Raw genomic sequence first — 121,134 nt, forward strand, 5'->3', positions numbered from 1 at the left:
GGAGATCCACGAAGGGATCTGCGGCATCCATTCGGGACCACGCATGGTTGTCGCGAAGATCATGAGCGCGGGATATTACTGGCCAGGGATGCATGTCGATGCCCTGAAGGAGATCCACAAGTGCGACTCCTGTCAGCGGCATTCTCCAAAAACCCTGCGCCCCAAGAACGACCTTATCCCTGTATCCACTGCATGGCCTTTCCAGCAGTGGGGAATCGACATGGTGGGACCCTTCCCAGAGGCTCCTGGCGCCGTAAAATTTATAATAGTAGCCGTGGATTACTTCACAAAATGGGTGGAGGCCAAAGCTCTGGCTTCAACTACAGCTATGATGGTGCGCAAGTTCATTTGGGAACACATCATCTGCAGGTTCGGCCTACCACTCAAGATTGTAACCGATAACGGTACCAACTTTGCGTCTGAAGACCTCCAGAATTGGATGAAAGAGATGAAAATCGAGCACACTTTCACATCCGTTGCGCATCCTCAAGGCAATGGACAGGTAGAAAGCGTGAACAAATGTATTGTCGAGGGGATAAAGGCCCGACTGGGCACAAGGCGAAGAGGCTGGGTAGATGAGCTCCCGAGCATCTTGTGGGCTCACCGAACCATGCCAAAAACTAGTACCGGCGAGACCCCTTTTAGCCTAGTCTATGGCTCAGAAGCGGTTATCCCGGCTGAAGTTGGCCTACCCTCCCCGCGCTTGACAGCAGTCAACGCAATCGACAATGAGGCAGGGAGACGTCTTGACTTGGATTTGTTGGAAGAAAGGCGCGAAATCGCGCGAATCAGAGAAGCCAAGTACAAAACGCAACTGGAGAGGTACTACAACACAAGAGTACGCATCTGCACCTTCACGCCAGGAGAGTACGTCTTCCGGGATAATGAAGCGTCAAATGCGGAACGCCCAGGGAAACTAGCACCCAAATGGGAAGGCCCATACTTGATCCACGAGGTGCTAGGCAAAGGGGCTTACAAGTTACGCACCCTAGATGGCCACATCTTACCGCGGACGTGGAATGCGCAACAACTGCGCAAATGCTATATGTAACTCAAATCGGCATTGAGCCTTTAACCGCTACTATTGGCCACGCGCCTTTTTACTTTCCTATGTTGGCTATACGCCCTTTACAATTAATGTATGTTGGCCTAGGTGCCCGTTTCCAAGTCAATGAAAGCATACGACATGTTTTCTATTACTTCTTTCGTTACAAATGCATGTTAAACTTCTGATTAGCACGAAAACACTCCAGTAACTTACAAGCTCTCAAACAAGAATGCCTCCAAGGTCCTCCACGAACAAAGCGCGAGACCGGGCAGTTCCACTTACTCGAAGAGACTTCCATTTATTCGAGCTAATTTAACCTAAGATTTTAACAACAGTGCAATAATTGTAACGGGAAAGAACAAGCAAAATTCATTCAATATAAAACAAGCGCAGCAGCGCAACGTTGTACATTCAAGGAAAGCAAAAAATTACAAGGCACAAAGCCTAATCGACAAAGCCTATTCGAGTGCATGTTGATCACCATCATCATCGCCTTCATCATCGTTCCCACCATCATCATCATCATCATTTCAACCATCATCACCAGCTGGTTCCTCTTCATCTGATAACTCAACAGTCACCGGTGGATCGAGAATGGCCTTGAGGCGCTGACACCAGTCATCTTTCCTTAGAGCCTCCACAACCAAGTCCATTACGGGCAAGGTAAGATTATCATATGCACTCTCAGAACGCGTCAACTCGACAGTAGCTTGGTCAGTCACCGAGCAATGACTCACATCAAACTCTTGTCCAAACATCTCCTCAACATGTTGGGCACATTCCAGATACCCTCCTCGATGACCTACTGCGCGCGCAGCGTCGGTCAGAGCAGCAACAACGCAGTCTAGCTCGCCAGTATTAAGGATAGAGTTGGCAACCTATAACGAAAACTACGTATTAAAGGCAACCCCTAGCAAATTAAGCTTATAAGTACAAACTTACCAGCACTACTCCACGATTGCGCATCCACTCGGCCTCAGAGACAAGTGTATCAACGATACCTTGCGCCTCAGAGTAGTTAGTCTGCGCTACATTAAGGGCGGCGGCACTGACAGTGCGCGCCTCTTCAGCAGTGGCAGCCTTAACTTTCTCCGCTTCAAGGTCGATCTCCAAGGACTCGCATCTATCAATCTGGTCATTCAGGCGACGTTTAAGCTCAGCAATCTCGACGTCCTTGGCATGCAGATCCTTATCTTTGCCGGACAATTGCACCTTCACATCAGCCAACTCAACCTGAAAAGAGACAAAAGACTTAGGCTATTTCGTAAACAGCATAGCAAGAAAGAAAGAAAGAAAGTGGTAAGCTAACCTCAGTCTGCTGCTTGGCAGCATTTTCAGCCTGTGCATCCTCAACCCTCGCAGTAAGCTCCACAATCTTAGCTTCAAGGTCAACAATCTTGTTCCGAGCTGCGAACCCGCGCTCATTATCTTTCTCGCATATGCGCTTAAACTCGGCCTTCTCCTTGGCCAGTTGCTGTTTAGCAGCTTGGAGTTTATTTTTCAGGCCCTCACGCCCCCATTCCTCTGCCTTCTTGTCCGCATCAAACTTGGCCTTCTCCTCATCAAAGGCAGCTTTGGACTTCTCAAAATCAGTGATAAACTTCAGCATCCGCTCGCGATAACCCTCCCAATCTGCCCGCTCCCTAACCATCGTCCGCCACTCACGAACTATCTGATGGTTAGCGGCGCGTGCATTGGCTTCCCCGATCACATAAGTTCGGTACAACATTTCATGGGTCTTCGCCCTCTGCCGGTTAACCTCGCTGGGAGTAAAAGAGTTTAAGAACCAATCGCGGCAGGGCCCGAATTCCTGAAAAGTGTCCCTTTGCTTCAAACCCCAGGGAGCTTGGTGAGGAGCGCTATCCTTTGCCCCAATGACATTTGGGTTGTAGCCCCCAGCCCCACCAGAGCTCGCGTCGCTGGAAACATACCGACCCGACCCCTTGGTAGTAACTATCTTTGTGCGATCATGAGCCTCAGTATGCGCGGGGTGGGTAGGTTTCGTAACCTCAGGCTCCGTCCTCCTCTCAGGACCCTTAGTGATTTCCAAATCTGGATCGTTTACAGGCCTTTCCATAGCCTTCTTCTGCTCCCTCTCTTTCTCCAAATCAGAGGCTCTCTTCCTCTTCGCCTCTTCAGCTCTCTTCTCCTCAGCCTTCTTCTTCTCCGCTTCTTCAGACTTCCTATCTTCCTCAGCCTTCCTCTGTTTCTCTTCCTCAGCTTTCTTCCGACGCTCCTCAGCTTTTCTCTGCGCCTCGGCAGCCTTCGCCGCATCCCCCTCACTAACATTTTTATCCTTAGCAGTCTGGGAAGATTTAATAGTAATCTTCGGCCTCTTCGGCTCTGGCTCAGTGAATGTAACCCCCTTCTCAGGGGTCTTCTTCTTGATTTCTACAGAAACCAAGTAATTAAACAAGGGAAATAGCAAAAGGGAGAGAAGTCAGGAGTTTACCAGGAGAAAATCTATAGAGAGAGCGCAGGTTGCTCCTTTTCCCAACCAAGGGAATCGCACCAACCACCGATGCGGAAGCCACACCAGCTGTGGTCTCGCTCCTAACTCTTTTTCTGCTGACCAACTGTGCAACAGCCTCCTCTTCTTCTTCAGCTTCCTCTTCATGCGCGGCAGTTGAAGGAGTCGCGCCAGCATCAGGGTTACGAGAACCCGCGCTTCCAGAGCTCCTTGAACCACCCGCTCCAGCCTTCGTCTCAGCTGTGCGCGATAAGCCTTTAAGTGAATCACTAATTATCACATAATCGTTTAAGTCACTCTGGCGAAGGCGAAGAGTACCTTTACCAGCAGCAGCGGTTGCGCGACTACTACCAGCCCCCTTACCGGTCACCTCGGTATCCAAGTTGGCTTTTTTCTTTTTCTTCAAGGGTTTCTTTTTCTTCTCTTCTGGGTCAATCCCCAGGTCGCGCAACACACCTGCAAAGATGTTAGACCACGGACTTAGCTCGCCGTTTGAAGACCCTACAAACTCCTCGCTGGAAAGAAAGACAACCTCTTTCCCAGCAGAAGTCACAGAGCGCAAAGGACGAGGTTTAGGGAATTGCGCACCTTCAGTAGTGGTAGGCGGCGAGGCAAAGGCATCAGCAACCGGATACATGAAATTGCCTCTAATCTGCTCGTACCAGCTTTCCTCATCCTCGAGCAGTGGGCGCACGCCCATAGATCCACCGAAAGTGGCGAACGCAGCTTGATACAATAGCGCCTCTACACGTCAAAATGCATAAGTAAAATAAAGCATAAAAGATGAAATAAGGGGAAGTAGGAAAATCACTGACCTTGATCACCAATCTTCAGAACCGGCACCTCCTTGCTGTCTGGTGACCACTGGTCACTCATGCGCGCCGCTACCAGAACATTTTCCCCAAATACCCGGTTAGGGGTAGGGGTCAACTGCTGATACCATCGTTCGTGTTTCGGGATCGGAAGATCCTCTTTCAGCACCGGCTCACTCCAATCTCTGAAGGGCATGGCAATCGGCAGCACCTCTTCTCGAATGAAGAAAAATTTGGGTTTCCAATCGTGGAAACTCTTTGGTGGGTTTAGCAAGATCTTCTTTGCAGTACCACGGCTGGCAAACGAGAAGAAGCCCATCGTCCGTTGGAGTTGGTAGAAGGCCCGGAACTTCTCAACAGATGGCTCGATGCCATGGGCTCGGCATAGAAACTCAAAATGACGAACCCTAACCATTCCAAGAGGGCTCATCTGAGAAAGATGGAAGTTGTAGTGGTGCAATATGTGCCCCATGAAGTTCGTTGCTGGTAACCTAAAGTTACCTTGAAGAAAAAAGTCTTCAAATAATGTAATGTAACCCGGCGGTGGGTCGGCGGCAGTCTGGTTCTGAGCCGGGTACCGAGCATCCCACTCCGGTGGAAACCAGAAGCTCCTAACAATCTGCTCGAAAAGTTCAAGATCCCACCGGAGAACGGGAACAGGACCCTCTTCTGTGGAAACTCCCTCCTGATGTTCTTCGGTCATCGTGAAGAAAGATGCAAGTTTCTGGAAAAAACTTGAAGATGTGAAGAAAATCTTGAAGATCTGCTATAAGATTTGAAGATTCAAAGAGGAGAAACGAGAGAGTTGGAAAGCAAAGAAGAGAAGTGAGAACCTCTCACATCTCTTCGGATATATATACCCATCGCATTTAATGCGATGGGTAAACGTGCCGCTTTCGCCGCTAGGCTAACCAACGAGAGGCTGCCACGTCACACGGAAAAGCAGGGTTGGCGGTTACCACGCGCGCGTGGGCCTCACTCTCCTGACACGAAGTGCAACCGTCGCAGTCGGCATGATGACATCCGTGCCAGGGGTCAACTCAGACGTCGCAATCAGCGACTTATCTCACCAACTTGCCAGAGTTCAAATTTCGAAGTTTTTCCCGTCATAAAATTACAATTAGCTTCATGCAAAAGTTATCAAGGGCGCGTAAGTTAACATCACCTTAACAACACTTCGCGTCGCGCCACACCAACCAAAAGCAAGACACATTCCCTTCAACTTTTATTTTTTCTAAGTCCAGAGCTCCAACCACTTGCGTCGCGCATGGTGCAGCACTGGACTGGGGGGACTTGAAGGGGTATGGTCCCAAAAAGCCGCGCAAACCTCCATCAAGGTTGCGCGTGGGACCATACTCCTTATCTTAATAAACTTCCTACCAAGAGTCTCGCGCGAGATACACCACTTTCATACTAAAAGAGCACATGGGCATACTAACGCGCGCGGGTTAGTTAGATGCTCAACAGGAACCGCATAGGAAGGCAGCGCAAGGCTACCTCCAGTGGTACACAAGGTACAAGTGGCAGTGAAAAGAGCCAATGAGCGTCCAGCAGGCTCTGGTCAATCGTGCGCCACGATCGTCTGACGAGAAGTACGTAAGGACGCCTACGTGGCACCAATCAGGGGACGGAGACATCTGTCCCACGATCTCCACTTGTCTGCTGATGGCAGAAGAGCAGCAGGGCCGACAACAACGACACGTGGCTCCAATCAAGGTGCGCCAGCACCGAAGAACTTCTAGAAGCCACTAAACGGTCGACACTAGTGAGACAAAGAGCACATCCGTTGTGTTGTCCATTTCCGGCCCAAGGCCCATCAGCCCATATCCTCTTACACCTCTCCGGCTATAAATAGAGACCTCATTCCACAGGTTAAACATTCTATTCCCTCTACTCTCACTCTTAACACTTGATTATCCTCCCAAGGCAGTTGCTTATTCTCATGCCGGAGCCCGGTTAAGAGGGAAACCCCCACATTCCCCTCTTAACGAGTAACGGTGTTTTGTTTTGCAGGATTAAACCTCAAGTCGGAGCTCAAATATTCATAAGAAGATTAACCATTATGGTGGAAACATAAACCAAACTGATTAGTCCCCATAATTAGTTCAGTGTTTCTTCACCAGGTTATTGAGACGCTCATATTATCCGGAACTAATACTGACACTTGAACATCTATCCCTAGATTTCGTTTAATACTGTGAAATATAAGGATTCCATTTAAATTGAAAAAAATACAGTTTTCTCTCGCTTAATGTTTTGCCATGAAAATAAATAAAAGTATAGAACAATTTCTAAGTAAAGTTAGTGTGTTTCTAAAAGAATCGGTTTTTACACATGAGCAATTATTGAGAATATAAATTTAAATAATTTACAAATTTATATCCTTAAATCCGTGTAGTACACGGGTCTAATAATCTAGTAAAGTAATATAATAACAACTTGAAGTTATTATCTTATTAGATGGACGGGTTCAACGAAAGTAAATGCATACACGGATATATAATAAAGGCTCCCACTATACCCACATCTCTATATTTTATTTCCACGTTTTTTTTTTCATTTTATCTCTCTTTATATATCTACGTATGTGTAAAGAGAGATAGAGAGAAGAGATGTGTGAATATTAACCCCTTGATAAAATTAAGAAAGTAAGGGGTAGTTTGTTTACCTCTTAATGAGGATTTTAATGGTTCAGAACTCAGATTGGTTCAGCACTCAATTGTTCAGACCGTTTGTTTCGGGAGGAAATGTCTGAATGGTTCAGACATTTGCCTCTGAATTGTTAGGTATTATACTAAGGGGCTATTTGGCAACATCTGAATGGTTAAGTGCTGAACCAGTAAGAGGTCTGAACCATTAAGTGCTGAACCAGTAAGAGGTCTGAATAATTAAGAGTCTGTATAATTCTTAACCGTTCAGAGGCAAATGTCTGACCAATTCAGATTAGAGGTCTTAACCATTCACGCTCTGTATAAATCTTAATCATTCAGAGGCAAATGTCTGAACCATTCAGACATCTGCTTGTTAAACAAACAGTCTGAACCATTAAGTGCTGAACCAGTAAGAGGTCTGAACCATTAAGAGCCTCATTAAGAGGTAAACAAACAACCCCTAAGTCTGAATGGTTAAGACCTCTAATTTGAATTGGTCAGATATTTGCCTCTAAACGGTTAAACATTATATTGGCTCTTAACGATTCAGACCTTTTACTGACTCAACACTTAACCATGCAGAAGTGTTAAATAGACCCTAAAGCCTCCATGTTAAAAAGTAAAAAACATACGTTTTTATGTGAATAAAACCTAAATATGTTTTGTTATACATTTTCTTATCTCTTTACATAAATTTTTTAATATAAAGTGTATTAAAATTTATAAAGATTATATTTTTAAACAATAATATATCCTACCTAATACAATCATGGACCGTAAACACTTATTTAAATTTTTTTATATAAATGACACTAGGTATAAGAGTATTCACGATGAAATCTTCATCCTCATCTATATAATAATTAACTTCTTTTAACGGCAAACGTAATATATAAAAAGACAAACTGGATGATGGCGAAAAGGTACACGATAACACTAGAATATCACCTAAAAAACACCACCCCTTATGACCTATACATATACAATACAACATCAATCACAATGAACACAATTTTAACTCCATGTCTATTAATTTCTCCACCCAATGATATAGTAACGATGACCAGACGTTCGCGGTTTTTAGATATCTTTTAAGTTTTCTAAAGATACACCCTCTACACTTTTTTACTCTGTCTCCTGCACATCAGATTGCACTTTTTTATACCCATTTTACTATAAGTGGCGGTATACACACCCAAGTTATTACATATATTTTTAAATAATTAGATGGCCTACATAAAGAGTGATAGAGGGAATGAGAGAGTGAGAGACATTGAGAGTGAGAGAGACGCCTTACATATCACTCTGGGTGAGAGTGGGGAGGGGAGGGCGGGTCTCCTCTTTGCCAAATTGCCACACAAGCAAAATTTTGTAGCAAATGAGATTTGCCACACCCATACTATGCACCCTTATGATTCTTTCACGGACACACATATAGGAAAACGTTTTAATACAAATAGTTAATAACGTAACAAAATTATAACCTTTGTAATTTCGATTACTTTCATGTGTCATTACTTTTTACATTTTTTACATTAAGCGTCCTTTGTATATATTAACTTACCCCCCCCCCCACACACACACATATAGGGTCAGGGTAAAATGAAAACTCCTACGAGTTGTAACAATTTAGAGAACTCCACCATATAAAAGGTTTTTTTTTTAAAAAATTACCAAAAATCCTAATATCAACTTTTAAAAACATATATATATAAACACACGTAAAAAAACCCTTACAGTTGTTGTAAATGCTGATTCATGCCGATGTTAGCAGCTTCTTACATTAGCGTAAAAAGACTAAAAACATCGCTTCGAATTTCGTTTCTAGTTGTTTTTGTAATGTTTTAATCTACGTGTATTCAAAAAATGAGGGCAAAACTCAAACGGGAATTCGGAAGTCTCCATGTTCTCGCAACTCAATGAGGTTTTCTCTTAATCTTTATCCTATATTAATTAACTTGACATAATTGCACGAGCGTACGCCAGCATCTCAACTGCACATCTGACCTACCCTAGGCCTTCAATTGAACGCAGTGGCATAATAGTAATTAACTTGACATAATTATGCACGTTATTGCATAATTACGCACATTATTGGCATAAGTACGCACGTTATATAAAACAAAACCCGCATGCCACCAAACATTAAAATTACACATGTTAAACTCAAAATTACGCATGAGTTGTTTCAGAACCCTAATTACGCATGTTATATACATAATCACGCACGTTAAAATAACGAATGACACGCGTCTCAATCTTCTGCTAGTGTATCTTCGCACGATAAGATATTATTGTATTCTACACACTCTCTCTATCTCTATCTCTATCTCTCTCTCTCTCCCTCTATATATATATTCATGCATACAAGGAGGGGATAAGAGGGGAAGGGCAAAAGCATAAAAAACCACGCACATGTTACACACATGCCAAAGAACAACATACACATGCAAGGTCGCATTTTATTTCCCTTATCTTTTTATGTGTTTTTATTTAAAAAAATACACCATAATAACAATCGTTATTTATATCTAATATGAGTACGTTGTTACTACATAAAAATAAAAAAAATAAAATTACATGTTAACTGTTTTTTTAATTTGTGGTGTTTAAGTATATTCCATGGTGTTTTTGTAGAATACTATTTTGGAAAATTTATGGTGTTTTTGAACAAAGGTAAAAACACTATACAAAACATTATAATATGGTGTTTCTAAAGCCGAGTATTGTTATGGTATTTTTCTAAACACTATAAAGTTGTGTTTGGCTTCCATATATGTTCGTTTGATGGCTATGATTATTCGTCGAAGCACCAGCAGTGGCAATTGAGACAAAGACGTACTTACACGTTCGAAGACGTGTGTTCAATTTTGTCGGTTACTGTTTCATCAAGACACCCATTGATAGGTGGGTTTCAATAAATGATTGCAGATTTCGGTTTTAATCGCGTGTTTCATGCTCATAAGATAAAACACCATAAAAAATAACCAGTTCATATAAAACCCAATAAAACTGCCACTTATTTATATATCATACAATTCCCATGGAGGAGAATAGTGCCAGGCAGCTGCTTGGTACTTCCTCATTGATCAAGCTAAATTACAATTTTGTCCCGTTTAAATTTACAGTTTGCCATTGGTTTTGTTTTTTTCCCTCCTAGCCAAATTACGATTTTGCCTTCAGTTCAAATTTACAGTTTTCCCATCGTTTTTGTTTTTTCCCATGTCAAATTCCGAATTTGCCTCAGTGTAAAATTACAGTCATGCCATCGTTTTAATTTTTTTTTGACAAAACTATGGTAGTTTTTGTTTTAATTGGTTGACTAAGTGTAATTTTTATTCGTGTCAGGCGGCTACCTGGCACACCCCCATTTGTTTTGTTAAATTACAATTTTTCCCCAGTTTAAAATAATAGTATTTCCATCGTTTTTGTTTTTTTCTTTTGCAAAAGTATGACAGTGTTTTGTTTTAATTAATTAACTCGATGTAATTCTTTTGAGAATGTGTTATGAGTAGGAGGTACAAATAACCGAAACATAGACTTACATCTTATGAGAGAGAGATATTCGGTTTGATGCCCCGCAACGCTGGAGGGGCAATAACTAGTTAAATAAAAAGTTGAAAAATACCATAAAAAACTTAGTTAAAAAACACACACAAAAGAAACATCTGATTCATAAAAAAGTCCATAAATTTGCTACCATTAAATAACCCAGTTGAAAAACACTATAAAAACTCATTTAAAAAATACTATAAAAATACCCAGTTTATAAAAGATTGTCATAAAATTGCCACCTATTAAATAGCTTTGTTGGAAAACACCATAAAAAAACCCAGTTAAAAACACACCATAAAGTGTTCAGTTCAAAAACACCATAAAAATTAAAAATTATCCACTTCGTCCAACACACATTTCACCTTTTTTTTAAGTATAGCAATTATATACTCATTTGAAAGATAAAAAACTCAATTTTATAGTGTAATTTTATTAAACAAATAATCACGTATATAAAAAGGTTTCGAACGTTCAAAATGGCAAGGGAAATGACATATGATTAGCACGTGCAACTTTTTTATTGGATCAGTCATTCTACATTTCCTAATACTTTCAAAGTTCTCTATATATACAAAAATGTCAGTGCATCAATCTTAGTCACAAACCACAACAATCTTGTGGCTTAGATTCCTTTATACTCTTTATAGAATAACCTACACTATATATTAAAACCATATAACCATATAAAGAAGCAAGAAGTTTAGGCTTACCTTGGTTGTAACTTGTGCTTGGGGTGTTTTTCAAAAAAAAAAAAAAAAAAAAAAACTAGAACTTTCCTTTTTAACCCTAAAGTTTTAATCTTTAACAATTTAAGTTTAAAGTTTAATCTTTGTTTCCTTTTTACCCCTAAAGTTTTAATCTTTGACAATTTAAGTTTAAAGTTTTAAACTTTATAAATAAGCAAGTTGAATATGCATACATATGTTGTAACATGTGCTTAGTGAGTTTTTCAGAAAAAAAACAAGAACTTTCCTTTTTAATCCTAACGTTTTAATCTTTAACAATTTAAGTTTAAAGTTTAATCTTTGTTTCCTTTTTAACCCTAAAGTTTTAATCTTTGACAATTTAAGTTTAAAGTTTTAATATTTGACAATTTAAGTTTAAAGTTTTAATCTTTGGTAATTTAACCCTTTTGATTAATTTGATTTTTCACTTCTAATTCAAAAGTTTCTATCTTATACAGTTTAACCCGTTTGATTAATTTGATTTTTCACTTCTAATTCAAAAGTTTCCATCTTTTGTAATTTAACCACTTTGATTTTTTTTTACTTATGTGTGGTAATCTTGGCTTTGGTGGGTTTTTTCAAACAAAAAATGGTTATGCATATTGTTGTTAAAACCTTGGCTTTTGGGGGTTTTTAAAAAAAATATTTTTTTTACTTTTCACCCGAAAGTATTTCATGAATTACTTTTAACCCAAAACTATTTGTTTTTTTACTTTTAACGCAAAAATTTTTATCTTTTGCAATCTATCCTCACAACTTTTTTTTACTTTCAGCTTTGGTCCTTTATAGTTTTTGTTTTCCGCAAATTTTTCGCTTTATGCTTCGTTCTAAAATTTCTGATTTAACACATCGGAACGTGCATCTTTAGTTTAACGTTTTTACGTTTCGTTCAAAATTTTACGAGTTAACACGACACAACGTGTGTGTGTGGGTGAATGTTTTTACATCGTCTATTTTTCCCCGTTTGACAGGTTCAACATAACGTGCGCGTCTTAAATCGACTTAGTTTTAACTAAAGGATCCCCGCCGCATTGCGGCGGGTCGTAAATCTAGTTATCCTATAAAGAAGCAAGATCTATATGCATATATGTATGGTAACCTTTGCTTAGGGAGTTTTTCAAAAAAAAAAAAAAGAATTTTCTTTTTTAACCCTAAAGTTTTAATCTTTCACAATATAAGTTTAAAGTTTTAATCTTTGTTTTCTTTTTAACCCTAAAGTTTTAATCTTTGACAATTTAAGTTTAAAGTTTCAATCTTTGGTAATTTAACCCTTTTGATTAATTTGATTTTTCACTTCTAATTCAAAAGTTTCCATCTTATACAATTTAACCCATTTGATTAACTTGATTTTTCACATCTAATTCAAAAGTTTCCATCTTTTGCGATTTAACCACTTTGATTTTTTTACTTATGTGTTGTAATCTTGCCTTTGGGGTTTTTTCAAACAAAAAATGGTTATGCATATGGTTGTTGTAACCTTCGCTTTGGAGGTTTTTCAAAAAAAAATGATTTTTTTTTTTTACTTTTCACCCAAAATATTCCATAAATTACTTTTAAACCAAAACTATTTGTTTTTTTTACTTTTAACACAAAACTTTTTATCTTTTACAATCTATCCTCACAACTTTTTTTACTTTCAATTTTGGTCATTTATAGTTTTTATTTTCTGCAATTTTTTCGCTTTGTGCTTCGTTCTAAATTTTGTGACTTAACACATCGCAACGTGCATCTTTAGTTTAACGTTCTTACGTTTCGTTCTAAATTTTGCGAGTTAACACGACGCAACGTGCTTGTGTGAGTGAACGTTTTTACATCGTCTATTTTGTTTCCCGTTTGACAGGTTTAACATAACATGCACGTCCTAAATCGACTTAGTTATAACTAAAGAATCCCCGCCGCATTGCGGCGGGTCGTAATTCTAGTTTAAACCTATATATGTACCAAGTGCTTTGGGTGCTTTTCAAAAAAAAAAGGGGTTTGGTCTATGAATTTGCAACACGTGTGTTGTAAGATTATTTGTTGATAACATGTATCAGTATGTTAAAACTTTGATTGTCTGACTCTGATGCTTTGCCCCTTCTTTATCCGCTTTCTTCCTACAAATGAGAGTAGAGAAACCGGTGGGGTTTCCAGTTGAACCCTTTCCAACCGATGCGCCTCCGGTGACGTTCTTGCAACCGATTGTGCTTTTGTAGGTGGATGTCAGGGAGGGAAACGCATGCCTACAGGCTACACGTCGCCGGTGGTTATCCCCCAAATCGTTGTTCCAGTACCTCAAACCAGGTTTCTGTTTTGCTTTCCTTTCCTTCGAGAGCACCAATCCTGGCGAACTACCGTCACCGCCGTTTAACACCGGTAACCTTTAATCCAATAATATCCGGCAAGTTGATCAGAAACTGTTGGATCCCTGCGGTTCATTATCAACACCGACGAGTCGGAATGGGTGAGAACCCGGTGCCGGGTTCTCTTGGCTATGAGGTACCCAGAATTTTTAGGGCTCCGACGATGTCCGGTGAGAACCCGGCGAGACGTTAGGGTTCAGGTAAGCCCTCTTTTCACAAATTCTTATGTTTCTGTTTTGTAAAACATGTGGTTGTTGGTGCAAAGTATTGCCCTATTTTGGGGGGGGGGGGAGGGGGGGGGGTCATGATTCATTTTGCTGGTGTTGTTGCCTGACGGTTTTGGAGCCATCTGTGGCGACGGCGGTGGTATGTATTTATGGCTGAGACATCATCATGCTTGCTTTAGACCGTAATACCATGTTTTGTCGGTCTTAGACGGTTTGTTTCTCGGTGTGTTTGTCGTTGGATTTGACAACGGATTTGTAGGCACCATCGCCGGTCTTGTTGTCCGTGTTTGTTATGTGCATGTGAGGGTTGTGCCTATAGTTGTATGGGTTGTACCAACCTTTGGGTTGAAAAACTGATCTCTTTGTCGGTGTATTTTTGGCGACTTTTCCGGCAGCTTTTTGTCACAACCCGTGTTGTTCTTGCATATCAACCGCCAGTATTGGTGTCAGTCTGTTGTTTTTAGCTGGCAATGATGGTGGTCAGTCTCTTGGCATGGCAACTGCGGTTGCAGCCGTGACGGCATTGAGCCATAGTTTCTTGGCGATGAAGAACTGTGTTTGAGCCTCTTTGTTTTGTCCCGACAGTGATGACACATCTGAGTTGGTTAATTTTAATGCTGGCAATGATGGTGGTCAGTCTCTTGGCATGGCAACTGCGGTTGCAGCCGTGACGGCACTGAGCCATAGTTTCTTGGTGATGAAGAACTGTGTTTGAGCCTCTTCCATGGGTCAATTTGGTTATGTAGATTAGATATTTAGATTATAAGGAATGTAATAAGACGAGTCGAGTAACAATTAATGTTTGATTTAACTTTACAACTCACTTTTGGTGTCATTTAGATCCGGCTTTTTTTTCGGTACGATAAGATAACTATGAGTCGGAAGGTTGGAGGAGAAGACAAGGATGGATGCTCGCATCTAAGAACCCCGCCGCATTGCGGCGGGTACTAATTCCTAGTTAAATTTAAAATATAATATTTAGCATTAAATAGATAAAGTAGAAATTCATATATCTCGATTTTTAATTGCTTTACGTAAATTAAAATAAAGATACTAGTTGTTAATGTCAGGATAAATGCCTTCAAAGTTTGAATCTTCAATTTCTTACATTTAATTAAATAAAGGCTCAGTTCTTAATAAGTTTTAGCATTTGATACCATAAGATCTACATGAAAATTAATAAGAATTAAAATACATCAGAATTTCTGATTTGGAAGTTAACCAAAAAATATTCATTAAAAAGAGATAAAATTAAAAAAAGGATCTTAAATAGTTATGAATTGAAACATTGTTAAATGGAGATTGATCACGACTAATGAGGAGCTATAATTCAGACTAAAATTATTCTACAAAGTCTTATAAATTTAAGAAGTGTATAAAGGATAATAAATTGCAAAATACAACATAATGTCGTAAAATATAACACAATGATCAGTCACACAAAGTCACAATGACGTAATATTGAAAATACATAATGTAAATAAAAAGGCCCAATGATGTAAACAAAAATTCTAGAATCTACAAGCTATAAATCTAAAATTGAAAAACCTAAAATCTCATATAGAGTGCGCGATGAGGCGGTTCAAATACGCTTGAATGAGGTCAATCGGAGTCTGTTTAATATCCTTTTTACGACTTATTATTTTTAGAAGATATGTATTTGATCCTAACCCTAATTACAAATATTATATAAGAGTTAAAAGTACTTTTTTTTTGTCATTATCATTTCTTATTAAAACTTACTCGTAGATTGTACATAAAACTATTTTGTAATTAAAATTTCTTATTAAAACTTACTCGTAGATTGTACATAAAACTATATTTTATGTTTGTTTGTCATTTTAAAAATAGTTTAGTTTCAGAAGAAAGATTATTGTACAAGAGGAAATAAGTGTACGAAGTGTTGGAGAGAAGTTTGACCCTTGATTTTCAAGATCAATGGTTGAGATTAAGTGTTCCCCAAATATAGAATTCAGATAACTAAAAACAAGAGAAATAAGTAGAGAAAATGGTAAATCAGGAAAATCCAATATTGCTGACTTATAAGCCCATCCCTCTTGATTTTTAAATGGCTATAATTTTTTCATACGTTAGTATTTTTTTATAAAAGTTATTAGGCAATCCCACAATACTTGCCTTCACAATCAATCACGAGATCAATCAAAGCTATTGCAATAAATCAAATTCTCTAAATATGTAAATAGGAGAAATAGTCTCCTCTAATTGTTGTAACATCTTCTGTATTTATAGGTGTTGTAATTGTAATACAACTCATTGGGTTTTTCACCTATTCTCATGGTATCAGCCTTGAGATCCTCTTAAACCTTTTCTCCTCTTGTTCGATCCTTCTTCTTTTTTTCTTCTGCAACCCCTTCTGTCTTTCCTCATTTTTTTTTCTGCCATCAACATGTCTAACACCTCAGATTTGTCTTCCCTCCCTCTCCATTCCATGACCCATTTAATCAATATTAAACTTAATTCCACCAACTACCTTCCATGGGAAAAGCAAGTCACCCCTGTCCTCGCCTATCTCAAACTCATCGGACATATTGATGGCTCCATCCCTATCCCGTCTAAAACTATCACCTCCGAAGGCAAAGCCACTGTCAATCCCAAATTTGCAGATTGGAAAGCTATTGACCAGAAAGTTCTTCTTCTAATAAACTCCACCCTCACCGAAGAAGCGATGGCTGAAACCATCGGACATAACACCGCCCTTTCGGTCTGGAAAGCCTTGGCGGACGCCTATAGTCACTGCTCTATCGAGCGTGTTCATAACCTGACAGACTCTCTTCGAAATCTTCAAAAAGGAAACTCCACTGTATCCGAATTCGGTCGAAAATTCAAAGGAATTTCTGACCAACTCGCTGCAATCGGTCATCCGATTAGCGATGAGGACAAGCGCCACTGGTTCCTTTGTGGTTTAGGCCCGACGTTCGAAAACTTTTCCACCGCTCAACGCACCATTCACCCAGCTCCTTCTTTCCGTGACCTTCTAGCCAATGCCGAAAACCAAGAACTCTTTGTCCAGAAACTTCATGGTTCCCAACCACCAGAAGCCGCCTTTTATGCACACCAAACCAAACATAACCGCCCCTCCTCTCGAGGCCGTGGTCGCTCCACTTTTTCTAGAGGTCGAGGGAGTACTTATCCTAAACGATCTCCTCATTGTCAATTATGTCGGAAAGACGGACACTACGCCCCCGCTTGTCCAAATCTTGCCTCATACGCCAAAAATTCGAGTCCTCTAGATGCTAATCTAGCACAAGCATTCCATGCTCAATGTAACATCAACCCGGAAACTCCGGATTGGACAGCCGATTCAGGTGCCACAACACATATGCTTCAAAATAATAACGGTCTAGAAATATCTAAACCTCATACGGGTAACATACGTGTCACTTTTGGTAATGGACAATCATTACCTGTTACCAATATAGGGACCACACCTCTAAATGATTCTATTTCGTTACAAAATGTTCTTGTCGTTCCTAATCTTACCAAGAATCTACTCTCCATAAGTAGACTCACAAATGATTCACCGGTTGATGTACTATTTTCTAACAATTTTTTTCACATTCAGGACCGAAAGACGGCGGAAGTTCTCGCTAGAGGCATTTGCGAAAATGGCTTCTATGTTCTTACCCAAGGTCACAAGTCACTCGTTGCTGCGCTTTCTGCATCTCATCTTCGTGCTTCTTTTAATAAATGGCATAGCCGTCTAGGACACGTTTCCTTTGATACTATCACTACTTTAAACAAACTTGGTCATGTGTTTGTTACATCGTTATTACCCAAACCGGGTTTGTGCAATTCTTGTGAGCTATCAAAGGCTAAACATTTGCCTTTTGTTGAAAATACTAAACGCGCGCAACATGTTTGGATATTATTCATTGTGACCTTTGGGGACCCGCACCCATACCCTCCGCCGATGGCTATTTGTACTATGTTATCTTTGTTGATGATCACTCACGGTTCACTTGGTTTTATCCTTTAAAGGCTAAATCCGATTTTTTCAATGTTCTAACCACCTTTTTATCTCTCGTCCAAAATCAATTTTCAACAACCGTTAAAATTTTTCAAAGTGATGGTGGAACCGAATTCACAAATAATCGGGTGCAAAAATGCTTTCAACAACATGGCATACAACATCGGCTCTCTTGTCCCTATACACCGGAACAAAACGGAAGGGCGGAACGAAAACATCGTCATATAACCGAAACCGGATTAGCCATGATGTTTAACGCACATGCACCGTCCACTCTATGGTTTGATGCATTTACTTCCGCTACTTATATCATAAACCGTCTACCCACCAAAATTCTTGAAAGTAAATCTCCTTTTGAAGTCCTTTTCAAACATCCTCCTACCTACTCAAACTTACGGGTTTTTGGATGTCTTGTCTACCCATATCTTCGCGACTACACCAAAAACAAACTTTTACCAAGAAGCGCCCCTTGCGTGTTCGTTGGTTATAGTCCAAGATACAAAGGTTTTCGATGCCTAGATACCACAACCGGCCGCATATACACCACTAGGCATGCAAAATTTGATGAGGACATTTTCCCTTTTCACTCATCTTCCACACCTTCAAATCCTTCTCTCATTCCCTTTACAAATTTTGACGACACCCTTCCACCACCAGCCCAAAGCAATAATACACCACATTCATCACCAATTGTGCCAAACCCTTCACCACCAAATTGCACCTCCTGCCCAACAGAAACCCCTCACCTCGGCCCACACCACTACGACACCTCCTCACCAAACATCAGCCCACCTTCAACCTTGTCCCAATCACCCGACCCAACCCCAAACATTACCGCCCCACCCGTTGACCTACTCAGCCCACCTACATCCGAAACCCAACCCGATGTCGTCCAAACCTCTACTCCACACTCATCCAATTCTTCCGCTCCATCCTCTCCCACCAACGACTCATTATCGGACCAACAACCCACATCCTCTCAACCACCTCCCACCATTCAAACCACCAATAACCATCTCATGACCACCCGATCCAAAGCCGGAATTTTTAAACCCAAACACTTCGCCAACTTAGCTCAATTCTCCAACCATCCCCTTCATCACTCTCTCCTATCCAATCATGTTCCAAAAGGGATCAAAACCGCATCCAAAGATCCCAAATGGGTGCACGCTATGCATGAGGAACTCGATGCTTTACAACGAAATCATACTTGGCATCTTGTACCTCATTCTTCTTCCTCAAACATTATCGGCTCCAAATGGATATATCGAATAAAATACAAAGCCGATGGTTCCATTGATCGCTACAAAGCACGCCTTGTTGCTCAAGGTTTTAATCAAGTACCGGGCCTAGATTTCTCTCATACCTTTAGTCCCGTTGTCAAATCTTCCACCATTCGTGTAGTTCTTAGTCTCGCTACCATTCATAAGTGGAAACTTCGATAACTTGATGTAAACAATGCTTTTCTAAACGGAAATCTCACCGAAACCGTTTTCATGGAACAACCACCGGGTTTTGAGGACCCGAACCACCCCACTCATGTGTGTAAACTCAATCGCGCCATTTATGGCTTAAAACAAGCTCCACGAGCTTGGTTTCAACGATTAAGTTCCTTTCTTCTAACCGTTGGTTTCATATGTAGTCGAGCTGACCCCTCTTTGTTTATCTTTAATCGTGAAGGCACCTTAATTTATCTTCTAGTTTACGTGGATGATATAATCATTACAGGCAACAATGAAAAATTCATCTCCACATTTACTTCACGTCTTAACAAAGAATTCAAAATCAAGGATCTTGGTCTTCTAAGTTTCTTCCTTGGATTGGAAGTAACTCACACTCAAACTGGTCTATTCTTAAACCAATCCAAATATGCTCATGACATACTATCACGGGCCGGTCTCCTTGATTCTAAACCTGTCGCCACACCCCTCACTCCCAAAGATATATTCAACACCACCGGACAACCCTTTCATGATCCCACTCTTTATCGCTCTCTTGTCGGTGCTATCCAATACCTCACCATTACCCGTCCTGATCTCTCCTTTGCCGTAAACCAAGCCAGTCAATATCTACAAAACCCCACCATCACTCACTTTCAACTTGTCAAAAGAATCCTTCGTTATGTCAAGGGAACTTTATCACATGGTCTAACGTTTGATAGACCACCTAACACTGTTTTATTAGGTTTTTCTGATGCAGATTGGGCACGTTGTATTGACACACGAAGATCCACCTATGGCTATTGCATTTACCTAGGTGGCAACTTGGTCTCTTGGAGTGCAAAGAAACAACCGACGGTCTCACGTTCAAGTTGCGAGTCAGAATATCGGGCAATGGCTAACACGGCTTCTGAAATCATTTGGGTCACTCATCTTCTACGAGAACTTCATGCCTTACCACCAGGACCTCCAACGTTATTCTGCGACAATAAGAGTGCTCTATTTTTAAGTCAAAATCCAATTTCTCACAAAAGAGCCAAACACATAGATCTTGACTACCACTTCGTTCGGGAATTAGTTGCTGCAGGTCGCCTTCACACTCGTTTCATCTCAACGGATCAACAAGTCGCAGACATCTTCACGAAGAGTCTTTCAAAGCCGCTTTTTGAGAAGTTTCGAGCAATGCTTCGTCTAGATCCTCCGCCTCGCATTGACGGGGGGTATTAGGCAATCCCACAATACTTGCCTTCACAATCAATCACGAGATCAATCAAAGCTATTGCAATAAATCAAATTCTCTAAATATGTAAATAGGAGAAATAGTCTCCTCTAATTGTTGTAACATCTTCTGTATTTATAGGTGTTGTAATTGTAATACAACTCATTGGGTTTTTCACCTATTCTCAAAAGTTAAACCTATTAACTAGCATTTCATTCCCTTTAATTCGAGCAGTCTATTGCTATAGTTTTCTTTAAAAAAATTGCAGGATTTTGAATGCCCATTATGTGATTACGTGATTTTGAATACCCAGTAAATGACTACGTGATTTTGTATACCCATTTCCTGATTACATGATTTTATATAGTATATTATGTGAAACCCCACCAAGTAATTACGTAACAATAGTTTACCATGTATTATTAAATGACTACATGATTTTAAATACACATTTCGTGATTACGTGATTTCATAATAGTATTTATGTGAAACCCCACTGAGTGCTTAGGTAAAAACAAAACATGTAATATATAATATTTCATAAGGAATACATAATATTTCTGGTATAATCACGTATAAAGGATAAATTATATATATAACATTAGTCAAATCAACTTATAATAACAACATAATGTCATTAGAGACTTAGTCACGTAATAAAGCATAAACAATTAAGTTCTTATTATTTAATGTGTATTCATGTTTTTTTTGAACGGCCAACTAAATCACCGGATAAGCATCCCCGGATGCCCTCAATCGAGCAAATGCAATCGCTCCTCCATAACGGTCACAGTTGGATGCATACCCGAGCCACAAGTTCCGGGGAAAACCCGCCGCCCGAAGGCCCACTGGGTAAAACCCAGTTCGACTCGGTTTCGAACTGGCGAAACTTCATTGCCACCACCAATATCCTTCAAAGTGACGCTAGTGGGAGTTGAACTTGAGACCTCAAGGAGAGAAACGAAGTGACTAACCAATATACCAACTTGTCATGACTAATGTGTCTTCATGTAATAAGCATAATTGTATTAACATTAGTTATAACAAATCATATTGAATGTGTAATCACGTAATGAATTTACATTGAATGCGTAATAATTTATGTTGAATGTGTAACCATGTAATAGGTATTCAAAAATCACGTAGTCATGTACCGGGTATTCAAAATCACGTAATGAGTATTGTGTACTCAAAATCACGTAATGAGTATTTAAAGTCTTGTAATTTTTTAAAGAAAACTATAGCAATAGGCTGCTCGAATTAAAGAGAATAAAATGTTTGTTAATATGATTTAATCTTTTTAAAACAATATTAACGTATGAAAAAGTTAGAGCCGTTTGAAAATTAAGGAGAAAACTAGTTTAAGTGAGAAAAGACCATCATCCCTCCTTTTTTTTGAGCGACAAATTTGAATCACTGACGGACCATTGGAGTATTATCGTGCCACGAGCGGAACCACCCGATCATATCCATCTCCACTAGGCATAGTGCCTATACACCAATTCAGGAGGAAACCAAATAAATATAGGAAAACCCCCTTGTGAAAATCGAACCCAGAACCTATTGGTTCTAAAATCTTATCTCACCCAAAAATGCCACTAGGCTATAAAGCCAAAGACACCATCATCCCTCCTTAAATTGAAAAAGACAAATATATGATTATGATTTTCTCATACACTCATGAAATTTTTCTACATGATCTCTTATCTTAGTTTCATATAATAAAAGAAGAAAAGGAAAGACCCGTCTAACTTATCCAAAGCGTACATATGAACAGGATGAAACAAATTTATCATATTCTATTCTATTTATATTAAACGATTGCGTTATTTTTTAAATGCAATGAACTTGAACGATATTTGAAATTTATAATATTATTATACATGTCAACGGATGATCGTATGTAACACAATAATCGAATATTATACACACATTATTTCAGAAGAAGAACCAGTTAATCAAATGAACTTATCTCAACTTATTATTTATTTTAATTAGAATATTAATTAAGTTAAAGGAAACGTAAAATCTCGTTGGTGTTTACATCGAATTATAGTTTATACTCGGATACACATGTACTACAAAATAATGAAGATAGTTGTTATATACAATAACTTTATTAATATCAAGGTTAAAATTAAGTTATTACTTGTCAATTATTAGAGTATCAAATTTTTTAGGTTATTCTGGTTTTTATATGATACAATATTTCATTATTTATATTTATTACATAGCTAATTTGTGGTAAACATTTAAAGACAAGGTGAATAATTGAATATATTATAAATATTATTTATCAACTAATGATTTTAATGCATTAACATATAGCAAATTGTAAAGACATGAAACACAGTCCAGGGGTGCTTTGTGTAATTAACTCATATATTAAAAAAAACACATATCAAGAATCAAGATCACAACATATAAAAAATATAAAAAACACATACCAAGATCAAGATGAACAACATATAAACTGGGGAAGATCTCTGTTATGCTTTGAGTTCAGAAGTTTTTGTTTTGGTTTTTTCTTCCTTATAGACACACCCCCACCTACCCACCCCCCCCCCCCCACCCTTAAACAAATTGCATCTTTCTGACTCATACCAGAGATCCTTTAATAGCAAGAGAATTTTAGCTTTGTTTTCTCACAGAATAACAGCTTTTTCTACACCACTTGAAGTCCTTTTATGTATATTATTTCTTTAACTTATATATTTTTAGTCCTTGAATGTAAGCTTCAAAAACCAGAAACTGTTTTCTCTTTTGGCAGTGTAACAACAACAACAACAACACATCATATTAGTAACCCTTCATTTTTGGAAAAACAAAGATCTCATCTTTGGCTTTTTCTGATCAAACCTCACTAGAAAAACACACATATTACCTTCCCAAAGCACTTATTTCAAGTGGGGTTTGCAATCTTTGTCTAGTGGAAGGAGAACAAGACCTCCCTTTTGTTTGCTTTCTTGGAGAAGAAAACCAGTTTCTTTTTGGGATCTTTCTGTGCAAATGGCTACAACACTAAGAGATTCAACTGTTACTAATGTCATCAAGAATCTGTGTCTCTCTTATGGATGGTCTTATGGTGTTTTCTGGAGCTTTGACCAGTCAAATTCCATGTATGTCTACTCCCTACCTCAATCACACACACACACATAGATAGATAGATAGATACAGTAGAGATGTATAGATGTATTTAATTATATTATTATCCTTCAAAGTTTATTTTCTTGCATATGGTGTAAAACTGTAAATGGTGTTGGTGTCTACCTTCTTTCTTCCATATTTGATCTTCTGTTTCAGTTTGTTTTTGGGTGAGTTGACAATATGATTTTTTTTTTTCTCTATGATCAATATTCCTGTCATATTTTTTTTTATATTAAAAAAATTGTTGATTTTCTTTTTTTTTTTGTAACCTTTTTTTTGTTGATTTTTACAATTTCCATGGAAGTGGGTATCAAGAAAATGACAGGACCAATTCTTTAATTAGCTTGGTTTGGGGTGATAGCACTTGTCAACATCATCACATAATGTTGGTTCATTTAGTAAATACATACATTAAATCCACCATGAGAATATTGCTCAATTTAATTGTTCATAAATTCATTTTAATTTTTCAGTTAATTTTATTTTCTAAACAGATTTGATTAAATTAATTTGTATATTTTTCTTTATCTGATAAAATTTGTATATTTTCTTCTTGTTAATTCTTATCCATATTTTCTTCTTGTTAATTCCAGAATGTTGGCTATGCAAGATGCTTACTTTGAAGACCAGATCAAAGGTGTTATTGATGATTTGCTTTTACATTCACCCATGTTTGGAGGAGGGTATGCTCAGTTAATGCTCCTTAAATTGACTTTAATTCAGAATAACAATTCTTCTAACACTCTCTTTTAAAACTTTTTAAGGTTAATTGGACAGGCTGCTTTAACTAAAAAGCACCTATGGATATCCTCAAAAGATAATTACATAGGACAAAGTTCTTCAGGTTCAATCTGGGATATGTTTCAGGTATTATTAGTTAGTTCTTATGTTATGTTTCAATCTACTAATAGTTGTTATCATACGGGGGATCGAAAACGTATATACCCAAAAATTTCTATAGAACTGGGGGGTCGAAAACGTACATACACAAAAATTTATATACGAAAACTACATATATAACACTACTGAGCAAAAAGTTCGGGGGGTCGGGCGCCCCCCCCCCCGGCCCCTTCTAAACTGCGCCAATGGTTGTTATAATGTTATAGTCTACTTAAAGTAACATCTTTTTTATATTGCAGGATGATTCGAAACTTTTTCGGCAATTTTCTTCCGGTATAGAGGTATTTTTTTATTAATTTTTTATTTATATTTAGCTTCAATCTAAAGATGTACCACCATGGTTGCACCTGGTGGGCCTATTTGTGTGATCTTGATCTATGGTATAAACTTTTTTTTGTTACTTTAATCTTGCAGACAATTGCAGCAATCCCTGTGGAACCACAAGGAGTGGTACAATTTGGGTCCACTAATAAGGTTAGTAAGCAAAGCAAAGCATAAAAAGTGTAGCTTTTGATTTTTAATGTCAACTTAATTTGTGTAGATCTAATGAACTACTTTTGTTGTTCAGATTATGGAGAATGAAGAGTTTATAAATCATACAAAAAGAATATTTAATGAACTTGTTAATGGTAATGTACCAACAAGTTCATGCTCTTCACCGGATAGATTGTTCGCCTCCTTGATATCATCCGAAGATAACTATTCGATCAACCAAACGTCTTTCGACTTTCCACAACAATCATTTTCGACGGCTTCACACTCGCAATTACAATCCATGTTTCTTGATCATAATCAGTCTACTAGTTTGACTTCCTTCAAGGAACCGCTTCATGATATGTTTAACATACCGATGGACTTTGGATCCATGGATGAATTTTTCCAAACAGGCGATTTCAATGTCACAGTTAATGATCACTTGTTATCGCAAGCCACAGGGTTTCTTCCCATCAGTTACGATGAACAAGTCGATCCTTTGACTATTTCTGGTACCGACGTTGGCATGTTTGGAAATACAGGAGATTTAGGAGACATTATCACACCTGTTATAAATGGAAATCAATTAGGTTACAACTCATATAACTCAGGGTCTATATCGGTCCCAAAGTCAGCTCAAAGTATCGGTAATGACACGACTACCCCTCCTCCAAAGAACGGTTTGTTCTCCAATCTTGGGATTAAGGAGCTTTTCGAGGGTGTTTCTGGTACTTCAACATCTTGCGTTGAGGATCAAGTGTCGTCGTGTTCGAAAAGAAGGAAAACTGGGAATCCCATATGGGAAATGGGTCCGTTACAGCCCGGTGTGTATAACAAGAGTTTTGGGCAGAAAAGGGAGCCCATTCTTAAGTCAGAGCCATGGTTGGGTGATGGTTATAGCAATGATGATTCAAGCACAATATTGCAAGCGAAGAAGCAAGTCGAACCTACAAAGCCTACGAAGAAAAAGGCTAAACCAGGGACTCGACCGAGGCCCAAAGACCGGCAGATGATCTTGGACCGAATGGCTGAGTTACGAGAACTCATCCCCAATGGTGAAAAGGTAAGTAAAATATTAAAACATATAAAGAACACACGATACTACAAGTATATATATATGTATTTATACTCGTTACTAATTGATTGATTGATTGATTGATTTTACAGATGAGCATAGACTGTTTGTTGGATCGAACGATCAAACACATGCTTTTCTTGCAAAGTGTAACAAAACATGCTGACAGAATCAAACAAGTTGATGAACCAAAGGGTGTCACGCAGAATGATTATCCGAATGATCCAAGCAACAACGGTGTGACATGGGCATGTGAAGTGGGAAATCAATCGATGATGTGTCCCTTGATAGTTGAGGACCTTAGTACCCCGGGACAAATGCTAATAGAGGTAAAACTAACACACGTATTCGATTATGTATGCATTGCGAAACTCTTAACAACGTGAAAAATTTTCGATGCAGATGATCTGTGAAGAACATGGGTTTTTTCTTGAAATAGTGGATATAATCCGGGGATTCGGTTTGACCATTTTGAAGGGTGTCATGGAAGCTCGCGAGGAAAAGATATGGGCTCGTTTCGTAGTTGAAGCCGAGGTAAAACATTGTACAATCCTTCATAAAATGGTCTTAAATGGAGAATATATATGTGAGTTTATAAACTAATATAAACTAATTTGAATGTATTTCACAGGCGAAAAGGCATGTGACAAGGCATGAGATATTTGCAGCACTTGTTCAACTTCTACAAACATTGGGATCTAACGACAATCGTCTTGATAAAAAGATTATGCAAACCGGGAACTCCCTACTCAACGATTTCCATCACAACGAGATGCAACTTCCCGTAAGTTTGGCGGACACAAGGTATCTCGTGGACTTATAACCTTGTTTTTAAGGATACCATGAGCATTGACTACCATGATTGGTATTCTGGGAAGAACGCCAAACGAGTAGCGGTTTTGGCAAGAGTTAGAAAATGAAGCTGTGGATGTGGGTTGAATTTGCCTAGTGCAAGGAGGGTTAGTTATGATTTAGGTTCATATTAGTGGCTTTGTCTTTTTTTTTTTTTTTTTTTTTTTTTTTTTTTTTTTTGTTGGGTTGTTGCCCATTGTTTTTTAGTTTCGATTTGTTAGTGTCTTTTTCGTTGGCATCTTTCCGACAGTTTTCAGCGTATAAATGTTCATAGTCTGAAACTAACAAGAAAGAACCAATATGATTTGTAGACCTTGTGATTATATATGAGCTTTGGTTGCTTTTTAAAGTTAGCAAGTTTTATATCCGTAGGACGATAGCCAATACGTCGTTTACATCTTGATCATTTGTTTCATGAAGGTTCTCCTCTGCCTCGATGTTTATATATTCATGTGATTGAGACGATTGATTTTCACCCTCTTTTGCATTAGGCTAATCCGATCTGTTTCACCTACTTTTTTCATTAATATGCACTTAAAACACAAAGTACAAACAAAATTAAATATGTGTGTGGAGGCCACCCGATGTATCAAGGCCAAAAACTGAGTCATCGTACATTATTTTTACTCGTTTGTGTGGATATATGAAAATAGGGTAAAGGGGCTTTTTACTATAATAAAGTGTTAAAGTGGGCCTAAAAATAAGAGTATTGTGTTGGATTGTTGGGCACTTGGGCTTTTGAGACTTGGGTTATATAACCATCATATTAGACAAAAAGAATATTTCAAAAATTTGTCTTGCTTTATTTAGACTTGTGAGCTTAAACTATCTTCGTATATAAAGCTCGAGCTCAGGCTCAATAACTAAGCGAGTCATGTTTCAGACTTGAGTCTGGGCTTGTTCGAGCTTTTTAATGATTTGTTCCTGGGTAGCTCTTGAGCTGGTCGACTCATTTACACCCCTGATAAAACTGAAAAAAAGATAAGATGTTTTAGCCAAATAGTTGTTAAAAGATAAAAGAGTAGAGGCTATTAGGAAAGCAACGAGGGAGTGAGTTAGTATTATATATATAGTTAAACCCGTTGGCCATTAACAAATATTTTCAATTTTTTGTGCCTTGCAAGGCCCTTCAAGCTTAAAGACTAGCAGTTCCTCTCTTTCATGTCATGAAGCAACTGCCCAAAGAAGCTCCTCGGCTAGGGGTTTGCCACGCACCTCCACCAGGTCTCCATATCTCCACGACTCCACGTGCTACAAAAACCTTCGCTTCTTCCACATGGTGCCTTGATGATCTGCCACTCATCATGGAGCAACGAAGACCCATTCGTCTTCAAGCAGCTCGTGTTTCTCTACAATAGTCTACGTAATTATAATTCTCAACAAAACGCACCCATATATATGTGCCACCTTTGTCTAGGAGGTGAGTAGAAAAACCAAATAACCAAATGATACATGGTAAAACTGAATCAAAGTAATTAACCAAACCATTTAAGAAAACCGGTATCTCTTAAAGGAGAGGTCACAGGTTCAATCCTGGGCAGTGGTGAATAATGTATAATTATTGGTGTAATAAAGTTGGAGTGAACGTTGTCATTCAAAAAAAACGTTAGAGAAAACCGGTGATTCATTTATTGGTGTTCTATAACACGATTTTATGGTTACATGTTTATATGAAAGCGAAATGACCAAACTGAGCCTATCAAAACCCAAACATTATTTTTTCTTAATTTCTATAGATAATGTATTAATAGTTGGAAAGTTTTCTAATATTTCTTTATAAATAACATGCCACTCGTCTCCTTCTCTTTTGTAAATTAAAATACTTTTATGCTTTTTACACAACCCAAACATAGTGAATTTATCAACTGCAATGGGGGTTGATTGAGACCAGCATACAAAGAACAAAAACGACTTTACCTAAAACCAAAAAAAAGATGAATGTTTTAATAACCGAACCCATTAAAGTATAAAATATAAAATAGCGAAAGATCATTTATAAGTCTATTTTAATCCATAACTGCGCCAAACCTAGCTACGTGACCACAATTCCTTGGTTACCAAGTTCAAGATTTACTTTCTTCATGATTTTGTTATAATTAATTTCTAAGATGCTCCTTTACTTTTCTCCAATCAAATATGTGTACCAAATCAGATTAAACAAAAAATGAATCTTTATTTCAGTATTTCACTACAAAAAACGCACTTAACATTGTTAAAAAGTTATTGTTCTGTGTGTTACTTCATTCATTGGGCTTACATGTTGTAATGGGCTTATTATGATCTGGGCTTATGGTTAAAGTTACTGTATCTTGTTGGGCTAACTAGTTTGTTAGCTGGTTTGTTGTATCTTGTTGGGCTAACTAGTTTGTTAGCTGGTTGTTACTGTAACAAATATCTTCAGGGGCTTTAGTGTAACTTTGAGGACTGATTATCTTTCCGGAGCATACTTGGAGGGTTAAAGTGGAAGTTATGTAGTTTCAAGTTATAAAAGAAGATTCTCTGGTCATTATTGTACTAGTAACCATTCATATCTTGTTCTGCTAGGGTTTCAGTCTTCTACGGAGATTTGTATAGACAATCTCTCATCTGTATCTGAGAGATTGTTCTTATTGTTGGTTGTACTGTTGTTGTTGATGATCATCAGTGGATGATCATCATCGTTCTTTCTGTATTCTGTATTTTGTATTAGATCTTACTATTGTAAGATCTTCTGGGTATTTGGGGGAAAATCTTTTGGGTTGGATAAATAAGATTTTGTCACCGTTTTTGTCGCTATTTCTTGTGTTGATTTGTATTTGTTGTTTACATCATAAAATTTTACATGGTATCAGAGCTTTTGCTCTTGATCCGTTCTTATTTCCGCTGTTAGATCTGATTTGTTTCTGATTTGTGTATAGGTCTGCTTCGAGTTGCAGATCTGGTTCTGATATTGGTAGATCTTCTGGATCTTGGGAGATTTTTGGAATATTCAAACCCTAGCTAGGGTTTCATTCTTCTTGGTGAAGAGCTGTGTTGGTCTCTAAATCCTTGAAGATTTAGGGCAAACTGACCAGTTTTGTTCTGTTGATATTGTGTTGAAATCTTCAGATCTGTTTAGATCTGGTGGTTTCTTGGATAGCTTGCACCCACTGTGAGATCATTCTATCTCCTCTCTTTATTTTTTGTTGGTTGAATTAGTTGAAGTCGGGGTAGTGAGGATCGGCACCTTATTGTTGTTTTCTTGATCTGTGTTTTATTACTGTTAGTTTACTTTTGTCATCGGCTCCTGTATTAAGACCTGTCCAGGCACTATAAGTGATGAACCTGGAATCTGGACACTGATACAGCTTCGCCTTAGATCTGTTGTTTGTTGTTTTTTTGTGTTGTGATTGTTGATCCTGTTTGTTTGTTATTGGTGCCTTGTTTGTTGATTGTTCATTATGACTGATAAGGATGATAATGCTGGGTCTTCTCAGACCTTAATTAGCAAATTAGACATAAGTAATCCATTGTTCTTGCATCCTAGTGATTCAAGTTCCTTAACTATTGTGAACATAAAACTAAAAGGAACAGAGAATTATAGAGTTTGGTCTAGTGCTATGAAACTAGCATTAGAAGCTAAGAACAAGTTTGGTTTTATAGATGGCAAGTGTAAAAAGGATACTGATGATGTTGTTCTTAGTAGTCAATGTGATAGATGTAATTCTGTGGTGTTAAGCTGGTTGTTAAATTCTATGTCAGAAGAATTGTATTTAGGGCAAGTTTTTTCTAAACTTGCTTCTGAAGTCTGGATAGATTTAAAAGAAACTTATGATAAAGTTGATGGTTCTATAGTTTATGATCTTTATAAGAAAATTAACTGTATAACTCAAAGTGGTAGTTCAGTTTCAGAATATTATCACAAATTAAATACTATGTGGAAGCAGTTTAATGTTGTGCTTCAACTGCCCACATGTTCATGTCAGGTTGCAAAAGATTTTAATGATTTTTCTACACTTATAAAACTTATGCAATTTCTTATGGGTTTAGATGATATCTATCAACCTGTAAGAACAAATTTGCTAACTAGAGAACCATTACCTTCTGTCAAAGTTGCCTTTTCAATTGTATCCAGAGAAGAATCACATAGGAATTCTAGTGGAAGTTCAAAAGGTCAAAGTGTGTCATTTGCTTCTAAAACAAATCAGTCTTTTGAACAAAAAAGAAAAGAATATAGAGGTCCTAATCCTAATCTTAAATGCACACATTGTCACAAGATAGGACATACTGTTGATAGGTGTTTTGAGTTAGTTGGATATCCTTCAGGGTTCAAAAAGAAACCTGGAGGTCAAGTTGGTAAAAATTTTTCAAACTCTAAGTCAAATGTATCTTCTATGCCATCTATGTCTCCTTTTTCTCCTGAGCAGGTTGCAAAGTTATTAAGTCTTCTAGGTGAAAAAACCAACTCTGAGTCTCAACCTTCTAATATGGGAGGTGAGTCTAATTGTGTCTTTAATTCTTCAAATGAGTTCATGTGCTGTTCTAGTCTAATAAACTTTGGTTTTGATTGTAATTGGATTTGTGACTCTGGTGCTAATCAACATATGGTTAAAACTGATAGTGATATGTTCAACAGTATTGATGTTTCTGAGTATGATCTAACTGTGTCACATCCTAATGGAACAAAAGCTAAAGTGTCTAAAATTGGTTGTATAAAACTTGCTGAAGATGTCATTCTAAGTGATGTGTTTTTTGTTCCTACATACAGTTAATCTTTTATCTGTTTATAAGTTGTCTAAAGACAATAATATAACTGTAGTTTTTAATGGTAACAATTGTGTGCTTCAGGATTCGAAATCAGGGAGAATCCTGGTGACTGGTAAACAGGATAATGGTCTTTACTTTGTTAGCAAAAATGGTAATTCAATAAATTTTTGTTTTAACAGTTTAAACAACAGTAACTTGTGGCATAGTAGGTTAGGTCATCCTGCTGATCAAGTCTTGTCAATTTTAAAAGATGATCTAGGGGTTGTTAATATTGCAAAAAATCCTTGTGAAGTTTGTCATAGGGCAAAACAAGTCAGAGTCCCATTTCCTTTAAGTGAATATAAAACTAAGAGTATAGGTGATATAATTCACTTAGATGTTTGGGGACCATATAAGATTACCAGTAGAGATGGTTTTAGATATTTTTTAACTGTTGTGGATGATTTCTCTCGTACTGTTTGGTGTTATTTACTAAAAAACAAAATGGAAGTTTTTGATAACATAGAAAGCTTTTATGAACTATTGTTAACTCAGTTTAAAACTAAAATTAAGATCTTTAGAAGTGATAATGGGACTGAGTTTGTAAATAACAGAATGGAAGTTTTTTGTAAAACAAAAGGAATTTTGCATCAAACATCCTGTTCTTACACACCACAACAAAATGGTGTGGTTGAAAGAAAGCATAGACATCTTTTAAATTTGGCAAGATCTCTGTTGTTTCAAAGTGGTGTTCCACTTAATTTTTGGTCTGATTGTGTGTTAACTGCTGTCTACATTATTAACAGGTTACCTTCTTCAGTGCTGTTAGGTAAAAGTCCCTATGGGTTAATGTTTGGTTTTAAACCCTCATTTACACATCTTAGAGTGTTTGGTTGTTTATGCTTTAGCACTATATTAAATAATTCATATAATTGTCTTATAATGCTGAAAAGTGTATATTGATTGGTTATTCTAATATAAAAAAGGGTATAAACTATGGAGTCTAGATAACAAAAAAGAGTTTTATTCTAGAGATGTAAAATTTTATGAAACAGTTTTTCCTTACAAGTCAAATAGTTTAATCAATCAAGATATGTGTTTAACTGAAAAATTAGATCATCTGAATTTTTTTGATAGTGTTGAAGTATTACCAACTAAACCTTTAATTCCCAATGATGAAGAGGGGAGTAATCAAACTCATGAGGTTACTGGTGAAGATCAGCAACCAATCCCCTCTACATCTGCCACTCCTAGCAGTGCTGATCAACAGCATTCTGTAGATGGAGTTGAAAGTAGTAGTAGTGAAGGATCTGGTAGGGCAGAGGACACTAGTACCTCACATGATGAGTTTAACCCATCTGAGGGAACAAGTCCTTCTCTTAGAAGGTCTACTAGGAGAGTTGTTGTGCCTAAGAAGTTTGAAAATTTTGTGTTAAACAGTAAAGTGAAATATAGTTTAGATAAGGTTGTCACTTATTCTTGTTTGTCATCTGATAATATGGCTTTCACTGCTTTTTTAAATAAGGTTGTTGAGCCTTCATGTTATGAAGAAACAACTAGTGATCCCAGGTGGGTAGAGGCAATGAACAAAGAAATGGAAGCTTTGTTCAAAAATAACACCTGGGTACTAGCTGATCTTCCGAAAGACAGGAAGGCTATTGGTTGTAAATGGGTTTATAGAGTTAAATATAAGTCAAGTGGTGAAGTAGAAAGATTTAAAGCTAGGCTAGTTGCTAAGGGTTTTAATCAAAGAGAAGGTCTTGATTTTGGAGATACTTTCTCTCCTGTGGTCAAAATGGTTACTATAAGAACTGTTGTTACCTTAGCTGTGTATTTTGAATAGCCTTTATATCAGTTAGATGTTGATAATGCTTTTCTACATGGGTCTATAACTGAAGATGTTTATATGAAGTTACCTCAAGGGTATTATTCTAAAGATGAATCAAAAGTTTGTAAGCTTGTTAAATCATTGTATGGCCTTAAACAGGCACCTAGAAAATGGAATGAAAGGTTAACTACTGTTTTGTTAAAGTTTGGCTTCATACAAAGCAAGTGTGATCATTCTTTGTTTATTTTGAACAAAGTGGATGTTACTGTGTTCTTACTTGTATATGTTGATGACATAGTATTAACTGGAAATTCTGTTGTTGAGATTGAAAGCATTAAAAAGGTTTTAAATGATACCTTTAAAATTAAAGATCTAGGAATTTTAAAACATTTCCTAGGAATTGAAGTGTTATATAATAAAGATGAAGTCTGTTTTAGTCAAAGAAAATACTGTTTGGAACTTCTGAATGAGTTTGGTTATTTAGGATGTAAGCCAGTTAATACACCTATTGAGCAAAGTTATTTAGTTAATTCTAAACTTGATAAAGATCAAAAGTTTTTAAAAAATATAACAGGGTTTCAAAAGTTGATTGGTAAACTTATATACTTGTCTTTAATAAGACCTGATATAAGTTATACAGTTCAATTTTTGAGCCAGTTTATGCATAAACCAAATGAACTGCATTTAAGTCTTGCTTTAAGGTTGTTAAGGTACCTGAAACAAAGTCCTGGAAAAGGTCTGAGTTTCAAAAAAGGTTTAAATCTGGATTTACTTGGATATGCTGATGCTGATTGGGCTAAATGTTTGTCTACTAGAAAATCTGTAACTGGGTATTGTATTTTTTTTGGGTGAATGTCTTGTTTCTTGGAAAAGTAAGAAACAAAGCACGGTTTCTAGATCTACTGCAGAAGCTGAATATCGTGCTATGTGTTCTGCTACTTGTGAGATTATGTGGCTGAAGAATTTACTTTCTGAGTTATCTGTTAATTGTTCCTTACCTATATCTTTGAAATGTGATAGTCAGTCTGCTACGTCAATAGCAGCTAATCCAGTGTTTCATGAAAGGACTAAACATTTTGAACTGGATTTGCATTTTCTAAGAGAACAAGTGTCAAATGGCATTGTAAATCCTGAAAAAGTTGACTCAGAAAGTCAACTTGCTGATATCTTTACTAAGGGTGTAAGGGGCACTCACCTAAGAGGTGAGTCCCCTCTCTTACGCCCAACCAATCAGCTAGTGCCACGTCAACTCCCCTCTTAAACTCCCCTAACACCCCATTTTGATGGCGGCACTCCCCTCTTACGGGAGTTGGGTTTTTTTTTTTTTTGTAAAGTTATGCATGTTTATAAATTAAAAAAATATTAATAAAAATAAAAATTAAATAAAAGACATTTCATTAAATTAAAAAAAACAACCTAGAAAAATAAAAAATACATTCAAACTAGAAAAATAAAAATTACATTCAAAGTAGAAAAATATAAAAACAAACTACTCGTCGTCCGAACTCACTTCAAGGTGAGGCAGATCTAAACTTCCGAGATGCTCAACGAGATCGTGTTTTAGTCTCCAATGCGTGTCTTCGTCAATGAGCTCCGTATAAGCTGTATCATCGAAGACGGGTTCGACTGGAGGATCTTGAATATGTACCGGTGCTATCGCCCTTCCGTCGTCTTTTATAATCATGTTGTGTAAAATAAGGCACGTATACACGATGGACCTTATCTTTCTCACCGTTTTCGAACGCATTGGACGATTTAGTATTCCCCACTTCGCCTTTAACACACCAAACGCCCGTTCCACATCTTTTCTTGCGGCCTCGTGTTGCCTCTTGAACTTTTTTTCATTCGGGTCGTGAGGATATGGAAAAGACTTCACAAACACGGACCAGGTAGGGTAGATCCCATCAGTAAGATAATACCCGCGTTTGTATAAGTGGTTGTTCACTTGAAATGGACAATTTGGCGCCGTCCCGTTTCGTTGAGCAAGAAATAATGGAGATTGTTGCAGCACGTTGATGTCGTTTTGTGAACCCGCCGGGCCACAAAAAGCATGCCAAATCCACAAATCTTGAGACGCCACCGCTTCTAACATAACCGTCGGGTATTGATGATCGCCTCTCATGTATTGTCCACGCAATTCTGTGGGGCACATTCTCCAGACGAAGTGTGTACAATCCAGACTACCCAACATACCTTTTACAGACCGTCTCGCAGAAATTCACCGGCATACCTTTTACAGACCGTTGGTCTAAGTAGGAATTCACCGGCATACCTTTTACAAACCTCTCCTTATGAGCCTGATACAATAGCGCAACGTTGTGGCTCGTTGGTCTACGTAGGAATTCACCGGCATACCTTTTACATACCGTCTCGCAGAAATATTCAAGGCACTCACGAGAGGTCCTTTCAGACATATTTAAATACTCGTCGTTTTCGTCTGGTGGGTTACCGGTTGCAAGTTGTTTAATCGCCAAAGTAACCTTTTGCAACGGCGTGAAACTTTTCTTCATTCTCCCGTCTAAGCCTTCTTTAAACCACTCGTCATACGCTTCCACGTCACTAACAATTTTTAGGAACAAAGACTTGGACATACGAAATCTGTGACGAAAAGTATCGTCATTAAATTTTGGATTTTCAACAAAATAATCGGCCATGAGTGTCTCATGGCCTCCCTCACGATCTCGACGGACAACTTTTTTTTTACTAGACGATGCCGTGTCTAGTAGCTCCGCTTGTTGGATGAGATTTTGGAAGAAAATTAAGCTACCATCGCTTGACGATGCATCTCCATCGTCGGGAAAGTCGGGTAGGGTAGAAAGAAACGGAAACTTGGAATCCATTTTGTGTTGTATTTGAAAGATTTGTGAGTTTGAGAGTGGTGGTGTGAGTTTGAGAGTGGTGGGTGTGGTAAAAAAAATTGATTTAGGTTGGTTTATATTTATATTGTTTAAAAAAGTTGATTTTTTTTATAAATTTGACCGTTGTCAAACGGTCCATTGTCGAAGATTGTGCCAAACCAAGCGGTGACTCTACACCGCTCCCCTTCACCGATTCGGGTCCCGCTTGGATGGCGGCGGTGTTCCCGATCGGTGACTAGGGTCACCGATGACCTCCCCGCTGAACGCCCCGTGCACCCTAAGGGTCTTGGTATTAAAAAACATGCTCAGTTTTGTGAGAAGTTAAAGTTAGTAGATCTGTTTAAGCCAAATGAATGAAGGGGGGTGTTAAAAAGTTATTGTTCTGTGTGTTACTTCATTCATTGGGCTTACATGTTGTAATGGGCTTATTATGATCTGGGCTTATGGTTAAAGTTACTGTATCTTGTTGGGCTAACTAGTTTGTTAGCTGGTTTGTTGTATCTTGTTGGGCTAACTAGTTTGTTAGCCGGTTGTTACTGTAACAAATATCTTCAGGGGCTTTAGTGTAACTTTGAGGACTGATTATCTTTCCGAAGCATACTTGGAGGGTTAAAGTGGAAGTTATGAAGTTTCAAGTTATAAAAGAAGATTCTCTGGTCATTATTGTACTAGTAACCATTCTTATCTTGTTCTGCTAGGGTTTCAGTCTTCTACGGAGATTTGTATAGACAATCTCTCATCTGTATCTGAGAGATTGTTCTTATTGTTGGTTGTACTGTTGTTGTTGATGATCATCAGTGGATGATCATCATCGTTCTTTCTGTATTCTGTATTTTGTATTAGATCTTACTATTGTAAGATCTTCTGGGTATTTGGGGGAAAATCTTTTGGGTTGAATAAATAAGATTTTGTCACCGTTTTTGTCGCTATTTCTTGTGTTGATTTGTATTTGTTGTTTGCATCATAAAATTTTACAAACATGAAAAATTATATATTTTAATATATTATTTTCATGCTTAAAGTTTGAGTGTTTGATGTTTTTATATATCAAGGAGGATAACATGGTTCTTATATGTGGTTAACATCTCTTTGATTAATGAGTTCGACTTCGTATGTAACAAAGTGCCATCAAATCATAAATGTAGGAATCGAAAGTACAATAAATAAATGTTCGAAAGTTCTGTGTTATAAATATCATTTTAGTATAATTGAATTTACTTAAAGACTAAATATAAATCATAATATAGAATGACACGAATTAAGATGGATTAAGATGAGTAGAGTATACATTCGTTCAACACAATTATGGTTTCTAACACTAAGTAACCTCAATGGTCCTTAGGTGCGAAGCCTCTAAACCATGAGATGTTTAAAAGGAGCACCATTGGTGCAAGGGTACCCACGGGTAACTTCATGGGTCAACTAATGGGTTGGGAGTATACAGGGTCGTTTGAACCAATAATTAGTTTAGGGGCGTTATCGAGCTTCGCACAACATGTTGGGTTAGAAAAATGGGCCATTGGTGCAACGGGAGAAGATTGGAGATTCCAAGAGATCAAAATAAAAATTATTTATGCTTATCTTTGTGATATATTTTTGGGTAAATTACACTTTTCGTCCTTTATGTTTGTAGCGGGTTGCAATGTATGACCTTTAACTTCAATAATTATAGTCACAGCTCTTTATTTGCAAAACCCGTTACACGTTACGTCCTTTTGTCCTAACTTAGTTACTTTTCATGGTTAAATATAGTCATGTGCATTGCACATGGGGGTATAATTGTCGTTTTACCTATTTATTAAAAAAAATAATTAATAAAACACTTAATCCATATATATGTGTTAAAACCCTAGCCAACAGACTGACTACCATCAACTCGCCGGATCCTGCTTCACTTCCTTAACAACTTCTTCTTCTTCCTTACCCACCAACCCTAAATCCTCCATTTCATCAACCACTTCTTTCTCAACACTCTTCCCCCAATCCTCATCTGCTGAATCATCTCCACCACTTTCCACACCCCCTGCAACCTCCTCATCCTCAACAGAAAACCGCCTCAACCGTTTTAACTTCTTAACCTGCTCCTTCAACAACTCAATCTTCTCTTTAGATAAATCTAAACACTCATCCTCAGCATCATCATACTGTACCAAATGCTTACCGAAACTCTTATCGAATGATTTTACAAAACCTTCATACCAACACTTGTCGAGAGGCCAGTAAACCTAATTCTCCGGTTAACTACTTCATCGTCGTAGGTAAGGTTTGATGCACCGGAAGCAGGAGTTGAAGGAGAATTGCCGATGTCGAGTTCAACAGCATGGATTTTGTGAATGTGAGGGGTTGGATCTTGATGGGAAGGATCTTGATGTTGTCTCTTAGATCTTTCATCAGATCAGATCTGAGTGGTTTGTAGAGAGAGAGAGTACAGGGGAGAAAGAGAGTACAAGGGAGATGATGATGGTTTAGGTTTATAGATTTTTATATAAGTTTTGTTTTAATTTTGATATTCTTTTTTTTATGTATTAAATGACTGTTTTGCCCTTACATGGGTTGCACATGACCTCACTTAAATGAAAGTTTTAACCAGGTTAGAGTAAAAGGACGTAAGGTGTAACGGGTTTTACAAATAAAGGACTGTGGCTGTAATTGTTGAATTATTATTATTATAATATTAGAATTACTATTTATATCGATACCAAACAGGACCGTACCGATACCAGTACCGGTTGACACCAAGCTTATCACAACTCATGATACTAAAAGATTCATTAATTAAAGTTAAAAAGTAAAAATGAAATATTATTATAATATTAAAATAATAAAAGTATTAAAATACCTATATATATTATTAACAAGATTTTGGCTAAATTAATTAAATTATTATAAATAATAATTTACAAATAAAACAACACAACTTGCAATAAAGCAATGAATGAAATATCATATTAACACTTAATACAATACATTAATGCTAAAACCTAATGCAAGTTAATAGTATATAAATAATATAGCAACAGTTGCCTCTTGTTATTCCAATTAACTATATTGTTGCTCCAACAAGAGCAGTTATTTTTTTATTTTAATCCAACACATATTATATACTATAAATTTGCAACATATATGTGTATTGAGGGTGGTATGTTATGCATAATTGGTTGTACCCATAGCCACATTTCCTTATATTTTGTTGTATGTTATGCATAATTAGTTGTACTCATAGGCCATAGCCACATTTCCTCATCTCATATTTTGTTTTGTTTTGTTTTGCGTTGTTGTAACGCATGAATTATGGTTTGTATAGTTGTATAATTTGCAACATATTGATGCAATGGTTGTTGTAATGTATGTATTATGGTTTGTATAGTGGTAATGATATAGAGATATTGTATAGTGGTAATGATATATATTATATATAGATTGCGATGGACCGTTAAACGGGAAAAAATAGACGTGGGTTCATTGTAACACGCGAGTCCTAGATCAACTTAGTTATTCTATTCTATGTTTTACGTTTCGGTTTAATTTCTTCGCATTAACACGCCGCAACTTCAGTGTTAGTGGTCGCTGACAGTAGTGTGACATTAGTGTTCGCCCCCGCCGCAACGCGGGGGTGCTTAATATTAGTTTATATAAAAAAAATATATGTGACTATTTTATCCATTTAAAAAAGCCCAATAAATATTGTTTTTACTTTCTATTTTTCTAACTAAAACTTCACATGTTCTATGTAACTCATAAAGTTCAAATTTAAACGAATTAATAAGTATCCACTCAAATAAATTTGCTAATAAACTTGTCTAACTTAAAGGTTTTGATGCATATGATTTGTCTAAATTAAAACTAGAGTAATGATTCGTGTAACTATTTAAAATAGATTATTTTATAAGAATAGTTCTATTTTTCGTGTAACTATTTAAAATAGATCATTTTACAAGAATAGTTTTGTTTTATTTATTGTTATGATCTTATCAGAATTATCATCATATTTTTTGTTTACATATATAGATTTAGTGACCCATCTTTTTCTACTTGCATAAATCCTCGAGGGCTCCCAATTTCTCAAGTACGGCCTTGGTGGTTATCTGGATTTTCTTATGGTTATATAAGATTTATATACTGCTCTTTTATTGAACATTACTGCCAATATTCAATTACCAAGTGACTAATGTTCAAATATATTGCAACATAAGTAAACTTCTTCTAAATATCTGCAGATCAAAGGGAGACGTGTTGTATAGGCAAACTAAAAATATTTAGTGATAAACATATAGACGCGTGCCAAACTTATGCACAAGTAACTTAAAAATACATAGTGATAAAAAATAGACGTGTGCCAAACTTATGCACATATAACTTATCTTTACATGTGTACTTCCATGTGTAATTTTTAAACATCTAGTGCTATAGTGACATAAAACATATCAAATCTCTGGTCATAAGAATCTCAAAAGAAAAAAAACATATAAAGTAATTATGAAAATATCGAGGTGGTTTATATTAAGTTACATAAATAACTGATTGTCAGTCGAGAGTTATTTCGGATTTGCATAGCTGGTAAAAAGTTGCATGAAAATTATCATCAGCAATAACTGATTGTCAGTAGTAAGTTACTGCTTATCAGTGACAATTGATCATCAATGATAAGTTACTACTAAATGTCAGAACTTGATAATCAAACACTTTTATTATGATGAATCAAATACAAAAACAGAACGAATCTGTCAGCACAGATTAACAACCAAACAATGAACAAAGATCTCCAGCCGGATGATCTAATACAAGAGAAGGTAAACAACCCTAGACTCACGAATGAACTTGTGAGGATAGGGTAACTTGAGAGAGTAGTGAATGATGAGCAAGAAAGGATGAAATGCTCCGATGATGAAAGCTTGGAACCTTCTGCCCATTATATGGGCTAGAACCCTAAAAACTCCAGCGTGACACCAGCTGTCTTTAACGGCTACAAGCCCAAGAGAAGGAAGCCCAGCAGGAACGAGCCCGAGACAAGGGGAGCCCAACCTCACAAACAAAGATAAAAGGAAATGGTTAAAAAACAGAATAACTTATATAAAGTTTATAAATAAAGGGCACATTATACTGGAATTATACTAGTATTTTAACATCCCCCCTCAGTGTAAATGTGTAAAAAAATTAGAAAGACCTAATGACTTGCACATCTCAGAATGGGCCTTTGGCAGCAAGCCTTTGGTGAATATATCAGCCAGCTGATGTTCAGTTTTAACTCAATGTGTTTTGATCAACCCTGAAGCAATTTTCTCCCTTGAAAAGAACAAGTCAACTTCGAAATGCTTGGTTCTGTCGTGAAAGACAGGATTGGCAGCAATAGACAGGGCTGCAGTGTTATCACATTTTAACAGAACTGGGATATTCACGTCAACCTGGAGTTCTCTCAAAACATTTAGAAGCCACAACACTTCGCATGTGGCACTGCACATGGACCTGTATTCTGCCTCGGCAGAAGACCTTGAAACAACGCTTTGTTTTTTACTTTTCCATGATATCAAAGATTCACCAAGGAATATGCAAAAACCAGTAACAGATCTTCGGTTGTCCACACATTTAGCCCAGTCTGAGTCTGCAAAGGCAGTTAACTGAAAAGCATGGCTCTTTTTAAACATAATCCCAGTGCCAGGAGCACCTTTAAGGTATCGTAGTACCTTGAACGCAATTTGAGTATGAGCCTCTGTAGGCTTATGCATGAATTGGGATAAATAATGCACAGAGTAGGCAATATCAGGTCTGGTGTGAGATAGGTAAATGAGTTTTCCTATCAGTTTTTTGTATTGAGTCACGTCAACAATCTGTGACTCTTTCTTCGTTAGGTTAGTCAAAACATGATTTTGTTCTATGGGACAGCTAGAAGGTTTGCTTCCACTCATCCCATATTCATTTAAGAGATCCATACAATATTTTCTTTGAGTAAGACACACACCATCAACAGTCTTTATCACTTCAATTCCCAGAAAAAATTTTAATAAACCGGGATCCTTTATTAAAAATTCAGTTTTTAAAAGATGTTTAACCTTATTTATTTCATCTTCATTGTTTCCTGTTAACACAATATCGTCAACATAAACAAGAAGAACGACAAGCACAGAATTAACAGACTTAATAAACAGGGAATGATCACATTTGGACTGATTAAAACCAATTTTAACCAGCACCTGAACCAGTCTTTCATTCCACATACGTGGAGCTTGTTTCAGACCGTATAAAGACTTGTTTAACTTACACACTTTACCTTGATTTTCAACACTTAAACCATCAGGTAACGACATATAGACTTCTTCTCTAAGGTTGCCATATAGAAAAGCATTGTTCACGTCAAGTTGATATAACGGCCAGTTATTCTGAACAGACATACTAATAACACACCTTACAGTAACCCTTTTAACAACGGGAGAAAATGTTTCCTCAAAATCTATTCCCTCCCGTTGATTAAATCCCTTCGCAACAAGTCTAGCCTTAAACCTATCAATTTCACCTGTTGACTTGTACTTTACTTTAAAGACCCATTTACACCCAATAGGTTTTTTTCCATTAGGTAAGTCAACGATATCCCACGTGTTATTCCTATACAAAGCAGACAATTCATCATTCATAGCGTCTACCCACCGTTTATCTTTAATAGCATCTTTATAAGTACAAGGCTCAACCAGTTTATTAATATTAGCAGCAAAACACACATTTTCCTTTGGCAAACTAGTATAATCAACATACTTATCATAGTTATATCTAGCATTTCCAACAATAAAGTCCTCAAATATTTTTGGGGCAGTTGAGGATCTAGAGGACCTTCTAGTGGGGATGGTACCCTCAGGAAGGTTTGACTCGTCATTAACACTACTAGACTCAGCCCTCACAGGACTAGTTTCATTCCTTAGGGACTCATTACTCTCAGATGAACCATCAGTCCCTGATGATTGCTGAGTATCATTATCCATAGGTGATTCAACCTCATCACTGTGTTGCTGTGTCAGGGTAGGTGAGTTAGTGGGGACCTTCTCTTCATCATTGGGATTTAGGTCACTTGAAAATTCATAGTTGTCAAAAAAATTTAATTGGTTTAAGTTATTTTGACCTTTTAGAATAGCATGTGATTCATTTTTGAAAGGAAATGTGGTTTCATGGAAACTAACATCTCTGGAGAAAATGAATTTTTCCTGTTCTAGACTCCACACCTTATATCCCTTTTTAAAATTAGAGTATCCCACAAAAACACATTTTTCAGCTCTTTCTTCAAGTTTATCAGGATTATTTAAAACAGTGAAGTAACAAAGACAACCAAAGGTTTTCAAGTGATCAAGAGAAGGTTTGAAACCAAACAATTTTTCATAAGGAGAACAGCCATGTAACACAGAAGAAGGAAGCCTGTTAATTAAGTAAGATGTTGTCAGAACACATTCAGACCAGAACCTAAGAGGAACATTGGATTGAAATAGCAAAGCTCTAGCAATATTCAACAGGTGTCTGTGTTTTCTCTCCACAATACCATTTTGTTGTGGAGTATAGGTGCAAGAGGTTTGATGAATGATACCCTTTAGTTTAACAAAGGCAGTCATTTGAGAATTGGTGAACTCAGATCCATTATCACTCCTAAACATTTTGATATTGACTTCAAACTGAGTTTTAACAAGATTGTAAAAACTTTCTATATTTTCAAAATCTTCTGACTTAGATTTCATCAGATAAACCCAAACAGATCTGCTGAAATCATCCAAAATAGTAAGAAAGTATTTGTATCCTTCCACACTAGTGACCTTGTAGGGACCCCAAACATCTAAGTGAATAAGGTCCCCAACCTTAGTTGATTGATGGTCACTGAGAGGGAAGGGTGACCTATGCTGTTTGGCCTTGTGACATATATCACATGGATTAGAAATGGACTCAGTTTTAAGCTAAAGAACCTTTAACACTTGTTCAGCTGGGTGACCCAGCCTGGAATGCCAGAGCTTTGCTTTTTCAGCCATACTTAGACAAGAAAAACTAGAACTTAGAGAGTTACCACAGAAATATAAACCCTCAGTTTGCCTACCAGTCACCAGGGTTTTCTTTAAGCATGAATCCTGAATATAGCAAGAGTTTTCATCAAACACAACCTTAAGCTTATTGTCTTTAGCTAGCTTATACACAGAGATAAGGTTCACACAATATTCAGGAACAACAAACACATCTTTTAGAATGACAGAGTCAGAAAGTTTAAAACACCCAATCTGAGTGACTTTCGCATTAGTACCATTGGGATGTTTAACAGTAATATTGTATTCAGACACATCAACCAGATTAAACATACTATCACTGGACATAACCATATGCTGGTTTGCACCAGAATCAATAATCCAGTTTTGCTTTTGAGAAGAGAAAAGTTTTGAGTTAAAACAGAAAATATTTTTATATTCAGAGAAAGAATTAAAGCATTTACCTCCAACATTTGACTTATTTGAGTCATCAGTTTTATTCTCATTTAGCAGACCTAGCAACTTAGAAAATTGATCAGCAGTCAGGGAGTTCAAGGAGCTAGAATTTTTATCATTCACAGTATTATTTAAAGAGGGACCAGAACCACTACTAGCAGCATTGTTTGACCTACCCCACTGAGAGCTGCTTTGAGTAGGTTTTGATCTATAGTTTGGAGGATAACCATTCAGTTAAAAACATTTATCAACTGTATGTCCAATCTTGTTGCAATGAGAACATTTTAGATTTGGGTTGGGACCTTTATTGAATTTTTTCTTGTTATCATTGAAATTGTTAGATTTAGCAACAAATCCTACATTGGGAACCTTAGAAACACTGTTGGACCCTCTATGAGATTCCTCTCTAGAGATGATAGAAAAGGCAGTTTTGATAGTTGGTAAAGGGTCCCTTGTCAACAGATTGGTTCTAACAGGTTGATAAATGTCATCTAACCCCATTAAAAATTACATAAGTTTGATTAATTGACTGAACTCATTGAATTTAGCAGAAGCATTGCAGGTGCAGGAAGGCAATTGAAGCATAGCATCAAACTATTTCCACATAGTGTTAATTTTGTGGTAATACTCAGATACACTAGATCCATTTTGACTAACAAAGTTGATTATTTGATATAAGCTAAACACAACTGACCCATCAACTTTATCATAAGTATCTTTTAAATCATCCCACACTTCTGAGGCAAGCTTAGAATAGACTTGGCCAACATATAATTCATCAGAAACAGAGTTCAGAATCCAAGTAAGCACAATAGAGTTACATCGATCCCACTGACTAGCAAGAACATCATCGTCTTTAGATTTACTACAAGTTCCATCAATGAAGCCTAGTTTGTTTTTAGCCATTAGAGCAAGTTTCATAGCATTAGACCACACCACATAATTTTCAGTTCCTTTCAGTTTCATGCTAACAATTGTAAGTCCACTCGAATCACTAGCATGAAGGTATAGAGGGTCACTAGCATCTAACTTGCTAACCAATGTCACAGATGATTCAGTTTTATCAGGCATAATGACAGAAATGCAGAAAATAGATCACACAAGATAAGCACAGATCAGATAAGAAAAACAGATAAAATGATCAGAACAAATAAAGCAAGTAAATCAGACGGACACTGGCGAAACCTGGACAGAGGTCCGATCAGAGGTTCATCACTCAAAGGTGCCTCCACAGACAATGACCAGGGAGCCACAACACAACAGACCAAACCAGACACAAATGCAACAGAGTGAACCCTCTCTGTGTCCCAATAATCAAACCGGTTTTTTGCCTAACCCGGTATCAAGAATGCCTAGACCCAAAACACAATAATGCAACAGAAAGTAAAGAGAAAGAGAAGGAACGATCTCACAGTGGGTGCACGTCAATGAGATCAGGTATGCAACCTTCACTTAGGGTTGCACACACTGACCAGAGAGCCCGAAAAAACACAAAGCCTGTTGGTTTGCTCTTAAAAGAGATCAACAAGGTTCTTCTTTCCCAAACAGATGAGAGCCACAGATTAGGGTTTCAAAAGAAGCTTCGTCACAGCAACCAACCACAAGCAACAAAACCCTAGAAATTAGGGTTTCACACTCCCAGATCTACACCGCCTCCTCTGAGCAGAATCACTCCGGAAACAGGGATCCGAGCACAGAACGCCGTAAACAAAGAAAGCCCTAGATCGGACAGGAGAAGGTCAGCCGGAGCTTTGTACCGCAGCGGAAGAAGAACCAGAGCCCTAAATCAACCTTGGGGCTCTGATACCATGTCAGAACTTGATAATCAAACACTTTTATTATGATGAATCAAATACAAAAACAGAACGAATCTGTCAGCACAGATTAACAACCAAACAATGAACAAAGATCTCCAGCCGGATGATCTAATACAAGAGAAGGTAAACAACCCTAGACTCACGAATGAACTTGTGAGGATAGGGTAACTTGAGAGAGTAGTGAATGATGAGCAAGAAAGGATGAAATGCTCCGATGATGAAAGCTTGGAACCTTCTGCCCATTATATTGGGCTAGAACCCTAAAAACTCCAGCGTGACACCAGCTGTCTTTAACGGCTACAAGCCCAAGAGAAGGAAGTCCAGCAGGAACGAGCCCGAGACAAGGGGAGCCCAACCTCACAAACAAAGATAAAAGGAAATGGTTAAAAAACAGAATAACTTATATAAAGTTTATAAATAAAGGACACATTTATACTGGAATTATACTAGTATTTTAACACTAAACGGTATCAACTTAGTTCAATAGTAACTAAACTTAATCGCAACTATGTTTCATAATAACAAAAAGAAATGGCAACATTTTGTTATTACTGAGGTTTTCTCTCATACAACTAAACACTTACAGCTGTTAATTGTTAAACTCTTTCATCAAGAGTTGCAAGGTTTTGATGGTTCAACTCTTATTAAAAGAATTCTTTTTGGTTTGTAGAAGACACGAACTTAGAACTTTTTTCATAGAAAATACGCCTCTGTAATCTTTACAGATTTCATACACTCGGAATACAATAATCTTAAAGTTAGTTCATACACGATTCAGAATGTCATCAAGGGTCATTAAGAAAAACGGAACTTACATAACCAGCCTCGTTCCGTCAAAGGTTTCAATTTGTATAACACCCTTGTTAAACATAGGCGCATCCATTTTAGAAACAAAATAAATGATAGTTTTGAAAAACAATGACAATCTGTATACTTTTACTTTTGGACACTGACTATTTTTTAAAACTGTGTGTGAATACCACAAGCCATTAATATTATTTATTCAAAATGATACAATATGTTGATATTTAAAGTGAAAATGCAAGATCATACCCCACTATGGATGGAGACAGGACAAAGGTACAATACCTTATTCCATCTTCTCATTGGTGATATAAATACTATCCTATATTACAGGCTAAAACATGTGAAAAAGACATTAGTGTTAAGAATAATCTTGAACTAAAGAGAGTGTGCAAAGTGGAAGACTTGCTTTTGAGCAAACTATAACTTACTCAATTTGCATGTTTAGTCCACAGATAATTTCCTATTTTACTGTTTGTTATCCAAAATCAACTATTTTATCTTTTTTTTAACAGCGAAACTTCTATAAAATATTATAGAAACCAGACCAGCAAGAAACTGGAATCCGAAATTACAGAATTACATCTCGAATATTAAAATCGCACCATCTAGACCAATTAATATTACAAAATTTCGATGTACTCCTAATCCAAAAAAAGGAGTTTTCTTTGATCATGTCCGCCGTTGTTGTGAAGTGGATATGTTTGTTGTCGAAGATCTTCTTGTTTCTCGCCTTCCATATCTCCCAAGCCGTAGTCATTATAACCGCTCCAACGACTTTCTTCCACTCTTTCGACCCGTTCATTTCTTTGGTCATGAGAGTACTTTAATTTCTATGTAGAGTTAACTGTCATTTTCGTCCCTGTGGTTTGTTCACTTTTGCCATTTCAGACCAATTTTCAAAAATGTACCAATTTCCTCCCTGACATACTGGAAACGTGCCACTTCAGTCCAAAAATTAAAACCCAGTTAAGTCAGACAAATTAAATGAAGGGTATTATTGTCGATTCATATATCTTTTATTTTCACCTTATTTTATGATTTAACTGGGTTTTAATTTTTGAACTTCCATTCAGGTAGAAAATTGGTGTATTTTTGAAAATTGACTTGAAATGGCAAATGTGAACGAACCACAGAGACGAAAATGGCAGTTAACTCTTCTATGTATTATAGAGGAAGAACAAAAGAAATATGAAGATATGTAAAAATATATAAAAACAATGATATGGGTGGGTGCACATTTCACTTTTCTACCGTTTTTATATGGTATTTTATGATGATTTTCCATGAAGTAAACTTGCAGATTGAGCATAAGTCTAGGGACGAAATAGTAAGTTTCCTGTTGCTTTTGATATTTGGGTTTGCCTTTCAAGTTAGTGCATAAAGTGAGATAAGTGCTCTTCCCATTCATAGTGAGGAGGCTAAACAAACCAATTAAAGAAATTCTTTACATTTATAAAATTTGTTAAAAAGTAGAAATGTTATTCATGACCTAATTTCCTTTCCTTTTTTACATACACTAAAAATGGCCTTGCATTTTTCTGTTGAGTAATATCAGATACAATATCGCACCAGAACATGTGTAAAGAAAACTTTTAGAATTACTAAAGAAAAGGGTAAATTAACAGAAACTTGCAATGTGTTAATCCATCATCACTAATATCGTAACGTACTTGCGACAACGTTGGAACTTGTAACAGTCGAAATGTGACTCTGATATTGCGATAACATATTGTATATCAAGAAACAATTTGTCTCAAGAAGTCCATTTGATAGTTATGGAGATTATGTGTAAGTCTCTATACTTAGAGATTTTAAACCGACGAATCCTACCTTCACAGACGGGGTTTTCCATCACTGAAAGTCCTCTAACATGTAGTGATAATGTACTTCGAACTTCCCCTTATTTACTTGGGCATGTTTTCAGGAATGAAAAATGTCCATAAATACGTAACCGTACAAGTGCCTAGAAAGAACAAAAGTTATGCTAGTTGAGCTTCTAATTATCTACTTTTACATGAAAGGTTAAACGGGGAATTCCGTATAACAAACTATTTACGAAGGATAGAAAGTAATGAAAAATCTTGTGGAACGCCGAACGTGTCATGACATATATGACTTTACCTAATGATCTGGAGAAAAAATGAAACTCAGCCTAAATATGATCAGCTTAATTAATATATCTCATCCTCCAAAGATTTAAAAACATCGTTGTTTAGTGCATTTACGTAAGAAAACAGTATTGATCTATAGTGCTATATGAGTGTTGAGCATTGTTAATTTGAGAAAAAGTGACATATGTATGTCATGCACCCTATCTTGACCTACCTAACCAGAAAACATGATGTGACATTATATTATCTAGCCATAGTGACAAAAGCTAGTTTCCTTCTTTTTGCAATATTTGTCCTAGATATAGAAAGTGGTCACCAAATCTTGGGTATAAATACACTAGAGATGTCATTAGCAAATCAACAAAAAGCATCTAGCTTATCTAACATTTGCACCTCTTGTTCCTGTTCTCCACTGTCCATTCTTTTGTCACATTATTTTGTAAAAATGTCTAACAAAAACGGAGTTGAGTGGAGTATCAGGGTGGGTGATGGATCATCAATGGTGCTTGAGCCCGAGCACAAGAATGGAGTGATGCGATTATGGGACCGATTAAAGGGTTTGGTGGTTGGGTTTGTGATGAGAGTGTGCATGTTTATAAAGAAGGCATGGGCTTTAGGGGTAGATGATCCTAGAAAATTCTTTCATTGTCTTAAAGTTGGGGTAGCTTTAATGGTTGTTTCATTGTTTTACTACATGAGACCTTTGTATGATGGTGTTGGTGGCAATGCCATGTGGGCGGTTATGACTGTCGTCGTCGTCTTCGAATATACTGTTGGTATGTATTTAACTTAAGTTTTTAAGTATTAAACACACAGCCAACCAATGTTAGTTTTACTTGAAGTAAACATGCTAATGTGTTTAAATATTGTAGGTGGAACTTTGTACAAGTGTTTGAACAGAATCTGTGCCACTTTTCTTGCTGGATTTCTTGCACTTGGGATTCATTGGATTGCTAGTCATGCAAGCCACCAATTTGAGCCATATATCATGGGGATTTCTCTCTTCATACTAGGTAACTTCAAGAAATCATATAATGAAAATTTGTTCATCAAATAAACATATAGCATAAGTTTCACTAATGATTTTCTTAACAGCTTCTGCTACTACCTTTTCAAGATTCATCCCCACAGTGAAAGCTAGATTCGATTACGGCTGCACCATCTTCATCCTTACATACAGCCTAGTCTCGGTCTCTGGGTACCGCGTTGATCATCTCCTAAGCATGACTCATACTAGGGTATCAACCATAATCATAGGGACTTGTTTGTGCATTATAACTAGCATGCTTGTTTTTCCTGTTTGGGCTGGTTTGGAGCTCCATCTTCTGGTCCCACGTAACATGAACAAGCTTGCAAAATCACTAGAATGTAAGTACTTCAAACATGCAAATAAAATCATTTCAATTTACACCATTTTTCAAACTTTTAATCAACATTTTTTTCTTATAAAGGTTGCGTAGCTGATTATTTTGGCCGCGGTGATGAGGAATCTAAGAAAACTTTACAAGGTTATAAATGTGTGTTGAATTCAAAATCGTCCGAGGAATCCATGGCAAATTTTGCTAGATGGGAGCCTGCACACGGCCGCTTCAATTTCCGCCACCCATGGAAAAATTACCTTAAAATAGGAGCATCGTCGCGTAGTTGTGCTTATTGCATTGAAACACTCACTAGTTGCTTGGATTCCAAGAATCAGGTGAATCCTAATTAATTCTAATTTATACAAAAGTTATCACTTTTTATACATGAAACCGAATATTAATCAGAACAAGCTTAAATTATTTGTTAAAAAAATAGGTCCCGGAATCAATAAAGAAGCATCTTGAATTAGCATGCATGAATCTAGGTTCGACTTCATCAAATGTTATAAGAGAACTAGCAACAAGTGTAACCACAATGACAAGATCAGTGAAAATAAATGCGGCAGTTAATGATATGAAGAACGCGGTTCTTGAACTACAAGATGACTTAAAATCCCTTTCGGATTTGCTGATCCAGCCACATGATCACAAGGAGAATAACGAGCAAGTTTCAAGTGAAATGCCCGTAATGCCCCTGCTCGAAGTCATGCCGTTAGTGAGTTTTGCGTCTTTACTCATTGAAAGCGCTTCTAGGATAGAAGAAAACATGGTGAAAGCAGTGGAAGAGTTGGCAGAATCGGCTCAGTTTAAGCAACCAGAAGATGAAGTAAAACTTAAACACAATCAGGCTACTAACAAGATCGTTTCTGATGAAGAAAATGTGATCGCCCTTCAACGAGTATGAGCATATACGTTGAATGTCATGTTTTCCGATAGAAGTCGAAGATCTGATAACATATGCATCCGGGAATCAGGATCCTAATGCACCAGGCACAAGCAGTCACTTGTTATTTTAGTTCCATTATTTTTCTTCTTATGGCAAAGCACTTTGACTAAAGCATTAGTTAACTGATGAGAAGTGGTGTATATTACACATTTACACATGAATGTTACAATTCATTGGAACCTTATTGATTTTGAATGTGGTATGTTATTGAAAGTTGGAGATATTAAAGTATATACTTATTGAAAGTAAGAGATATTAAAGTATGTATCCGATCCTTGTATCTAGTTCTTGCTACATACTTTTTTTTTTTAATAAAATTATCTCCCTTCCTCTCTCAGTCTAACTACATTAATGATTGAATCTAGGGACCAAAGGTGTATAAAGAAGAAAGTCTTGTGGTCTTATATTTAAAAGCACAAAAAATTCACTGGTGCAATAACTTGTGTTTTGATAGTATCTGTAATGTAATGTAATGTAATATAATGTAATAGCGCCTTTCAATAAAGAAAAATAGAGAGCAAAACAGTGCATCTTATAAAAGAGAGAAGCTTAGTTAACACCAAACTAATTTAGTAAAGTGGCTTCTATTATCATGAATAACATCCACAATAATTATGAGATAAGCCTAACTAAAACTCAGTAACTCCATTGGTAAAAAAAATAATATTTTTATCTTTTAAAAATCCTTAGGCAATTTCGCCAGTGTCTGTAGGGCAATCTATCACAAATCAGGTTGCCTACGACCATATTTACGACGACCAATTATCGACAGTTTCTTGCTAGATCGTATCATCGATGATACTCTTTTGTTTCTTTGTTTATTAGCGTCTAATTAAATCTCGTAAGCCAACAGCTCGAAAGCAAGGTGCACTTTAGACTTAAAATATATTTTGGCCATGAGATTAGCAAGTTGGCCTATATAGAGAAACACAACTGAGTTTGAAAAGCATCATGTCACAAACAAAATGCAAATCAGTCTCAACATATTTCGTGTGTTGATGAAACATTAAGAGTTGGTGTAGAGTGAAGAACGTTACGTTAACCAAGTCCATCCGAGTACAAGTAATGGGCCTCTCGGCCCGGTTATGTTTATTTGTTTTAGTCTAGTTATTATGGGTCAAAACTTTAGTATGTTTATGTTTATTTCGTTTGGGCCGTAGGCCACATGTAAATGGGTCGAACAAGCTTGTTATGTCCAGTAGGGTATTAGCGGTTAGAACAAATGGGTTTGGGCCAAGCTTTGCGAACCGGTATGTCCCCAAACTAAATAACCGCAAGAGCGGTTATTCATGAAACGTCATATCCCCTATTTGAAACGACGTGACTGTGGAACATACCTGTTCATCGCCTATAAAGCCGCTGCCAACATCCATTGTTCTCGGTCAGTCAGTTTGTATTCGAACGTGTGTTTACAAGTTATCATATTCAAGTTCTAGTTTCATTCAAAGTTCAATTCGGTTAGTTATCATTTACAAATCTGTTTTTCGTTCAATTCATCATGAAGTACTGTGATTGTTGTAGGTTGTTCGTAAACGATTGTATGTGTGGTCACAATACCATCCGTTCCGAATGGTCCTGGGTTTCCGATGACGATGATACCAACATTGGTATCAGAGCCAAAGGTTTAACAGGAAGCGGAAGGGATTGTGATCAAGAAGAAAACCGGGTTCATGGAAACAAAGGGAAATCGGTGGTGACCGATTATGGTGAAGAGGATTTTGTTCGTAGTGGAGAGTGCGGCCGGGCGGCGGAAGTGGATGAGTACGCGCAGGGGAAGCCAACCATGCGGACCGGGAAATCACCAATGAAAAAGTTTCCAAAGAAAGTGTTTCAAAAGGGTTTCGTGAAGAAGTCCGGGAAGAAATCTAATGCACCAGTGGGTAGGCCGAGAAAACCGGGGGTTCGGTGTTTCAAGTGCAAGGAATTCGGCCACATCGCATCAATTTGCCCAAGTAAGTATATCAAGTTATCACCGTTGCCAATTGAAAGTGATTATATTGTGAAAGATACTTGCGGGGGTAAATGGGATTCAATCTGGGTTGTTGATCCCACGTTTAAAACGCATATGACGGGAAACCGAAATTTGTTTAAGTGTTTTAAGAGACACTTCGGGGTTGTGACGAACGAAAGTAGGAAAGACTTTTCGTTTGTACATGGAATAGGAGAAGTGAGAGTGCCGGTGGACGGCAAGGATAAGACAATCCCGTGCGTAAGTTATGCACCAAGACTAGACAAGAATGTTCTAAGTCTAGAACAACTCTTCTTTCAAGGGATTGAGACGGTCACTATGGGTGAAATGTGTGTGTTGAAGAAAATGTTTGGTTGTCGGTCGAAAGGGTTCGACATATACGAAGACAAGTCGGAAGTCGATTTGGAACCAGATTATCTTAATGCTTTCTACGATAATCTTGGGGTTGATAATGGCTACAAGAAGGAGAAAAAGGAATTCCAAGAGTGTCTGGGGGATTATTATGAACGAGAATTCGAGAAGTCGAAAAACAAAAAGAAAGTGTACGGTGAACGTTCAAACGTAAGGAAGAAAGAAGTTGTGTACTCCAAGAAAGCGAAAAAGGCATTATTGATCTACATTGAAGGCGAGAAAGATAACCCACGCCAATCAAGGGAAACGCTTCGGGAACGGGCAATAACTCTCTCTCAACTCGAGGAGGATGTCGTTGAAAGAGGGTTGATTATGGAAAGCTGCGTGGAACCGGGGGATCTTATCACACTACACGAGGAAATCAAGAAACACCCAAGGTTCTTCGACGCACCGTTCGAGGAAGTTTTGGTTTGGTTCATCACGGATTTTCTAGGGATTGTTTGTGAGAAAGCAATGCCGCCAGAGTTAATTGATGGACGTGATCTCAGTCTCATACTACTACACCGCATCGTGAAACATAACGGTGGATTCAAAGAGATAATGGAGAAAGACATGTGGGGCGATATTTCGGTGAAGTATGGATACGAAGCGGATGACGCTTACGAGATGAAGGTCGCCTACATCTATTATTTGGAATTGGTTGAATGGTATTTTGACTACATCAAGAAGGAGCGTGCAAGAAAGAAAGATGGCATGGCTGAAAGCTCAAGCAACAATTGCGGTTGGCTCGACGATTCAAGCGACGACGACGTGGTGGTCAAGATCGAGGTCACCAACAATCGCAAGGAGTGATCGTGATCGAAGGACTCGGATGTTCTTGCTTAAGGGGGAGAATGAAGAACGTTACGTTAACCAAGTCCATCCGAGTACAAGTAATGGGCCTCTCGGCCCGGTTATGTTTATTTGTTTTAGTCTAGTTATTATGGGTCAAAACTTTAGTATGTTTATGTTTATTTCGTTTGGGCCGTAGGCCACATGTAAATGGGTCGAACAAGCTTGTTATGTCCAGTAGGGTATTAGCGGTTAGAACAAATGGGTTTGGGCCAAGCTTTGCGAACCGGTATGTCCCCAAACTAAATAACCGCAAGAGCGGTTATTCATGAAACGTCATATCCCCTATTTGAAACGACGTGACTGTGGAACATACCTGTTCATCGCCTATAAAGCCGCTGCCAACATCCATTGTTCTCGGTCAGTCAGTTTGTATTCGAACGTGTGTTTACAAGTTATCATATTCAAGTTCTAGTTTCATTCAAAGTTCAATTCGGTTAGTTATCATTTACAAATCTGTTTTTCGTTCAATTCATCATGAAGTACTGTGATTGTTGTGGGTTGTTCGTAAACGATTGTATGTGTGGTCACAATACCATCCGTTCCGAATGGTCCTGGGTTTCCGATTACGATGATACCAACATAGAGTACTTAATTTCTCAATGGAGCAACAACATGTTGCTACTTGGAACTCTGGTTGACATGATTGAGACCAAGAAAGATGCACAATATTGGATTGACGAACATTATGCCAGCGCAACGTTTCAGCATAAGCATGAAGGAGTATACCAAATTATACACTTGGCGGAAGCCCGATGTGTTTTACTAAAGTGAGGGGAAAACAAACTAAAGATTTGAGGGGGAAAGGTTCAAACCATCAACTCAAAATGTAAAACCATCGAAACATCCAAAACTATTCATGTTTAGTTTGTCGTTTCTCATACCATTGTTAGCTATTCGGGACATTTTTTTGTCAAAATCAACAGAACCATATTAGGCATGAACCAGATTTGATTAAAACAGTTTAGATTTGGAACAAACCTAGTATATTTTATTGTGTATACTAGGATAGAATCTCATAAATTACATGCACGGGTTGAATAAATGTAGTATTATAAACTTAGTAATAAAAAATAACTAAAATAGCGTGGTTTCAAATTTGAAGACAACAAAACCAGTTAGGCTCTCATAAACAAGTTCAATTTTTAGGTTATTGGTCCGGACCAATTTGGATAATTGGATGTAGCAGAAAGGGATAGTGATTACTGAATGTGGCCTATAGTTTGGTAAATGGGCCGTTAGGCTCTTTACACTTTAAATGGGATTGTGATAACGGTACGGCTCGGCATGTTTAACTTAAGAGAGCTCAAACATTGAGCTCTGCTCATGAGTAGTTTTTGAAATTCGATAGCCATTCCACCAAAAAATAGAGATTGTGAATGTCATCTTGATCGACTCGTTTAATTTACGAGAGCTCAAAAATCCGTTCTAGGATTTGAGAAGACCGCATCTTTCCTTCCTTTTCAAATAACCCAGCAAACAACCAAAAAGATGGCATTCACAATCTCGTGTTTTTTTAAGAAAAAGAATACCCTTGATCCATTCCACCAAATCACCTGGAAACAAATTGCTAGGAAGTTACAAGTTTAACCAAGCCGTTAGAAGGTTCCACAATCTTTCGTGTTTGATTATACAAATAAATATAGATATTGCTTTTTTACAATAAAATGTCATAATCATATTATGTATAATATATTACCGAGTTGGGCATGATAATGAACAAATCATTGAACCACAAACTTACAAGTAGTCAAGTTAACTTAAAAAAAAAAATTGGATATTCTGGTATAAATTTCGTTGAAACCAGAGTTGTATTTAATATAAAGATCTTTTTGGGTATCGTAAGCAACAGTGAGTGTCGGTACCATACCGGTTTCGTGACGATTGGAACCGACTTCGACGAAACAACATCGCTACCTCTATTTATATTATCAAAAGCTAAATAGGTACCGTTGTGCGGGCCACCTTGAAAGAAAACTCCCATCGCTTTGCCTTTGATGAAAGTTGTCATGTCAAATTTGTGAAGTACAAACAAGCACAAGATAAGGTTCATACTAGATAGAGCCTATTGTTGAGTTACTTTTAACACACCTTACCTTATTCATTTTTTAAAGTTTTTTTTATATATATTGTTGATATGCTCAATCGCTATTGAGCATATCACAACTTAAATTTTTTGGGTTTTTGTTTCAGATAATATATAGTGTTAGTATCGTACATATAGTGTAATGAACCGAACGAAAATCAACCGAATTCATGTCGAAAGACGCGGGGGAACTGCACTACTTATCATTAAGAACCAATTTGTTACGACAAGTGAAAGTCCCAAAAGTTTCAAAAGACAATCCGTATTTGAAGTCATTTTAGAGACTTTTGAATTAAAAGATTTTAGAGACCAACCCTGCTAAAGATCGTCAAAAGTTAAGAGATTTTGAGAAAGTCTCTATACATTTTAGAGCCAAGGAACGATGCAGAGCCGGTCATGAGGATTCAAATGCCCTATACAGGTTGAGAAAAGGCCCATAGGCCCTAACAAACTAGGTAAACTATTTTTTTAGTGACAGTTAACGTTATAACAATAAACATAGCAAAATCATAGTATTAGAATGACATATTGTAATAGCTCACAGATGATTTGAGAAGCTCTCATAGCATTCTTAATAGCAAATTGTTTGATCACTTCTTCGCAATTTATACTCTCTAAGATTTTGTTTTCATAGCTATTATCGCCAATCCACTAAGCCTTTATTGGGACCTTGTGGGTCATAAGTAAGATTTCAATAACATATCATGTCACTATTAACACCCCAAAATGTAAGAGAACAATGCATTCAATTTTAGATTAGTCATAAGAGCTTGAGCTATGCTAATACCTGCAAAAAAAAACTAATAGAATAACAAAGATGTAAACATGCTAGTGTTATTAGTTGATTCTGGAGGGAAACACAAAAGGAAGGAAAAATATAGAAAGCACGGGAAAGGGATGCAAATAAAAGGGTACTTCGGTCTTTTCATCATGATTCAATTGGAAATATGATGTCAGCAAGCGAGATAGACTCATATTGTAGCGAAATCCAAACCAGAAAGACACACTTATCCACTTTTGAAGATAGTAACTCATATTAATCCCGTCACAATACATCAAAGACACAAATCACAATTTACTCTAAAGTTTTAGAACGTACTTAAATATATTACAAACTATAAATTTGCAACATTTTTGTACATATAGGAGTTGTACTAAATACTTAAGGGAGGTTTTCTAAAAAAATTGATATTATACTTTTAACACACATTTATTTGATTTTTTTTTTCTTAACCCAAAAGTTTTCATCTTTTGTAGTTTAACCTCACAACTATTTTACTTTCAACTTTGTTCCTCTGTATTTTTCATATTTCGCATTTCTTTTGTTTTACGATTCGTTCTAGATTTTGCAAGTTAACACGCGCTTATGTGGTTCAACGTTTTTACGTTTCGTTCTAATTTTTGCGAGTTAACACGGCGCAACGTGCGTGTGTGGGTTAATGTTTTTACGTTGCCTATTTTTTCTCATTTGGAAGGTTTGTCGCAACGAGCGGGTCCTAAATCGAGTTAGTTATTATTTTCTATGTTTTACGTTTCGGTTTAATTTCTTTGCATTAACACGCTACAACTCTAGTGTTGATGGTTGCTGGCGGTTGTATGATGTTGGTTTTACATCTCCACCACAACGCAGGGTGGCTTAATACTAGTTTTAAACAAAGGGTTTTTCTATTCTCACACCCCTATTTTCTTATTTTCACATCCCTAGATGTATACGGGCCGTATACCCTTATATGGACCATATAGAATGCTGTTGCACAGAAATAAATTAAGTGGAATGTTTTTTTTTTTTTTTGTTTTACATGTATACGGGCTGTATAACCTTATACGAGTCGTATACAATTGTATACGAGCAATATAATGTTATATGCACAAATGTGTTTATTTTTGTGAGTTTTGATCAGATTTTTGGGTTTTTAAGATCTGTATACGGGTCGTATAATGTTATACGACCCGTATATTAATTTTTTTTTGTAAAACCGAATAACCGTTTAATAAGTTTTAGTAATTCTTTAGATAGCATTTGCCGTTTTATTTAGATATATCGGATTATGTTACGAGTTTGTAAAACGTCTATGTTACAATAGTATTTGCCGTATTATATATATATATATATAGGGTTAGGTTAACGTACAAATGCTCTTATCATACATTACGTACGCTACAATCTCAGCCGTCAGATCATCTTCCCGCATTGAAAATCGCATGTTGTTTTTTTGTAACAATTTCGCATGTTGGTTTTTTAACATGCAATTTCATCAAAATTATCACATGCGAAATTGTTACATAAAAACAACATGCTATTTCATCAAAAATTATCACATGCGAAATTGTAAAAAAAACATGCGATTTCATCAAAAATTATCACATCCGAAATTGTTACAAAAAACAACATGCGATTTCGATGCGGGAAGATGATCTGACGGCTGAGATTGTAGCGTACGTAATGTACGATAAGGAATATTATACAGTACACTTTCTCTCTCTCGCTCTCTCTCTCTCTCTCTCTCTCTCTCTATATATATATATATATATATATATATATATATATATATATATATATGGAGGAAAATGTCATAGAATAGTAACCAAGTTTTAAAAGTGTTCTAATTAGGTCACTGGTATCGTTTTTGTCCCAACTACATAACTTAGCATTCAAATCGAGCCATGTCATTTTTTCCGTGTGTCAAGAAAAAAATGGAGCACAAGATGCAAGGGTCGAATTGTTTTAATATATGAAATTATATTTATTAAAAATAAAAACACTTTAATTAAAATATTAAAAAATAAGTTAAAATCCACGTCATCACTCGACGTTAGCATCAAATAAAAGGGAAAAAAGAAACAAAAATCCACATTACCACGGTTACCTAAGAAATGGATGAAAAAACCCTTAATTTTAATGAAAAAATGAATGTTGAGTGACCTAATTGGAACACTTTTAAAACTTGAGTGACCTAATTGGAACACTTTTAAAACTTTGTTACTATTCTACAAAGTTACCCCTATGTATATATATCGGATAAGCAAAACATGTGCATATGATAAATGATACTGTCACACCCCGATTTCCACGTGTCTCACCGGTGGGCCCGGTGGGGGATTACCGTGACGATGTTGGCAACAATATAGTCAAACCACACAATTATATAATGCACAGCGGAAGCATAATTTAAATATATAATTTCAACCTCTGATTGTAATATCAAAATGTATTACAGAAGTTGGATATCCACAGTGGATCGTAAATACAGATAAAGTATTGTTCCCTTAGATACTGCAATCAAGCTTGCGAGGCTTATCCCGACGCTAGGGAGCTAATACCAGCCAATTACGTTTAGGTACCTGCACTTAATCTTTTTGGGGAAAATACGTCAGTTTACACTGGTAAATACATTCAACTGACACATTTGAAAATGTTTATTAAAATTGATTTGAATGCACGAGGCACAAACTCTTTTATAACTTGGGAAAATTCATAATGATCTTGTGAACGTTTTACATGTTCTTTTATGCGTTCAGTAGCCCGGGTCGTGCCGGGTTAAAGATTTATAGACACACCACGTTTGCGTAAAACCGTAGTATAAAAACCAACGGCTACGTCTTTTAGTTTTAATGTCGACACTTTATACCGGGTGTACGCCTACACCGGGATGTCGATGGTCGTGGCCATTTCGTAAAATGATGCCGAGGATATCCGGGACAACGGTCATTAAACCCCCCAAAGGCTTATAAGCAACAAAACTGTTTAAATGAGCCAATCATATTTAATCAATTAACCACCTAAGCGATGGAATTATATAATGCTCAATCAAGCGGTATTAATATACCGTAACCCAAGCCCATATAGGGGAAATAAGTCAAAAGTATTTACCTTTGCAAGTATAAATCCTTAATTAAGATCAAGTCACCGATAGCTTTTACTGGGGCTCCTAATCTGGAACGAAGGTTTTAATTAACCTCTTAGAATCCTAACGGTCCTTATATTAGCCGTAGCTTAAACCGGTTGATTCCGATACGTAGATATGGTTAATTCGCACGAAAAGGCGAAAACCGAGAATGGAGTATGATTTGGACCCGACAAGTTCAGTGACTTGTTTTATATGGGTTTATAGTTCACACTCTGGAGTTGGGGGTTCAAATAGTATAATTTGACCCATATCGGCTATTGCACGAAAACTAGTTCCGTGGGCCGTACCGTGTGCGCAAATAGGCAAAACGGTTAACCATAAGTGTCCTACGCTTATTTCCTAAGTCAATATGCCTTAAAAGTATTTTGGTATCAGTAGGATACCTTCCGTAATGCCCGTAACGAGTTTAAGTAAATACTATGCCCCGCAGGGGCTTTTCGGTCATTTTAAAGACTTTTAAAAGGGATTTTCGAGTTCTACAGGAAATCTGAGTTTTCCTGAACAGCTTATAAAGCTTAAAATACTTTATTTATTATTTAAAACCAGTAGCAACTGGAATCGGGTCAAAAGACCTTGTAGAACTCCCGTTTTGGCCAAAAAGGGCATATTCGGTATTTACCGAACCGTAGCCATAACCGCAGGTTATGAGCAAGGTAAAAATTATTAAAAATCTTTAAAATTCCCAAAATATTATTTCACCACAGTGGGTAAAAGTTTTGGTGACGAAAACTTGGGTTAGATGGGCGTTATGCTAATTGCGCCGTAAAATACAAAACTTTCTTAAAAGTGCGCCTTTTAGCATAACTCTCATTCTAGACCTCGGATTGACGTGAAACTTTAAGGACATGCTTATAATTTAACAAGCAAGGTTTTGGTCCATTCACGTGTCCGAAATACTCGTTTTAATTTTAAAAGGCCGTTACGGTCAACTTTTAGGCGAATGACGGAATTGCGCAAAAGACTCGGATAACTCATGAACCGACCACAGAGGTTATTACCAACATGTGACCTGGTCCTAAGAGAGTCCTAAGGTATCTTTATACTTCACTAAAACGGGTCAGAACCGAAGTCAAAGCAAAAGTCAAACTTATGCGACTTTCGGCTCCGAACCGGTTCAATATAGTAAATGATCGATTCAAACGAGCGCAAACAAGTTTATATACTTATCATCATGTTTTAGGATTGTCAAAACGGGTTCCATAACATATACATTACAGATTATGCTTAAATCGCTAAAATAGCTTTCTGTTGACTTTTTAACCGCACGTTTGACTCGATAATTGACATAGTTAGAGTGGTGATCAGGGGGAACCATTTTAGAGGTTTAATACCCACATAAATACCAACTCATAACCATCTTTGATTCGTCATAAGACTGAACCATTTGCAAGATATTGCAATGACAACCGTTAGTTACGACGGTTGCGTTTATGAGCTATAACTATGGAAATGCAAGACCAAATTGGTTGTGAACGACTTACAGAAGTGTGTTCTTGATTATAGAGCAGAAGAGAATGCTTGGGAGCACTTAGAATGATCAGAGAAGTGAGTTTTGATGTTGTGAATGTTATGAGCACAATGGTGCTATTTATAGCCAAGAACAAGGCCTAAAATCATTACACAACATGCTACTACTGATCATGATGATGGGTAGATGTCCCCTGAGTGATATGGGTCAATTGTAGGGTGCCATGCCTCTTTGATTAAGGTTTGATCGTTCAAATGGTCCAAAAGCCAAGTAGTTACTACAATTCTGCATCTGGGCACTTTACGCGGCCCGCATGGACATTCCATGCTTCTTTTACGCGGGTCGCTTGGGATTAGAATTTCAGACGCGTTATTGAGGAGGCTCGCGGCCCGCCTCAACTTATCCTTAAACTTCACGCGGGTCGCCTAAGGTTAAGATTTCAGGATTTTTAAATCTTTTTGTAATTATTACAGAATCTGGCCATTAATAACGAAATCTTTCGTAATGATTCGCCTGACCTTTCGGTTTTGAAGGGGTAACTTTGCGGTTTGGCCCTCGGTTATTTACCGATAGGGGCCTCGTGTTAATTACCCGCGCTATTAAGTCCCCGGTTTATTTATTTAATTATTCTGAAAGCCTTAACTTTCATTGTTGACGCTTTTAATCCTTCTTCTACGAATTCGATCGTATCTTTCTCGTTTCATATCGAAACTTCGCGAGATTTATATATATTATTTTAGTGAGGGTATAATACCGTTACAAAGTCTTTGGAACGTTAAAGGGTCACTCAGAGGTATTATTAAACATGTTGACACAGTTAACCCCTGTAGTTTGTAATCTCTCACTTTCTTCCGCGTTTTATTTTTGTACGATCTATAATTTATTCGATTGAAGGTTTAAGCATTATTTAGGGATACTATACAGTATATTTACCCTTGTTGACATTTATAACCCTCGGATTTATATACTTTCAAGGTTTGTCAAAATTAGTCCTTCATTTATTATAGATGCCACGTGTAAACAAATGACACGTGTTAACACATCATTGGACACAAAAATTCGAGGTGTTACATCCTCACCCCCTTAAAATAAATCTCGACCCGAGATTTACTCAAATAAATAGGGGTATTTTTCTTTCATTGTAGCTTCGACTTCCCACGTATATTCAGGACCTCTACGAGCATCCCATTTGACTTTTACAATCGGTACGTGCTTTCTGCGAAGCTTCTTCACCTGTCGATCTTCAATCGACAAAGGTTTTTCTATAAACTTTAAGCTCTCATCTATATGCACATCTGTGTGTGGAATCACCAACGATTCGTCGGCGAAGCACTTTTTGAGATTGCAGATGTGGAACACATTGTGAATTCCATTGAGCTCTTCAGGCAAGTTTAGTTTATAGGCAACTGATCCGACTCGTTCAATGACCTCAAAAGGTCCTATGTATCTCAGACTCAATTTGCCCTTCTTGCCGAAACGCATCACCCCCTTCCAGGGCGACACCTTAAGTAATACTTTTTCACCCACTTCGAAGTGAAAATCCTTACGCTTTGGATCAGCGTAGCTCTTCTGCCTATCGCGGGCAGCCTTGAGACGTTCCCGAATCTGGACAATCTTGTCCGTTGTCTGGAAAACAATCTCTGGTCCCGATAATTGGACCTCTCCTACTTCCGCCCAACAAACAGGCGATCTGCATTTCCTACCATATAATGCCTCAAAAGGCGCAGCCTTTATGCTGGTGTGGTAGCTATTATTGTAGGAGAATTCGATCAGGGGTAGGTTTTTATCCCAGTTACCACCTAAATCGATCGCACATGCACGAAGCATGTCTTCTAGCGTTTGTATAGTACGCTCACTTTGACCGTCCGTCTGTGGATGGTAAGCCGTACTAAAATTTAAACGCGTGCCCAAAGATTGCTGGAAACTCTTCCAGAAGTGAGATGTGTATCTAGTATCCCTGTCGGAGATAATAGACACAGGTATGCCGTGTAAGGCTACAATCTTATCAACGTAAAGTTGGGCTAACATATCGGAGCTATACGTCTCCTTGATGGGTAGAAAATGGGCTGATTTAGTCAGCCTATCGACTATGACCCATATTGTATCATTTCCTTTCCTGGTCTTGGGTAACTTGGTTATGAAGTCCATAGTTACGCATTCCCACTTCCACTCGGGAAGTTCAGGCTGTTGTAGCAAGCCAGACGGCTTTTGGTGCTCGGCTTTGACTTGAGCACAAGTCAAGCACTTTGCTACATGGGCGGCTACAGACTTTTTCAAGCCTATCCACCAATAATTTGCCTTTAAGTCTTGGTACATCTTATCAGCACCAGGATGGACTGAGTATTTGGAACTATGGGCTTCCTGGAGAACAACATCTCGTAGTCCTCCATATATCGGAACCCATATACGTCCGTTCAGTCTAAGAATTCCATCCTTGCTAAGAGTCAACTGCTCTTCAGTTACTCCCAGCTTTTCATTAGGATAATTAGCTTCCAACACAGCCTCACGCTGCGCAGCTAATATCCTTTCCATCAAATTATTTTTAACCTCAATGCTCTTGGCATTGATTCGAATGGGTTTTACCCTTTCTTTCCTGCTCAAGGCATCGGCGACTACATTCGCCTTGCCGGGATGGTACCTGATTTCGCAGTCATAATCATTCAGGGTTTCCATCCAACGGCGCTGTCTCATGTTCAACTCCTTCTGGTTGAACAGGTGCTGGAGGCTTTTGTGATCAGAATAAATCACAAATTTAATACCATAAAGGTAGTGCCTCCATAACTTCAGTGCAAATACAACGGCACCCAACTCCAAATCATGGGTGGTGTAATTCTTTTCATGCACCTTTAAATGCCTTGAAGCATAGGCAATCACCTTGCCCTTCTGCATAAGCACACACCCCATGCCTGTGTGTGATGCATCGCAGTAAACTACGAATTCATCTGTACCCTCAGGTAAGGTCAACACAGGTGCGTTGCTTAGCTTTTGCTTCAGTATTTCGAAGGACTCTTGCTGCTTCGGGCCCCAAATGTACTTTTCTTTCTTCTTGGTCAAGGAAGTCAAGGGCGCAGCAATCCTCGAAAAATTTTCAATAAATCTTCGGTAGTAACCTGCTAACCCCAGGAAACTACGAATTTCGGTAGGCATCTTTGGTTCTTGCCAGTTCATGACCGCCTCTACCTTAGCGGGATCCACTTGGATACCACGCTCACTCACAACGTGTCCTAAAAACTGGACCTCTCGTAGCCAGAATTCACATTTCGAGAATTTGGCGTAGAGTTTCTCACGCTGTAGTAATTCGAGAATGCAACGGAGATGCTTCTCGTGGTCATCTTGGCTTTTAGAATAGATCAGGATATCGTCTATGAAGACTATGACGAATTTATCTAAATACGGCTTGCACACGCGATTCATGAGATCCATGAACGCAGCCGGTGCATTTGTGAGCCCAAAAGGCATCACTAGGAACTCGTAATGACCATAGCGAGTCCTAAATGCAGTCTTGTGTACATCTTCATCTCTGGCCCTTAGTTGATGATAGCCCGACCTTAAGTCGATCTTGGAGAAGTAGTTTGCTCCTTGCAGCTGGTCGAACAGATCATCGATCCTTGGTAAAGGATATCTGTTCTTTATGGTAACTTTATTCAGCTCTCTATAGTCGATGCACAACCGCATCGATCCGTCCTTCTTCTTTACAAATAGGACAGGAGCTCCCCAGGGAGATGAACTAGGTTTGATAAAACCTTTCGCCAGCAGTTCATCCAACTGGGTCCTCAGTTCTTTCATTTCCGTCGGAGCTAATCTGTAAGGTGCTCTTGCTATCGGAGCTGCTCCAGGAATGATGTCAATTCTGAACTCCACTTGTCTATCTGGTGGCAAACCAGGTAGTTCTTCAGGAAAAACTTCGGGGTATTCAGAAATGACAGGAAGATCCTCGATCTTCGGCTTTGGTTCTTCTATTATCACCTGAGCCATGTAAATTACACAGCCTCTGTTCAAACACCTTGAAGCTTTCAGCATAGATACGTCTTCTGGCAATCCGTAGTGCGTATCCCCTTGAATGGTAAGAGATTCACCACTCGGAGTCTTTAAGACTATTTGCCTCTTGCCACAAATGATTTGGGCCTGGTTATGGGATAACCAGTCCATGCCTAGCACGATGTCAAAACCCGCAAGTTTGAAAGGAAGTAGAGATAAAGGAAAAGAATGGTTCCTAATGGATATTTCACATCCTTCTAGAATGGTAGAGACGGTTTCTATCGTGCCGTCTGCCAACTCTACTTCGTATTTTACGTCGAGGGTTTTGATAGGCATATTTAGTAGTTGGCAAAATTTCTGGTCTATAAAGGACTTATCAGCGCCAGAATCGAACAGTACTCTTGCAAATATATTATTTACGAGAAAAGTACCTGTAAGCACAGTGTCGTCCTTAACCGCTTCCTTTGCATCCAAGCGAAAAATTCTCGCATTTGTCTTCTTAGTCTCTTCTGCCTTCTTGGCATACTTCGGGCAATTACTCTTTATGTGCCCCTTTTCATTACAATTATAGCAGGTTGCGTCCTTTATCTTTTTGCACTCCACTGTCTTATGCTCCTTGGACTTGCATAGCCCACAGGGTGGAGTCCTTTGTTGCGACTGCGAACCAGACGCAAACCTACACTTCCCGGAGTGAGGTTTCTTGCAGACCTTGCAGTGGGGTCTTCCATCAGCTTGCCCCTCCTTCCTTGCCTCCGACCCTCTCTTGCCCTCACCGTTTCCACGGTGCTTTTTCCCAGACTTTCGTGAGGTATCATCCTCACGTTTTCGCTTTTCAGCCTCCTTGCTCCTTTGTGCCATCAGACGGACAGCATCAAGTGTAAGAGACAAGGAGAGGTCAGTAACTGACCTGAAGGTCGTTGGCCTAGAGGCCTTTACGCTGGCCTTGATCGCCGGCTCTAAGCCCCCAATGAATCGGGCAATCCTTCGAGGTTCTGGTGTCACCAGATATGGCACCAGGCGTGACATAGTGTTAAAACTTGTCAGATAAGCTTGACAATCCAGGTTTGTCATCACCAGTGAGACAAAATCAGCCTCGATCTTCTCAACCTCGTGCTGAGGGCAGTAGTTTTCTTTTATGAGGGTAATAAACTCCCCCCATGACATTTTGTACAAGGCAGACTTACCTGAAGCCTGCACCAGAGCTCTCCACCACGCCAGGGCCTCGCCCTTGAATGACTGGGACACAAACTTAACCACGTCCCTCTCGGCGCACCCGCTGATGTCCACAATCGTGTCCATCTCGTCCAGCCAGGTGATACAATCAACCGCACCTTTCTCCCCTGTAAATTCACGGGGCTTACATGATACAAAGTATTTGTAGGTGCAACCCTTAGCACTGGACGCATCAGTATATTCTCTATTGCGGTGAACGCTGTGCTCAGTAGACGAATGCTTGTCGTCATCTTTCTTGGGTTCAGATGGTGGTTTGGAGTGTGTCTTTGGTTTAGAGGGTGGTTTTGACACAGATCTGCTTTGAGACTCAGTATTTTGACGATCAATAGCTGCCTGGACAGCATTGTTGATCAGAGCCTTTAGCTGTGCGCCTGTCAAATGTACTGACGCATTGTCATAGTCATCTTCATTCGTGTGGCTGTTCTCTCCATTGGGATCCGCCATTGTAACTTGAATCTGTTACAGAAGATAACAAAATTTTAATTTAGGAGATTATTATGTGATTGTCTTTTATGACAATTTGTCAACCATGGTACAGAGGCCATATTCGGTTAACTTATTATCTCATTACATTAAATATTAGGATTTGAATATATCCTACTTTAACTATATAAATAGTATTGGCGGCATAAAGCCTAATCACGATGATGTTTTATAATATTAGCCGAGATTCCAGAGAATCAATGGCATAGAGAGTGGAACCGTAGTTCTTTTATCTCTTCCTGACAGAGAGTCATAGACTACTACTGCCTTTTGTCTTATAAGACAATTATTATGGCCCATAGGCACTACACCTCTAATGGATGTCTTAATATGGTTGGCCCGTAGGCACAACATCACTAATGGATGTTTTAATAATATTGGCCCGTAGGCACTACATCACTAATGGATGTTTTTATAATACTGGCCCGTAGGCATTGCATCACTAATGGATGTCTTTATAATATTGATCACCTTCATTGGTGATTTAACCCGCGATTTATAAATCATTTAGTTGGGTTTTGAAATCCTTAAAGGATTATTGTATAGGAATGACGTGCGTGATTATAACGAATCACATCTGCCATGAATGTTAACATGCGTACAGAGGTTAACAGGGAATCAGAATCTTTTCAGTTAGGTCGTACCATCTTGGCTAGATCTTAAAAGACCCCAAGCTAGGTTTCACCCTTTAAGATTCTTTATTTAGGCAGATCAATATAAAAGGAATGGTTTTGATTTATTTTTATATATATTAAAACAAAACTCATAACATACATTCCAAAATCTCATATACAATTACATATTGCCTTAAACGGGTCTTCCAAATAACACATACCTCCATAGAGGTTTTAAAATAAGTGACAAGTCCACGCAGGGACTAATATAAGATAGGTGTCCATGCAAGGACTAAAGATAAGTCCACGTAGGGACTGAAATACGATAAGTTGTCCACGCAGGGACTTATTTTAAAGTAGAAATTACAGTAGTACTACTATTAAGGGCTAGTGGTCACGTTTCTTCTTTTTGCCCTTTAGTAGGTTTGCCAAGCCCTTGAGAAATCCTCGGTGGCTTTTCTTTTCTTCCTCGAACTCTCTCTCCACACGTTCTAGTCGATGGAGTATTTCTTCCTGCTCAAGAGGAGAAAAACGTGGTTGCGGCGCTTGATGTGGAACTGGAGGTCTGGGAGGTATTGGATACCCATGAGCTGAGTAATCTGGTGGTCCCATGTTTCCATGTGCTCCGTCAGGGTAGCGCGCATTATATCTAGCCGACACCACATATGGGTCGCGCTCATAGCCGTAGTTGTATTGTGCTTGTGACGGTTCAAACGGGTTGTAAGCCGTTGGACCTGTGTAAGCTGGTATGGGTTGGTCATACTCAAATGGTGGCGAATTTCGTGCAGTAGGTGCGGAGTTCGCTTCCTGTATAGGGCTTGAAGGTCCTTCTTCATGTAGTGGGGGATAGTGGCTACTACTAGAATGTCGAGGAGTGCTGAAGTGGTTACCCCCTCCTCCTCGTGTAGACATACGAGCATTGGTCCTCCTACGCCTCGGCGGATCAGGTATAACTGGTTGTGCCGGTGGCGGAGGTGGTGGCGTAACTGCCTCAAAGCGTGAATCCTCAGAGGGATCCTGTGGATGTCTCGGTTGTTGTGTCTGATGAGATGGTGTGTTGTACCACTCATGTCGGTCAAACAAGGCCATAAAGCTGTCTGGGCCTTGATACTGCGGACCATGATATGAAGATCCATCAGATACTTCTATCGGATGCGTGGGCGTACCACGAGCTGGTTCAGTTGGATCCTCATCTTCCTCCATGGGATCTTCAGAAAAATGGTCTTGTGGTCCTAGTGGAACAAAACCTGAAGGTTCCTGTATGTAGTCAGCCGGATTAAACTGAGCTACGTAGTACGGACTAGGGTCGTCGTAGTTTCGGTGCGATACCGAACGTTGTAGAGGTATGAAGGAAGGTTGTGGGTTGTTGGGATTATTTTCTGAATCTGGCCCAAAGGAGTGCCGGTAGGATGGCGTCGAGCTGTGCGAAGTGGAATGCCTCGCAGGTTCGTAAAGATCTCTTCGTCGTTGTGGCTCTTCGCTCCGTGTCATCGAAGGATGTCTTGTACCAGATGGTCCAGCTTCTTGATCGTGATGTGTCACGATTTCTCCTCGGCCTCTTCGTCCCCTTCCTCTTCCTCGGAATATAACAGGTGGCATTTTCCTGCTCCAAAACTTATTAAAAATCAAATCGAAAAAAATAAAGACAAAAAGGAGTATAAATCCGAATTTGTCCTAAGTTCTTGTCTAGACTCAAGTATGTGCAATTGTGTCACTGAGATTAAACACAATAGGGTAGTGTTTAATTCACTCAATGTTGGCTCTGATACCAACCTGTCACACCCCGATTTCCACGTGTCTCACCGGTGGGCCCGGTGGGGGATTACCGTGACGATGTTGGCAACAATATAGTCAAACCACACAATTATATAATGCACAGCGGAAGCATAATTTAAATATATAATTTCAACCTCTGATTGTAATATCAAAATGTATTACAGAAGTTGGATATCCACAGTGGATCATAAATACAGATAAAGTATTGTTCCCTTAGATACTGCAATCAAGCTTGCGAGGCTTATCCCGACGCTAGGGAGCTAATACCAGCCAATTACGTTTAGGTACCTGCACTTAATCTTTTTGGGGAAAATACGTCAGTTTACACTGGTAAATACATTCAACTGACACATTTGAAAATGTTTATTAAAATTGATTTGAATGCACGAGGCACAAACTCTTTTATAACTTGGGAAAATTCATAATGATCTTGTGAACGTTTTACATGTTCTTTTATGCGTTCAGTAGCCCGGGTCGTGCCGGGTTAAAGATTTATAGACACACCACGTTTGCGTAAAACCGTAGTATAAAAACCAACGGCTACGTCTTTTAGTTTTAATGTCGACACTTTATACCGGGTGTACGCCTACACCGGGATGTCGATGGTCGTGGCCATTTCGTAAAATGATGCCGAGGATATCCGGGACAACGGTCATTAAACCCCCCAAAGGCTTATAAGCAACAAAACTGTTTAAATGAGCCAATCATATTTAATCAATTAACCACCTAAGCGATGGAATTATATAATGCTCAATCAAGCGGTATTAATATACCGTAACCCAAGCCCATATAGGGGAAATAAGTCAAAAGTATTTACCTTTGCAAGTATAAATCCTTAATTAAGATCAAGTCACCGATAGCTTTTACTGGGGCTCCTAATCTGGAACGAAGGTTTTAATTAACCTCTTAGAATCCTAACGGTCCTTATATTAGCCGTAGCTTAAACCGGTTGATTCCGATACGTAGATATGGTTAATTCGCACGAAAAGGCGAAAACCGAGAATGGAGTATGATTTGGACCCGACAAGTTCAGTGACTTGTTTTATATGGGTTTATAGTTCACACTCTGGAGTTGGGGGTTCAAATAGTATAATTTGACCCATATCGGCTATTGCACGAAAACTAGTTCCGTGGGCCGTACCGTGTGCGCAAATAGGCGAAACGGTTAACCATAAGTGTCCTACGCTTATTTCCTAAGTCAATATGCCTTAAAAGTATTTTGGTATCAGTAGGATACCTTCCGTAATGCCCGTAACGAGTTTAAGTAAATACTATGCCCCGCAGGGGCTTTTCGGTCATTTTAAAGACTTTTAAAAGGGATTTTCGAGTTCTACAGGAAATCTGAGTTTTCCCGAACAGCTTATAAAGCTTAAAATACTTTATTTATTATTTAAAACCAGTAGCAACTGGAATCGGGTCAAAAGACCTTGTAGAACTCCCGTTTTGGCCAAAAAGGGCATATTCGGTATTTACCGAACCGTAGCCATAACCGCAGGTTATGAGCAAGGTAAAAATTATTAAAAATCTTTAAAATTCCCAAAATATTATTTCACCACATTGGGTAAAAGTTTTGGTGACGAAAACTTGGGTTAGATGGGCGTTATGCTAATTGCGCCGTAAAATACAAAACTTTCTTAAAAGTGCGCCTTTTAGCATAACTCTCATTCTAGACCTCGGATTGACGTGAAACTTTAAGGACATGCTTATAATTTAACAAGCAAGGTTTTGGTCCGTTCACGTGTCCGAAATACTCGTTTTAATTTTAAAAGGCCGTTACGGTCAACTTTTAGGCGAATGACGGAATTGCGCAAAAGACTCGGATAACTCATGAACCGACCACAGAGGTTATTACCAACATGTGACCTGGTCCTAAGAGAGTCCTAAGGTATCTTTATACTTCACTAAAACGGGTCAGAACCGAAGTCAAAGCAAAAGTCAAACTTATGCGACTTTCGGCTCCGAACCGGTTCAATATAGTAAATGATCGATTCAAACGAGCGCAAACAAGTTTATATACTTATCATCATGTTTTAGGATTGTCAAAATGGGTTCCATAACATATACATTACAGATTATGCTTAAATCGCTAAAATAGCTTTCTGTTGACTTTTTAACCGCACGTTTGACTCGATAATTGACATAGTTAGAGTGGTGATCAGGGGGAACCATTTTAGAGGTTTAATACCCACATAAATACCAACTCATAACCATCTTTGATTCGTCATAAGACTGAACCATTTGCAAGATATTGCAATGACAACCGTTAGTTACGACGGTTGCGTTTATGAGCTATAACTATGGAAATGCAAGACCAAATTGGTTGTGAACGACTTACAGAAGTGTGTTCTTGATTATAGAGCAGAAGAGAATGCTTGGGAGCACTTAGAATGATCAGAGAAGTGAGTTTTGATGTTGTGAATGTTATGAGCACAATGGTGCTATTTATAGCCAAGAACAAGGCCTAAAATCATTACACAACATGCTACTACTGATCATGATGATGGGTAGATGTCCCCTGAGTGATATGGGTCAATTGTAGGGTGCCCATGCCTCTTTGATTAAGGTTTGATCGTTCAAATGGTCCAAAAGCCAAGTAGTTACTACAATTCTGCATCTGGGCACTTTACGCGGCCCGCATGGACATTCCATGCTTCTTTTACGCGGGTCGCTTGGGATTAGAATTTCAGACGCGTTATTGAGGAGGCTCGCGGCCCGCCTCAACTTATCCTTAAACTTCACGCGGGTCGCCTAAGGTTAAGATTTCAGGATTTTTAAATCTTTTTGTAATTATTACAGAATCTGGCCATTAATAACGAAATCTTTCGTAATGATTCGCCTGACCTTTCGGTTTTGAAGGGGTAACTTTGCGGTTTGGCCCTCGGTTATTTACCGATAGGGGCCTCGTGTTAATTACCCGCGCTATTAAGTCCCCGGTTTATTTATTTAATTATTCTGAAAGCCTTAACTTTCATTGTTGACGCTTTTAATCCTTCTTCTACGAATTCGATCGTATCTTTCTCGTTTCATATCGAAACTTCGCGAGATTTATATATATTATTTTAGTGAGGGTATAATACCGTTACAAAGTCTTTGGAACGTTAAAGGGTCACTCAGAGGTATTATTAAACATGTTGACACAGTTAACCCCTGTAGTTTGTAATCTCTCACTTTCTTCCGCGTTTTATTTTTGTACGATCTATAATTTATTCGATTGAAGGTTTAAGCATTATTTAGGGATACTATACAGTATATTTACCCTTGTTGACATTTATAACCCTCGGATTTATATACTTTCAAGGTTTGTCAAAATTAGTCCTTCATTTATTATAGATGCCACGTGTAAACAAATGACACGTGTTAACACATCATTGGACACAAAAATTCGAGGTGTTACAGATACCCTAACAATTATTAAACAAACAAGATAATAAACAATACGATAACAATTATTAAACAAACAAGATAAAATGTAAATATAAGATTAATATTTAGAATGTTTTACATCTAAAACAACAAAAGATAAATATTTACAATGTTTCAAATGTAAAACAACAAAACCAAAATAAATAAGAAGCTACGGAGATGGTGGCGGTGGTGGTGGTGCAGCGCCAGCTCGTGGAGGTAGAGGCGCACCAGAATGCATAGCAATAATCGCCTCCACCACCCACTACATGTTGCTCTGCATACGCGATACGCCAGCCGTATAGCAGCTACATCTGACTCGACTTGAGCCAGTCTCTCTTCCACCCCCTATGGAGACATCACACGTGGTCTCACACTCTGTCGCTCGTACGGGCGATCACCCCGTGCATCGTGCACATCCTGCTGCGTTTTGTTGATCGCGGCATCAACTGCATCACCACCCCCTCTCCCTCGTTACCCTCACCCTCACCTCCCTTGCCCCCTATCCAGCCTCCATCTGCAGTGGCTGCTCGATGTACCACTCGGTACGACCATCGTCAAGTGACCAAAACACCCGGACCTTGTCCGGTGGCACCTCGTAAGCAATCCCCATCGACACTATTGTGGCCCTGCCTACCGGATCAACCTGACGTGTGATGTTCATATCCCGAGCCACCTGCGGGGACAAGAGTCGCGACCAGTGCTTAGCCAGACGGGTGACGAAGTCGCCACAGCTAATGTGGCTCGAGGTACGCTTAAAAGCATACTCGGCGAAGTATGTTGCCAACTTGTATGCCAAGTTGCTCCCCTCCCCAGGCCAGTAAGTAGGTCGTGCAAGAAGAACAATTCATTTTGGGTGACACACTCCCTGCTATCGTGGCGACCCGCAATATACACCGATGTAGGTATCGGTGCAATGGGTCATAAATGCGTGACACCCGCGCCTTCGGGGATCGCGAACTCCCCGGTATCAATAGTGTGCCACTAGGTCCAAAACACGTCAAAGGACGTAGTGGTCGACGCATCCAAAAATGCCTTGGATGCTACCTCATCCGGTGAGTACAGACCCAAAGCAACAGCAAACTGGTGGAACGTCATCGCGCGAGGCGCCTCTTAAAGAGTAAACGACACCTTGGAGGTATCCAAAAAATGTTGTAAACCCCTACCCCAGGTGTCGGGTAAACGCAAACGTACATAAAAACTCTAATGTAATCTCCCTGTGTGCCCGCTCTCGGCCGACCTCAAATAAACGGGCCCACACGGAGGTAGCTGGCATGAACTCCCGGACCTAACCGCTCGATCCAATCTCGCTCAAAAAACCTATATCAATGGTCTAGGGCGCATCCAGTACCATCTCTCGTAATCTATCCAAACACCTGTGGGCAACCGTACCTCGGGGGATCGCGCAAACAAACTGCGTCGTCTCCTCAAAATCATCCATAACCTCCTCCTCCTCCTGACCTCGTCCCGTCCGCGTCCGCGTCCGTGTCCCCACCTGCCCCTCGTCGACATGCTCCGGCCGCTGATGACTCAACCATATCGTCTGTAAACAATAACAATCACAAGTCGGTAAGGATTATACGATTAACGCTCACGTATTATACGAGGCGTATACGATCTGTACAAAACTCGTATATACGTTTTGTATACGCACGTATTATACGTCTCGTATACGATCTGTACAACGGGCATATACGTTTCGTATACGGACGTATTATAAGTCCCGTATACGATCCGTGCACAGCAAGTATACATTTCGTATACGGACATATTATACGTCCCGTATAAGATAAAAACAATCAAGGTAAAAAAAGAAGAAACAAAACTGAAAATTCAAGATGTATACGATCGTATACAACTTGAATGTTCAAGTTGTAGTTGTATACGATCCTATATATTGTATACGGCCGTACACACTTGAATGTTCAGTTTTTTTTTTAAATTCAATCAAACAATCAATTTCGTTACGCTAATCTATGCTATTCGATATGCTATACGATACCATAATCTAACAAGTTACGTAATCTGAAAGTCTATTCTATGAACGAAGCTTAGAAACGTACCGTAACAGAAGAACGAGAAGAAAATGTCACGAACGTCGAAGAACGATATCCAAGAATGATCAAAGAGAAAACAGAGAGAATTTTTGTGAATTTGATGGCGTATGGTTGTTATGTGGTCATATAGCTTATTACATGGTCATTTTTTTATTGTATATGGCTCGTATAACGTTATACGGGTCGTATACAACCTTTTATTAATTTTTTATTCGCTCGTATACTCAATATACGAGCACTATTTTATGTCTTGTATACGGGTCGTATAACGTTATAGGACCCGTATACAATTAACCAACTTTTTTTTAATTAGTATGTTTGGATTTGATGAAAACGCAGTCGGTATGTGTTCAGAACATGAAATAAGGTCAACCTTATCTTGCTTTTGCTTTATGTTTATCAACTGGTCACCTTAACTCAAACTTTTCATCATTACATCCAACCTATATCCACGAATTCCTGCGTCTTGTATTTATCAACGAAATTCTGATATCGAGTTAGACATTCCTTGTAAAAGCTTGTCTAGCTCGTTGTCGGCCTACGCCGTGTGGGTTGTCGCCAGAACCCTGACGGGGTAGGCATTGGATATTCCCCCTCTAACATGACGTGAATAAAATGGTTTATGTTAACATACACGAGCGTAACGGTTTGATGAGGAACACTCTGTTCGGCTGTTGTCAACAAGGGAAAAAACGTACTACAACCTGTGTCGCTTAATAAGTGAAAAATCACCTTCCACCGGATAGCTATCAGAATTCCCGGGAAAGGCATTAGCAGACACTTCGGCTTCAGTGCAAACTCTATACCGTTCCAAGCCAAGGAGTTTCGAACTAACTGAAACTCAACTGAATCTATTCCTTTCCACAGGTCTTGGAACCGGTTGCACTCACCTAGAAGCTCCTGCCGTATTAACAGCCACTCATTCTCATGAAGCGACAGGTTGACCGCTATAGATCGAAACCCACAATTACCATCGCCCTGAACATCTTGAATGTGACTTAGGTATGGATGGAAGTAAGGTGGTATGAACTGTTTGTAGTGCTTGAATATGTTAAACTGTACTGCAGGCAGTAAAGGTAACATCAGTGCATCTTCCATCGATTTTGCCACCTTTTTTTACCCCTCCATTGCCTTACGGCCTTCGTAATCTCATCGATGAACGTCGGCGCTTCACGATGATCAATTTGTGACTGGACAAACGAGCTATCCCTTGCAGGTTGGGTGTATGACTCTTGTGTAGCAATGCCCACTGAATCACCATACGCGCCTGCCGATGACCAAATAGAGATAAAACTGTGTCTAGAAGGCTATGCAAACGAATCAACCATCCTTTGTTGCTAAGCCTTTAAGGTTGGACGACCCCGTGGGTTTTTCTTCACGACTGGTTGTTTGACATTTGTCTGATTGGGGTTAACCATCTCCTTTATCTTCTGAAACATGTTTCCCTTTATCGCTCTCGGCTGCCCCAAAAAATGTTGTTTAAGATTCTATAGCTCATTGTCTATGTTAAAGAACTCCTCGCACTGTTCGTTTAAAGGTTTCAAATCTAGCTTTTTCCAAAAGGGGTCTATCGGCTCCAACGGAGTCCTTTGATCTACATTAAAATAAAACAACAAACAACAGAAAACGTTAAAATCATTGCGTGATGAAATGCGCTTATTATAAGACGTGGTTGGTCGAAGCATGTATTACGATTTTGTATATACGGTACCAATTGGCACGCGCATGGCAACCCACAACTTGTAAACAAACGACACACGCATGTACCTTTAGCTGCTTTTAAGATCTCTATTACTTGACCTTCGTTTCTTAACATGTCCAAGTATGCATGTGAAACCTCTATTCGAATGAGATCAAAAACAGGTTCGTTATGTTGACCCATTGTCCGGTTCCTGCTTGCTTCAATGCTGGCTTTTATTTCAGTGACCTGATTTTCCATTAGCTGATCAATAAGCAGTACAACCTTATCCAGCGTGTGGTTGGGTTCGTCGAGGTACTTCTTCAAGAGCGCATGTTGACACTCTCCCCTGTTGGTTGTGCGATGTCCGAAGTTCAAATGTTGGTCGGTCCAGAAAGAAACAAACCGGTCTCCATATGGTTCTAACCAGTTTGAAACCAAGTAGTCCATGATCTCTGAAAACAAAGTGAAGTGCAGTCAAGACAAGTCAGACAAGTACGATTAATAAGAAAATTACTAGGAAACTTACCGTTGCGTCTTTTCTTTGGCAGTCTTGCTCGTATACGCTCGTACCAGTAGTTGTAGTCGTAATCGGTCGTTGAGTTAATCAGCCTGCTCCACTTTTATACAAACTTTTCCCAGCCTTCTTGCGTTTTAAAGCTTGGCTTGCAATATTTTGCGATGTTTACTATATGTGCCACCTACAAAGTGAGTGTCTAGCGTTCGGAAACACGCTTGCACATGCGTTCATGAGGGCGAGATCTTTGTCTATTACTATTACACGGACTCCATAACACCGTCCAGTGAGTCTTTCAACCTCTGTAGCAGCCACGTAAAGTTTTCCTCTATCTCGTTGGCTATGAATGCTTGCGCAACGCAGAACTATAAGTATGTGGACGTGACACCAATAATCTGAACTAGCGACATTTTGTACCAGTTCGTCTTGTAAGTGGAGTCTATAAGCAACACATGCGGGAAGGCGCGCCATAACCTGTTCGACTCTGGGTGGATAAAGAAAACATCTTGTACCCTTTCGTTGTTTTCAGATGTTCTGTGGAAGAAAACAAACCCAACTGTCGTCAAACGGTGGAAAAGTATCTGCATTGGTCTCTCGCCAACTTGCTCAATTCGACCTAATTTGGCACGAGCGTTGTATATGGTGTTTCTTGTTGAGACATTCTCAGGGTTCTGCTCTTTAATGATAGTAAGAATGTCTTGTTGTTTCATATTCTGGTACGTCAGTTGCTCCAACGTCCTCTCTTCTTCTAGAGTCAGCCTCATTAGGGACGGATGACCCATAGATCCCAACATCGTGACCTCTTTCTGTATGTTCCGATCAGTTGGAACTCGCAACCGGTTTTCCTGCTCCCGGTCCATCTCACCGTGGTTGTTGGCTTGTGGTGGCCGGCACAATCGCACGTTAGCCAAATTTTTAACGGGTGCCCGCTTGGGGGTTTCTCGTAGATCGTGCGTTTGGTGACTATGGCAAACCCATTTTGGCGTCCGACTTCTCTACACCACTCCACCAATTCATCCATGCTATCGAATTTCTAAGGAAACACTTATATGTGAGAATTAATGAATATAACGTTATACGGGTCGTATACAACGTTTATTATTTTTTTATTTGCTCGTATACTCAATATACAATCACTGTTTATGTCTTCTATACGGGTCATATAATACTATACGTATATATACAAGTAATAAAAAAAATTATTCGTATAGGTGAAATTGAAGAAATCGTACTTGGTATGTGTTCCGAGATTAAGTTTATTTTGCTTTTGCTTCATGTTTATTAACTGGTCATTTGTTTGACTTCAAACGTATAAACAGTAATATCAAACGTACGGCAAATAAACGTACAAATAAATGTTATACCTGATCGGTTTTAAACTCACTAGGTTCCTGGTCACCGTTTGGACCCTCAGACGGTCCACCACTACCGGGAGGAGATTGAAAACTACCGGGCAGCGGTCCACCACTAGCAGGAGGGGATTGAAAACCAACGGGCGGCGGTGAATAATAACCAACATAATTACCTTAAAGGCATCCAAACCCCAAGGATCCTGACTTGCATCAGACGCAAGATTGAGATCGAACGGAACATTCAGATCAAACGAACCCGGATAGTTATTTTGATTGTTTTGATGACTCTCCTGATTCGACTCGTTAGCCGAGTCACTACCGAAAATGTTTCCCCAAAACGACATTGATAACGTAATATAATTTGAATACAGAAAAATATAGAAGAAACGAATAGAAGTTAATGAAAATGAATAAGATTAGTGTCGTTTATATAGACGTTTCTACGGAATATTACATCGTTTCAAATGATTAACACGCGGATCGAGGAATCTAATGCCGCATCAAATAACTCACACGAATATCGAGGAATCTAACGTCTAATCGCATGACTGGCACGGGAATTGAGGAATATAACATCAAGTCGAAGAATCTTACGTCTAGTCAAACAGTTAAAATTTAAAACGAAATTCGAAATATACAGGCCGTATAACCTTATACGACCCATATAAAGGTGTCGTATACATTATATACGACCAGACAAAAATCTAATTCTCACATGGTGTATACGGACCGTATAACCTTATACGGCCCGTATACACTGTATTAAGAATAAAATTTTACTATTTAAGTCTTAAACAAAAGATCAAACACCTTGTTACCACTTTAATTATTTAATTACACCGACTCCATTCACTTGGTCCACGTACTCAATAGCAACATTCGTGTTAAAACTTTAAAACATGTTGTTAGGTGAGGTGGCGTGGCTACCTCTTCTCTTCCTCACATTTCCAGATTCAAATTTCCAAACTCCAAACTTTCCACCCCATCTCACTCACTCTCACAACACACACCCTCACCACCCACACCCACCAATGGAGCAAGACCTCCGAGCTCCACTCATCCAACATCCCCACAACGACAACTCTCCGATCAAGCAGGTGGCATTGACCGTACCTACCACCGACGACCCATCACTTCCAGTTCTCACCTTCCGAATGTGGGTCCTAGGAACCTTTTCCTGTGTCTTGTTATCGTTTTTGAACCAGTTTTTTTGGTACCGTACGGAGCCTTTAAGTATCACTGCTATATCTGCTCAGATTGCTGTGGTGCCTTTGGGTCAACTCATGGCGGCGAAAGTAACCGATCGGGTGTTTTTTAAGGGTTCATGGTGCGAGTTTACTATGAACCCTGGGCCGTTTAATGTTAAGGAGCATGTTTTGATCACGATATTTGCGAATTCTGGTGCGGGTACGGTGTATGCGATTCATGTGGTGACTGGTGTGAAGATTTTTTATAAGCAACATATGAGCTTCTTTGTGTCACTCATTGTTGTTATCACAACTCAGGTAAATTTGTTTTAGTAGTTCTATAGTTTTATGGTTTTATTTCGTTTTACGGTTGTGTCAGTATAGCCGCTCGGTTTTTTACTCGTTATACTACCTGTGATTTGTGGTGGGACCGTCAAGCCGAAAAAAAAAAGTAAATATAAAAATGATGAATCGCACGCACACTAACTCGCAAAAAATAGAAAATAGAATGGAAAAGTAAAACATAGAAAGGAATAATTAAGTCGCCTTAGAACCCGCTAGTTTCGATGGAGCTGTTAAACCGTAAAAAGAATGACGTAAAAACGTTGAAACACATGTGTGTGTTGCAGCGTTTTTACTCGCAAAGTTTAGAACGAATCGTAAAACGATAAATTTGTAAAAGATGTAAAGTATAGGGATTAAAGTTAAAAGTGGAAAAGTGTTGGGTTTAAAAATGGAAAATGTTTGTGACAAAAGTATAAAAGATAAAAACTATTCGGGTTAAAAATGTAAAAGAAAAAAACAAAAGGGTTAAGAGTAAATAATATTATAGAGTAAAAGAGAAAAAAAAAATTTGTGAATTAATATATCCTAATAGATAGGTAACTAGAGCATTCACAATGAATCTCTTAAATTTATGTGAGTAATAAAACTTATATTATAAGGAATGAATGAATGAGTGTGAGTGAGTGAGTGGTTGTGACGAAGCAGAAAGTGAAAATATATAGGAATGTTAATGTTCATCACTAAATATATGTGGCAAACATTGTTCATCGCTTATAAAGATAATAATAAATGTAAAAAAATATTATGAGAGAGAAAAAGTAATGATTTTTAATGCAATTATATGGATGTTGATCAAAGATCCAATGCAAATGCTGTTAGTCTTTGAAGTTTGAAGTTAAATTAGTCATACTTTGAATGCAAACTTATTCTTATTTTCTTTAAAATTTGAAGCCAAAAAGTCTTTAACATTTCGACATTTCGTTACGATTCGAGTATCTTATCATCAGACTAGTATAAAACTAGTTAATTGTGGTTGTTAGGTGCTAGGATTTGGATGGGCAGGAATATTCAGAAGGTATCTAGTGGAGCCAGCTGAGATGTGGTGGCCATCCAATCTAGTACAAGTTTCTTTGTTCAGGTAACTAACTAGTAACTACCTACCTACTTATTTTTTTCAAATTTTTTGTTTTGATGATCAATTCAACCGCTCCCTCCAAATGTTATGTTATTATTTTTAATTTTAAAATAAAGTTTTGTGGAAATATCTAGTCCAATTATTTTTGAAATGGGCGCCAAAAACAAAATAAAAAGAAGTGGGTGGGTGGGTTGGCCTACAATTGACTCGGCACGTTCTAACGTAGGGTCAATAGTTACATGTTTTGACAATACTACATATCTTTTGGCTTTGCCTATTTAACATGAGGGGTTGAGATCCTGTACAAACAGTGCTAACTGTAAGAACCGTAAGAACGGATCTGAACCATTGATAGTTTAAATCAAGGGTTATGGTTGATTATAATTAAAACCCTTATAATTAAAAGTTAGTACTAACAAATTAGGGGTAATTATGTAAAATTGCTAGTCATTTAACATTTTCAATTAAATACAAATTCTACCAAGGTTTTTTAAACTAAAATAACTTTTATATACTTCATTATTTTTTTAAAAAAAATATACCATAAAATCAAATATTTTTTAATCTTTAATATGAGTACCATATTGCTATATTTTTTTTATTTATAAAAGTAACTTCTAAAAAAGTTACCAAAAGTTGTTTTATAATTGTGCTGATAATGTGCTGATTATGTGTTAATTTGTGAAGATTGTGCTGATTTACAAAGTGTCTATTGTTGGAAATTTTCAAATTTTGATTTGAAATAGTGCATGAATATAGGGGATAATTAAAATTTGGAATTAATTAAATTCAAAAAATAGAGTGAGAAAGTCTAAAATACCCTTGTCTAGTTTTTTTGATGAAGGACACATGTCTAATAGTGGTTGGTTCTTATAGTTCTTACACATATTGAGGTTTGTATTTGATCTCATCTCTTAACATGAGAGATGTTTATATTATATTATTATTACCTATCTATAATTTACCAATTTTTAACTTCCACACATGGTTACTACTCATTTTAGCTTGACCTTTTTTTCTTTAACTTTTGTTTACATACCTCAGACTTTTCAAGTTTATAAATTTATTCCTTTGATTTTGTTTACATTTGATCTCATACTTTTCAAGTTTATAAATTTATCACAAATTCTTTTTCATTTTTAACTCTAATATGGTTTAACTTTCAACTTTGATATGTTATACTTTTGACGTCGCAACACGCAAGTTCTAAGTCGAATTAATTATTATTTTCTACGTTTTACGTTTCGGTCAATTTTTTGGGAGTTAACACGCCGCAACGCGAGTGTATGGTTTAACGTTTTTACGTCTATTTTTTGTTCGATTTACCGATCCCGCCACAAAACGCGGATCCAATATACTAGTTATTATTTCAATAGTAAAACATATGCAAAAGTACTTGCAGGTTAAATTTATTTTTAATTTTTTACATCTGATAACCTGATCTGATATTATCAAATAACAAAAACAATTAAAATATTGTATACAAGCTTTGAATTGTGTGAAAACTTTTCCTTTGGATATCTGTAATTCTTGGTAAATTTATTACACTTTTTGGAATAAAAAATGTGGACAAATTTTTTATTTATTAATTATTTTGGTTAAAATGTTAAAAGAATTAAATGTTGACACAGAAGAGCACATGCAAACACTGCAAAAATTGTTATTGAAAATATCATATGGAAATAATCATGTATATATCATTATAAAGTAACAAAAAAATACATACTATAATTATAAATCTAGTAAAATCAAAGGGTTTTTTTCAGATTTATTGGATTTACTCTTGAATTGGTGTATATGTATTATAGTCTAGTGGAGATGGATATGATCGTGTGGTTTTGCTGGTGGCACGATAATACTCCAGTGATCCGTCAGTGATCCAAATTTGTCGTTTAAAAAAACTAATATTATGTGACTTACAGGGCTTTGCATGAGAAAGAAAAACGGCCCAAAGGGGGAGTGACACGTACCCAATTCTTCCTAATAGCATTCACATGCAGTTTTGCATACTACATTTTCCCTGGATACCTTTTTCAAATGTTAACATCACTCTCATGGGTCTGCTGGATCTTCCCTTCATCAATCATGGCCCAACAAGTTGGATCTGGGCTTCATGGGCTTGGTATAGGTGCTATTGGGCTTGACTGGTCTAGCATTTCTGCATACCTTGGAAGCCCATTAGCAAGCCCATGGTTTGCCACAGCCAATGTTGCTGTTGGCTTCTTCTTAGTTATGTATGTTATCACTCCCCTTGCTTACTGGTTCAACGTCTACAACGCGAAAAACTTCCCGTTTTTCTCCGACGGCCTTTTTACCGCTGACGGTCAAGAGTATAATATTACCGCCATTATTGACTCGAATTTTCACTTTGATGATGATGCTTATCAACAACAAGGGCCTTTGCATCTTAGCACGTTTTTTGCCATGACTTATGGTGTCGGATTTGCTGCTCTCGCGTCCATGGTGGTTCATGTGTTTCTCTTCCATGGAAGGTGAGTTAAACTTAAGAGTAAACTTCCGTTTTACTCCTTGTGGTTTTGTCACTTTAATGGTTTTGCTCCAAACCTTTAAAAATAGCCATTTTGCTCCCTGATGTTTCGGTTTTTTTGCCAGTTTGCTCCCCGCCTCTAACTCCATCCAAATTGTTTGTGTTTCCATTTTGCTCCCCGCAGGGAGCAAACTGGCAACAAAACCAAAACATCAGGGAGTAAAATGGTTATTTTTAAAGGTTTTGGGCAAAACCGTTAAAGTGACCAAACCACAGGGAGCAAACTGGCAACAAAACCAAAACATCAGGGAGTAAAATGGCTATTTTTAAAGGTTTGGGGCAAAACCGTTAAAGTGACCAAACCACAGGGTTCGGGTTGATTGGGTGTGTTTTATCTCAAACGGGCCATAGTGAATTAACCATGATGAACGTTATCATACAGCGAGATATGGGAGCAAAGCAAATCAAGTTTCAAAGACAAGAAAGTCGACATACACACTAGACTAATGAGCAAGTACAAGCAAGTGCCCGAGTGGTGGTTTTGGTGCATACTATTTGTAAACATATCGCTCTCGATATTCACGTGTGAGTATTACAATGAGCAGCTTCAGTTGCCATGGTGGGGCGTCGTTTTAGCTTGCGCGATCGCCATTTTCTTCACTCTCCCCATCGGCATACTCACCGCCATCACTAACCAGGTGAACTTTCATCTTTTTTGATTGAATTTGTTAGTTTTTATAGTTGTAAACTTAGGCACATGGTGTGATTTCAGGCCCCGGGTTTGAACATTATCACGGAGTATATAATCGGGTACATATATCCGGGATATCCGGTTGCGAACGTGTGCTTCAAAGTGTACGGTTACATTAGCATGACCCAAGCAGTGACTTTCCTTCAAGATTTCAAGCTCGGCCACTACATGAAGATCCCACCTAGATCAATGTTCATGGCACAGATCGTTGGAACCTTGATTGCGGCTTTAGTATACTTATGCACCGCATGGTGGTTAATGGAGACAATTCCAGACTTATGCGACTCGTCATCAGACGTCTGGACATGCCCTAGTGATCACGTGTTCTACGATGCATCGGTTATATGGGGTTTAATCGGGCCCCGAAAGATCTTTGGAGATCAAGGGGCTTACACCATGATCAACTGGGCTTTTCTGATAGGAGCAATCACTCCGGTGTTGGTTTGGTTAGCACACAGGGCTTTCCCTGACCAACACTGGATCACACTGATAAACATGCCGGTGCTGATTGGTGCCACGGGGAGTATGCCTCCGGCTACTGCCGTGAACTACACAGCGTGGATATTCGTTGGGTTTTTATCAGGGTTTGTGATGTTTCGATACAAGCCTGAGGTATGGCAACGGCATAATTATGTGTTGTCGGGTGCTTTGGATGCGGGGTTGGCGTTTATGGGTGTGTTGTTGTACCTTTGTTTGGGTTTGGAGGATATTGGTTTGTATTGGTGGGGGAATGATCTTGATGGGTGCCCTTATGCTTCTTGTCCTACAGCTCCGGGTGTTTTCGTCGAGGGTTGTCCTCTTTCGGCATTTTGAATCTTGTTTTTAATGTGCTAGCCCGTTAGGCCGATTTACCGAGAGTGACACCACTAAAAAAAAGTAATACATATGTGGTGATCACATATATGTTTTAGTATTCTTGCTCTATAGCGTATGAAATTGTTAGAAAACATGTCTACTATATTATAATTATAAGTTATATAAAATAGTAACGGGTATAACATTATATGATGTTTAGGTCGTACAGCATTCTATCTATACAGGTCGTATAATGTTATACGGCCCGTATAACTCTATACGGGCGTATAACTCTATACGGGCTGTATACATGTAGGGGTGTGAATTAAGATTTTGGTGGTTGATCAGGTTCATTTTCGGCGCATAAGTTCATAATGAGCTTGATTCAATACCAGATACGACGCATGACGATGGATGTTCGGCGTTCCCGACAGTCGATTTCGATAATTCAGAACACAAAACAACAACACTGATTCATGAAACCAAAAGAGAACTGTAAATCCAAATTCAAATCCAAATCTAAATCTAACACATCATCATTCACTCCAATACTTCTCATCACCATCTTTACCATTATCAACTTCGTCGTCATCTTCATCACTCGCCAACAACGATTTAAACCTCTTCACATCCTCGACACACGCGCTCCTAAACAGCCCGATATCCACCGCCCCCGATATCATATGATACCCCCTTAACCTCATTTCCTCCGGCCTATCATGCGGCATTGCAAACCCCGATAAAAACGCCCCACCACCACCACCACGGCCTTTCTCCATCGTCTTCAGCACGCCTTTCTCCGCCGTCCTCAACACCTCCTTCACCTTCTTATGCCCCGGGTCCCACAAATACCCCATACTAGCACTCAAATCCAAGGGTCCCATTTGCACACAATCAACCCCATCCACCATTGCAATCTCCTCGATCTTCTTAACCCCCTCTTCAGATTCCACCTGACACATTATCAACAACTCATCTTCGTAATTACTTAAATACCCATTGTCAATCCCGTAGTCCGATGCTCTAACAACCGTATGAGCAGAACCTCGTACTCCGTTTGGCGGGAATTTACAATACGAAACCGCTTTTTTTGCCATTTTTTGGTTTTCAATCATGGGGAACATGATACCTTGAGGTCCAAGGTCGAGGGCTTTTTTGGCCCAGGCTGGGTCGGATTCGGGTAACCGGATGATCGCTGGAGTACGGGCGGCGGCGAGCGCGTGGAGACACGCGAGGGCTTCGACAATGCCGCCGGGGCCGTGTTCCATGTCGACGACGACGAAATCGTAGCCGGAGAGAGCGGCGATCTCGGCGAGAGTTGGAGAGAAGGAGAGGAGGAACAGGCCGTATAATGTTTCGCCGTTTTTGAGGCGGGTTTTGAGGGTTTGTGGGGTGGTGGTGGTGGTGTCGGAGATGGTGGTGGTTGTGGTGGTGGATCTGATGGGTGGAGAGATTAAGGGTTTGGGTTTGATGATAGAGGTTAAAGATTTGAAATTGGGGGATTTGGGAAGGTGGATTAGGGTTTGGGAGGTGGGTTTTGGTGTTAGGGTTTTGGGGTGGAGAGATGAAGTGAAGAAAGCAAGAGTCGCCATTGCAGACTACAATACTGTACACATCCAGATGTGCAGTACATAAAGCACCCTAGGTCACGTGAATGGCACGTGACAGTGTACATGTTATAGCATGTTAAGTGTTGCCAATGGATTAAAACAAATACAACTTGTTCATTTCTCTCTAAACCTGATGGAAAAAGAGCCGAGCGGCTCGCGAGCGACTCGAGATCGACTCGATAAAAAGCTCGAACGAGTCGAGCCTTATCGAGCTTGAGCCTGAGCCTGGGCTTGAAATTAGGATCAATTAGATATCGAGTCCGAGCTCGAGCCTTGTATGGGTAGCTCGTTTAGGCTCGACGAGCCTTATCGAGCTTAGTATACTTTAGGGTTTAAACTAGGTATTACTTTTTGAATGATCTAGATGTTCTTTTTTAATTGAGTTCTCAAACTATCGAGCTCGAGCCGAGCCTTAGCTCATTAACAGCTAAAAACGAGTTCGAGCCGAGCCTTAGCTCATTAACAGCTAAAAACGAGCTCGAGTCGAGCTTTAGCTTGTTTTAACTCGCGCCATATATGCTTAGATCGAGCTTTCGAGCCGACCTCGAGTTTTAAGTTTTACTAACGAGCCAAGCACGAGCCTAAAATCCAAGGCTCGAATCGAGCCGAGCTCGAGCTTCAGAAAGTTGTAACGAGCCTAGCTCGCTTAAGGTAAGGCTCGGGCTCGGCTCGGCTCATTTGCACCCTTAGACTTAATCCTAAATTATGTAAAATATTGCCACTAAATTCCAAATTCCAAAATATTAAATATTAAAAAACTGGACAATTCTGAAAATAAGATAATAGCCAAACAAAAATAGATGTTTAATTTGAGTGATAGTGATAATGTAGTTGTGTCACCCAGCTTAGAGCTTTAAGCTGCATCTGGCCATAGCAAGTGCACCCTCATAGGTACGATTGCCGCCAATAAAGCCGCTCATATGCACAAAAACACAGCCCGGGATCCCAGCTTCCTTCGACAACTCATCGTCTCGTAAACCTCTCCACTGAGATGGAAGTGCCTTGCGGCTCTCAAAGCTATCAAGAGATTTATTTACTGCCTGCACCCGCCAGCTTTTACTTCTTTCATCCTGTAGGTCAACAAAATTAAAAAAAGGTTTCCGGTTTACGTTGTGTTGAAATTAAAGAAAGATGCATCAAATATGTGAATACCTGGTAAAGAACATATATGATAGGTGGCTCTGTTTTCAGCTCCTGTTCAAGCTCAAATAAGTGCAGTTTCCACTGTTAACACGAATATTAATACAGATTAGTAGTAGTCATTATGGCTGCAAACAACCGAACGAACACTTGTTCGTGTTCGATTGTTAAGGAAATGATGTGTTCATGAACAGTTCACATGAACATTTAACGAACGAGATTTTTAGTTTGTGTTCGTTTATTAAGGAAACGGACGTGTCCATGTTCGTTTGTGTTCGTCCGTTAATTTTAGGTAATGAACACAAACAAGCGTTCATGAACAGAAACGAACACAAATAAACACAGACAAACACAAACGAGTGTTCATGAACGAAAACAAACACAAATAAATGTTCATGAACACAAATGAATACAGACGAACACAAACAAGCGTTCATGAACATTATTAAGATAAAATAGTCTCAGAAAACAAACGAACATAACCTAATTTTAGGTATCAAACACGAACAAAAATGAACGACCGCGGCCTCTGTCCATGTTCGTGCGTTTAACTAAATGAACGGAATTTCTTGTTCGTGTTCGTTCATTTATTAAACAAACGAACACAAATAAACTTCCCGCCAAACGGTTCATGAACTATTCGCAGAAAGTTCAGTTCGTTTGCAGCACTAGTAGTCATAGAAAAAACAAATATATAAAGATGCACTTATCAAGTTATTGAACTTACGGGGCAAGATCTATCCAAAACCATGATTTCTCCACTAGGGTCGATATCGGTTCTTGCTGCAAGACAATCCATGACAATTGTGCGTGCTGGGAGCCATGATTTTACATGAAACCGAACACACTGTACACCACAAGTTAACAATAAGCAAGTTGAAAAGCTTTATGAATCTTTACTAATGGTTTAATTTATCAAAACTCACGTCTAAAAACTCAGTGCCAGCAAGAGTCATTGCGCGTTGGAAGGCTTCGTTCTCCTTCTCAGAAGACTGGTCAGGATCAGTCCAATCCAAATTGAGCCTTCCAACTCTTGGTGACAAGTGGGTATTGTTCACGTATTTCGGAGGCTGATCGGTGTCATACCGATTTATTCCATTGTCAACTGCATCGATTGCCTGTTTTAAAAGAAAACAGAGACTAACGATTAGGGTGAGCAAAATGAAAAACCCGACCCGACCATTACCCGACCCGACCCGAGAACCGATCAAACATAAAATACAGAACCGATTCACTACCCTAAATATAGGGTCGGTTCCGGTCTATAGGTCCAAGTCGGGTTTCACCATGAAAAGAACCGAGAACCGACCTGACCCTATTTTATAAGAAAAATTGGAACCGATTGAAATACCTAGGTATTGGGTTCGGGTCGGGTTGGGTATATTTTCGGTTCGGTTCTCGGTTATTTTCGGTCCGGACCTAAACTTGCTCACCCCTACTAACGATTAGGTTTAGATCTACAATCCATATAGCCATCATATGTTTGTCCGAAGATTAAACCGACAAGTATTTAAAATAAGAAAAAAAAAAACATATATTTCTAATATAATCATCACCTCCATGAAGCTTTTGTAAATGGCTAAATATAACCTTGTCACGTCCGGGTGCCCTTCATCAACCTGAAGCTCTTTCGCAATTATCTCCGTACCAAAATGCTATAAAAGAAAATCCAATTATTAGGTAGAATGCTATAAATTCCATACACCCCGCTTGCGGTATACGCATATAATGTATATATGTGTTGGCCATCGGAGGGCGAAAGTGAAAGTGCACTAATTTTAACGTTATTTTACTAATTTCGTGAAAATAACGTTAAAAGCTGAGGACGGTTAATCATGCATCATGTGGTGCGTTGATAGCTGAAAGACAAAAGGGTACATGCACTAATCGGTCTTTGTCCCGATTGCTGAGTGTTATGTGCCTTATGTGAGTTATGTCCAAGGCTTGATGCAAAACTACTATCGAGCCGAGGGACTCACTGGAAGCAGCCTCTCTATTCCTACAGGTAGAGTTAAGGCTGTCTACATCTTACTCTCCTCAGACCCTACCTTCGCTCTGCTATTGGTGGATTTACCGAGTATGATGATAATGATGAATGCAATAAATTCCATATGAAAGCTCAGTTTTACATCAGCCAACTACACATTTAGATGAATATATACATTTCAAAGACAAGTACTCGCAACAGATTCTGTTTCTTAATGATCGATTACGCAAAATCTTGAACCTTTTAATTAAGCTTGACAAGTATAACATATGAGTTCTATCTTAGAATGATATATGAAACAAAGTTGAAAAACTTTCCACCTACAAAGCTACCGAATTGAACCCGTATCGAAAAATAACAATGTGAAGAATACCTTATAGATAAGACCAGCACTACTAAGCTTTGTAGTAAACCCATGTCCAAAAACCTCATCAAAACCCTTTTGGTGGTGATCGTAACGATCTCGACTAGGGTCATACACACCACCCACATCAAGAACAGCATCAAGAGTCTCCAACACCTACAGCAACCCAATTCACAATATTATGATGGAAAAAAGGCATTTTTCAAGTTGAGCATTTTAACAAACAGTTGGTGTGCAATAACCTGAGGGTCTCTTGTACGGACGATTTGGGCTCCGGAATACTTGTTGGTGAGGCGAATCATGAAGCAGCCGAGTGCTTCGTCGCAGTGAAAGCTTCCATTGTGTGTTCCAACTCGTTTCAAAGCCGATGAATTCGTGGAGAAAGTAGTAGCGGCCATGAGTGAGAAAGTGAAGTTTTTGTTGGAAACAAAAAGTCTAGTAGGAGGGAGTAATTTTGTAGCCACCGTAAACATGCCTTGGCTTTTGGTGTTTCAAATACCCAAATCCCGCTTTTGCTTTTCATTTTACTTTTTAACTTTTTATACATTCTTTTGTGTTAATATCCTAATATCTATATGAGTCAACTTTTTACATCTGTAGATCATCTTTTTCTTTTCATTTTACGGTTTTATTGATTACGTATTGGATTTTGATAATTTAAACTATGGCATACTGGCCGGATAATAATCCACAATGACAATATAACCAATGGAACTCCAAACTTTCACTTTCGTTGTTAAGGGTTATCTCACTCACATAATTATCGTAGATTTAGTTTATTTATTCTTGATTTACTTTCGAGTTTGTAAACAGAGTTGATCAGGGGCGTAATGGGGAACATATGTTCCTTGCAGTGGCTGTAAAAATCAGATTCCAAGGCCGACTAATCGGCAACTACTCAGTACTCGGCATCTTACCTTGGAGAATTACTGCAGGTCGACCTATATAAGTCGGAGGCGGTCAGGCTCGGCCTACTCGGCGACTACTCGGAATACTCGGCCAACTACTTGGAATTATGCTAATTTTGACACTAATTATGCTAATTTTGACATGAATTACGCTTATTTGACACATATATAATATCCAATAGTTAATTTTCTTTATATTTAACATGTCTGAGTACTCTCGAGTATTCCTCGAGTACTCCAAGTACTCCCAACTCAGCCGACTAGGGACCGCCTAGCAACTTCTACAACACTAGTCCTTGTGAGCGAAATCGAATCTAAATCAAGTGTAAATTTATGATTAAGTGAGATCAACCTGGGTAACGCAAATGTTGTTGAAGTGCTAGTATGTATTATTATTATTGACAAGTAGATCATAGTTTAGAATATTTAAATTCAGTTTGCCTTTTAGCACTTGATATAATAATTGTGTGAACTCCAAAAAAGTTATCTCCTTTTCTATGTCACCTCTACGTTAAATAATATATTGTATAATATAGTATATGTGAGGGTATTGTTATACAATAGAAGTCTATAGAGTCTACAAGACAAGGAAAGCGAAAGAACACATGTAAACACTCCTTGAATATATGTGTGATATTTTTTTTTTCAACCAACGAAAAGCCTCCAAATAATTCAAAGTATATATTAGGCTTTTGGGTATACTTTAATCTTTGTTAACTGCACCTAAGTGCCACATCAATCTTTTTTTCATATTTCACTTTGCCACACTCCAATTTAATCCCGTTAACTTCATATAATCCTATCTTTTAGTGGTTTTTGGTCTAAAAAAGAAAATAATAATTAATTTAATCTCATAACATGTTAACACATAACCCAATTATTGTCCTTTAACACAAGGAGGAAGTGACTTGCAATGTTAGTTAACATGCCATGTTATTGTTAACACCCTAAATAATAATAAAATATTAAAAATAATAATAATGCAATTTTGTCTTCTCCAATTGGGTAAGAACCATAAGAGGACCCGGGGTGGGTGATATGAAAACGCGTTATACAATTTCAACGCCGTGATACACGGCCGCCGCCCCTACAAATAACGCGTTAATATGAAAACGCGTTAAACGTATAACGCGTTAAACTTGATCAATGAATGTGTATTAACTTGTACATTGGGTATTAATACTTGTACATTGGAATCCCATCACTAGTGATACCACCCCCCTACATTTCTATCACTAGTGATAGAATATTGGTTGTACACATGGCATGACTTGATTGGATAGTGGGAGTGATAGATTCTATCACTAGTGAACCACCCCTAGTCCCCTAAAACAGCAAGTCACTTATCCACACCTCATGGCAACCACACCCACTCCCATTTCTGCTGCAGCAAACATCTCATTTCACTCCAGATTCAACCCACTTTCACCACCCTCATCTTCTTCATTCGCCCTCAAATGCAACAAAATCAATGGTATTACTGCAACCAATACAAAAAGCTTGAAAACCAGTAAAAATGGTGTCAGTAGAGTCCTCCTATTAGATAGATTTGATCAACCTGACATCAAGAAACAAGAAAGCATGAAAAACATCAACCAGCTTGAATCCGAGGTCTGTTTTCTTCTTTATGACTTTACATAACCATAGATATATGAGTTTAATCATAACAGAAATGTTGGTTTCTTTTTTTTTTTTTTTTTTTTTTTGAAGATTGCTGGACTTCAGAAACAACTGTTAGAAGCAAAAACAATGATGGATGAAGCTCAGATTGGTGAGACTGAAAGAAATACTATGGAAGAGAAGTTGGAATCTGTTAAAGCTGCATCCATTTCAGCCATTGTTGGCACCTTAGCAAGCTTGCCATTTGCCTTAAGTCATGTTACTAACATGTATGATCTAACAGTTTCATCTGCAATCTTCATAATCACTTGTGCTTTGTATGGTGCTACTTATCGTTATATTATTCGAAGAGATTTGGATGATGCTCATCTTAAAACTGGAACTTCTGCGGCTTTTGGCATTGTTAAAGGTATTCAGGCCGGCTATAGATATACCAGTGATGCTATTAAGTATTAAGCACTTAGGTGACGTCATCATACGGGCCGTATGAAAGGCGAAAAGTTCCATGCACTAACACCTCGCTGGTACTCGCTCTGGATATCATAATCATAAAAAAAAGACAAATATAAAACCATAATTAAAAAGAAAAGAAAAACAAGCATATTAACTTCATTAACATAATAACGCATCTAACTTGTGATATCGCTTCTTGTTCTGCTGACGGCATCTTCTTGAGAGCTAGTTGGGCCGCATCTTTAATCTGCACATATCTCACAAGTCATATACACAAGCCAGTTAACTTATAGATACCGTAAAGCTAGTGTTTTCATACCTGAAGGGCTTTCACACGATGCCACAGTGGCGGTAAGTCCGCAAAGAGTTTCTTCACGGAGATCTCTGGCGGTTTAGCTTGTTTGAAAAACGAGTGTTTTAACAACTTTTCAGCAGTTGGCCTTTTTGTTTGATCTTTTACCAAGCACATAGCAACCAATTCTTTAAAAGACTGTTAAAAACTAGAACTTTTTAGTTAACATTATATAAAGATACAACCATATGTAAAAACATGACACCTTAGAAAAGCGTTTATCCCGATCGTAATCAAGTCCTGGGGGTGCATTTTGTATGGTCATCAAGAGGACCTGAGACACAAAAACATAAGAAAAAGTTGAATAACGATAAAACTAATAACGGGCATGAATATATTCAATAGGTTACTAGAATACTAACCTTCATTGGAGGGTACTTTGAGAAAGGGGCATGACCATGAGCCAATTCCAGTGCGGTAATTCCGAATGACCAGATGTCAGCCCTGTAAATGATGATTATGATGTTTTAACACCAAATTGTAATGTGTTGTGCAAATAATCAAACGTGTACCAATGTTTCCAGAACCGGACCGGACGTTGAACCGGTCTCCTTACTGGTCCACTGGTTGGGCCAGTCGAGCCGGTCGGATCGGATATAAGAACCGGGTGATGGCGTAAATATTATAAAAATAAATAGGATAAAATTGAAAATTTTTAATCAAAATCCGCCCTTAAAACCCCGGTTCGACCACCTGGTTTTCCGGTCCGACTGCCGGTTCCCAGTCCAACCGGCCGGTTCGACTTAAAACGGTCTGATAAGGTGAACCAGACCGGCCAGACCCCCGGTTCCCGGTCCAACCGGCCGGTCCGGTTTTCAAAACATTGGTGTGTATATTTCATTAGTATAAAACGAAAACATCTTCTATACTCACTTAAAATCATATCCACTTCCTGGCTGCAGCACCTCCGGGGCCATCCTGTATGCAGTATCAAATTCGAAAGTCATAACCGACCACAACTTAAAAACCGCACAAATTATCGAATAAAGCTAGTAGAACATGTACTAACCAGCAAGGAGTTCCTACAAAAGTATTTCTAGAGCGTTGTCTATCACCGCTATCAAACATACAAGCCGACACTCCAAAGTCACCAAGCTTTATCTCTCCGTTAGTGTCAAGAAGTATATTTCCAGCCTAAACCAAGATAACATTGAGAAAAATTATAAAAAAAAAAATCAAACAAAATAAAAATACTAAATCTAGTGACCTTAACATCACGATGTATGTGTCCGTGTCTGTGCAAATACTCCAATGCTTTAAGAGTCTCTTTGAGAATAGATGCAATAGCCGATTCTTCAAATCCATCCGGATATGCGGATTTCATGAGATGTAGACACGAACCTTGAGCCATGAATGGCATAACCACCCAAAGGTTTTGGTTGACGGCAAATGAACAAAATGCTCGTATCACGTTAGGGTGATCTATCAAACTCATTGTTTGGGCTTCCCTTCGAATATCATCCTGTAACCGGACTTACATGAGTTATTAATTAATAAATTCGACTATATTGTATTTGCTATATATTCATATATATTGCTTCTGTTAGTTTGTGTTATCGTCGCTGAAACAAGTAAGAGTATAAAAGGGGAAGACGCAAAGAAAGATAAAAGACAAATGCGTTTCTAGATAAAATAAACTCGAGTGATTTTGTTAAGATATATTCCAGAAAATACAAAATGAAGCTATTCGAAGTTCCGTAAGGATCGAGATAAATTGAAAAAAAAAATATCCGGCAACCCATGGAGATACAAGAAACCGATGCCGGCTTGACATGAAGAGAATCAATCAGATTCTGATAATAAACTTATATTCCTAAATTTAGTAAAACAGCAAGTCACTTATCCACACCTCATGGCAACCACACCCACTCCCATTTCTGCTGCAGCAAACATCTCATTTCACTCCAGATTCAACCCACTTTCACCACCCTCATCTTCTTCATTCGCCCTCAAATGCAACAAAATCAATGGTATTACTGCAACCAATACAAAAAGCTTGAAAACCAGTAAAAATGGTGTCAGTAGAGTCCTCCTATTAGATAGATTTGATCAACCTGACATCAAGAAACAAGAAAGCATGAAAAACATCAACCAGCTTGAATCCGAGGTCTGTTTTCTTCTTTATGACTTTACATAACCATAGATATATGAGTTTAATCATAACAGAAATGTTGGTTTCTTTTTTTTTTTTTTTTTTTTTTTGAAGATTGCTGGACTTCAGAAACAACTGTTAGAAGCAAAAACAATGATGGATGAAGCTCAGATTGGTGAGACTGAAAGAAATACTATGGAAGAGAAGTTGGAATCTGTTAAAGCTGCATCCATTTCAGCCATTGTTGGCACCTTAGCAAGCTTGCCATTTGCCTTAAGTCATGTTACTAACATGTATGATCTAACAGTTTCATCTGCAATCTTCATAATCACTTGTGCTTTGTATGGTGCTACTTATCGTTATATTATTCGAAGAGATTTGGATGATGCTCATCTTAAAACTGGAACTTCTGCGGCTTTTGGCATTGTTAAAGGTATTCAGGCCGGCTATAGATATACCAGTGATGCTATTAAGTATTAAGCACTTAGGTGACGTCATCATACGGGCCGTATGAAAGGCGAAAATGATCATATGGGTCGTATGATAAAAGTGAAAATGGTCATACGGACCATATGACTTTTTCATTGGTCACGTTAGTTGGTCGTTTATGTGTCAGTCAAAACAACTGTATGATTTGGCAAACACCACCTCATACAGGCTCTTATACGACCCATGTGACCATTCTTTTATCTGTCATTAGAGTATTCACATCCAACCCACTAAAATATGTGAGTGGAGTTTTTATAATATAAAGAGTATAAAAAAGTGGTTGTGAGTGGAGGAGAGAGAAAATGTTACTGTTCATCTGTATATTTGAGGGGACACTGTTCACCCCTATAATTTTTAATATATTTTGAAAGTGATTGTGAGTGGAGGAGAGAGAAAAGGTAATGATAAAGGTATAAAAGAATATTATTTAATTGAAAAAGAGAAAGAAGATGTAGTGTTTTTTAGTGTAATTTAGGGTGAAAAATTGATGGAATTGATGTGAATGCTCTTAGAGTGACATCATACGGTGTATAACATGTCACGTCAGTGGTGTCTGGATGGGCGGACACCAAAATATGTATTTTTTTTTAAATTTTTAAAAAGGTGCAAATTTATGGTGCAGGAGTTGCTACACTGGATGGGCAGTCATCTTTGGATGCTTTCGGTGGTGCAATTTGTGTTTCTGAGAATGTTATAATCTTTTTTATAGCTGCTGCTGGTCTAGATATCTGTTACAAGACGGGGATTTTAAGTCCATTTCCTCTTGAAACAAGAACAAAATTGTAAAAATACAAATTTGTTTATACCAGAAACCATATTGGCTTTGTAGTGTAGATACCAAGGCTCCAATATTTTGAAATACAGCATTGTCATATGATCAACTAACATCATATGCTAGAATCTTTGATTTACTTAGTGCAGCAAATGATTTTTCTAGGCCCCTTTGAGATACATAGGTGCAATTTATAATATAACACTGGTTATTTTACACATTTGGCTCATTTTGGGAGGTCAACTTCAAAGGATGTAAACTGTTGTTTAAACCATAAATATATAAAGGTTGGTTAATCTCGGATCTTGTTAATTCGTTAAAGTTTAGTTAAACTTAGTTAGAAACTATGTTAGTGTAGTTAGTGCCTAAACTGAAATTAGCATATAGTTTGTGTTAAGATTATGGGGTATGGGGCTTGGGTTGGGGCGTGGGTTGGGGGAAAACGCCCAAGCCACCACCCCGGGTGGGCTTGGGTTGGGGCGTGGCCCTTGGGGCTTGGGTTTCAAGCCGGGCGTGGGGCGGGGGTGAGTGGGTGACATGCTAGCTGGCTTGCTCCTATTCGCTGACCCCGCCATGTCATAGCGGGCCATTTTGACCATTTGAAAGTTTGAATTTTAAAATTCAAACCGTTTGGCTACCCCAAACCGCCACCCGGGTCCGCTATAAATAACCCCCAACCCCACCGGCTACCCCATCCCAAACCCGTCGCTATCCACTGGCTGCTCCACTTCCAAACCGTCGCTATCCACCGGCTACCCCACTTCCAAACTTCCAAACCTGTCACTATCCACCGCTATCCACCCAACCCGAAGAAGATGGCATCTTGGACCCACGAGGAAGAATTGGCTCTCGTTACAAGCGTTGTTGACGCTATGAAGGCTCGTCAACCCGGCCAAACACGATATTGGCCGGAAGCATTCGCAACCTACAAACATAACGTCCGTCACGACCGCCACAACCTCAACGCGTGCCAACATAAATGGCGCGAGCTACGGCCCAAGCTCGATCGTTTCAAGGCTTACTACGAAGCCGTTCCGAGCGGCGATTTAAGCCACGAGGATCGGGTGGCGGTGGCGAATATTGAATTTCTAGGCAAGGAGCGAAAGGCGTTCGACAAGATCGCCCTTTTTGAAATTTATCTAACGCTCTAGGTTTGTTATTTTGTAATTTTTAGGTATTATGTAATTTTTAGGATTATGTAATTTTTAAAATTTTAATGAAATTGTAGGGTTTTTTTTTATAAATGTTGTGTGAATTTTATAAATTTTTTGTAATTTTTTTTTAATAATCTGCCATGCGGTGCACCCAACCCACGTCCCGCCATACCCCGCGGACACGTCACTAGGCGGTGGGGGCTCCCATTCCACGTGTCAACTAATGCCCCAACCCAAGCCCCACCATACCCCCGGTCTAAAGATGTAATTGGTGTATTAGATTAAACGAAGCAATGCATCTTAGTGATAGAGCCAGGGGGAGACGATACAACTCAGTCATAGAATTAAAAGGGCAAGACGTGGAAACCTACCTATTTTGAGTCAGTAATTAAGGGGGTATTGTCGGGCTTATTTACCGACTCAAACGAAGTGGTTTGGTTCAGGCCTAAAACTGTCCACATCGGTGACTGAATCACCAGGTCGGTCGGGCGAAGGATTATAAAAAATAAAAAAAAGGTAAATTTTATGCCATAACCTGGTCGTGGTGGCAACCCAGGTTGCAAAAGAGAGAAATCATTTTAGGTTTTGTTACTAAATAAAACAATTATTCTTACTATTTATAATATATTTTAAAAAATAAACAATAATATAAAAAATCATATTTATTTAATAAAAAAATAGTTAGGTTTGGTTGCTAGGCAAAAGATCAAATACAAATAATTTTAACATACTAAACATACAAATTGAAGGAAAACTCAAAAAAGAAAAGGTGACATTTTTGTAATTACCACCAACTATCAAAGTTACTATACAAATGCGAAGTCAACCAAAAATACCTAAAAAACACAAATTTTTTTAATATTTTTTATAAAAAAATCGCTACATTTTTTAGGTATATTTGTAGAGTAACTTTGATAGTTATTGATAATTACAAAAATGTCACCTTGTCTTTTTGGGTTTTCCTTCAATTTGTATCTTTAGTATGTTATAAAATTATTTGTACAAGAACGTTCCCCTTGGTTGCTAATGGGTGTAAAGGTTGGATTGGGTTGGGTTGTGTAGATTGAAGAGAGAAAAATTAGTTTTTTTTTATCAAAGATTGGGTTGAGTTGTGTTGTGAATGTGGATAGTCTAAAAGTTAGAGGGGTGATTGTTGGGCTTATTTACTGATTCAAACAAAATGATTTGGTTCAGACCGACTTTAATCAGAAGTCGGTTGGATTAGGCATTAGCTTAATCCATAACTCGGATAAATTAAGATAAAGATTCAAACAAGTTTTTTCTTTAACAGTCAACGAATACTATACTAGCCTGGCCACATGGGTAATAAACCCATTAGCGAAAGGACACCCACGCCCTGTGAACAGGGACAACGTTGGCGACCAGGCCCGCCCACCATTCCAAGGAGACCCACCGCCCGAAGGCGGTAAAAGAAACAAGCCCAATCTATTTTAGGCGTTGATAACCATAATAATAATAATAATAATAATAATAATAATAATAATAATAAATACTTTCATACCAAATTTCAAATCCTTGTCATAAAAATAATAATTAGACTAGGATTCGATTACTTAAGTTATAAGTTTCTACTCCTATAATTTATTAAAGTTTCCAAGATAACATGCGTTATATTTGTTTCTGTGATTCTGGTTTAAGATATATCGCCATATCTATAAGGCAAGGGTGGGATGGGGAACCTTTACTCGATGGGTAATGCAAAGAAAAAGATGGAACATATGGGTGAAGATGATGATATTGGCATCAAACAAGAGTCGTTCGTTGACACTGATCAGTTTTATGATTTCGATACGTTCGGCAACGTTTTTTACCGACGCCTCACGGATGCAAACTTCTTCAACTCCTTTGAAGATGACTTTGATGATGAAGATATCCTTTAGAAAAGTTGCATGTTTCTACGGTTTATAGTTCTGTTCGTCTGCTATTGCTATGTTAGATACATTAGTTTCTTCTTCTTGTTCTTCATAATTTGATCATTCTAGTGGATTTAAATCATGAAAGTTTTTTTTTTTTTTTTTTTTTCTTGAGAATATTGAAGCCTATTTTGGTATATTAATGGTCATCCATGTTAAGTTATATTGCTCATATTGATCACTAAATTAATAAGACAACCTGGTAGGATTCCAATAGAGCCCAATAAACACAACTAGACCCTTAACTCAATTGCAACCCATACCTAGTCAAGGGCCCAGTCAAGAAAGCATTTAATAAGAATTAAGGCTGGTGGGTAAATGTGTAGCTGAAGTTTAGGAGCAGTTATCTCTATTTATGTTTATTTATCTCTTGTTCTACTTTGGAGAATTGTCAATGTTTATGTTATCTAAATTGGGGTATCTATACCTTTGTTCTTGGAGATTAACCCATCTCGAATCGGGTCTTTTATCTTATAATATTTAAGTTTCCAGCAGTTAAATCTATCAATTACGTTTGTTAGATTTCTAGGTTCTATCACAACCTAACAAAACGCGAGAACGTATGAACGCTAAAAACTTTGAAAAGATACAAATCGTTGAATTTCGGCAACAAAGGAGGCTCTGGTGAACTTTCAGACGGATTCGCTCAATGGGGGGTCTACTCTTCGGCGATATTCTTGTGTTTGGGTGGGCCAGGGAAAACCACGTTTGTGTGCTCTCTTGTTGGGCCGAGGGATAATTGGTTTGTTGTTGGCCAGGCAGCGTTGAAGACGGAATCAGACAAGGTCGCTAAACACGAGAAAGCTTGTTTAGAGAATCTACACGTGTTTATCCCATTTGCTTTTAATACATTTGGTTCCCTAGACCCAGAGGCCGTGGAATTCCTTAACAGGGTCCAGCGGGTGGTGAATAGTAATCTCTCGACCCGTTTACCTACCATTTGTTTGTTATTTGTTGTTCTGAAACATGACTAGAAAGGAAGGAAAGATACTACTGATTTTCTATTTATGAATTTGTGAGTTTGAAATGTGTCCAATACTTGATGAATCAAATTGTAAAGCAATTGAACAGCTTATGTTGAAAACCATTTGAGTAGTATTGATGAGAGTACCTATTCTTCTTTCCCTTCCTCTTCTTCCTCATCCGAATGCTCAACTTGTCGAGTATGCTTTTTAGGGATCCCCCAATATCTAATCTTATTTCTTGGTTCATCGTTTGCGGAAGGTAGGTTTCGTTCATCTTTTCTTGTCTCCTAAAAAACCAAAACCGTTACGCCCATGACCATAACCAAGCTTTGAAATATGTTATCGGATTCAACTTGTGATTAGTACCTGTTCGGAGATTCTACCATCTTTCTTTCGATTCAATAATGGAAAGTTCTGCAAATCTCCGTTCTTGATGCTGGCTTCTAACTGCAAATGGTATACATATCAATGACTTTTTTTATATGATCGGGTATGTCCAGACGCCACTGTCCACTGGCGTGTCATATGAAAAGGCAAAAATAACTGATGTGACCACTAACAAAGTCATACGTCCTAATGACAATATTCGCCCCGTCAGGGGCGTAGCTATTGGGCCTATAGTATAAGTCGCATATACATGCGCTGAATGTTTGTTTTGTTAGTTTGAATAATGGGCTTTAGATACGTTGGCAGTCAAAGTCCAGCCAGTTTACTCGGTCGTATTAGCAGAGTCACGTTCTAGGGTTGTTGCACTTTATTCGTTTGTTTATCGTTCCTTATTTGCTGTTATGTTTACGTTATGATGTAAGGCTATAAATTGCCCTTTGTGTGCTTGAATAAAGGTATCGAATTTCATCAGTCTTGTATTTGATATCACTTTTGAGTTACTTCAGTAGCATATAAGGGGCCGGGAGGGGCGCCGACCCCCGAACTTTTCGCTCAGTAGTGTTGTACATGTAGTTTTCGTATAGAAACTTTTGGGTATATACGTTTTCGACCCCCCGGTTCTATAGAATTTTTTGGGTATATACGTTTTCGACCCCCTGACGAAAACTTCAAGCTTCGCCACTGCGCCCCGTCATATGGGCTGTATGATGTCACCTGACACAAAAGTGCCTAATGTGACATCTAACAAAGTCATATGACCCAAATGACCATTTACACCGTATAGCGTATCTATAGCGGACCCTACATAATTAGATGTAACTACAATCACCATGAGAAGCATGATGAGCCTTTGGTTTACCTGAATGTGTAGAATGCAGAGAATAATGCTGGCAATAGGCAACCAACTTTCATCAGGTGACAATGACAAATTCGACCTGCGATCACAAGTAACCATATAAATATACACAAGTACAATACAGTAAATATACACAAGTTGTAGAATACAGTATAAATTTACAAACCTTAAGTAAGGAGCCAAGTAAACAATAGCATATACGACATAACGTTTATCCCCGGTATCCATCCAAGCAAACACCCAACTCTACATACATACAGTAAACCACAACAATCAATCATCATATCGATATCATGTCATCATCATGTAATATAATATAATCAATCAGATTCATCTCACTCACCATCCAGTTAAAGTAAGGAATGAAACTAATAATCCCCATGACAGCAAACCTTGCATCGGCTGAATCGATCACCGAGTTACTCTCTTCGTCGTCGTTCGGACTCATAGGAAGCGGAAACACCAATGAGTTTAGTACACACGCACCCATCGCCACCACGAACGGAGCGTCGTGTGCTAACGCCGCCTTGCACCTTCCTTTCCTAATTCTCCTCTTCTATATATATATAAAAAAAAACCAACTAAGCACCTAATGGATCTTTTGACACACCCTCACATATACGACTCGTATACAGATATACGAGTTGTATTATCTTTTTTCACATGAAGTATACGACTTGTATACAAATATACGAGTGGTGTATATAGACACTTCAGAAGTCTTATAATACAATAATAATAATAAAAGTAATAAGAAAAGATTGATGACCTGATTAATAAGGGATTTATGAGGGTGATGATGAAGTGTGAATAGATGTTGGAGTTGTGGAAGAGTGCAAGAGTTGCAGGCGGTGGTGAGAGAGACGGAGTTCATCGCCGGAGAAAAAGAGGAGCGGCGGCGGAGGCGGTGGTGGTGGCTGAAGAGTTGACGGTGGCGTGACAAAAAGTGAAGAAGATGCTTCGACTTTTGGTACAAGTCGGGAAGCGTGAATCTTGGATGTTAGTGGTGGTTTAGGTTGGAGTGTTCACGTGATTAATATTCCGTTTTAGTTTTTAATTACAGATAACTCAACAAAACCAAACGTCTATCTATCTTGTATAATTTTACTTTTTTACTCATATAGGAGACTCAGTATATACATTAAAGAAAATGTTTTAGAAGCTGAGATTACTTGACGGTTATCTTTCTGGATATGTACTAAGGCCACTCGGTGTAGGGGTCGTCCAGGCCCGGCGACGCCCACAAACACCATTTCCTTAGGCATTTCGGCGTTGAGATCGGCGGGGAGGAGACGATGAGGACGGACGGTAAAGGACAAAATCCCTCTCACACACATATACATACAACATATATATATTAGGTCATCCCCATTTCCTTAGGTTCATCCTCTTTGCCCCATCCTCACGCTCATCCTACGTGACGCTGACGTGAAGGCTCATTCTCCATCAACTACACCGAGTAGCCTAATGTTCTCATTACAGTTAGAGCTTTCAATATCTAATCAGCACCATTGGATAACGGGTGAGATCAAATCTCACCCGTTTAAAATAGGAAAAATCTTCTAGAAGCAGAAGTTACTTGAGAGATGTGGAATCATTTTCGATGGAAATCGATTTCCTTCGTCTCAAAGACGAATCATGTTCCAAAAAGGTTTCAAATTCACGCTTGTTCTGAAACCCGAAAATAAAAACATCAACTAGTTCGTTTGTTCATGATATTCACATTTCTGGTATTATAACAGTTACAGAATATCTTAAAATACAACAAAAACCTTTCATTTAAATGTCCTGTTTTTGACAGCTACAACATTAAACATACAAATTATCTATAGAATGAGCTTCAAGAGAATCAGCCCCACGAATCAAGCAGTCACGCTTGCTGCTATAACTGTAAACCGCAAACCGAGGCACCCTTTCTCTTTGTATGAAAAATGAATCAAAGAAATGGCTTCCTCACTACCCGAATATTCGCATTTCAAGATCGGGAATTCTTCACACAAAAACTTATTACACAGCTGAGGATGATCATCCAATTTTCTTGATTGCAAGCACCACTGCTTGCACGTTGCAATTGTAGCTATAGTTAGGCTAGATAAAACAGTTACTTTTATAAAATGTCATTTTCGTCCCTGAGGTTTGGCCAGTTTTGCGACTTTCATCCAAAGTTAGTTTTTCGGCATCTGGATCCAAAAGGTTTGAATCTTGCCATTTTCATCCGGCTCATTAACTTCACCCATTTTTCGCCGTTAAGTCAGGGGTATTTCCGTCTTTTTTGTTAACTTAAAGGGCAGTTCAGTCTTTTTCACTTTCTGTACAAGTGTTCAAAAGACCGAATTGCCTTGTAAGTTAACAAAAAAGACGAAGATACCCCTGACTTAACGGAGAAAATGGATGGAGTTAACGAGCCGGATAAAAATGGCAAGATTTCAAACCTTTTGGATCCAGATGCAAAAAAAAAACAAACCTTTAGACGAAATTCGCAAAACTGGCCAAACCTCATGGACGGAAATGGTATTTTACTCAAAGAAAAAAAGAAATAGATTAATTTACCATAATATACAGCATTACATCAATCGTATTTCCACGAGGATATCAAGCATCAGCTTCTCCTTTGGTAACAGCATCAACTTGCTCTTGTAACTGTAAACAGCAGCCAATTTAACGTCTCGTGTAATAACTAATAACAAAACTAACTGATAATCAAAAACTAAACCGACTCACTTGTATGTATTTCAACTTTTCAGCGGTCAACTCCTCAGTCAAGCTTGTTAACCTGTATATGAATAACTATTAATATATAGAACATAATGTGGCTTTTAGTTGAAACCTGTCTGTATTCGATAACCTGGATTGTAGCTCGGAAACCTTGGTTAGCAGCAAACGCTCTCTATCAGAAACTTCAGCCTGAAAATTGAAATGCAACAGGTGAATTTGTTTATCACAGATTGATGAACGGAAAACGACGGTTAGTGATTAATTTATTATGTGAAAGTACATACGTAGCCGTTATTCTCCGAGCTGCGAGGCAATGGGGGCAACTTCCCATTTTGAGAAGCTGAAAAACATTAATAACGAATCAAAAGCTAATAATCTAGTTTTATAGCTAATCTAATTTTTGAATTAATAACTAACTAACTAATTACATAAATGAAACCATTGTACCAAACCAAACACATCCGTTCAAAAATGTTGTACCAATCCAAACTAAAGAACCTAAATTACAATAAAAGTCAACATCAACTTGCAAACATAAACTGGTATAAAGTAAAATCGCTATTATGGGCTTCTAAGAAATTCTATTTTTTGTGTAAAGTCATTAAAAGCTGCCTTCAACCCAAGCCAACCCCTTTTGACCCGTTTTCTAGAGCTGCCAGTTTTGACCTGACCAGCACATTTTCCTACTCATATTCACAAGTAGGGCTGCAAACGAACCAACGTTCAGCGAACAGTTCGTGAACCATTCGGCGTGAAGTTCATTTGTGTTCGTTCGTTTATTAAACAAACGAACACGAACAAGAAATTTCGTTGGTTTAGTTAAATGAACAAACATGAACAGAAGCCGCGTTCGCTCATTTATGTTCGTGAACGTTAGTTTATGTTCGATAGTTTATTAGTGTTTTTAGTTTTTATATTTTATTTAAATGCTTCAAAACTCGGACAAATAAAATATTTAATAAGTATCAGTGTATTATATATTATGTTCATGAACGCTTGTTTGTGTTCGCGTTTGTTTCCATTTGTGTTCATGGACATTAATTGGTGTTCATGAACGTTCGTTTGTGTTCGTTGCCTAAAATTAACAAACAGACACAAACACGAACACGTTCATTTTCTTAACAAAGAAACACAAACATAAAATCTTGTTCGGTAAGTGTTCATGAACAGTTCATTCGTGAGCACATATATTTCCTTAAACGAACACGAATGTTCGTGTTCGTTCAGTTCGTTTGCAGCCCTATTCACAAGCACAATAAGATCCAACAAAGGTATATTAGCTCACCCTCTGGCACCTCAGCTGATTGTAAGCTACTCAACAAATTCAAGATAAGATCCTGGAGAAACAAACAAATCATTTAGTAACAACATTAAATTGATAATTTGTAATTTCCTATAAGAAGTAACCATGGTTTACCTGTTGGAGTGTTGTCTGCTGAAAAAGGTTTTGAAGGTGAGGCATGAGCACCGATGCAGGTAGAACGTTATGTATAGAACCGCTATTGATATCCTTAGTAGTAGGTGTAGGCTGCCAAACGGCCAACGTAGATTTTAGAGTCGCAAAAATTCATAACGTTGTAAAAGATGAAGTTGAGTATAATACAAACCATTTTATTTGAATCAAGTATCCAGTCACCTACACTAGCGGACTTCCTCAGTGATGCCTCCTAATTTACATTATTAAAAATAAGATGAAAATTCAAAAATTAGATGATTGTTATTAGACGAGTAGCAAGACAATGCAACTTACCTTAACAAAATCAAGATCTTCAGATGTCACAGAAAAACGTCCTTTTATTTGTACCAAATTTGCTTTTGATTTGTCATCCAACGAATCCCTGTATCCTGCGGAAGTCAAAATATACGCATACTGGTCAAACAAGAATTTTATTAAAATATTCAGCAAAACGCGAGAATGAATACCTCCTGATGGTTTTATTGGAGCAGATAAACTGTTTCCGGAAGCTCTATTCGGAAGGTTCAATGGACCACTAAAGCTCGGAGCTCTCCTTACTTGATGAATTTTATCAATTGCTTGTGAGCTAAAAAAAGACTTAATTTGGTAAATCATCATGAAAGTAATAAAAGGATCATATATATGTAATATGACTTAAGGATAATGGTGAAACCTTTCTGAACTACGAGTTCTATCGGATTTGGAGTGATTTAAGACAACACCAGCCACTAGGGGCCCACTCTGCGTTTGTCGGTTTCTTCCTGTCAAAATTCTTGTCTTAGCCTGCGCTGAATCTTTATCTGATGTTGATGGTAGTTGCTCTGTTTTTGTTCTGTCTTTTTCTAAAGTGTTCCCTTTATTGCCATCTGGCGTATTACTTTCTGTAGTATTATCCTTATTGCTCAAGGATTCAGACGAGACTACTTCATCACTAAATCAAGTTAATAAATAAAAAGAGTTAAACAATAATACAGAAACAGAAGCTTGCAAAGACCACAGGATGAGCATTGACCTAGAAACAAGCTCGCTTGTGGAATCTACTTTGCCGATTGTAGCCTTTGAATCGGATGCATCCTGCATATTAATGGTGTTAAAAACTAAAATCCAGATTAATGGTGTTAAAATGCCACTTTCGTCCCTGAGGTTTGGCCAGTTTTGCGACTTTCGTCCAAAGGTTTGTTTATCCGCATCTGGATCCAAAAGGTTTGAAATCTTGTCATTTTCATCCGGCTCGTTAACTCCATCCTTTGCAACTTAAAGGGCAACTCGGTCTTTCAAATTTTATGTAAAAAGGATGGAGTTAACGAGCCGGATGAAATTGGCAAGATTATAAACCTTTCGAATCCAAATGCGGAAAAACAAACCTTTGTACGAAAGTCGCAAAACTGGCCAAACCTCAGGGACGAAAATGGAATTTTACTCTGTTTTAAAAATAGACTTACATTATTGACAACTGAAGTTGAACTGCCATCATCTTCCTTGATATCTTGAATTTCGTCATCATCTTGCATCTTTAGCAAAAAGTTTCAAAATTCAAGTTAAAAGTCATATTGTAAAGTGCAAGAAGTAAATTGCCATATGGCTATATAGTCATTTTAATAAGTAACAAAATGCTTAGAATAATACCAAGGATGCTTTGAATTTTAAATCTTCAACATTAAAGTTCCATGCACTAACACCTCGCTGGTACTCGCTCTGGATATCATAATCATAAAAAAAAGACAAATATAAAACCATAATTAAAAAGAAAAGAAAAACAAGCATATTAACTTCATTAACATAATAACGCATCTAACTTGTGATATCGCTTCTTGTTCTGCTGACGGCATCTTCTTGAGAGCTAGTTGGGCCGCATCTTTAATCTGCACATATCTCACAAGTCATATACACAAGCCAGTTAACTTATAGATACCGTAAAGCTAGTGTTTTCATACCTGAAGGGCTTTCACACGATGCCACAGTGGCGGTAAGTCCGCAAAGAGTTTCTTCACGGAGATCTCTGGCGGTTTAGCTTGTTTGAAAAACGAGTGTTTTAACAACTTTTCAGCAGTTGGCCTTTTTGTTTGATCTTTTACCAAGCACATAGCAACCAATTCTTTAAAAGACTGTTAAAAACTAGAACTTTTTAGTTAACATTATATAAAGATACAACCATATGTAAAAACATGACACCTTAGAAAAGCGTTTATCCCGATCGTAATCAAGTCCTGGGGGTGCATTTTGTATGGTCATCAAGAGGACCTGAGACACAAAAACATAAGAAAAAGTTGAATAACGATAAAACTAATAACGGGCATGAATATATTCAATAGGTTACTAGAATACTAACCTTCATTGGAGGGTACTTTGAGAAAGGGGCATGACCATGAGCCAATTCCAGTGCGGTAATTCCGAATGACCAGATGTCAGCCCTGTAAATGATGATTATGATGTTTTAACACCAAATTGTAATGTGTTGTGCAAATAATCAAACGTGTACCAATGTTTCCAGAACCGGACCGGACGTTGAACCGGTCTCCTTACTGGTCCACTGGTTGGGCCAGTCGAGCCGGTCGGATCGGATATAAGAACCGGGTGATGGCGTAAATATTATAAAAATAAATAGGATAAAATTGAAAATTTTTAATCAAAATCCGCCCTTAAAACCCCGGTTCGACCACCTGGTTTTCCGGTCCGACTGCCGGTTCCCAGTCCAACCGGCCGGTTCGACTTAAAACGGTCTGATAAGGTGAACCAGACCGGCCAGACCCCCGGTTCCCGGTCCAACCGGCCGGTCCGGTTTTCAAAACATTGGTGTGTATATTTCATTAGTATAAAACGAAAACATCTTCTATACTCACTTAAAATCATATCCACTTCCTGGCTGCAGCACCTCCGGGGCCATCCTGTATGCAGTATCAAATTCGAAAGTCATAACCGACCACAACTTAAAAACCGCACAAATTATCGAATAAAGCTAGTAGAACATGTACTAACCAGCAAGGAGTTCCTACAAAAGTATTTCTAGAGCGTTGTCTATCACCGCTATCAAACATACAAGCCGACACTCCAAAGTCACCAAGCTTTATCTCTCCGTTAGTGTCAAGAAGTATATTTCCAGCCTAAACCAAGATAACATTGAGAAAAATTATAAAAAAAAAAATCAAACAAAATAAAAATACTAAATCTAGTGACCTTAACATCACGATGTATGTGTCCGTGTCTGTGCAAATACTCCAATGCTTTAAGAGTCTCTTTGAGAATAGATGCAATAGCCGATTCTTCAAATCCATCCGGATATGCGGATTTCATGAGATGTAGACACGAACCTTGAGCCATGAATGGCATAACCACCCAAAGGTTTTGGTTGACGGCAAATGAACAAAATGCTCGTATCACGTTAGGGTGATCTATCAAACTCATTGTTTGGGCTTCCCTTCGAATATCATCCTGTAACCGGACTTACATGAGTTATTAATTAATAAATTCGACTATATTGTATTTGCTATATATTCATATATATTGCTTCTGTTAGTTTGTGTTATCGTCGCTGAAACAAGTAAGAGTATAAAAGGGGAAGACGCAAAGAAAGATAAAAGACAAATGCGTTTCTAGATAAAATAAACTCGAGTGATTTTGTTAAGATATATTCCAGAAAATACAAAATGAAGCTATTCGAAGTTCCGTAAGGATCGAGATAAATTGAAAAAAAAAATATCCGGCAACCCATGGAGATACAAGAAACCGATGCCGGCTTGACATGAAGAGAATCAATCAGATTCTGATAATAAACTTATATTCCTAAATTTAGTGAAACTTAACATTAATTAATTTTCTTTCAAATGCCTAGAGCCCTAGATATTATCAACAGCTCAGCATTTAACCGAAGGTCCGAAACACTTCTGTTTTACCTTTTAATCTCTTTCTTGCAGCAAAATTCAACAACATTATCACGTATCTACGGTGGCTAGCCCTAATTTTTATGCAGTTAATGATTTTACACTTAAGTAAGCTCAAAAGGCAAATCCTTATAAGTAATAACCCACAGATCACAGATAAAACTTTGTAAACTTCACTACACATACACATCTACTCTGACTACAGCAACTCGAAATCAAACCGATACAATTTCAAGTCTTTCATATACAAATAAGATACAACACTTTTGACTTCTTATACCTAATGACTCAAGCTTCAACTTCTAAGATCAATAATAATTCCATAATATCAAACACTTTAAGCATAATTTCATTAAACATTTCAACTCCACAATTAATGTCACACAAAAACATATAATATCATGATGTTGAATTAGTAAATCCTAAAAAGTCAATACATATCCGTGCATACGAATTACGATCACTAACACAAACCTAAATCAAACACTAAATCAATTCAATTCAATCAAAAAGCAGCAAAAACGCCCTAATTTAAATCTAATTTTCAATTACTAGTTATATAGCTGAATTAATTAATTAGCAAAATGAAATGAAAACATGAACAAGAGATAAGTAAGTAATTAGTAAGAGAAATACCAGATTACTGTTGATGCGTTCGAGATCCAAACACTTAACGGCAACAACATGATTAGACGGAAGATAGATCGCTCGGTAGACGGTGGCACTGGCGCCGTAACCGACTTCTTCTAGAAGATTGTAATCGTCTGGATTAGTGGTGTAGTTGCCGCCCATCCGGCCGATGGTTAATCAACGGTGATCTGAAAAGGAGTTGACGATGGTGAAGACTGACGGAAGTTGACGATGATGAAGATGATATGTGTTTTGTGTATAGATTTGATTTTTATTTTTATTTTTGCACACTCCGAGCACCCCGTCTTCGGTCCCGGGGTTTCATGTCAGACTTTCTTGTTTATTTATTTGTTTTTTTTTAATTAATTTTTTGAGCTTATTGTTTGTGTGTTTGGCTTGTGGAAAATTGATAGATTCACCGTCTAAAATAATAATAATAATAATAATAATAATAATAATAATAATAATAATAATAATAATAATAATTTTGTGGAAAAGTGTCGTTTTTTCATATCCTTGGTTTATAGAGAATAAAAGTGAAGATGTTCGGATAATCCTTATGGTTTGCTCAGATTTCACCTATAGTCTATACACTTTTAAAATTACAGCTATGGTACTCAACTTTTGCATACTCGTTCTCGGATGGTCCTTGAAGCGCATGAATGTTAATTTTTTCAGTTAAGTGGGTGTGAAATGACCTAAATGCTCTTACCGTTAATAAATAACTAAAAAGTTAAAAGATATATAATTAGTATTAGAAATTTATGTGGGACCCACCACCCCCCGCCTTCTTCATCTTCCCCAATCTTTGCCACCTCCACCTTTCACCACCACCACCACCACCACCTCACCCCACTGGAAAAAACGCCACCACCTCACCCTCCCACCATCATCTTCAACCTCATCCACCACTGCGACAATCACCCTCCACTTCGTCCCCCAAAACCCTTCAACCCAACACCCTTTTGTTCATGATGCATGTGACTATATAATTGTGTATCTACTTTTGTTCATGTATCAAAACTTCTTATAGATACGGACTTGAGTGCACGTTATATGCTATCACAATTCACAACTCATGTGTCATATCTTCACTAAGGTATCTTAATAAAACGTTCGTTTTATTTTATGGCTAGGCTCTTTGTGATACGCGATCGCAAAGTATGTGAAAGTAGGACTTCACGAATGTACTTCATTCATATTTGTAAGGATTTATTGTTCTTTTTACAGCATATTGTTCGTATTTATCTGTTCTTTGTCATCAATATTTCATAGCATGTAGATGTTCGTATTTATTTATTTTTTTATCATCAATATTCCATAGCATGTAGATTATATATCATCTTGTACCTCTAAATCACCACATACGGATCACTAATTATATACTACGAAAGATATACACTAATGGAACTTTTAATAAATAATTACGAAAGATATACACTAATGCTATGTTTTTCGAACTTAATAATATCGAAAGGGGTTATTGTATTGAATTGAATTTATTTGTGGTTTTCGAACTTAATAATATCGAAAGAGTTGAATGGAGTTTCGACAAAACAACGGTGTAAATTTGTGTGATTAATGTCGATCTAGTCTAACATTTTTTAACCAAAAATAAAAGGATAAAGAATAGCTTGGTGATTAGAAACATTGAGCGTAAGCAAACCGTTATTACGTGTGATTGATGTCGATCTGATCCAACATTTTTTATAAGAAATAAAAGGTTAAATAATAGCTTGGTGATTAGACACATTTAGAGTAAGCAAACAGTTAAATTGAGAGATCATACACCTTAAATATCTGATTAAACTATATCAACTATTTATTCACAGGTTTTATCATCATCATACTCAGTAAATCCCACCAATAGCAAAGCTAAAGAAGGGTCTGAGGAGGGTGAGATGTAGACAGTCTTACCTATACCCCGTAGGAATAGAGAGGATGCTTCAGTAAGACCCCCGGCTCGATGGTAGTTTTGTATCAAGCCTTTGACACAAGGCACATAACACTCGACAATTAAGACAAAGGCCAATTAGTGTATGTACTCCCTTGTCTTTCGGCTATCAATGCCACCACATGATGCATGATTAACCATCCCCCTCTTTTAACATTATTTTCACGAAATTAGTAAAATAACATTAAAATTAGTGCACTTTCACTTTTGCCTCCCAGCGCCCACGCATATATACATTATATGCGCATATCGCAAGCGGGGCGTATGACATTTATTCACAGGTTTAAAATATTCAATTCAATTATAAATTAAATGATGAATTGATATGTAGTCTTATTATTATGTCTTTATAACAAAGAGACTGTGACATGCTGTCTCTACGTTTTCATTTCTTATCGTATTTATTATTCATTTTATCATATGTCACATTCATTTTGTTACGAAGATTACTAGACATAATAAGTAAAAACTATAATACTTAAAATTTAATAGTAAAATTGGATAACAAAACTGGATTTAAGAGTTACCGATAAAATGAAATTTGGAACAGATTCTAACATGGTGCATTGTCTGGAATACTATTAAAAGTTGTTGCATTGTTTTAGATGAGTGAACTAAGCTTTAGGTGAAAAATGAAAATTTTGGTGATGCATGATTATTATTAACTAAATAAACTTAAAAGTAAACATAGATTAATTAAAGAGTTAATTACTGTTTTCGTCCATGTGGTTTGTCAAAAATCACTATTTCAGTCCATTAGTTTAAAAATTGCGATTTCAGTCCCTGTGGTTTCACTTTCGTAACCATTTCAATCCATTTATTCTGTAAGTACAGGGACTGAAATGGTTACGAGGTGGACTGAAATGGTTACAAAAGTGAAACCACAGGGACTAAAATCGCAAATTTTAAACTAATGGACTGAAATAGTGATTTTGGACAAACCACAAGGACAAAAACAGTAATTAACTAAAAGTCGTCACTCATCACATTATAGAAAACCTTATGTTTCATAACGCTTCGCTTCAAAAACACGTCATTTTTATTTCTGGTTTATTTCATTCGTAAACCCATAACTCAAAACACATCCTTCACTCATAATACATCACATCAATTTTAGAAAGAAAGAATGCATGAAAATGAGTTCAACTCGATTGATTGTGTATTCCAAAACATTGAACTTTAATACTTATATTCTAATATGACCTCTTGGAACATATATTTTATTATCATAATATCAAAAGATATTTTTTTTAAATTGGTTTATTTTGTTATATTTGAAGATGAGATATAAACAAATGCAAGACGTAACGTGCCTTTTGTTGTTATAGCTCTTTGCTTGTTCTCTGGTCAATGCACCCCGATATCTTCTTTGTTTTGAGTCTTATTCGTTCTATAGGTTTGAAGATCATACGTTGATCATGTTGATCAAATGTTTCTATTTTTTTTTTTGTGTTTATCTTCTCTCAGTATTTATATTTATGAGAAAATCGTTTTGTATCAAACGTTTGTGTATTATAGGGTTTGAATAAAATGGTTGGGGTAAATAATCTTGAGTTTGATCCATGGTTCTTGACATGATCAAACGTTAAAGGTTACTTTTTTTATGCAAATTCATTTTTATTTTCTGTTAGCTGTTATTAGGGGTGTTCAAAATTCGATTCGAATACGAAAAATTCGAAATTCGACTTGATTCGAATTAATGTTCGAATTCGAGTCCAGTAATCGAATTAGAATCGAATACGAATTTATGATTTTCAATTCGATTCGAAAATCGAATTCAATTCATATATATATTTTTAATATTTGTATGTACACACACAAACATATATATATATATATATACACACACACATATAACTTCTAAACCTGGCCAAAGTATGAACTACTTTCATAAGTGATTGTTTATCAAATGAATAATGAATTTTAATAATCCCAATTATTAGTCGTTAGTCAGCAACAATTCCAACTTTAAAAATAACCAGTGGCGGTCCTACCTTTTCATATATTGTAAATCAGCAGACCTTTACTAATAAAAAAGGAAAAGGGGACAAAAGGAAATTAAGAGTTTGTTAGTAAAGGTTCATTGTTTGGGTGATGTGTTTGTGAATGAAGTTTTTTTTTATAGAAAAATGGCATGGTGCACAAAAATGTAATTACCAACGTAGCAACTAGCAAAAGTAGATGAAATGGTGCGGACATCGAAGTCCACATCATGATTCACGACTTTGATAAGCATGGAATGGACCCAATAAATTTCAACTTTCAACGAAACTGGAAAATAACACACCGTTTAATTATTGTATATGCAATATAATATAATATATAAAATTCAAGATTATTATCTATGGATTGATTTATAACGGGATAAATAAAGTAAAAATTATTCAAAGTGGATTCCCTCTGTAACGTGATGAAATGATATAATATATAATGGATATATACCATGTCCTGGTGAAGATTTTGTGTTAATTTGGTATTTTATAATGTATAATGTGTTGATTTGAAATTGATTTAAAAAAAAAATCATTGTATCTGTTATTGTTAACTTAAACATCATACATGTACACAATTTTACTTTTAAAACTTGAGATGTAGTACTAGGGTTTTGTATATGGACACGGTTGAGAAAAAAACAATTAACAAAACTGAAATCGAATTAACCGTTCAAATCGGCTAAAGTAATTGGTTAAATTAATAATCGACAATTCATTTTATCTTTGAAAACCTAAAACTATGGTTCGGTTTCGAATTCAGTTATATCTTGTTCCACAACACATCGTATCGACCTTGACGGTTGAACCTAGAATCTGAACTGCACAAAACTTGTTTGAATGCTTGTTATGGGATTAATGACCCAAAATCGGAAATTAAGTAGTTTGGCCCAAAAGTTTTAGTTTCAATTTCAATAATAACCAAATACTAGTTGACAAAAATTTTAGACCAAAAGTTTTAGGCCCAAATTCATTATTTCGAGATTTATTTAAGACAAACATTCCAATCCCAAATGTAAAACAAAATACAACCGATAACCATTCCAAGCCTATACTTAAAATTGAAAAACGAAATGATTGTAAATTCAAACCCGGGATTTGGGTTTTGGCTGGTTTGAGAGGAAAACCAACCCATGTCAATTGATGGTATCTATTTTTCATTCTTTTTTTTTTCTTTTATGGTAACCGATTTGATCGACTTAATTTGAATTTGAACTTACTATTGTTTCTATTGATACATTCGATGAACATTTAAGATTCTTAAGAACTCAAGAGGTTCATTTTTACTTTTATAGTTCATAGAAAGAGCAAACAATCCATCCAAGATCCCAAGGGACTACCAATCTCGGTTATCTACACTTTGTTTGGGTTCATATTGGGCTTGACTTGTGCCCTTTGGGCCCATTATATTACTTGTGTTTTGATAACTCTGTGGTTTAAGTTTAGTTGGTTTAGCCTTGATCCAAGGTTTTGACCAAGCAAAGAGGATGTTTATGAGTAGGGTTGTTTACGAGCCGAACCGAACCGATCAGACCTTTGCTCGTGCTCGGTTCGTTTACAAACCCATCCGAACCGAATCGAGCGTCTTTTCAACCGAGCCAAAGTCGAGCGAGCGTCTTTCGATCCGAGCATCGAGCGTTGCAGAATAAACAAAGAAAGTGACGATGGGAGTGCTAGTTATTAGAATAAAGTGCAGTTTTCGTCCCTGATGTTTCGTCCAATAGAACACAAGTAAAAATTTAACAAATAACAAGGAATACATGAACACTCTACTAGTTCTATCGAGATTAACTAAGCGGGAAGATAAATCGTCGACCGATTGAAACATACCCTTGTTCTATCGGAAGTTTGAAATTGGATGGATCGATTGAAGCTAAACCCTTGCGAGTTGGTGTCTTGGCCGACTGGTGATGGAGAAATCGAATAACGGTTGCCAATGGGGGTCAGGATCTTGCACTTCTGAATCAAATGGCGGGTTGAGACTTGAGTATTGATCGACGTTTCACATTTTAGTATTTGAAATTTTGACTCAATTACTCAAATGGACATTTAAGTATTGGATAATGAACTATTGGTATTGGATTTCAATTCTAATTACTTAAATGAGCTCTATTTGGATCTTGGACCAAACATTATTAATGTTGGTTTCTAGTCATTTCTTTAAAAATGATACACACACAAACACAAATATATATATATATATATATATGTATATATATATTAAAAGATAAATCGAGCCAACCGAGCCGAACCGAACTGTGCGGACCTTTGCTCGTGCTCGGTTCGTTTACAAACCGAGCCGATCCGAACCGAGCATTTTTTTAATCGAGCTGAATCGAACGAGCAAATTTCGAGCATTTTTCGAGAGAGCATCGAACGAGCGTCGAGCGCCGAGCAATTTGAACAACCCTATTTATGAGGTATATTAATCATGTACATAGTTTAATACATAATTAATTTCAAATTAAAAAAGTGAAATACAAGAACTATTTGTTTGGAATACAGAGAACCAACGGGATAAAAAGAGACAATTATATTAATTGTCATCTATGGTAAAGAAACACCAAGTCTAAACCATGAGGTTTATCCTTGTGGGAGCGGTCTCGTCAAGAATGGTAATCCTAAATCTTTCCTCGACGATGATCTGAGTTTAATCTACAAAACAAAACACCGTGAGCCTCGTTACAAGGAGGAGATATGGGGGGTTTTCCTTTTAACCACCCTCGGGCATGAGAATAAGTAGGTGTGTTAAGAGTAAGAGAGGGAGAGAGCCGATCCTTAAACATGTAGTCGAAGGTCTGTATTTATAGCCGAAGAGTGTGGAGAAGGAGATGAGCTGATGAGCCTTGGGTCGGACGTCGCCAACAAGGAATATCCTATTTGCCTCATCTGACACGACCATTAGTGTTTGCAGAGGATTGAGACGTTGGCGCACGGTGATTGGAGCCACGTGGCTTGACAGTTGTCCTTGTTGTCGAGTCTGTCACCAGTTATGAGTGGAGATCATGGAGAGTGACGACGCAACCTGATTGGTTCCACGTCACTGTCCTTTTGCACTTCTTGTCTCCTGCACGATTGACCGTCGTGGGAGTTCTCTAGTCAAGGCCCGATGCACGCCGATTGGCTACAACCTCTACCATCTGTACTATTGTACTGGTCTTAGCTGTCGCTGCATTCGCCGGACTGGGCTTGCATGCGTGCTCTGGAGTTAACTAAGTATAGTTTTGTTAAGTCTGGGTATGGTCTTCTGCGCGCATGTCTTTGAATGCCTAACGCAGGATTTGAGACCATGCCCCTTTATATGGATACAAGTATTTTTACGGTTCTTGAAGCTTTCAAACATAGAACAACTATCTACGAGATACCCCTTTATATGGGTACAAGTATTTTTACGGTTCTAAGCTTTCTACATAGAACAACTATCTACGAGGTTATACATATGATATTAAAAAAAAATCACATAAAGATAAATGTTCCCAAGCCAAAACGATAAGATACAAATTAAAATCGGAAGAGAGAAGTGTTAGAATTACAAAAAAAAAAAAAAAGAAAAAAAAAAGAAAAGACCATACTAGATGGGGCAAACCTTTGGTATATATTCTTCATTCAAAAGGCAAGCTACTTTTAGAGTAGGCATGAATGGCAATCACAATCAACTTTGATCACTTGTAATTTGTAACCATCTTTATGGATGGTTGTGAGACTCTATACTATGTATTAAAGTGTTGAAATATCTTCACACGTTAATGGCATATTTTAAATTTCAACGTTTGGTTTTATTCTACAGCGTCAACATTTATATTGAGCATCTAGTGAAAGAGCCAATATAGAATATGGATTCCACTTTATGTAGAGAGAGATACAAGCATATTTCTTGGGGTTTGGATGGGTTAGAAAAAAGTCTAAAAGTTTTATAAGAATATGATAATGATACAATCCTAAAGTTTAAAGGATTTTATTCTATATCAATGCATGAAAAGTATTCTTAGGGGTGGGGTGGTTCACTAGTGATGAAATTTATCACTCACAAGCACCAATCAAGTTCCGCCATGTCATCAACCATTTTTGCATCACTCACAACCTTTTTTAGACCATGTGTAGTGGGGCATTATAGGGCAAAAAAAACGCCCCCTTCACCATTACATAGGGCATTATAGGGCATTATAGGGGAAAAAAATGGTTTGGCGTTTTAATGAAAACGCCTAATATCAATTGTGGAAGGTTTGAATGGGTTTGACTAGCCAATGAGAAAATACTATGTTTTTTTTTTTTTGTTTAATGATTGGTAGGGGCATTATAGGGCATTATGCCCACTACACCACTTTTGCTATAATGCCCAAGTGTGACTAGGATGCCACATGTCAGATAATGCCCCATGGTGGGGGCATTATAAATTGTTACCACTACACATGGTCTTAGTGGGGGTGGTCATCACTCACCACCACACCCAACAATTTCCCCCCAACCAACAATTACCCTCACAAAAAAAGTATAACGTCTGTGAAGAAAATAACGGAAATCAGTTTTCGTGGAACATCAACGCGTTATAGTTTGTACCAGGGGTGGGAAATAACGAGTGATAGAATATCCGTGATAATATCACGGGACCGCCCCGGCAGTCCTTAGAACTTGATTTGAAATAATATCCTAATGTTTTAGAACTTTGGGAATAAATTCCTATTTTTCCATGTAAGTTTTTATATTGTTTTTTTAGACTTTTATATTTGTATAAGGGTTAGAAGACCAATTTTCTTAATAAGAACATTGTGATTCTAAAATAAATTTAATGGTTATAAGAGCATTCACATCACCGCACTTGTGGCAACTCTGGAAGTCCGAAGAAGGGGAAGGCGGACCTGCGTGCGTGTAGGTGGTATCCAAGCAGTGGTCCGGATGGTTTGGTCCAACTGCAAGGACCTGCCGACTTGGTCCCGAAGGTGTGTGTGGGCTCTACTCACATCTCCCTCGCACACGAATGGTTTTATATATACTATCTTAAATTATTTTAATATTTTTAATAGAGGTTTAGTGTTGTGAAACGAATGGTTTTATATATGTTATCTTAAATTATTCTAATATTTTTAATAGAGGGTTTAGTGTTGTGAAAAAAAATGAAGATTTTTTTAAGGATGTTTGAAATCTGATGTGGCATGCTGAAATGAAGGTGTGTAAAGTTTCGTGTTGTGAATGCTCAAAGAAAATATCGTTATCATGGGCGTGTGGAGTGGT

The 121,134-nt window shown here is 38.0% G+C and overlaps 12 protein-coding genes across 13 annotated transcripts; 6 read left to right on the plus strand and 6 right to left on the minus strand.

Annotated features, from left to right (window-relative positions):
• The first annotated feature begins 19,314 nt into the window (after window positions 1-19,314).
• Window positions 19,315-20,484, plus strand: LOC110944306 (uncharacterized mitochondrial protein AtMg00810-like). The gene has a single exon (XM_022185969.1). The coding sequence runs from the start codon at window positions 19,315-19,317 to the stop codon at window positions 20,482-20,484; it is 1,170 nt and encodes a 389-aa protein (XP_022041661.1).
• Window positions 20,485-23,043: 2,559 nt separating this feature from the next.
• On the plus strand, window positions 23,044-27,273 carry LOC110864481 (transcription factor bHLH157). The gene is made up of 9 exons (XM_022113554.2): window positions 23,044-23,595; window positions 24,217-24,306; window positions 24,388-24,490; window positions 24,763-24,804; window positions 24,938-24,997; window positions 25,092-26,060; window positions 26,165-26,401; window positions 26,475-26,606; window positions 26,704-27,273. The coding sequence occupies exons 1-9, from the start codon at window positions 23,486-23,488 to the stop codon at window positions 26,893-26,895; spliced, it is 1,935 nt and encodes a 644-aa protein (XP_021969246.1). The 5' UTR covers window positions 23,044-23,485; the 3' UTR covers window positions 26,896-27,273.
• A 22,659-nt stretch (window positions 27,274-49,932) lies between these two features.
• On the plus strand, window positions 49,933-52,025 carry LOC110864482 (aluminum-activated malate transporter 10). Its single transcript, XM_022113555.2, has 5 exons — window positions 49,933-50,263; window positions 50,360-50,500; window positions 50,583-50,855; window positions 50,939-51,183; window positions 51,285-52,025. Exons 1-5 carry the CDS (start codon window positions 49,933-49,935, stop codon window positions 51,750-51,752), a joined length of 1,458 nt encoding a protein of 485 aa, XP_021969247.1. The 3' UTR covers window positions 51,753-52,025.
• Window positions 52,026-78,570: 26,545 nt separating this feature from the next.
• Window positions 78,571-79,065, minus strand: LOC110944313. Its single transcript, XM_022185975.1, has one exon. The coding sequence runs from the start codon at window positions 79,063-79,065 to the stop codon at window positions 78,571-78,573; it is 495 nt and encodes a 164-aa protein (XP_022041667.1).
• A 1,397-nt stretch (window positions 79,066-80,462) lies between these two features.
• LOC110864501 (oligopeptide transporter 7) lies at window positions 80,463-86,406 on the plus strand. The gene is made up of 5 exons (XM_022113581.2): window positions 80,463-81,062; window positions 82,070-82,167; window positions 84,087-84,656; window positions 85,095-85,350; window positions 85,425-86,406. The coding sequence occupies exons 1-5, from the start codon at window positions 80,589-80,591 to the stop codon at window positions 86,214-86,216; spliced, it is 2,190 nt and encodes a 729-aa protein (XP_021969273.1). The 5' UTR covers window positions 80,463-80,588; the 3' UTR covers window positions 86,217-86,406.
• A 160-nt stretch (window positions 86,407-86,566) lies between these two features.
• LOC110864502 (2-keto-3-deoxy-L-rhamnonate aldolase) lies at window positions 86,567-87,812 on the minus strand. Its single transcript, XM_022113582.2, has one exon. It carries the CDS (start codon window positions 87,788-87,790, stop codon window positions 86,735-86,737), a length of 1,056 nt encoding a protein of 351 aa, XP_021969274.1. The 5' UTR covers window positions 87,791-87,812; the 3' UTR covers window positions 86,567-86,734.
• Window positions 87,813-88,541: 729 nt separating this feature from the next.
• On the minus strand, window positions 88,542-91,784 carry LOC110864500 (MYG1 protein). Its single transcript, XM_022113580.2, has 7 exons — window positions 91,542-91,784; window positions 91,309-91,455; window positions 90,505-90,603; window positions 89,875-90,066; window positions 89,676-89,795; window positions 88,961-89,032; window positions 88,542-88,878 (listed from the first exon to the last, which is right to left on the minus strand). Exons 1-7 carry the CDS (start codon window positions 91,770-91,772, stop codon window positions 88,654-88,656), a joined length of 1,086 nt encoding a protein of 361 aa, XP_021969272.1. The 5' UTR covers window positions 91,773-91,784; the 3' UTR covers window positions 88,542-88,653.
• Window positions 91,785-93,537: 1,753 nt separating this feature from the next.
• LOC110864499 lies at window positions 93,538-94,298 on the plus strand. The gene is made up of 2 exons (XM_022113579.2): window positions 93,538-93,818; window positions 93,918-94,298. Exons 1-2 carry the CDS (start codon window positions 93,564-93,566, stop codon window positions 94,281-94,283), a joined length of 621 nt encoding a protein of 206 aa, XP_021969271.2. The 5' UTR covers window positions 93,538-93,563; the 3' UTR covers window positions 94,284-94,298.
• On the minus strand, window positions 94,286-96,110 carry LOC110864498 (serine/threonine-protein kinase fray2-like). Its single transcript, XM_022113578.2, has 8 exons — window positions 95,840-96,110; window positions 95,642-95,766; window positions 95,506-95,550; window positions 94,995-95,076; window positions 94,838-94,906; window positions 94,600-94,770; window positions 94,462-94,527; window positions 94,286-94,360 (listed from the first exon to the last, which is right to left on the minus strand). The coding sequence occupies exons 1-8, from the start codon at window positions 96,065-96,067 to the stop codon at window positions 94,301-94,303; spliced, it is 846 nt and encodes a 281-aa protein (XP_021969270.1). The 5' UTR covers window positions 96,068-96,110; the 3' UTR covers window positions 94,286-94,300.
• A 352-nt stretch (window positions 96,111-96,462) lies between these two features.
• LOC118479672 lies at window positions 96,463-98,035 on the plus strand. The gene is made up of 3 exons (XM_035974346.1): window positions 96,463-96,739; window positions 96,839-97,157; window positions 97,836-98,035. Exons 1-3 carry the CDS (start codon window positions 96,485-96,487, stop codon window positions 97,997-97,999), a joined length of 738 nt encoding a protein of 245 aa, XP_035830239.1. The 5' UTR covers window positions 96,463-96,484; the 3' UTR covers window positions 98,000-98,035.
• Window positions 98,036-102,046: 4,011 nt separating this feature from the next.
• On the minus strand, window positions 102,047-104,338 carry LOC110864497. The gene is made up of 6 exons (XM_022113577.2): window positions 104,051-104,338; window positions 103,625-103,837; window positions 103,448-103,527; window positions 103,285-103,360; window positions 102,405-102,485; window positions 102,047-102,325 (listed from the first exon to the last, which is right to left on the minus strand). Exons 1-6 carry the CDS (start codon window positions 104,153-104,155, stop codon window positions 102,185-102,187), a joined length of 696 nt encoding a protein of 231 aa, XP_021969269.1. The 5' UTR covers window positions 104,156-104,338; the 3' UTR covers window positions 102,047-102,184.
• A 618-nt stretch (window positions 104,339-104,956) lies between these two features.
• On the minus strand, window positions 104,957-112,310 carry LOC110864496 (serine/threonine-protein kinase BLUS1). 2 transcript variants are annotated; one of them, XM_022113576.2, is made up of 22 exons: window positions 111,967-112,310; window positions 110,627-110,881; window positions 110,429-110,553; window positions 110,293-110,337; window positions 109,782-109,863; window positions 109,625-109,693; window positions 109,387-109,557; window positions 109,249-109,314; window positions 109,079-109,147; window positions 108,895-108,963; window positions 108,465-108,526; window positions 108,126-108,383; window positions 107,920-108,038; window positions 107,747-107,841; window positions 107,604-107,663; window positions 107,414-107,524; window positions 107,282-107,333; window positions 106,281-106,336; window positions 106,127-106,185; window positions 106,003-106,054; window positions 105,832-105,921; window positions 104,957-105,335 (listed from the first exon to the last, which is right to left on the minus strand). In XM_022113576.2, the coding sequence occupies exons 1-21, from the start codon at window positions 112,120-112,122 to the stop codon at window positions 105,874-105,876; spliced, it is 2,079 nt and encodes a 692-aa protein (XP_021969268.1). In that variant the 5' UTR covers window positions 112,123-112,310; the 3' UTR covers window positions 104,957-105,335; window positions 105,832-105,873. The 2 variants fall into 2 exon arrangements, with proteins under 2 accessions (XP_021969268.1, XP_021969267.1); XM_022113575.2 differs by having other exon boundaries at window positions 104,967-105,358.
• Window positions 112,311-121,134: the final 8,824 nt, after the last annotated feature.

The sequence above is a fragment of the Helianthus annuus genome, chromosome 6 (assembly GCF_002127325.2).
Source record: "Helianthus annuus cultivar XRQ/B chromosome 6, HanXRQr2.0-SUNRISE, whole genome shotgun sequence".
Lineage (NCBI taxonomy): Eukaryota > Viridiplantae > Streptophyta > Magnoliopsida > Asterales > Asteraceae > Helianthus > Helianthus annuus.

Excerpts from the sequence above, each read along its gene's own strand:
- LOC110944306 (XM_022185969.1), top strand. The coding sequence starts at position 19,315 with ATGGAACAACCACCGGGTTTTGAGGACCCGAACCACCCCACTCATGTG.
- LOC110864481 (XM_022113554.2), top strand. The coding sequence starts at position 23,486 with ATGGCTACAACACTAAGAGATTCAACTGTTACTAATGTCATCAAGAAT. Across the intron at positions 24,805-24,937 it reads AATTTTCTTCCGGTATAGAG|ACAATTGCAGCAATCCCTGT; the intron begins GTATTTTTTTAT and ends TTAATCTTGCAG. Across the intron at positions 26,061-26,164 it reads TCATCCCCAATGGTGAAAAG|ATGAGCATAGACTGTTTGTT; the intron begins GTAAGTAAAATA and ends TTGATTTTACAG.
- LOC110864482 (XM_022113555.2), top strand. The coding sequence starts at position 49,933 with ATGTCTAACAAAAACGGAGTTGAGTGGAGTATCAGGGTGGGTGATGGA. Across the intron at positions 50,501-50,582 it reads GATTTCTCTCTTCATACTAG|CTTCTGCTACTACCTTTTCA; the intron begins GTAACTTCAAGA and ends TTTTCTTAACAG. Across the intron at positions 51,184-51,284 it reads GCTTGGATTCCAAGAATCAG|GTCCCGGAATCAATAAAGAA; the intron begins GTGAATCCTAAT and ends TTAAAAAAATAG.
- LOC110944313 (XM_022185975.1), bottom strand. The coding sequence starts at position 79,065 with ATGGACCGGGAGCAGGAAAACCGGTTGCGAGTTCCAACTGATCGGAAC.
- LOC110864501 (XM_022113581.2), top strand. The coding sequence starts at position 80,589 with ATGGAGCAAGACCTCCGAGCTCCACTCATCCAACATCCCCACAACGAC. Across the intron at positions 82,168-84,086 it reads GTACAAGTTTCTTTGTTCAG|GGCTTTGCATGAGAAAGAAA; the intron begins GTAACTAACTAG and ends TGTGACTTACAG. Across the intron at positions 85,351-85,424 it reads TCACCGCCATCACTAACCAG|GCCCCGGGTTTGAACATTAT; the intron begins GTGAACTTTCAT and ends GTGTGATTTCAG.
- LOC110864502 (XM_022113582.2), bottom strand. The coding sequence starts at position 87,790 with ATGGCGACTCTTGCTTTCTTCACTTCATCTCTCCACCCCAAAACCCTA.
- LOC110864500 (XM_022113580.2), bottom strand. The coding sequence starts at position 91,772 with ATGTTTACGGTGGCTACAAAATTACTCCCTCCTACTAGACTTTTTGTT. Across the intron at positions 89,033-89,675 it reads TTTTGGATAGATCTTGCCCC|TGGAAACTGCACTTATTTGA; the intron begins GTAAGTTCAATA and ends TCGTGTTAACAG. Across the intron at positions 88,879-88,960 it reads TCATATATGTTCTTTACCAG|GATGAAAGAAGTAAAAGCTG; the intron begins GTATTCACATAT and ends GTTGACCTACAG.
- LOC110864499 (XM_022113579.2), top strand. The coding sequence starts at position 93,564 with ATGGCAACCACACCCACTCCCATTTCTGCTGCAGCAAACATCTCATTT. Across the intron at positions 93,819-93,917 it reads TCAACCAGCTTGAATCCGAG|ATTGCTGGACTTCAGAAACA; the intron begins GTCTGTTTTCTT and ends TTTTTTTTGAAG.
- LOC110864498 (XM_022113578.2), bottom strand. The coding sequence starts at position 96,067 with ATGAGTTTGATAGATCACCCTAACGTGATACGAGCATTTTGTTCATTT. Across the intron at positions 95,767-95,839 it reads ACATACATCGTGATGTTAAG|GCTGGAAATATACTTCTTGA; the intron begins GTCACTAGATTT and ends ATCTTGGTTTAG. Across the intron at positions 95,077-95,505 it reads GGAAGTGGATATGATTTTAA|GGCTGACATCTGGTCATTCG; the intron begins GTGAGTATAGAA and ends CATCATTTACAG.
- LOC118479672 (XM_035974346.1), top strand. The coding sequence starts at position 96,485 with ATGGCAACCACACCCACTCCCATTTCTGCTGCAGCAAACATCTCATTT. Across the intron at positions 96,740-96,838 it reads TCAACCAGCTTGAATCCGAG|ATTGCTGGACTTCAGAAACA; the intron begins GTCTGTTTTCTT and ends TTTTTTTTGAAG. Across the intron at positions 97,158-97,835 it reads GGCTTTTGGCATTGTTAAAG|GAGTTGCTACACTGGATGGG; the intron begins GTATTCAGGCCG and ends TTTATGGTGCAG.
- LOC110864497 (XM_022113577.2), bottom strand. The coding sequence starts at position 104,155 with ATGAACTCCGTCTCTCTCACCACCGCCTGCAACTCTTGCACTCTTCCA. Across the intron at positions 103,528-103,624 it reads TTCCTTACTTTAACTGGATG|AGTTGGGTGTTTGCTTGGAT; the intron begins GTGAGTGAGATG and ends GTATGTATGTAG. Across the intron at positions 102,486-103,284 it reads TCTGCATTCTACACATTCAG|TTAGAAGCCAGCATCAAGAA; the intron begins GTAAACCAAAGG and ends TACCATTTGCAG.
- LOC110864496 (XM_022113576.2), bottom strand. The coding sequence starts at position 112,122 with ATGGGCGGCAACTACACCACTAATCCAGACGATTACAATCTTCTAGAA. Across the intron at positions 110,338-110,428 it reads TTTGTAGGAACTCCTTGCTG|GATGGCCCCGGAGGTGCTGC; the intron begins GTTAGTACATGT and ends TACTGCATACAG. Across the intron at positions 108,039-108,125 it reads AGAACTCGTAGTTCAGAAAG|CTCACAAGCAATTGATAAAA; the intron begins GTTTCACCATTA and ends GTCTTTTTTTAG.